Source organism: Leptodactylus fuscus, chromosome 9, assembly GCF_031893055.1.
Source record: "Leptodactylus fuscus isolate aLepFus1 chromosome 9, aLepFus1.hap2, whole genome shotgun sequence".
NCBI classification, from domain to species: domain Eukaryota; kingdom Metazoa; phylum Chordata; class Amphibia; order Anura; family Leptodactylidae; genus Leptodactylus; species Leptodactylus fuscus.
Genome location: NC_134273.1, coordinates 35,351,537 through 35,495,715, shown reverse-complemented (window position 1 = coordinate 35,495,715; position 144,179 = coordinate 35,351,537). Strand labels below are relative to the sequence as shown.

At 43.3% G+C, this 144,179-nt stretch overlaps 4 protein-coding genes across 11 annotated transcripts; 2 read left to right on the top strand and 2 right to left on the bottom strand.

Moving 5' to 3' along the window:
• The first annotated feature begins 13,602 nt into the window (after positions 1 to 13,602).
• Positions 13,603 to 26,352, top strand: TSEN2 (tRNA splicing endonuclease subunit 2). 2 transcript variants are annotated; one of them, XM_075286945.1, is made up of 12 exons: positions 13,603 to 13,692; positions 14,388 to 14,583; positions 17,096 to 17,177; positions 17,259 to 17,295; positions 18,203 to 18,686; positions 19,373 to 19,450; positions 19,538 to 19,588; positions 20,142 to 20,280; positions 21,429 to 21,465; positions 23,428 to 23,539; positions 24,345 to 24,434; positions 26,264 to 26,352. In XM_075286945.1, the coding sequence occupies exons 2-12, from the start codon at positions 14,398 to 14,400 to the stop codon at positions 26,321 to 26,323; spliced, it is 1,356 nt and encodes a 451-aa protein (XP_075143046.1). In that variant the 5' UTR covers positions 13,603 to 13,692; positions 14,388 to 14,397; the 3' UTR covers positions 26,324 to 26,352. The 2 variants fall into 2 exon arrangements, with proteins under 2 accessions (XP_075143046.1, XP_075143047.1); XM_075286946.1 differs by having other exon boundaries at positions 24,345 to 24,438; positions 26,268 to 26,352.
• A 111-nt stretch (positions 26,353 to 26,463) lies between these two features.
• On the bottom strand, positions 26,464 to 32,009 carry MKRN2OS (MKRN2 opposite strand). The gene is made up of 4 exons (XM_075286952.1): positions 31,759 to 32,009; positions 28,985 to 29,034; positions 27,431 to 27,593; positions 26,464 to 26,855 (listed from the first exon to the last, which is right to left on the bottom strand). Exons 1-4 carry the CDS (start codon positions 32,007 to 32,009, stop codon positions 26,651 to 26,653), a joined length of 669 nt encoding a protein of 222 aa, XP_075143053.1. The 3' UTR covers positions 26,464 to 26,650.
• A 2,798-nt stretch (positions 32,010 to 34,807) lies between these two features.
• MKRN2 (makorin ring finger protein 2) lies at positions 34,808 to 47,713 on the top strand. Its single transcript, XM_075287838.1, has 8 exons — positions 34,808 to 34,908; positions 38,902 to 39,030; positions 39,786 to 39,961; positions 41,373 to 41,683; positions 42,033 to 42,247; positions 42,695 to 42,805; positions 44,663 to 44,807; positions 45,722 to 47,713. Exons 1-8 carry the CDS (start codon positions 34,883 to 34,885, stop codon positions 45,866 to 45,868), a joined length of 1,260 nt encoding a protein of 419 aa, XP_075143939.1. The 5' UTR covers positions 34,808 to 34,882; the 3' UTR covers positions 45,869 to 47,713.
• A 7,637-nt stretch (positions 47,714 to 55,350) lies between these two features.
• On the bottom strand, positions 55,351 to 115,954 carry RAF1 (Raf-1 proto-oncogene, serine/threonine kinase). Of its 7 annotated transcripts, none has more exons than XM_075287193.1 (18): positions 115,815 to 115,954; positions 91,370 to 91,602; positions 84,192 to 84,304; positions 79,187 to 79,286; positions 76,801 to 76,958; positions 75,686 to 75,778; positions 74,751 to 74,904; positions 73,861 to 73,920; positions 72,693 to 72,720; positions 72,249 to 72,355; positions 71,897 to 72,014; positions 63,520 to 63,604; positions 62,341 to 62,517; positions 61,471 to 61,517; positions 59,788 to 59,906; positions 59,024 to 59,155; positions 57,116 to 57,250; positions 55,351 to 56,244 (listed from the first exon to the last, which is right to left on the bottom strand). In XM_075287193.1, exons 2-18 carry the CDS (start codon positions 91,574 to 91,576, stop codon positions 56,104 to 56,106), a joined length of 1,974 nt encoding a protein of 657 aa, XP_075143294.1. In that variant the 5' UTR covers positions 91,577 to 91,602; positions 115,815 to 115,954; the 3' UTR covers positions 55,351 to 56,103. The 7 variants fall into 7 exon arrangements, with proteins under 7 accessions (XP_075143294.1, XP_075143298.1, XP_075143296.1 ...); XM_075287197.1 differs by having other exon boundaries at positions 75,686 to 75,775; XM_075287195.1 differs by lacking the exon at positions 115,815 to 115,954 and adding an exon at positions 94,180 to 94,198.
• Positions 115,955 to 144,179: the final 28,225 nt, after the last annotated feature.

Sequence of the window (144,179 nt, the reverse complement as noted above, 5' to 3'; positions counted from 1 at the left end):
AGGTGGCCAACACCACCAAGGACTGCAGCGGAGCCGGGGATGGGTAAGTTACAGTGTTTTTTATGTTTTTATCCACCCTAGGACTCCGATTATTATACTCTGGGGTCTGAAAAGAATAATTGTTCATGGGTGTCCCCAGTGGGGCATAATACTGTTCAGGGGCCACTATTGGACATAATACTGTGTGCAGGGGCCACTATGGGACATAATACTGTGTACTGGGATCACTATGGGGCATAATACTGCGTGCAGATGCCACTATGGGGCATAATTCTCTGTGCAGGGGCCACTATGGGGCATAATACTGTGTGCAGGGTCCACTATGGGGCATAATACTGTGTACTGAGATCACTATGGGACATAATACTGTGTGCAGGGGCCACTATGGGGCATAATACTCCGTGCAGGGGCCACTATGGGTCATAATACTGTGTGGAGGGGCCACTATGGGGCATAATACTGTGTGCAGGGGCCACTATGGGGCATAATAGAGCACGCAGGAATGCGGGGGGAGGGGGTCGGTCGGTCGAGGTCGTCGGTCGGGGGGGAGCCCCATGTCAAAAGTTTTCCACGGGGCCCCGCAATTCCTAGTTACACCACTACAATACAAAAAGACACCATTAGTACAGATAACACAAGGCAAGAGGGGGTCTCAAATACTTTTTCTTTTCTACTTATGGTGCGTAACACTGGTGCTCTATCCTAGCACACCTAGCTACCTAGTTACCTCTTTGAGTGTGCTCCTATTCTTCAGAAAACAGGAAGTCTCAGCACATTATATGGCTTAGTGGTCATAGTCAGAACTTCAGGACTTTAATATAGATAATACAAAAAAATTCTTTAAAAACATGTTTGACATATAGATTGATGAAAATTCTAAGCCATTTTTTGACGACACATTGCTTTTAAGGGTCTTGCCCCCTCCCTTAACCCCCACTGCCCTGGCGTCCAGTTATAAGCTGGAATCTCCCAGCTGTGTGATCAGGTTATATTGTAATTTATTTCATTGTTTGATACTGAGTTGCCAAGAGGAAATGGCCCTAAAATATCCCTATAATGTTTACTGTTGCATATCATGCATATAAAACCTATTAATATGTAACCGTTTCATGTCTTTTCACTACAGGACGTCCAGGCCATAAGGATATTTTGTAAATACAATTTCCATTATGATGCCGATGGAATAGAACCGGCCTCTTGTCCTTTACTAAAGATTTATTACATGCTCTGCTTTACCAGTCTTGCTGAAGACACAATGGTCTCCGTCACTGTCCAGCCGCCAGTTACACTTTATGAGATTTTTTTTTATTGATTTTTTTTTTTTTTTTTTTACTATGTTTCGTGAGAAGGCTCATTCTATAAGGCTGTAGAAAAAGAGATCGACAGTATAATTTAATTCAGGAAACCGCTGGATTATTCATGGAGCCTGTAAAGGAAAAATCTGAGAAAGGACAGAAGATTATTGTAGAGTATGCAATGGTTATTTATACATCACATTCATATCAATAAATCGAATATCGTAATTATAAGTTAGGGAGGTGTTCAGACCTGCACATTCTACACATTGGAAGGCGCAGATTCATATACCGGCAATTCCAGTAATACTGAAAAACCATAAGACACGAGGATGAAGAAGTGCTAACAAGTCAAAGTGAGTTCTGTGTAGGGCAGGGGCAGACCTCTGAAAATTGGGATTTTTTTCTTATGCAAATTGACTTTGGCGCAAATCATCCCCTGCAAGGGTTTCATTCTTCACTCTAGATAACCACTTATTAAATGTGGACAAAGTGGGAGATGTTGCTCAAGTAATGGTGGGGAAGATATTGTCGGTGCTTAGGGGTGAATATCTAGAGCAGAGAGAAAAGCCCCAGCAGGAGAAGAAATGCCCCTAAGGCCGGGACGTGAACGCTGCGTTTCCCCACTGCGGGAAAAATCGCAGCGTTTTACAGTGCAAGCAAAGGGGATGGGATTCATGCGAATCCCATGCCCATTTTGCGGAAAAAAACGCAGTGAGGACACGCTGCGATTTGCAAATCCGTTGCAGCTTTGCAACCCGCAGCATGTCAATTATATCTACGGAAATGCCAACGGCTTTCCCATAGATATAATTGTAACAGAAAGTCTGTGGAGGAAAACTCCACAAACTTTCTGTTGAAAGCGCTGCGGAAAGAACTGCAGTGTGTTCACGCCGCGGTTCTTTCCGCAGCGCTTTAGCGCTGTATATACGGCCTATGGGGTCTTAGCCTAAAGCCCTTATTGGCATAGGAATGAAATCGTGATTTTCATGAAAATGGAGCTGCAATGCAAAATAATAAAGGCATCTTTGGAAAGTGTAAAAGCCGCCCTATGCTGTCATTAGTATGATATGATACAGATTTTCCTGCTTACAGACTCAATTTAGTATCTATCTATCTATCTATCTATCTATCTATCTATCTATCTATCTATCTATCTATCTATCAATCTATCATACTCATAAAAGAATAGAAGAATCTTGCTGTACATTAGTACTGCAGTCTATTGCATGGGCAATCAGAATCCCTAGAGTTTTACCGTAGTGGAATATAAAAATTAAAAAAAAAAAAAATTTAAGTTTTAAAAAGTAAAAAAATTCTAGAAATTAAAATGATCCCAGTTTTCTTACATTATATACAAAAATAAATAAACATAAATAAACACATTAGGTATCCAAAACTGCCTGAAATATAAAAATAATTATCTCAAACAGTGAAAAAAAATTGCTTGGCCTCTCCAAAAAAAATTGAGAACAAAAGATCAAAATATCATATAGCCACCAAAATGGCATCAATAAAAACTACAACTTGCTGTGCAAAAAATGAGAAGTGTTTTTACACAGTTCCGTATATGAAAATATAAAAAGAATAGGTCAGCGTAAAAAAAAGTTGCATATTGTTCGAAATTTTTAATTTGGTAAGTTTTTTTACATTCTCAGTAAATTGTATGGAATATTAAATTCTGCCATTATGAAGTACATTTTGTCCTACAAAAAATAAGCACTTGGCATTAAATTGGGCACACTAGCATCCAATGTCAGTTAGGTGACATATCCATTAGGAGAATCAGCTTTGTTATGGTAAAATGATGGACAACATGACCACCCCCGTTTAAATCTATGGGGTCCACTGGGTACGGTTGGTGGCCATCACTTAGACCCTTACTGAATAAATATGCTGACAAAAGTGACAACTAGAGATGAGTGAACAGTAAAATGTTCGAGATTCGATATTCGTTTCGAGTAGCCCCTCAATATTCGACTACTCGAATCGAATATCGAACCCTATCATATGGGGTCTATGGGGGGAAAATGCTCGTTTCAGGGGTAGGCAACATTCGATCAAATTATACTTACCAAGTCCACGAGTGAGGGTCGGGCTGGATCCTCCGAGAAGTCTTCTCCTTGCAGCGTCCCTGCGGCGTCTTCCGGCTCTTCATTCACTTTGCCAGGCATCGGGCCTGGGCAGAGCCGACTGCGCATGCCCGCACTACAAGCGAACATGCGCAGTCGGCTCTGCCCAGGCCCGATGCCTGGCAGAGTGAATGAAGAGCCGGAAGACGCCGTGGGGAAGCTGCACGGAGAAGACTTCTAAAGGTAGGAGAAGAACCAGCATTGATTGGCCGACTGTATAGCATTCGGCCAATCAATGCTGGTTCTGCATCGAACTTTTACATTCGAACAGCGAGTGGTACTCGATCAAGTACGAGTATTTCGAATACCGTAGTATTCGATCGAATACCTACTCGATCGAATACTACTTGCTCATCTCTAGTGGCTATAACTTAGACCCTTACTGACTAAATATGCTGACAAAAGTGACAACCCATAATGCTGTATACCTCGAGTTGTCACTGACTTAATTCGTCCGATTGAATAATAATTATCCTAAATTTATAAATTTATAATTATTAGGGTCATTTGGTAGGGGGCAAATACTTTTCCCCAGCACTATAAGCACTGTACTCCTTCAGTAGAATACGAGATTTTATTACATGGTATTTTAGATGGCACATATCAGTAAATCTGGCGAGGACAGTGTTAGAATTCAGACCTTTATACAAACATTATTAAAGAATAGATGTTTTGCCATGCCAAGGAATGTTCTCCAAATATGTGATTTTACAATTAAAAATTGTTGTGGTACGTGGCTTTTTAACCTGCAAACATATTATAGAATGAAACAATCCTCGGAGGACACATCAAACTTTTCCTGCTACCATAAAAAAAACACGGAAACATCGCAAATACAAGAAACTGGATCTGTTTTGCAAAGAGGATGTTTTCTTAGAATGAGGGCGATATGTATTTTGGCATATTAATCATTTATTTTTTTAATTTCAGCTATACAAATTGCAAAATCAAAAAACACCATCTGATCCTCACAAATTTCGTTTAAGTAAGGATCTTGCTTCATTTTAACTGGAATTTTTCCCTTGTTAGACAATTAACTATTCAGGGTAAATTTGTGTCTCTGAGACTATGGGTACGCTGTGTCGGCACACTTAAGACTAATGCATGTACATTGATGTTCACTGATGTGATGCATCTAAAAAAGGACGCACTGCCCTTGTTTGTTTTTTGCAAACCTACAGTCAAAAAAATCTCTGATTTTGAAATCATTGGGCAAGTATGGCGTCTGCAAAAATTCGGATGTCATACAATCGTGAAATGCGCAATTTTGAATAAAGTCTTACTGGGTTCTTGCTCAGTCTCAACAGATCAAGAAAGCCTTCTCAGTCATTTCCTGTGGGTTGAGATGAGACCAGGAAATAGAGACCAGTAGGGGCTTAGCATTGAAATGGGAGAAACCAAGGATCAGTAAGATCAGAACTGTTTCTTTTTTGTTTTTAACCCATTCTGATCCTGATTGAAAAACATGTTTAATACTAGACTACCACTTTAAAGGGGCTCTATCAGCAAAATCATGCTGATAGAGCCCCACATATGCGTGAATAGCCTTTAAAAAGGCTATTCAGGCACCGTAAATGATATATTAAACTACCCCCACCCCCCGTTTTACAATAAAACCCTAAAAAAGAATACTATCTACTCACACATAATGCACTCTGGGCGGGCATTCAGGGTGTATCTTCACCTTCATCCCCGCCTCTTCTTCCTCCAATGTCCTCCGGTCCCTTCCTCCTCCGGCACTCGCAAGCGGACACTAATATAAAAAAAATGGCCTGGGCGCCTGCGCAGTAGCCGTAGTAGCAGCCGCATGCTACTGCGCATGCGCCCAGGCCATTTTTTTTTTTATCAGTGTCAGTTTCCGAGCGCCAGAGGAGGACGGGACCGGAGGACATCGGAGGAAGAAGAGGCGGGGATGAAGAAGAAGACACACCCTGAATGCCCGCCCAGCGTGCACGATCCGTAAGTAGAGCACATTCTTTTTTAGGGTTTTATTTTAAAACGGGGGGGGGGGGAGTAGTTTAATATAACATTTACGGTGCCTGAATAGCCTTTTTAAAGCATCAGCAAAATCATGCTTATAGAGCCCCTTTAAAGGGGTTGTCCAGGCAAAAATGGACAACCCTTTCAACGTTTAAATCACACGGGGCATTGAATAAAATTTTTTAAAAAATCACATTCACTTGTCCCCGAGGCTCTGTGTCCTACCTCGTGGCCCGCTTCTTCTGCTCCAGCGGGTCTCCAGTCGCTGATTCGCCTCAGCAGTCACACATGTCAGCAGGCCTCAGGAAGAGGACCAGTGATGTCACAGGTGAGTATGCATTTTTAAAATTTTATTCTCTGCCCCCGGTTAATTTAAATGTTAAAACGGTTGTCCATTTTTGCCTGGACAACCCCTTTGAGCATGCCTCCCAAATTTCAAAGGATAGAAAGAGGGATAGAAATCAAATTTAGGGGGGCAACACAGTGGCTCAGTGGTTAGCACTGCAGCCTTGCAGCGCTGGACTCCTGTGTTTGAATCCTGCCAGGAACAACATCTGCAAGGAGTTTGTATGTTCTCCCTGTGTTTGCATGGATTTCCTCCCATTCTACAAAGACATACTTAAATGAGAAAAAAAAATACATTGTGATTCCTATATGGGGTTCACAATCTACATAAAATAAAATTTAAAAAATCTAATTTTCCTCCCATTCGCATCCATTTTTCTATGTGCTCCCACACAGTATAATTCTCCTACAGTCACCCAAAAATTATATGCCCCCAAAATTATAGTGTTCCCCTACAACTGCCCCACAATATGAAGTCCCCTCTACTGGTGCCCCAGTTTAAACTGGTGAAACAAGAGGAGGACATTAAACCATGATGGTAGTTGGATGGGGACATTAAACTGAGGGCTGCTGGAAGGAGACATTATACTGAGGGCAACTAGAGGGGGACATTAAAATGGGGCAGAAGGAGGGGGACATTAAACTGTGGGTGTAGCTGGAGGGGGACATTAATCTGGGGACAACTAGAGGCAGATATGCCCCCCTCCAACTACCCCCACGGTTTAATGTCTTGCTCTGATATAGATCACTGCATAAAATCCTCCAGAGCAGGTCCCGCACATGGGGCATGATGAAGTGGTGGCATCTCACCCTCTGCACAGGTCCTGCTCTGGAGGCCGCAGGCAGGGAGAGGATTCAGCCTCAGGACTCAGCAGAGGAGCGTGGTAAGGTAAATATTATTTTGAAAAATTAAAGGGCTTTATTACTGATAAGGGAGGCACATATTTATTAACAGGGATTAGTGAGTAAAATATTAGCTGTTACCTGCAGGAATAATCCAACTGGAAGCGCCCATTATAAAATGCAACTGATTAGGACTACAAGATCCCAAGTACCTTCACCTGCAGCACACCAAATGTGGTGTTTTTAATATTATGTACCAAGTGTCCCATTGGCAGCCTTTATGTAGGAGAGACAGGGCAGACACTCAGAATACGGATGAACTCACACCGCCACACGATTACAGAGCAGAGAATGGGCCTCCCTGTGCCAAAACACTTCTGCAATGAAAATCATAATATCATCAATGACATGAAGATTTTGGTTTCAAGGGGAAATTTCAAATCAAAGAGAGACAGTACAGTAGAATATGTGAGTATAAACTCATGACCACCTTTGACACATTCCAGAGGGGGTTAAATCTGTCACATGGTTTTATGTCATTTTACAAGAGCTAGGCATCACATCACCAATGAAAGGGACCATAAAACTCAGAGGGCCATCCGTTGAACTTTGTTTTTTCAACTTATTTATTTGTGTGTACTGCTTTCCATCACTTGTCACTTGTTTTCTGTGCCCTTTTTGTGTATATGTATGCTTGCCTTCAGAAATTGTGTCATGCCAGGCCTGATGAAGAGACCTAGTAGTCTTGAAAGCTTGCAATTTGTCATCATTTTCGTTAGCTATTAAAAAGGTATCAACCACTGAAGACTCAATAGGTAATGTACTCGTCACGCTGCTTTTTCACATTGGACTGGCATATAAGGTGCCCAAGTCACATAGAAAATGACTGCTAGCCTGGCATATGGGGCCATTCACACAACTGAAAATGAAGAGGAGTATGAGATGAACATCTACCTCAAATTCCTCCTCAATTCTGCAGTGGATTGCCTGAAGATGACAATACAGGGGAATTATATTGGTAGTCTGGACTTCTGCTATCAGTCCTTTGCTGGTGGTTTACTACTATTCCCTGTACACCAATACGCTAGCATAGACACGCTTTATGAGACAACCTACATACTCTGAGACATCTTAATGCCCAGTGAAAACTGGTGAGAATATATCTTTAGACAATGCCTGAATCAAGGTTTGTGTACAAGACCTCTCATATCTTGTGGCTAAAGTCATTGGGCCTAGTGCAAAGTCCAACCCAGACCCCTCCATTCACTGTAATGTATGGGAAATCCATGAAAACGGATTCCTCCCGGGTGTTATGCACCTCTTTGGTGTGAATCCGGCCTTACTGGTAAACTATGTAGCACAAACATATCAATAAATGCAATTTTTATTATAACCATGGCAGCCATGGCTTTGTATTACATTATATTTTATATGGGGTACTTTTTTTAATTTGGTTATTGACAATTTAATAACAAATCATTATTTTAGATAGATAGTTCATGACATCTAGTGGCCAAGTTTAGACATAGCATGTAGATAGGGCAACTTGGTGGTTGTGTAAACTACTGATGATGTTGTGTAGCCTGCAGCTAAAGCCATGTAATAAAGAATATAACAAGCTGTGATTTACTACATGAGGTATTAGCCTTTAAGAAATTTTATAGTTATTAGAGATTGTAAAAAATATAGGTTACGTTCAAGCCAATAAAGGAAATATATTACCTATACTTTTTTTTTTTTAAATTAAAACTAGAAAGTGAAAAATGTCGTTTATTGATTTTTATTCTATAGTCTGTTTTTATTCTATTTTCTATATACGATTAAAGGTTCTGCTGTTAAAGGGGCTCTAACATTGGGAAAAGTCATTTTTAGATAAGAGCATTCTTGCATAGCCTTTAGAAATGCTATTCCACACCTACCTATTATGTAAATCGCCTCAGTAGTCTTTGAATAAGTCCGTTTTTATTCATAGGCTAATTAGCCTTCTTCGTGCAGCGGAAGTGTCTGTGTCTGCTCATCAGCACAGCAGCCTCTACTGTACATACACATAGAGAATAGTAGAGAGGAGTGCACAGGGAGACTTCTGGTGCACAAAGAAAGGTAATTAGCATATGAATAAAAACTGACTTATTCAAAGACTACTGAGGCAATCTGCATACTAAAGGTAGGTGTGGAATAGCCTTTCTAAAGGCAATGCAAGGATGTGCTTATCTAAAAATGACTTTTCCCAATGATAGAGCCCCTTTGAGGGGTTGTCCAGGATAAAACAATCTTTTTTTTATCTAAGCTACTACACCCACCCACCCCCACCCCCCCACCCCACACACACACCCTTCCCATCAACCTTCTACATTACTTACCACCCCAGGCATATTTTCTGATTTTCCAGTAACGCTCCATTTCCCTGTTTCTGGAAACAGAATACGTCACCAATACTAACCCACCAACCCATTATACTTACCTGTCATCCTGCCCAGATCTTCTGAACACAGGATGTCAGTTCTATTGCAGGAGTGGACAGCCAGCAGACATCAAGGAGGTGACGACCACTTAGAACAAGTGAACTCGCATGTCGAAAAGATCCTGCCCCAAAGACAGGTAACAATGATGTGGAGTGGGAAGGGGTGCATGGTGGCGCAGGGTGGTGAGTTAGTTAGGAAGGGCTGTTAGTGGGTGGGCTATCTAGGGAGACAGAAGGTGATGTGAGAGAGGGAAGTAGTATAAGTCTGCTCTGAGTGAAGTGCAAGTCATCATGATAGTTGTAGGAAAATAGAATAGGAAGCTACCCATATAAACAAATGCAGTAGATGCCAGGAGCTCCCAGAGAAACCCAGAAATCACTCAAAACACTAATAAAGCTTTTTTGTTGAACTTATTAACTTATTAATATCACTAACCAATCTTTTTAAAAAAAAAAAAAATTCCCAGAAAACTCTTTTAAGAGCATGCAGAGATATACATTTCACCACAAGAACCTGTAATCCGGAGATGTTCACTGAATTTTATGAGGGTTCACTCCACATGTTCTGTGACCTGTGCAAAGGTCATTGTGTGGGGGAAAAGGGGGGGGTTTCAAGATAAGCATGGTCCACCTATTGTAAATGGTGAATCCTATGTTATCTATTTATAGATGATGTGTCTCATTGTAATCCTGCCTGTGATGGTAAAAAGTGATCTCTACAGAACAGGAGGTGTCAAACCATTAGGAGACTCAGTGTCCAGATTAAAAACCTCAAGATTTTCAGCACTTTTTAATATAGATTACATACTCAACATTTATATTGGGACATTTAAGTAAAGCCCCCTAAAATAGCCCATTTTTTGGAGGTGTTTTGTAGACCGTGTCCCCTTTTTGTGCTAGCACATGTCTGAATTTGCCAAGATTTTGTCTGAAAGTCAGGACTGCACTGGAAAATTTGAGCCATTTGTCAATTATAAAATAATGAAATGAAATTAAAAAAAATTACTAATACTGTGTGGAGGGGCCACTATGAGGCATAATACTGTGTGCAGGGGCCACTATGGGGCATACTAGAGCATGCAGGGGCCACTATGGAGCATAATACTGTGTGCAGGGGCCACTATGGGGCATAATACTGTGTGGAGGGGCCACTATGGGGCATAATACTGTGTGAAGGGGCCACTATGGGGCATCATACTGTGTGCAGGGGTCACAGTTGGGCATAATAGTTTGTGCAGAGGCCACTATGGGGCATAATACTGTGTGCAGGGTCCACTATGGGGCATAATAGAGCATGCAGGGGCCACTATGGGGCATAATACTGTGTGGAGGGGCCACTATGAGGCATAATACTGTGTGCAGGGGCCACTATGGGGCATACTAGAGCATGCAGGGGCCACTATGGAGCATAATACTGTGTGGAGGGGCCACTATGGGGCATAATACTGTGTGGAGGGGCCACTATGGGGCATAATACTGTGTGCAGGGGCCACTATGGGGCATAATACTGTGTACTGGGACCACTATGGGGCATAATACTGTGTGAAGGGGCCACTATGGGGCATCATACTGTGTGCAGGGGCCACTATGGGACATAATACTGTGTGCAGGGGCCACTATGGGACATAATACTGTGTACAGGGGCCACTATGGGGCATAATACTGTGTGCAGGGGCCACTATGGGGCATAATACTGTGTGAAGGGGCCACTATGGGGCATCATACTGTGTGCAGGGGTCACAGTTGGGCATAATAGTTTGTGCAGAGGCCACTATGGGGCATAATACTGTGTGCAGGGTCCACTATGGGGCATAATAGAGCATGCAGGGGCCACTATGGGGCATAATACTGTGTGGAGGGGCCACTATGAGGCATAATACTGTGTGCAGGGGCCACTATGGGGCATACTAGAGCATGCAGGGGCCACTATGGAGCATAATACTGTGTGCAGGGGCCACTATGGGGCATAATACTGTGTGGAGGGGCCACTATGGGGCATAATACTGTGTGAAGGGGCCACTATGGGGCATCATACTGTGTGCAGGGGTCACAGTTGGGCATAATAGTTTGTGCAGAGGCCACTATGGGGCATAATACTGTGTGCAGGGTCCACTATGGGGCATAATAGAGCATGCAGGGGCCACTATGGGGCATAATACTGTGTGGAGGGGCCACTATGAGGCATAATACTGTGTGCAGGGGCCACTATGGGGCATACTAGAGCATGCAGGGGCCACTATGGAGCATAATACTGTGTGGAGGGGCCACTATGGGGCATAATACTGTGTGGAGGGGCCACTATGGGGCATAATACTGTGTGCAGGGGCCACTATGGGGCATAATACTGTGTACTGGGACCACTATGGGGCATAATACTGTGTGAAGGGGCCACTATGGGGCATCATACTGTGTGCAGGGGTCACAATTGGGCATAATAGTTTGTGCAGAGGCCACTATGGGGCATAATACTGTGTGGAGGGGCCACTATGAGGCATAATACTGTGTGCAGGGGCCACTATGGGGCATACTAGAGCATGCAGGGGCCACTATGGAGCATAATACTGTGTGCAGGGGCCACTATGGGGCATAATACTGTGTGGAGGGGCCACTATGGGGCATAATACTGTGTGAAGGGGCCACTATGGGGCATAATACTGTGTGCAGGGGCCACTATGGGGCATAATACTGTGTACTGGGACCACTATGGGGCATAATACTGTGTGCAGGGGCCACTATGGGGCATAATACTGTGTGCAGGGGCCACTATGAGGCATAATACTGTGTGCAGGGGCCACTATGGGGCATAATAGAGCATGCAGGGGCCACTATGGGGCATAATACTGTGTGGAGGGGCCACTATGAGGCATAATACTGTGTGCAGGGGCCACTATGGGGCATAATAGAGCATGCAGGGGCCACTATGGAGCATAATACTGTGTGCAGGGGCCACTATGGGGCATAATACTGTGTGGAGGGGCCACTATGGGGCATAATACTGTGTGAAGGGGCCACTATGGGGCATAATACTGTGTGCAGGGGCCACTATGGGGCATAATACTGTGTGCAGGGGCCACTATGAGGCATAATACTGTGTGCAGGGGCCAATATGGGGCATAATAGAGCATGCAGGGGCCACTATGGAGCATAATACTGTGTGCAGGGGCCACTATGGGGCATAATACTGTGTGCAGGGGCCACTATGGGGCATAATACTGTGTGCAGGGGCCACTATGGGGCATAATAGAGCATGCAGGGGCCACTATGGAGCATAATACTGTGTGCAGGGGCCACTATGGGGACATAATACTGTGTGCAGGGGCCACTATGGGGCATAATACTGTGTGCAGGGGCCACTATGGGGCATAATAGAGCATGCAGGGGCCACTATGGAGCATAATACTGTGTGCATGGGCCACTATGGGGCATAATACTGTGTGCAGGGGCCACTATGGGGCATAATACTGTGTGCAGGGGCCACTATGGGGCATAATACTGTGTGCAGGGGCCACTATGAGGCATAATACTGTGTGCAGGGGCCACTATGGGGCATACTAGAGCATGCAGGGGCCACTATGGAGCATAATACTGTGTGCAGGGGCCACTATGGGGCATAATACTGTGTGCAGGGGCCACTATGGGGCATAATACTGTGTGCAGGGGCCACTATGGGGCATAATAGAGCATGCAGGGGCCACTATGGAGCATAATACTGTGTGCAGGGGCCACTATGGGGACATAATACTGTGTGCAGGGGCCACTATGGGGCATAATAGAGCATGCAGGGGCCACTATGGAGCATAATACTGTGTGCAGGGGCCACTATGGGGACATAATACTGTGTGCAGGGGCCACTATGGGGCATAATAGAGCGTGCAGGGGCCACTATGGGGCATAATACTGTGTGCAGGGGCCACTATGGGGCATAATATTGTGTGCAGGGGCCACTATGGGGCATACTAGAGCATGCAGGGGCCACTATGGAGCATAATACTGTGTGCAGGGGCTGCTATGAGGCCTAATAGTGTTGCAGGAATGTGGTTAGTGCAGCGGAGGGGGGCCACATGTCAAATGTTTGCCTTGGAGCCCACCAATCTTAGTTACGTCACTGCATGTCTCACTGGTTATTACTTGTGGACAGAGTTTACCACAAGTGACTGCCATAATGTTAAAATGTAGAATTACTGATTTGCCATAGTTTGCCATATGCCATAGTTTGCTGCTCAGTCCTCAGTGACCTCTCTGGATCACCCCTTTAATTACTGATTATCGTCCTGATTGTCTTTTAGACATTTAATATATAGATTATTATATATATCAGTATATCGTATTGAGAATTCTAGGAGATATAGATTAAACTTCTATGTCCTTGCCTCCACTGTTATCAGACACAGATAATACATCTGCACACAAACTTTCCCCTTTGAATATACAAAGACATGTAATATCCAGCTAAACTCGGGACGCGGCTATAATCCAGTGAATACGGCAGCAGCAGCGCCTCCTTCAGGGGACATATGATAAGGTCACATGACTTCTGTAGGCGTGGCTTCAACTTCTGCACATGGTTTTCAGCTTCCGTATTGGAGTAGGTTGGTGAGAGACGCGGTACCGGCTCACTGTCGGTTGTAGTCCCTATGTAAGTAGGGGGGGGTGAGTGAAGAAAAAGAAAATCAGAATGACCTGTCCCCGTGCTCCTTTGGCGCGTTCCGGCCCCTTGCTCCGGTGTTTTCTCACGGGTCTCTTCCACCATACATTAGCATGGACCGTGCAAGGAGGCGCTGGAGCACCGTGAGAACATGAGTATGAATTGTATTTACTTTTTTCACTGCCCCCGGCCTATTTAAAGCTCAAACAAGTTTTCCATTTTTGCCTGGACAACCCCTTTAAGCCCCCTTGCAGACAACCGTATGAATGCTCCGTGTGCTATCCGAGTTTTACCTGGATAGCACACTGACCCATTCATCTCTATAGACCCCTACACGTGATCGTGAATTGTCATGTGTGTGGGGCTGCAAAAAAATTTGGAACAGGTGGTATTCCTGTCTGATTTTGTAGCCTTGTTTCTGCTATTCATTGAATGAAAGAGGACCTTCCGCTGTATTCCAGACTGACATTTTTTTGATATGAGCTCGGACCCCAACAGACACTTATCACCTATACTGCAGATAGGTAATATAAGTTGAAATCTTGGTACGATCTCTTTAATGCAACTAGTGAGAATTCATATCAGCCCTACAATTGAGTTTTGACCTCTCTTGTGGTTTAGTGCCTGTATTCTTCATTGTATAATTATTTATTATTGAATTGAATAATCCCCTCTCATATCCACAGAGGGCACACCATGTCTCAGGCCACGTTCCATGCTCCTAGGAGGAAAAGGAAGATATATGAATCTTATGAATCTCCCTTTCCCATCCCACTATCTCATGATGGTTACATGAAGGATTTCAAGATCTGTCAGGGAGAGATTATTAACAATAATGTCATTGTGAGGAATATGGAGGACATAGAGCTTCTGTATGGAAAGGTAAGAGAGTTTTTGTGAAAGTGATATTACTGGAAAATTGAGTAAGACTGGCTTCTCCTTAGGAAGGTGTTTCTAACGCACCCTCACCCATCAACTGGTGTCAGCAGCTACCAGTGCTGGAACTATACACTGTACAGAGCTGGAAGAATATACAGAAGTATACACTGTGTAGTGGCCCTGCTGATATACTGCATGTCACCTCCCATTCACGTGAATAGGAGCTGAGCTGGATTAGCGTGGCACAGCCACTACACAGTGTACAGAGCCATCTGCTTTCACCTAAATACACCTTATAGTTCTGGCACTAGTGGCTGCTAAGAACAGTTGATCATTGGGTTGCCAAAGTTGTGGATCACCACCAATGTGATATCCTAAAGATAGGCCGTCAATATTCAATCTTCAGCAACCCCTTTAAATAGTAGTATCCTGATTTAACCTTGCTGAGAATAACAATGAACACCATACTTCAGACCGTTGTGACATAGCAGCCTACAATAAAGACTACAGTTTTGTAGTCAGAAAATTTTTGAAATTCCAGTGACAAATGACAAACTCAACAAAAAGAACCTATCTGCAGAATAGCTTATCTGTTTGGTATTTGTAAGATTCTGTAATAACACCTACCCAGAATTCTGTTAGACAACACAGGGTTTTGTGAATTTTGGGGGTCATTTACACAAAGGTTTTATGAAACTTTGCAATTTTGCCCTCCCTACTTCATTTTTCATGGTTAGTCTGGCCAGCTTTATAAAAGGGCATCTTTTTGAAAAGTCACAAAAATTGTCACAGTCTCACTGCAGGGAGGTGTAAAAACGGGAAGTTACATCTCAAGAAAGAAGTGTTAGACCCAGTTCACATATACGTTCGGGTTTCCATTCGCTTTTTTATGTGGATAGGTTTCCACTCGGAGGCGGGGGGGGGCTCCCCAAATGGAAACCTTTCTGTATAAAAAAGAGGTTACCTAAGAAAACCTGCGGACCCCATAGACTATAACCGGGTCCATGTGGTATCTGCTTGGTTTACACACGAAAAATGCGGAGAGAAAAGTACTGCCTGCTTGCTGTACTTTTCTCTCTGCATATTTCATGCGAATAGGGGAACGGAATGGCCCAAAATTAGATGTGAACTGGGCCTTAGACGTAAAGTTTGTTCGAGTTGATGAAACATTGTGCAACATTTACATATTTGGCACAAGTTGCAGCAACACAGACTTCAGCATGGGTGGCTTTAAAATTCCCCTTATGATAAATCTCTCCCTCTGGGTGCTCACATTTTACAAACTATATTTACCATTACCATATAACACCTAACTGGAATTATCAAAAACAGGATGGTTATAGGAAGCCCCTCGCTGCTGCCCACTGGTGGTGTGCCTTATTTCATCTTCCTGTTTGGAGGGGCTGGTAAGTGGCTGCAGTTGAATTTATTGAGAACACATCCGGATTTGGCAAAGCTGAGTGTGTATGTGTGTAAGGAGGTTAGGATGAATAGAGAGGATAGCTATTAATAAGATATCACCACCATTAAAACCCATCGAATGGAGTTTGTGGAAGTTATATTTAAATGTAATTATTCTATAGGGAAAAAACAGATTCTTGTATTGTTAGGATAGATGATGAATATCAGACCGATGGAGGGTAAAACAAAAGGGTGCTGTGGCCTCTTTACTGCTCACCAAGCACAGCTCTGTATGTTATATAGTGGCTGTTCTTGATATGGCAGCTTAGCTCCATTCATCTGAATGGGACTGAGCTTCAAATAAGCCATGTAACCAAAAGCAGCACTCAGCTGATCAGTAGAGCTGACTGGTGGTGGATGCCTACCGATCTATTATGATTGTTCTAGCCTAATTACTATCTACCGATAAGTACTGATCTAGTCTAACTACTATAGTCTGAGGCCATACTTTGTGGGAAAAGCTGCATGTTTTTGTTTCAGATTTTGCTGTATTTGAGCAAAGCTCCTCTGCTAAATCTACTACTGGCTTTGGCTCAAAAACACAGCAAAATCTCTAACAGAAAACACAGTCTTTCCACACCTTTTTAAGGGAGTCACACTAGAACCCAGCAATGCAGATTGATAGGTTAGGGTATGTTCACACGGACTCTGCCTCAAAAACCCTTAGGATGACGCGAATCAAACTGTATTTTCACTTTCTGAATTGCTGCCTCCGTGGCTGAGATATGGCTATTTTAGTCTGTATACAAGTTAGCTTTTTGGCGCTTACCTCTTGAAGCGATAGCAGCACCTTTGTTTTTCCAAAGAGTTCATTTGTATATTGACAAAAACAACGATATCTCAGCAACAGAGGCATCAGGGAAAGCTCCCTTAGGTTAGGTTCACCTGAATCAATCTACCTATATGATGGGCCGGGTTGATATGCTGGATTTTAGAGACCAAATCCCTTTAAGTGGCTAAGTGATCCTTGCATATAGCCAGAAAACTTAGGAACTCTTCAGAAAATAGTTTGAACCACTTAGTATAAACTGTGACTTGTTGTTTTTGTCTCAAGGGATATTTTGGAAAGGGGATTTTGTCACGTAGCAGACCAGAGTACAACATTGCACAGGAGGAGTTACGGGGGCGGTGGAAAGGTAAGGTGGAGATTTTTAGTAACTATAACCAGGAGAATATTATATACAGCAGCCAACACTAAACAGTTTTCTCTTTTACAGATTCTAGAGGGACATTTCCAGTTATTTCATCCATCAAGTATGTATTTCCCGGTGATTATTTTATTATACTTAGTATATTGCACCATTTTGTAACTGGTATGTTTTGCCATCACCGCATATACTACCATACTGTTGTTAAGTCAATATACTATGTAAGCTAGTCATAGAAAAATTGTTAATCCATGAAGCAGCCAGCACAACAATAACATACCAGACTTACTAGACCATTCATGTCTGCATGTGCCTTTTTTAAAATCAGGCCATAGACATGGGATATTTAAGGCTTAAGCCCCACGTAGTGGGCTGCGGGAGAAACAACAGTGGCAATGCATCGCGGTTTTTCCTGCATCACTTTTCTCAAAGTCCGAAAAAGTTTCCTCTGCAGACTTTCTGCTTCCATTATACCTGTAGGAAAACCAATATTTACGTAGGTATAATTGACATTCTGCGATTTCCATAACTGCAACGGTTTTGGAAATCGCATCGTTTTCACATTCGCATATTTTTCTGCAATGTGTGGATGGGATTTTCTAGAATCCCATGCACTTGCATTGACTGAAAAAAGGCAGCAGTTTTTACTGTGGCGTTTACTTCACATAGAGCCCCGGCATGAAGGGGTTTGCCAGAATTACTACTCTATTGATGACCCATCTTTAGGATAATTCATTAATATCAGATCAGCAGGGGTACGCTCCCAGCACCCTCACCAATCGCTTTACTGTTTATCAGATGAGGCGAGTTAAGCATAGAAACAGGAGTGTTGTAGGAGTCACGAGGCGAACAGTGATGTATTTACATGTAGTATGCACTGCCCCTTTAATGGCTGATATTCAGGTATCTCCTATAAATGGCCAGGAGTAGATTCACATAAAATTCTTGGCATGTTGTCCATTGCTTTGTATTCTGTTTTATCATGAATAATTTAGATATTGATTTATTTTTAGGTACCAGCATCATGTTGAATGGGCCAAAGAACTTTTAAGAGGACAGAGTATGGACTCCAAGTCTATCAACAAAATCCTTGAGAATTATACCAGTCCTATGAATCTGCCTGATGAAAGAGATGAGACTGTACATTTAACAGACTCCATAGATGAGCAACAACCCGAGTCTGCGGAGAAATTAATCGCTACCAATAAAGACGATTTAATGCGAGAAGGAAATCCAGATTATGATCCACTGTCAAAATATGGTTCAGAAGAGCCTAACAACAATCACACATCCCCTGACCTAGATAAAGACGTTCTAGAAAAAATGCACTGCCATAGACATGATGACCTTATCATACATTGTGGATGTAAACCTGAAAAACAGACTGTTCACACTGAACCTGAAAGAACGAGTGTTCTGGAAGGAATGGGACATGAGTATGTCATGGTAGAAGAGGAAGCTACATCTGAAGCTGAAGACCTCAAAGATGAAGAAGTTGTAAGGAGGCTTAGAAGTATTAATGGGGTTATTCGGTTTCTAGAATTGATGGCCCATCCTTAGGCTAGGCAATCAATATTAGATCTAAGGGCTCCCACAGATCAGCCGTATGGAGACAGCGCATCCCATGAGAACCACGCTGCTCACTCACCATACAAACTGTAGCAGCAGAGTAGTCCCATATATTTTAGCGGAGGGGCAAGTATTTGCCCAACCATTATCTAAAATGTATGGCCGGTATAAGATGTGTACCCTGTCGTTTATCGTGGACCTACCACTATTTACATTGAAATAGTTTCTATGTTAGGCTAGCGCTACAAAGAATCGTGAGACATGAAATCACAATGTTACGCTAATACATGACACCTAATGATGATAAATATGGTTGCAAAGTACCGCAACCTGACAGCAGAAATTGTACCGTTCTGGATTTCTATAGGATTACATTCATTATCATTAGTTGTCACTTGAATGAAAACATTTGCAGTCATAAAGGGGTTATCCATCTTTTGCAAAAAAAAGAAAAATAACAGCAGCAAATGTAAAATAACCAAAAAAAAGCCCTGCACACTCCAACCAATTGGCAGTCCCGCACATGTGCAGTGAATAACATTCTGCTTGCGCTACACTGTAGTCGTTTTACCGGTTGAGTGGTCATTCTTGTATCTTAATGTTTACCCATCTAGAAGGTGAAGAAATTGAAGTTAGTTTGTCGCCGGAATCCATTCAGAATTTTTGAGTACCTACAGCTCAGCCACGAAGAAGTAAGTTTTATCATCTCTACTGCTTTACCTAGAATATGAATACATATTTATAATGCCTAACCTTTCCGTAATAAATTGTGTCCTCAGGCCTTCTTCTTGGTATATGCCTTGGGGTGCCTTTCCATAACTTTCAAAAAGGTAAGATGAATTGACATGGTGTTAACATTCCTTAGACTTAAAGGAACTTTCCAGAATAAATGTTGTATGCTTTGTGTGGGGTTTGCGGGGAAGTGACAAAATTCAAAGACCACCAGAGACCCTTCACACCCTGGTCTAGTGCATTAGTTTATCCAGTAGTGTTTATATCCGGAGGAGTAAATGTTACATATTCGCCTATTTAACCCCATCTGTTATCCACAGTATTCCTTATTAGTGTTGAGTGTTCGAAGCGTTTAACCCCTTGGTGTTCGGCCGATTACACGCATTCCTATGCCGGCGAGGTATTCGACGAATACTATTCGCTCAACACTATATCTTATCCTGTTCGCAGAGGTGTCTGAGGTTCTGCTGACCTTATGATTAACTGTTAACATAGAGAAAACATATGTATAATAAATATATAGGGAAAGGTTGTCCAGACAATAGAGTAACCTATATGCTGTACAGTACACTATGTAACTATATTTTATTTAGAAATGATACATGTATGCTTGTTATTCCATTTAGTATTACTATTGTTTTTTTTCCCTAGGAACCTTTAACTATATTAAAATTGTGGGAGGTTTTCAGTTCGGCACAGAAAAATTTCCAGACACGTTATATGGCGTATCACCACTTCCGGAGCAAGGGCTGGGTGCCCAAAGTGGGTCTGAAGTATGGAACTGACCTGTGTAAGTCAGTATTACTCATATTAAAGTGACCTGTTTTTATCTTCATGTAATTGTTTATTGGTACAGTATTTGCAATGGACTGCTCTGATACATTACACTTTTTTATTATTAAAGAGGACCTTTCATCAGATTGAGCACAGGCAGTTCCATATACTGCTGGAAAGCCAGCTGAATTCAGCGCACTATCGGCTTTCCCGATCTGTGCCCCAGGTAAAGCGCTATCGGTCCATAGCGCTTTACAGTCAGAAGGGCGTTTCTGATAGTCAGTCAGGAACGTCCTTCTCCACAGCAGCGCCTATCACGCTGTACAGTGTGAGTGGTGAGGAACGCCCCCTCCCCCTGATAATACTCGTCTACAGACGAGCACTGTGAGCAGAGGGAGGGGGTGTTCCCCACTCACACTGTACAGCGCGATAGGCGCTGCTGGAAAGAAGGATGTACCTGACTGACTGTCAGGAACGCCCTTCTGACTGTAAAGAGCTACGGTACCGGGACCGATGGCGCTTTACCCAGTGCAAAGTATATGGAACTGCCTGTGCCCAATCTGATGAAAGGTCCTCTTTAATGTAGAATGCAATTACAAATACGATGTATTAAAAAATTATATATATATATATATATATATATGAATTGCAAATTTTCAGCATCGAATATGGTTCTGTGGCTAGTTGTCAGTTTTTCTGAAGTCACAAAGTCTTATAGTCCACAGGTGACTTTGAGCTATGACCCAGTCTGGTCATTCTGACCACCAAAAGATAAAATTTGCACTTCTCTGCTCCCTCTCCAGGGATCTCCATGTGATCAGAATAAGAAGGGAGCACCACCACAAGGTTCAGATAGAAACTTTTCTATTTCCTATAATTTTGCTGACTGATATGAGTGGTGCAGGATTTCTGAGAAAAGAGCCAAGTAAATCCTGACAGGACTCCTAGGAGAGACATTGAGAGTCCTGTTTACCCCGCCCACACACATACAGTGATTGACAGCTCTACCTGTATCAGTATGTGGACACCAAAGCCCGTCAATCATCCTGTGTAGGCGGAGTAATAGGGACGCTCACTGTCTTTTTTGCAATTTATTTTCAGTTTTTGCCAAAAAAAAAAGCCTGTATAAAGTAGAAGTAAATAATAATGTCATTTGTTTTTCAGTGCTATATCGTAAGGGCCCACCCTTCTACCATGCAAGGTGAGTAAATATTCTAGCTTTGGTATAATTGACATCTGTACATCTATATTATGTAACCTAAAGGAGTTTTTGTAGTATTTTTTGGAGCTAGATCTTCTTGTATAACCCTTTACCATGAATGGGCGTACCATTACATCCTAACTGTGGTGTTATTACTGCAGTAAGATAGCATAAAATGTCCACGTAATGACAGGGAAAGAGGGTTTTGGTGCCGATGGGTTGTCATGGCAGCTGGAGCCCCCCCAGATTGTCAATATGTAAAGCCTATTTGATCATTCCTCGCCAAACTAAGATCAGTAAACTTTAATGAATTAACATTTACCCCTCACACACAAAATATATGAACATTTTTAAAGAATATTTTCTGATCAACGGTAAGCAAACAAATAACTATATGGTAACAACTCATAGTGGTAAAAGGAACAAAACAATGGTGAAATTGTAATAAAGTAAATCAATAAGTTATAAGTACCCCAAAAAGGTGCAAATACAAACTACAACTCGACCCACAAAAACACGCAATTGCACAACTTTGTCTATGAGCAAGTAAAAAAGCACTAGCTCTTGGAATGTACACTTTAAAAGGGGCTTCTGGCCCTAAATGAAATTTTCATACTTTGTAGGCCTACAAAAGTGGAGCGTTGTAGATCCGGGTTGAGCTATAGATGACAGCCTCAGGGGCTGCATGTTTGAGACCCCAATGTAAAACTTGGTTTAAAGGGATCCTATCATTAGAATCCCTTTTTTTCTAACACGTAGGAATAGCCTTAAGAAAGGCTATTCTTCTCCTACCTTTAGATGTCTTCTCCGCGCCGCCGTTTGGTAGATATTCCGTTTTCCATCTTTATGCAAATGAGTTCTCTCGCAGCGGGCCTTGGACAGAGCCGTACCTGCGTGTGGTCATTTTTTTTGTGGCCGCTTACACAAGCTTTTGTAGTAAGCGGCCACAAAAAAATGACCACACGCAGGTGCAGTCGGCTCTGTCCGAGGCCCGCTGCGAGAGAACTCATTTGCATAAAGATGGAAAACGGAATATCTACCAAACGGCGGCGCGGAGAAGACATCTAAAGGTAGGAGAAGAATAGCCTTTCTTAAGGCTATTCTTGCGTGTTAATTAGAAAAAAAGAGATTCTAATGATAGGATCCCTTTAACTCCTTAAGGGCATATTGAAAGGTTCTGCAGTTTTCCAAATTATGTTTCCTTATAATACCTAATACGTCTTACAGCTGAGAGTCTGCTACAATAGTATCCTGTCCTGATAGATTACTCCAGTGCAGTAGGGCAGATCCAGTGCTTTTATCAGGAGCCTGGGCTGTTTAGTACATAAAGAATTGCCTAGACTGGATACATTAAAACGGACCATCAGCTGTGAGAAACATCAGTTCTTTGGGATCTTCAGCTTCTGAATGTGAAACACCAAGAATGTTCCCATCACTATCAGTAAGGGCTCATTCACATCTGCACCCAGTCTCCGTTCTTCAGGTTTCCGTTTCCTGCACAAAACTGGGCAGGAGACGGAAACCTGCCGACATGTTTCAAGCCCATTCACTTGAATGGGCTTGAAAAGTCTCCGGCCGTGTACGCCGGTGAGCGTTTTATGCTCTCCGCGGCGAAACCGTTTTTTTAAACCGGACACAGAGTTGGACATGCAGTACTCTGTGACCAGTTTTTTTTTTTTTTTTAAACGGTTTTGCCGCGGAGAGCATAAAACGCTCACCGGTACTCACGGCCGGACTCGGCATGACAGGTGTCCATCTTCTGCATGCAGAAGACGGAAACCTGAAAACTGAGTTCAGGCGCTGGTGTGAACCCAGCGTAAGCAGATATATTGGGAATGGTGCAGAAGTGAAACTAAGTATGTGACAATGTTGCCGATCATTTTATTATACAGTAAATAATATTTATTTATCTGAAATTGGAAAATAATGTTGAGGATTATTCTTGTTCTCATCTCCTTACAGCTACTCAGTCATTGTAGAACTTGTCGATGAAAACTTTGATGGTCCTCCTCTGCGGCCTCTAACCTGGAGGTCCTTATCTGGTCTCAACAGGACAACTATGAATGTTTCTAAGGTACAAGATAAGTGCTGGTAGATATTAATGTAATCGATTGCTGGCTCTCTCTATGGGACTGTGGGATATGGCTGAACACAGATCAGACTGCTATACGTATTCACACTCCAGATCAGACATCTAAAATTATATTAGACCACTGGACTGACCCTTTAAATTAATCAGTTCTCAGACCAGAAAGTAAAAAAAAGAAAATTATATATTTACTACTCCATGTTTTCCTCACTTCTAGGCATCGCCAGACACAAAATTCTCATCCTTACACTTGTCAGTGACAGGTCATAGATGCATTGGAGGTGACTATGGGAGGTGTTAGGTTAATAAAGTATATTACATAAATATTCACCAATCTAATAGGAAACCAGGCTCTAAAATTCTCCCTAACAAACCTTGAACTGATGTTTTAAAGGTTGCAAATCCAAGATTTGCAACTTTTTATGCCAGATATCTGGAGTAGCCTTTATATCAAATCTCCCCCATTGAGTTTGGGTGTACAGGACAGATTGTCAGTGTTAGAGCATGGTTAGGAAGAACTTTACAGCCTATAAAATACATGTTCACCAAACACCCCCCTACAGAAGAACAAGAAATTGAAACACTTTAACTCTGATTGTCAGGAAAAATACATGTTCAATCTACTATGAAGCTATTTAATGAAATTTATACAGAGTAAATACAGTATAAACATTCACTGATCCTGATGTGACCGAACCCCTGCAAATGTGGCTGAGAAAATCCGCTTGTTTGCTGTACCTATAGTGGTGTCTATCGCTCATAACTGACATGTATGTGAATGTCTCGACAGGAGCTGCTGATCTGTTATTTTATTAAACCTCCGGGCTTCACGGAAAAGGACATGGACAGCCCTGAGTGTATAAAGAAGTTCAAAGTTCAGGCAAGTTTGAAGAGATGACTTCAGATAAATGAAGATTTGACCCTTTTCAATGCAAAGAATGAAATCTGCAGTCAATGTGCATTTTTTTTTGCCACATCAGATGCGACTTATGCTGTCTTTCTTCTGCTGCAGATTTTAACCAGAAATGTTGTAGATTTTCTACAGTATTTAGTACAGATTTCACTTATACTAATGACAGAGATAAAATCTGCAGTAAAATACTTTATATGCGGCCCATGGAAATTAATTTATAGATTGTATAGTATCCACCTGAGATGGCTTTGAGCTAGGGCTGGGCGATTAATCGGAAAATAACCTGCAGTTTTGTTTGGACCAAATATGTCAGAATCAGAACTGCAATTATTATAATAGAGCCCAATGTATTCACTTATAGGACTTTTGATGGATTGTGTTTTTGTTTTTTTGTTTTAAATTATTGCCTACCCTAGCTCTTTACATGTTGATCATTGGGCTTCCAGACTGGTTCTGACATTGTCTTGTGATTAGAAACCATCACTGGCACTAGACGCCCTCCTCCTCTCCGCGTTCAATGGTATTGGTAATGGTATTATTGCAACGATAGTCAGCCCCCCATAGTACAGATAATACCATTGAGAGGAGCAGTGGTGTAACTAGGAATGGCGGGGCCCCGTGGTGAACTTTTGACATGGGCCCGACGCCGAAGACCTCAACTGATCCCCTCCTACGCATTCCTGCTTGCTCTATTATGCCCAATAGTGGCCCCTGCACACAGTATTATGTCCCTCAGTGGCCCCTCCACATAATATTACCCCCCCCATAGTGGCCCCTCCACACAGTATTATCCCCCATAGTGGCCCCTGCACACAGTATTGTAACCCATAGTGGCCCCTGCACACAGTATTATGTCCCTCAGTGGCCCCTGGACACAGTATTGTGCCCCATAGTGGCCCCTGCACACAGTATTGTGCCCCATAGTGGCTCCTGCACACAGTATTGTGCCCCATAGTGGCCCCTGCACACAGTATTGTGCCCCATAGTGGCTCCTGCACATAGTATTATACCCCATAGTGGCCCCTGCACACAGTATTATGTCCCACTGTGGACACCCATAAACAATTATTATACTCTGGGGTCTTTTCAGACCCCATAGTATAATAAACGGAGACCCATGGGGAGAAAAACATAAAAAAAAAACCTCTGTTACTCATGTATCTCCCAGCTCCTACGATGTCGGACTCCGAAGTAGTTCATCTTCAATGACCTGAGTTGCAGGCCAGGGTCATGAGACGTCAGATGACTAGGCCGAAGCCTGCCCGGATCGTGGAGAGGTAAGTAACAGTGTTTTTTTTAAAAAAAAAAAAATAAAAATATTTCTTACCTCTCCTGGGCCGCCGATCATTATACTCGGGGAGGGGGGTGTCTGAAAAGACCCCCGAGTATAATGATAGCAGCGGTAGCGGCTGTCGCTGGGCCCCTAATGTCCCGGGCCCTGTGGCAGCTGCCTCTGCTGCTACAGCGGTAGTTACGCCACTGTAGAGGAGGGAGCTCGGTGCTAGGAGTTGGTTCCAATCACATGACCTAGTGTCGGAAACCAGCCCAGAAACCTTAGAGAAGAACGCAACAAAGAACCTAAGTGGGCAAAAAGTAAAAGAGTTCCTGGACCTTTAACATACACATGGAAAGCTTTTGTTGCCATGCATGCTAAGCTTAGGTTACTAATGTCATATAAACAGGGGCAGCTGTAATACAGCTGTAAGATTCAGGCCCCCTAAAGTCCTATTGAATCTAACTTAATAGTCCATTGTTTCTTTAAACTGACTGTATGACTCTGGATTCCTCTTTTGTAGGAAGTCATTGTAAACCGCTGGATTTCCTCCCGTGAGAGAATGGAACATGAAGAGCTATAAGATTATTTTACAATAAAATATTTATCAGACCTGCCTGGTGCTTTACTTGATAACCAGTTGGCCATATTTCCTTACCACTCTAGAACCTATCCAATAAATCTACATGTCTTCTTGTGATACCCAGTGTTCAGCATCTCTCTACATGCCCAACGTCAGATCTGGCTGGAATCTCTAGGCAACCCATTCTGTAATTTGGTTTATTCTGTACATATAGTCCAGGTGCCATTCGTCTTCTGACCTTTTACTGCTCAGTGTTGAAATGAAGACTGGTGTGATTCCAGTTTTCTTTGAACCACAAGTTGTAGTCAAAATAAGAAACCCGCCATTTCATCTAGGGTGATCTATCATATAGTAATAATTGCGGGATACTTCATGACACAGAGTGATATACTTAGACGCCCGGCGGGTTCTTGGTAATACAAATCTTTCTGTAAATTCCTCTTTGGTAAATGTTTTCTTCTCCTGTAGATCCAGGAGGGTGTTGATGAACATCAGGGCATACGTGTAGCAGTTCTGTTCTCTTTCATCATATCTGTAAAAGAAGTCGTGACATTTAGGCTAAAGCCCCACGTTGCAGAAACACAGCTTTTTTTGTTGCGGTTTTTTGAGCTAAAGCCAGGAGTGGATTGAGCAGAAGGTAGAAGTATAAGAACTTCCTCTATATTTCTCATTCCTTTTGTAGCCATTTTTGGCTTTGACTTAAAAAAAAACCTCAACAAAAACTGCAACAAAAAAAAAAAAAAAAAGCTGTGTTTCTGCAACATGGGGCCTCAACCTTAGGCTGGTTTTACACTAACAGGGTCTGACCTGAGATTTTGGTCTATGTGTGATCTGGATTTACCATCCTGTACCCTATGCCAGGAGATGGACTCCTAATATAGTTATCTGTGATGCTAGAAATCCCTGTCTCACTGCCAAATACTGTCCTATAGTGATTACAAGACCGTATGTAGCGGAGTGTCAGGAACTCCTAGCGTAATAGATAACTAGAATGCTAGACGGTCATCTCCTGGCATTCTGTGCACACATGGGCAGAGTCTCAGGACCAGCCTGAAGATGAAGAAGCCTGGGAAAATATCTACTGTGGAATCTTGTAGCTCGATATACCTGTGAGGCAGCCATTTCTCATTACATGAGAACTCTTCTAGATAGGAATCCCACTGGTGAATGAGGGCATATTGGTCTTGCGGCACTAGTGGTATGCTCACACACTGTTCCCAGCCAGTAGTGTCTTTGTGGGTACCAGTTTCATTGTAATGATGCACAATTCCTAGGCGGAAAAAAAAAGAAGCAAATTCCGACATATTATAAGATAAGATAATCCTTTAATAGTCCCACATTGGGGAAATTTCAGCATGTTACAGCAGCATAGTAATACAGATACAGGATAATACAGAGTAATATATTACAGACGTAGACACAGATAAGCTGAGAAGAGAAGATATACTAGGAGTCCATGGCAGCTAAGGAAAAACAGAAGAGAAAGAGGAAGACCTCATGGTCATCGTCATAATCATTAGTTCTCTGTGCGGAGTGATCTTCGTTTGGTCTGATGTAGATTATACAGCCTGGTCGCGGTTGGAAGGAAGGACCTGCGATAGTGCTCCTTCTCACACTTGGGGTGAAGCAGACGGTCGCTTACAGTGCTGCCAAGTCCCATTAGGGTCCCATACATGGGGTGGGATTTGTTCTACCGCATGGAGGTCACCACAGACAGTATCCTTCTGTCACTCACCACCTGTACTGGGTCCAGGGGGCTCCCCAGGACAGACCTGGCCCTTCTGATCAGCCTGTCGAGTCTATTTCTGTCCCTGGTTGATATACTGCTTCCCCAGCAGGCCACACCGAAAAAGATGGCTGAGGCAACCACAGAGTTGAAGAAGGCCCTAAGAAGTGTCCTCTGGACTCCGAAGGCCCTCAGCCTCCTGAGCAGGTAGAGTCTGCTGTGGCCCTTTCTGTGCAGCGCCTCCAGGTGATCAGCCCAGTCTAGTTTATTGTTGAGGAGCATACCCAGGTACTTATAGGTCCTGACTATCTCAATACATGTTCCTTGGATCTCCACCGGGGTCGGAGCACCTCTCCGTTTACTAAAGTCCACCAGATGTGTATCTACTCAATGTTACTTATGCATTGGTAATGGAGTATTCTAGTGAAAGGATCCAAAATGACACTGGGCATGTATTCTAGAGATGAATCAGATCACATCATGTTAAGAGCTTTGTGTTTACACCAGGAGGCTCTTTTCCTGTATACCTTTGACAGAAAGCTACAGTGTAACCACTGTAATAGTGTATATATATTGCTAATGGGCTACTAGTATAAGAAAAAAGTGTATACCATGAGATATATTCTCTTGGCATACAAAGGGCCAGTATGAAGCAGTATCCATTTATTGTATAGGCGTCTGCTAAACTCTTCTATACAGAGAGATATTGTAAAAAATGTATACCGGACAGTATATGTTTAGGTTTGTAATGTGAGTCAATGAACCTGCATTGTATACTTTGGACCTGCAATATAAAAATCAGGAGGAATACCCCTCGATAGGATATGTAAATCAAGCCTAGATATTACGCATGCTTCAGTTCCCTTGAGCTTTGCAACAACGCATCCAAATGAGACATTTGTTACCTTCAGCGTGTCATACACAGCCATCTTTACCTTTAGAACTGGTGATGCCAACATGGAGATCTGAGCTGCCATCGTACTCCCTAGAAGAAACAGTAAGAATACATTGGTCACTTTATTAATGACATTGAGTAATGGAACTGATAACACAAAGCCTGGTGGTAAATGACTCCAGGGACAGCACAAAGCAGTAGGACTATAGTGTTATTCAGTATTGTGTCAGAATGATGTATTCTATGAGGGTCATTGCCATATTTTAGGCTATGTACACATATAACGCTCCACACATTGAGGAAAGCTGCATTTTTGCTAGATATTTTGCTTCAGTTTTCTGAACAAAAGCCAGGCGTGCCGAAGGAAGATGTATAAGAGCTTATTTTATATTTTCTATTCCTTTTCAAGCCACTCTTGGCATTGGCTCATAAAACTGCAGCAAAATTTGCAACAAAAGTGCAATGTGTGGCCTCAGCCTAAAAATGTTTACAGCAGATGTAAGTGAAGATTTCACCATTCTCATTAAAGTAGGTAAAATCTTCAAAAGTTGCATGTACCTGAGGCCACGTGTGGATAAACTGTGTATGTTGTTGCAGATTTTGCTGTAGTTTTTTGAGCCAAAGCCAAGAATGACTACAATTGGAATGGGAAATATATAGGAAGTTCTTATAACAAAAAAGCTGCATTTCTGCAACATGGGGCCTAAGGCTAGGTTCACATGGGAACACACAGGAGTTTTTTGTACCGGATTCTGAGGCGGAGGCTGCCTCAGAATCCAGTCCACAATTCAGGTAGCCACAACTGGATGCCGGTGCAGTGCATCGGCATCCAGTTGCGGCATTCAGCTTCGGATTAGGCTCAAATGAATGGGCCTAGTCAGGAGGGAGTGTCGCAAGGCGAACATCCACGGCTCAATCAGCCGCAGAATCCGCCTGAAGAAAGGGCAGGTCGCTTCTTTTTTCTGCAAGCATTTGACTGGCTCCCATTGAAGTGAATAAGGGGCGTTTTTCTTTAGCAGGATTTTGACGCAGATTCCATATCAAAATCCTGACCAAAAAACTCCCGTGTGAACTTAGCCTAAAGGGCTTTTCTGCTCAATAGTTCTGTTTTTAAAGAGTCTCAAAATGGCGTAACAAAAAAGCCATCCAATAACTTCACTGATCCACTGCTTTCCAACTTCCCACTGGTCTCTGACACAAGAAATGCCCAGTCAGCCATTGGCTGTATCTGTGTCCTGTCCCTGAGAGGCATGTCCTGTGTATCACTTTTTTATTTTGTCATGTCATTCTGAGACTTAAAGGTTAAGGCTCCGTGTAGCGGATCGGCAACACACTGCGATTTTTCCTGCAGCAATTTTCACAGACAGTCTGCCAAGGTTTCCTCTGCAGACTTTCTGCTTCCATTATACTTGCAGGGAAATCTCTGGTGCTTCCGTAGTTATAATTGACATGCTGCAATTTCCAAAACCGCTATAGTTTTTGAAATCACAGCGTGTCCGCTGCCTGTACTTTTACACAACATGTGAATGGGATTCTCTAGAATCCTATCCACTTTGCAGGGACTGTAAAATGCTGCAGCCAAACTTCCGCATTCATGCCACATGGTGTGCTAGCCAAATGAAATTTTAATGACTTTGAATTCACTACACCTTCAGTTTTGCTGGTATCTTCCCATTCCAGAGATATTGGAGCCAATAGGCTCCATTCACACGGAGTAACGCTGGCGTTTTTTGTGCTTATTTTGTGCTTATTGTGGCACATAGCGCCGCATTTGCGCCACGCTATTTTGCGGTCGCGTTGTACGGCGCAAATAGTTTGGCTATCTCTGCATTGTCAGAGGAGGTGGCCTTCCAGCTCAGCATCATCACTATGCAGTAGGAAACGTCCCCTTCACAGTATTAGACTCAAGACTATATTAGTGTACCATCTGGGGGCACTAAGCCACAGCCCAAACCCTCCCCCCACCTGATATTATAGTGATATCAGTAACTGAAAATAAATGTGGGATGGGGGTGCTGAAAAACGGGATAACAATCCACTTCAAAAGCGCTTACCCACAGAGCCCATAGACTTCAATAGTTTCTTCCAGGTTTCCGCCTGAAAAATGCAGAGAGAAAAGTCCTGCAAGTGGAATAGGGGACTGAATCCCCAAACGGAAATCGATCACTGACGTTAATTTAGCCTTAGGCCAGTTGCAGACGACCAAGCTGCAACTGGCCAGCCGTGAATTAAAAGTTCAGGCGGCATACGGGGATGTCTCCTGTGTGCCGCCTGCTCACAGGCCGTGCTTCTGTAGCTCTTTTCACTACATGACTAGGAGCCACGGAAGCAAGGACCACAAAATAAGACAGGAATAGGACCTGTTCTATATTTTGTGGCCCGTACTGTCAGCCTGCAAACGGGACCCGACCGTGAAATGAATACTAGGACACTTGAACTAGCACACTGAACATGGCCACGGTCATATGCAACCAGCCTGAATTGTTTACTAATGGATCTTCAGTCTCCAGTGTATCTTCCTGTAGAAATCAATGAATTACTAAACTGCTATTGAACAATTATTGCACTGTTATGGGCGGATGTCTCATGCAAGAATTGCAACTATCAAAGTCTGTCACATGACTGCAAATCATTGCGCAAAGTTGCTGTATAACCAAGACCTAAGAAACGTCTAGAAACATAAAGGATTCTCCTAGATAATTCTGTAACTAGAATACAATGTATTGTACAGTAGTTATAATCATATACGGTGACCAGAACAAGCTGTAGATTTACCCCCATCTATACATCAGTTCTCATAGATTATTAACTTACCCTAGAAAGCTGCCTTTTGTTGGCCTCAGTACAAAAGAGCATTTTTCCGTGTGTGCGTTCACAAAGGGGTTGGGAATACTGACAGGAGCCAGGGCCAGGTCCCAGGAGCTCACTGCATTTTGCCCACAGATAGGGCATTGCTGAGGGACAGAGCCACAGTAAATATCTCGATCACAGTGAGTGAACTTGACCAGGCTGGGTGCTAGAGGCTGAGTGCAATCTGCTTCTTCCTGATGTCTGAACATCGCCATAGCAGCTGTCTGCCTGTGACATAAAACAGGAAGAGGGACAACACCTGAGCTGACCTCAGCAGGATCGCATTGTATCCTGGAGATATACAGCACTGACAATAGCCATGCCTGATCAGCTCACTGCAACTAAAGTATGTGCAGGGAAAGCAGCTAATGCCAGAGATAGGACACGACAAGTCAATATTAAGCTAAATTCACACAACCATGAGTGAATATTGACCTGTTGCATTAAAATTCATTCATCTCAGTGGGGGCTATTCACATGACCAATATTTTACCCGTCCATTGTAATGCACCAACAAACAAATTATAGGTTATGTTCTGTTTTTATCCATTTTCATGTGTCCCTCCAGATCCTCAAATGTATAAGGCATTTGTGAAAATGGATGGTCATGAAAAGTGTACAAGGATGGAATTATTCATTGTATAGGGTTGCAACTGTTGGACATCTTTAGATGTTGTACTTCAAGCTAAGGGCTACAGGGTGGCGTGTTGCTGGACAAAAAGTTGCACAGAAGTTATGCAATTTGTGACTTACCGTCACAAAACTTTTTTAGAGTTGTGATGTGGCTTTAAAAACAGTTGTAGACATGTCCAGTGCAAGTTGCAGGCACATGAAACTTCCATTGAAGTCTATGATTAAAAAAAAAGGTTGTTACAGTCCTTTTACAGTCACATTATGTTGCAAGTTGGAATGCAACATACTGTACAGTCACTTCGTTGTTGTAGGATTTTAATGCGATTTAGGCTAAAGCTCCACGTAGTGAGCTGCAGCAAAAAATGTCTGCAGGAAAAACCACGGTGGAAATGCATCGCGGTTTTTCCCAAAGCACTTTTCACAGAAATATCTCAGTTTTCCTCTGCAGACTTTCTGCTTGTATTATACCAATACGGAAAACGCCAGAGATCCGTAGGAATATTTGACATACAGAGATTCATACCTCCCAACTTTCGAAGAGCCGAAAGAGGGACAAACTTAGCTCCGCCCACTTTTATGTTGACTCCGCCTGTTTTCATTCATTTCTCATGTGGCCCCACACAGTATAATCCTGCTACAGTCACCTGTAAATTATATTCCCCCCCCTCCATCTCTCCCCCAGTTTCATATAACCCTTTCATCTGCCCCCAGTTTTGTTTCCCCCATCTCTGCCCCCAGTTTCATGTCCCCCCAACTCTGCCCCCAGTTTAATGTCCCCCATCTCTGCCCCCACTTTCATGCAGTTCTTTCCCCCCTTCATCTGCCCAAATGCCACGCTGTTCTCCCCCCTTCATCTGTCCCCAGTTTCATAGGCCCCTAGATTATGTTTCCCTCAATGTTTAACACAAATACTTATACTCACCTTCCAACGCTGTCCCGCTGCTCTCTCCGTTCTATCATTCCACTCAGATAGTTGTAGACCCGATGTGACTTCATCACATTGCGCCTACACATGCAGGAGCCGGAGCACAGCGTTAAAGCAGGAGCTGAGCTGTGACAGCTCCTGCTTTAATTGCCTATGAAACCGGGACATACCTCCCGCCGACCGGGACTGCAGGACAGAAGACCGAATACACAACTTATAATGTAAACGGCCATTTTCTTGTGGTCCGGGCATGTGCAGTCGGCTCTGTCCCAGGCCTAGAAAATTGAAAACCCAGGACGGAAGAAGGCATGCAGAGAGGCGGGTTCCTGAAGAAGATGGAGGCGTCGCTGGAGATTTTTCTCGCAGCATTGGGAACGCCCCCAGTGCTGTTTGAGCGCTGGGGCTCGCCCCCAGTGCTGCGAGAGATCTCATTTGCATACCAAAGAAAACCCAGTTTTCTACCAAATGGCGGCGCGGAGAAGACTTCTAAAGGTAGGAGAAGAATAGCCTTTCTTAAGGCTATTCCGAAGTGTTATCGAGATAAAAAGGGAATCCAATGATAGGATCCCTTTAAAGGGTTGTTTAAGATCCACCAAAGGGGACATTTGTGGCTTAAATGCCAAGACCTTTAATAACCAATTGGTAGGAATGGGATCAGGTTAGACTAGGTTCACACCTGCGATTGGCCTCCCCTGGGGGGATTCTGTTCCCCATTCCGTTTAAAAAATGCAGAGAGAAAAGTGTTGTAAGTATGCTAAGAGTGCGTGCATACAGCCCGATGGTTTTATCAGAGCCAGATGCAGTCTGTAATACTTCTGAGGCAGAATACCTCTACGTATAGCGCCTAATGTCACAATTTGTTTGCATGTAGCGTGACAGAAATCTGAGGTGTATGGAGGTGCAGCAGTGCTGACATTGATCTCTATGGCTGTCCTGTTGTGGTCCTGTACAAAAGGGAGGTGTAATACAGTTGGGTGCTTGAAGAAAATTTTTAAGAAGTTTTTTAAAATTATTAGGACAAGTCTGAAGTCAAAGCCTTTGTTCACATTTCCACCAAACAATCCGGACAATATTGTGCGGCATGCCTTGCTATTTTATTTGGTAACATGACAGTGCTTTTCACATGTGACGGTGCCATAAAGTGCCATTACTTTTGGTTTTCTATCCCTAAAACAGAGCAATAAAACAAAATCCTGCACCAATGTGAACATGGCCCCATTACATTGTCTTTAGGGAAATGCTCAGCACAAGCAAGAAATATTTTTCATATTTAGGAAAATTTGCACCTTAAACTTATTGCTCAACCCCTCGTATACAAAAAAAATGAATACCAAAGTCCAAACAAAATCTGAGTGGTCCGGAACTGAGGCGCGGCTGCTATATTTCGGCCGGAAGAAGTCCAGTGCTGCACTTCTATTGACGTCATACCGCGGCGGCAGCTGGGGCGGGGACAAGCGGAAGAAGGGGAGGAGTCTGCGGAAGAGCTGTGTGCGACAATAACACGCGTGAGGCGAGTGTGTGGTTAGAACCATGAGCACCAAACACGTCACATGCCGGTAAGTGAGGGCAGCGCGCCCCGTCCTGGGGGCAGGGGGCAGGCTTGTCCTGTGTAGTGACCGGGGGGACGGGTACTGTTGTGTTGGTGGGCGGGTCTCTGCTGAGTGTAAGTGGGTGGGTGCTGAGTACATGTGGGCACCTTGTATATGGCGGTGTACTTACTACTGTCCTCAGTGAGTGTGCGCAGTGTAGACAGTGGTGTAGTACTCTGCAGTCTCCTCAGTGAGTGTGCACTATGTGCTTATGCCAGTGTACTCTGTACTCTCCTCAGTGAGTGTGCACTCTGTGTATATGCTGGGTACTCTGTACTCTCCTCCAGTGAGTGTGCACTCTGTGTATATGCTGGGTACTCTGTACTCTCCTCCAGTGAGTGTGCACTCTGTGTATATGCTGGGTACTCTGTACTCTCCTCCAGTGAGTGTGCACTCTGTGTATATGCTGGGTACTCTGTACTCTCCTCCAGTGAGTGTGCACTCTGTGTATATGCCGGGTACTCTGTACTCTCCTCCAGTGAGTGTGCACTCTGTGTATATGCCAGTGTACTCTGTACTCTCCTCCAGTGAGTGTGCACTCTGTGTATATGCCAGTGTACTCTGTACTCTCCTCCAGTGAGTGTGCACTCTGTGTATATGCCAGTGTACTCTGTACTCTCCTCCAGTCAGTGTGCACTCTGTGTATATGCCGGGGTACTCTGTGTATATGCTGGGTACTCTGTACTCTCCTCCAGTCAGTGTGCACTCTGTGTATATGCCGGGGTACTCTGTGTATATGCCGGGGTACTCTGTACTCTCCTCCAGTCAGTGTGCACTCTGTGTATATGCCGGGGTACTCTGTGTATATGCTGGGTACTCTGTACTCTCCTCCAGTGAGTGTGTATATGCCGGGGTACTCTGTGTATATGCTGGGTACTCTGTACTCTCCTCCAGTCAGTGTGCACTCTGTGTATATGCCGGGGTACTCTGTGTATATGCTGGGTACTCTGTACTCTCCTCCAGTGAGTGTGTATATGCCGGGGTACTCTGTGTATATGCTGGGTACTCTGTACTCTCCTCCAGTCAGTGTGCACTCTGTGTATATGCCGGGGTACTCTGTGTATATGCTGGGTACTCTGTACTCTCCTCCAGTGAGTGTGCACTCTGTGTATATGCCGGGTACTCTGTACTCTCCTCCAGTGAGTGTGCACTCTGTGTATATGCCAGTGTACTCTGTACTCTCCTCCAGTGAGTGTGCACTCTGTGTATATGCCAGTGTACTCTGTACTCTCCTCCAGTGAGTGTGCACTCTGTGTATATGCCAGTGTACTCTGTACTCTCCTCCAGTCAGTGTGCACTCTGTGTATATGCCGGGGTACTCTGTGTATATGCTGGGTACTCTGTACTCTCCTCCAGTCAGTGTGCACTCTGTGTATATGCCGGGGTACTCTGTGTATATGCCGGGGTACTCTGTACTCTCCTCCAGTCAGTGTGCACTCTGTGTATATGCCGGGGTACTCTGTGTATATGCTGGGTACTCTGTACTCTCCTCCAGTGAGTGTGTATATGCCGGGGTACTCTGTGTATATGCTGGGTACTCTGTACTCTCCTCCAGTCAGTGTGCACTCTGTGTATATGCCGGGGTACTCTGTGTATATGCTGGGTACTCTGTACTCTCCTCCAGTGAGTGTGTATATGCCGGGGTACTCTGTGTATATGCTGGGTACTCTGTACTCTCCTCCAGTCAGTGTGCACTCTGTGTATATGCCGGGGTACTCTGTGTATATGCTGGGTACTCTGTACTCTCCTCCAGTGAGTGTGCACTCTGTGTATATGCCGGGTACTCTGTACTCTCCTCCAGTGAGTGTGCACTCTGTGTATATGCCAGTGTACTCTGTACTCTCCTCCAGTGAGTGTGCACTCTGTGTATATGCCAGTGTACTCTGTACTCTCCTCCAGTGAGTGTGCACTCTGTGTATATGCCAGTGTACTCTGTACTCTCCTCCAGTCAGTGTGCACTCTGTGTATATGCCGGGGTACTCTGTGTATATGCTGGGTACTCTGTACTCTCCTCCAGTCAGTGTGCACTCTGTGTATATGCCGGGGTACTCTGTGTATATGCCGGGGTACTCTGTACTCTCCTCCAGTCAGTGTGCACTCTGTGTATATGCCGGGGTACTCTGTGTATATGCTGGGTACTCTGTACTCTCCTCCAGTCAGTGTGCACTCTGTGTATATGCCAGTGTACTCTGTACTCTCCTCCAGTCAGTGTGCACTCTGTGTATATGCCGGGGTACTCTGTGTATATGCTGGGTACTCTGTACTCTCCTCCAGTCAGTGTGCACTCTGTGTATATGCCGGGGTACTCTGTGTATATGCCGGGGTACTCTGTGTATATGCCGGGGTACTCTGTGTATATGCCGGGGTACTCTGTACTCTCCTCCAGTCAGTGTGCACTCTGTGTATATGCCAGTGTACTCTGTACTCTCCTCCAGTCAGTGTGCACTCTGTGTATATGCCGGGGTACTCTGTGTATATGCTGGGTACTCTGTACTCTCCTCCAGTCAGTGTGCACTCTGTGTATATGCCGGGGTACTCTGTGTATATGCTGGGTACTCTGTACTCTCCTCCAGTGAGTGTGTATATGCCGGGGTACTCTCCTCCAGTCAGGGTTACCTGTTCACTGATGAGACCTGTACTTCTTAGTAGTACAGCAATGTGCCCACCTGTACATGGAGTGACCTCACCTGTATGTGCACATGACCCCTGTATGCACCATATGTAAAGGTCACAACCTAGGGGGCACTGTGCAGATCCATCCAGTGTTTATGGGACTGATGGAGCAGTTTAGGGCTGTATGTGCATAGACTTGAATGTAGAGGCTGTACATGTGCTTGGCTGTAGCTCCATTCAGACCCTGCAGGGTGGGGCAATCTAAAGGGAACTGTTCAGGGTGATTTGGGACAATAAACCACTTATAGGTCCTTATGCATTGGTTGTTTAATGTCCCAAATAGCCCTGTAATAAAGCTGTCCGCACCCATATTGGGGGAAAACAAAAAACAAACCTTCATATTTACTTGATATGAGGCCAGTGAATCTTATTGGTCTCTTTGGCGTCCATGCAGTTCTTCAGTGACAGGGATGTCCACCTTGTTGTCACTGTGTGTGCTGCGACGCCGAGATCTACATTCCCTGGTTTCACCAAACTACTGCGCAGGTGCCGAGTGTACACATGTTAGGAAAGCATAAAGGATTTTTTTAATTTTTTTTATTCAATATGCTTTTGGACTGTGTTACAACAGAGCCCTTTGGGACATTAAACCCCTGTGTCCTAAATCACCCTGACAAGTTCTCTTTAAGCCTTGCCCCTGACACATAACCGTATGGTAGAGCCTAGAATATGGGGGCTCCTCAGAGGTTTAGGGTACACTCACACAGAGGCATTGGAGGCAGTTTTCACATCCTATTCCATGGAGGAGTTGTTCTGTCACATTGGCACCTGAGGGCTTCAGCCCAAACCATCTGATCAGAAACTTTCTGTCCCCATTGCACGTGTGTGGCCATTGTTAATACACTTTCCTCTAGTGCTACAGGCCTGCAGCCGTCTCAGCAGCACATGGTTGAATTCTGACTGTATTTTAGCTCGTTTTCCAGACAGAATCCTGTAAGGAGATCTGGACTTCCAGAACCATAGTGACATATGATGCTATGGCTAATGTATGGCCTCTGTTTTCTGGATGGAATTCACCTGTGGGCAGCTTCCTTAAAATTTCTGGAGACACACAAGACGTCTGCATTGCCAGGTCTTGTGGGTAACTGCTCTGGAAATGCACTGAAGTGTCTGCAGATCCAGTTACTAGTAAACTCCTTTTTGGTCGCCCTGTGCACACATATCATTAGAGTGAGGTTTTGTAGGACCATAAAGGTCTGCTCCGGTTATAGCAGAGTTTCTTTTCTACACATGTTGTTGTCCCAATGCAAAATGACCTGATTCATCCTTTTTTTTTTTTTTCCCCAGATATTTCATACATGGCGTGTGCCGGGAAGGAAACCGCTGCTTGTTCTCACATGACTTGGCGAATAGTAAACCTTCTTCTATTTGCCGTTTCTACCAAAAAGGGCAATGCGCTTATGGAACCCGCTGTAGGTATGGTGGTTTTCTATTAGCTGTGTTTTTGAAGCCTATTTTTTGTTTAATGGGATTAAGTTGAAGTGAAGTAATGCAACAACTTTGTGTTTGTGGCTGGAGTTCAGAAAATATTAGGGAAGAACAGTAATGGTGACTGCTGGGAATTTTATCCCCCCTTCCCCTTGAGTTGGTATTCTATGTATCTTTAATAAAGTGAGACACTTAGAGAAAAAGATGAGAAGAAATCTGTCCTCCTGTTAGCCAAAATGGAACAAAACTAAGGCTGAATTCACACCTGCATTGTTGTCTCAGCACCTAATGACTTTTTGTGATCCATCGCAAAATCATAAAAACTGATCTGAAGAAAAAAGAAAATCTAAACCCTTGCTTTCAACCATCCGCCGGTGTGTATTTGGAGCATTTCTGCTGTGTATCTGCTTTTGTGGATGGAGAAACAAGCTGCAGCACTGTTGCTCCATCCAAATAATAAGAATACCCGAATGACATCAAGGGATCTGTTTCTCTTAACGTTGTGGGCTATGGCAGGTGGACGTGGATGGTAATCAGTCTGTCTGTTTTGCAATCTCTTTCCCCTCTTCATTCTTCTCTGCCCGTGCCCAGAATGAAGATGAAGGGGGAATTAAATTGATCCGCCAAAAACTGACACAAACACTGTATAGCCGTGTGATCTGTAGCTTACGCAATGGCATCTTCTTTGTAGTTTGGGACTTTGCCTACTATGCCTGTTACTGATATATAATTGTGTTTTACAGATATGATCATGTTAAGCCTTCCGGCTCCCCTTCGGTTTATTATCCTCAAGATGTTCCTCAAGCAGCCACTGCAGAGCCCCTTCCCACATCATCATCTGCCGTGGAAACCCCTCCAGTTGTCACCAAGAGCGCCCCACAAAGGCGTGAGAAGAAATCTATTGTTCTAAGAGATCGTGGTAGGTTCAGTAGTTTATTTTATAGTACGGCTGCTTTAAGGGTATGTTCACACTGATTTTTTTTTTTTTTTTGGCGTGGAATCCGCCTGCCAAAACGGCTCCCATTGACGTCAGTGGTAGCCGCTCGTTTCTTTTTTTTTCGGCTAGCTAGTAGCGGAAGAATGAAGTGAGATGACCCTTCATTCTGGCTGACTCGGCCAGAGCGACTGTGGCACAAGACTACCTCCCGATTAGGCCCATTCATTCGGGAATGCCGCGACAGGATGCTGGTGCATTGCATTGGAATTCCGTCGCGGCTAGCCGCACAGTATGTTCACACATGGAATGCAAATTATGCCGTGTGAACATACCCTTATACTGCATTGTGTGGTTCTTTGGCGTAAAGGTTGTGAGAATTTCCCTAACTCTAGCTCTTATTGATGCCACTGTGTGTAGTGGCATCCATCAGTATAGGCTCCCAGGTTTGAAAAATGTATAAAGAAAAGTGTAAAAAAAAAAAAAAAAAAAAAAGTTTTGGATTGTGACCCCACTCCCGCCTTTTCTGCCACCCTCAAAACCATATTATCAGAGGGAGTCAGTCTAGGTATCATCCCAGAAAACCAGATTAATAATCTTATAGTGGATAATCCTGTTACTCCCATGTTCCACGGATTGCTGAAGGTACATAAAGATACCCAAATATAATATGGTGCAGTATTTGTGACTTGTACTACGTGGGGTGTACCGTACTCCCACTAAAAGTTTGTGTTTTTGAGCACATAGCGGACTTCATTAATGCCAGTCAGAGCAGAGTCTCAGGCTTTTCCAAACCTTTTTGATCATGCCATCATCTCTGCTTGTTTGTTTTGGGGTTTTTTTTTGCCATTGAACAGGTCACCAGACCTGTACGGGGTTGTGACTGGAGGGGAGAATTGCTAAGAAGGGAAGCCTTCTGGGTATTTGAGCTTTGCACCCGACAAAACTGACCTGGCTTTTTACTAAGACCAAGCGATATGCCTTTAAATTTTCTTTTGTTTTTCTTTCCACAATTATTTATTTTTGACTCTTGTGTTTAGTTATATATGTTTTCTATTTATTAAAAGTTAAGTTTTACATATTTTTGGAGTTGTTGTCGAATACTCCTTTTTTTTTTTTTTTTTTTTTTTTTTTTTTTTTTTTAATATCTGAACAATACCTTTTCCTTATGCCATACCTGTAGTGCAGCAGACTACATACACTAGATAAAAGCTATACTAATAACCTCTGTCGGGTGGGTGAGGGGCTACAGATACATTTCATATGTTCTTGAATCTTCCCTGCTCGTATGGCAAACACACAATGCAAAAGATAGTGTGAAAGTAGTCTGAAGTCACAAGGCAATGCTTCATTAGAGGGCTCTAATCTTATGTTATCCTTGTTGTCCTCTCATCAGATCTATGTGGACTGACAGAAGAAAAAAGCAAAGTCAATCTGGGTCACAACTCGCATCCTTGCAGTGACGCACAGGGCAGCGATCAGGTAGTAAAGCCACATTCCTACCTAGAAGCCATCTGTACTGGATTAGAAGAAGTGGAAGCTGCCACCCCATATGCTGAAGACCCACACCAGCTTTGTCCCTATGCAGCCGCTGGGACATGTCACTATGGAGACAGCTGTGTCTACATCCATGGAGATGTTTGTGAGATTTGCAGTCTGCAAGTGCTTCATCCGTATGACCAGGAACAGAGAAAATCTCATGAAAAGGTGCGGGAAGATCATTGGCATCACCTTGAGAAAAATAAATAATATATATAGTTCTTTTGTTAAAGGGGTTGTGCCAAGAGATAGGTGTGGGATCCGGCCTGTAGGTTGCGCTGTTCTAGGCTTCTCCTTAGCAGTCCCATATAGATGAATATAGTGTCTGTGTGACTGCTGTTACCCCCATTGAGATGTGGCTATAAGGGACCCCATTTCTCATGATATGTTTGGGTCCCAGCAGTTGCATGTGTTATCAGCTTAGCACAACCCCTTTAAGGCCCCATTATATATTCTATTGTTGCATGTGACCATTTTGTATTACTTCTGTAATCTGTATATTTTCTTCTTCCTCCAGTTGTGTATGGCGAACTTTGAACATGAGATGGAAAAAGCTTTTGCTTTCCAGGCCAGTCAGGATAAAGTGTGCAGTATCTGCATGGAGGTCGTGTATGACAAAAACTCCCCCTCTGAACGTAGGTTTGGGATCCTGTCAAACTGCTGTCATACATATTGCCTTTCCTGCATCAGACAGTGGCGATGTGCCAAACAGTTTGAGAATCCGGTTATAAAGTGAGTGTCACCCTGGGACTTTGCTAAATATTATCAGACAACACAAAAATGCATGGAGGTGATAGTGATCATTGAAAAAGCTTGTCAAATATTAGATAAACTGTGGTCTGTACTGCCCTCACTGGTCGCTCAGTGTACTGCACTGATTATTTCTCAGGAGGTTTCCTTGACAAGGATTGTTACTTTTACACTGAGCAGACTGAGATCAGTCGCTTAGACTCAAAGCATGGGGGTGGACAAAAAGGGCAGTAACAACCCCCCCGGATGCCTAATATGCCCCCAGGCCCTCTGTGATATTGGTTAAAATATGGGTTCCCCATGGTGTAAACACTTCTCAGGTCTTCACACCCAAATTATAAAGGTGTAGCAGCTCTAAATGGGAATTGATAGGTGTTTGATTTTCTTCCTCCCTCTTAACATACACCATGTTCTCTGTTTCCTCTTCAGGTCGTGCCCAGAATGTCGTGTTATATCAGAGTTTGTGATTCCCAGTGTGTACTGGGTAGAAGATCAGTGTAAGAAGGATGAACTTATTGAAGCTTTTAAACAAGGAATGGGGTGAGTGTGATAAGTGGTTAAAGAGGACCTGTCACCACCTGGGGCACATGCGGTTTTATATACCACTAGAAAGCCAATAGTGCGCTGAATTCGGCACACTGTTGGCTTTCACATTCTGTGCCCCCCGATGAAGAGCTATCGGTGCCGTTACTGTAGCTCTTCACCGTCAGAAGGGTGTTCCTGACAGTCAGTCAGTCAGGGACTCCCTTCTTCACAGCAGCGCCTATAGCACAGTACTGTGAGAGCGGGGAGGAACGCCCCCTCCCCTCCTGATAGTACTTGTCCATAAGTCTGTGAGGGTCTGACACCTGTGACTACTGGATATCGGCTGTCTGGGGACAGTGTGGCTCCCGGTATTGTTTACCTGCCAGGAGCCATGCTATTCGTTCTCTGTACAATTTATAATGGTGGTATTAGGAATTTCAGCGTTGCCTCCATAGACTTCAATGAGGTATTGCTGTAGTACCAAAAGCTGTCTCAGATCATAAGGTGAGTGAGAATTGCAGCTCCCTGAATCTAAACTATTGCTTTTTTGTTTAGTTTAGCCCTTTCACTGCTAAGGGTCTCTGGAAATGTTGCACCTCCGGTAAAAAAAAAAAATTCACTGAACACATTTTTGTACCTATAAATCATGTTCAACCTCACATTCACATACAATATAAGCAAGACTAGAACAGAAAAAAGGTTCCTATAGATGAATCCCTATGTGGGGAAAAAATAAAACTTAATATTTATTATAAATGGCTATTAAAAAACTCCCCAGAACTATGTGAGAGAAGTGGGGCTCGTGTGAAAAACCAATAAAAATACTCAGTGGACTATATATCAGACAAGACCCACATAAATGCTGTGGGGTAAAAACAACCTCCAGGAAGCCTCATAGATATAACATTTGTTAGAGGCTCCTCACAATGGTGGAATCGGGACAAAAAAAATGAACTGCATGTGAGATATCCACCAACAAAGGGGTTGGGTTGCTGATGTAAAAGAGAGGAACTAAACAAGTAAACTTAGATAATTCAGCAGTACCCAATAGAGGGTCTGCCCCTGATAGAAGGTGAACACTCAAAAATAAGGGAGTCACCAAAACCGAATTCAAAATATAAAAGGCGGAGACTCTAAAGGGAAATTACTAATGGCGCCCTGTCTAATAAAAGTGGGGAAAAAAAAGTCCCAACGCGTTTTCCCCGCCTAAAGGTTCATCAGGGGACAGTGAGGCAGAGGATATCGCTCTAATAGAGGTTCACTGGATAACTGCACCAGCAAACTGTGGGCTTAAAAGGGCTAATACCACATAAATGCTGTGGGGGTAGGAAGGCCTGTGATGTTAAAGGGATCCTATCATTCAGAAGTAAAAAATTTTTTATTTTTTTTTGTCCCTAACATGTTGGAATAGCCTTAAGAAAGGCTATTCGTCTCCTACCTTTAGATGTCTTCTCCACGCTGCCGTTCCTGAGAAATACCGTTTTTTGCTGGTATGCAAATGAGTTCTCTCGCAGCACTGGGGGCGTCCCCAATGCTGCCAGAGAACTCTCCAGCGACCCCCCCCCCCCCCCTCCATCTTCTTCAGGAACGTGGTTTTCTGGTGCAGGCTTCGAAACTTGTAGGCCTTGGGCAGAGCCTAGTGCACATGCCCATGGCTACAAGAAAAATGGCCGCTTACACAGTAAGTAAGATCATGATCCTTCTTTGGGACCTTTCACAGATTTAAGACGGAAAAATACTAGCATGCCCCCCTGTCGGGGTGATCTCTCACATATTCAGCTCTTTGAGGAGCTTGTTAGACATGATATTGATGAATGTCGGGACTACACTACAATGATATACATCCATTCTTCTTGTATTTTTCTGTTTTAGTAAAAAAGCCTGCAAGTATTTTGATCAGGGACGCGGCACCTGCCCTTTTGGGGGTAAGTGCCTGTACTTGCATGCTTTCCCTGATGGAACCAGAGCAGATCCAGAGAAGCCACGAAAACAGCTTGGATCAGAAGGCACAGTGAGGGTAAGGGTTATAGTCTCTCATTTATCATTGTTATTGGTTTCACTAATGGATTGTTGGATATGTGATTATATAGAATATTTTTATATGACCACATGTCTCCTGAATATTAAAACCACCCGATTCCATGTCCGGAGGTGACCTCTTAATATGCTTAAAGGGACACTCCTAAAATGCCAACCTATCTGCAGGCAGCCTGTTCTAGAGCTGGAGAAGCTGAGAAGACTGATATATAGGCTTATTAGAAAAGATTCAGCTATCCCTGTACGAACACTAATATAGTGAAGGCTATCGGAGTAGGGCCGCCATGTTTTTTGCCTGTACAACTCCTTTAAAGGATGTTATATATATAATTTTGTTTTATGGGGCTTTCATATTGACGACCTATACTTAACATGTGGTCGGTGAGTGTCAAGTGCCCAGGACTCCCACGGATGTTGTTTGAAAAGGCCATAGCACTCTTGAGCACTGTGGCTGCTTCTTCTTCATGTCGATGATATCACATTCATCAGTTATGTGGCACAAGAGTGGTTTTGTCCCACTCAATTGAATGGGATTGAGCTGCAATTCCAAGCAAAGCTTGTATGCAGTGTACAGTGCTGTGCTTGGGATTTGGTGAAGAGAAATCTCCTCTGTTCAAACGGATGATCTGCAGGGATCCTGGGTGTCACCCCCTCCCCCCCCCCCCCCCCCCCATGATCATATATTGATGATCAAGTTCTAGTAACCCTGCTTTAAAAGAGCACTGAACTTGGGTCAGCCATAGTATGGTTTATGATTGAACTATGATAGAGAATGGAAGTCGCTTATACATGTCTGTGGTATTCATGGAGGATTCGGTAACAAGTGTCCCTAGACCAGACGATTTCTCTTTCCTGGTGTGTCCTCTATAACTTCATGCATTTGTTTCATTGCAGTTCTTTAATGCAGTCAGGCTATGGGACTTTATTGAAGATCGAGAACATCGCAGCGCCCCCAGTACGGACGATGAAGTAGCTGAACTCGGCGACCTCTTCATGCATCTGTCAGGAGCTGACCAGCCAGACGCAGCATCTTCTAACTAAAACCTATTTATTAGAAAGTAGAGCCGTAGAGACTGTGTGAGGTTAGTGTGATGATGGCAGAACCAAGTGTCCTTTCCACTGAGACAATAAAACTGAGCCGCTCTGTGATGTCGTCCGAACCGTGGGGTCCTTGTGGTCTGCTCTCATCTTGTCACTTCTTCTTACATCCCCTGTCAATGTTTTGTAATTAGCACATAGAATTCATGGAAAATAGCTAAGGTGCTCCGAAAATGTTATCCTATAGGATGATAGTGCGGTTTTCCACAGATTCTTCCACTTTAGTGTCTGGGAAGGTGGCAGTAGCATTAAAGAGGACCTCTCACCACCTCCTAGTCCAGTCTCCCCTCTACTGATTCTGGAACAGTTGGATTATTTTCTCTAGTCCTCACCATTCCTGAGTAAGCGAAGGTGTCCGATATACTGTTTAGGTCCTGTGCTGTCAGGAGGGCGGTGTCAGGCAGCAGCAGACAAGGGGTGTGATTCTGAGCTCTGACACTGGCTGCCTGTGATTGGTGCTCTGAATCACACCCCCTGCCTGCTGAACACTGCCCACCTGACATTACTGAGCTTAGATAGCGCATCAGGTACCACAACCTACTGCACTTGTTGCTTGGGAATGGTGGGGGATAGAGAGAAAATTCCAACTGTGCTGGAATCAGAGCGACAACTATTATCTGATGCTAAGAACTAGAATTGGTGGAGGTGGTGAAAGGTCGTCTTTAAGTCTCTGGCAGCAGCTTGTTTCCTTATGATGAACTAAACTGAACATGCTGAGACTCAAGTACCTGATGTTTATCTCATGTCAGACTGTCCAGGTGTATTGCTGGAATACAGATCTATGTGCCAAACAATTGGGTATTAGATATGACATAAAGGGATATTTTAATCTTAGATATTTATGGCCTATGAGCAGGTTATGCTACAAGTGTGTGATAGATGCAGACCCCATCTGTCTTCATAAAGAGCGCCCCCCTCCTGCTGTTCTGTCTGGTGCTGCAGCCACTACAAATGGAGCAGTGACTATTCACGTGCAGCCCTCTCCATTCTCCTCAGGAGTCACTTGCTGAGATGGTTTATGAAACTTGTACTAATGGTCACCTCTCCATTCACAGCAGATGCAGTGTCAGGTGGTTCAGGGGTCTCGGTATTGGGGACAGATGCAGGTTCCACCTTCTAGACCTTAATGGCAAATCCTGATGAATTCTCTTAAGTTACTTTAGACCAGGGGTAGGGAACGTATGGCTCTCCAGCTGTTGCAAAACTACAACTCCCAGCATGCATACTTGCTCTGCTGTTCTTGGAAGTGAATGGAGCATGCTGGGAGTTGTAGTTTCACAGCAGCTGGAGAGCCGAAGGTTCCCTACCATGGCTTTAGACGGTATTACTATCTGTATCCACAGGCTATGTCATTGATGTCTGAAAGATTCAGGTACCACCATATTAAATTACTTAAGAAAATCCATCAGCTGCATTGTAGTCAATATTCATTCACTGATTTGGTGGGGGAGAGTCTTGTGTGTTGGTCACTACTCTCGGCCTCCATCACTGGACACAGTAAAAGTAGCACAAGCAGAAACTAACTTGTAAGGAAATATTCACGCTTGTCAGAAAATCTCTAAAACTGTACATTTCTTAAAAATGACCTGGTTTCACCCTGTGGTTTCTGCAGATGTGAGATTTTTTTTTTTTTACTGTGGGTTTTTAATACGCCATTATGCTACTATGACAATCCCCCGCGGAATCACAAAGAAAAACTGCACATTAATACCGTTTTGGTTTTCTCTGTCCATGACTGTTGTATAAAACTGCAAATGGCCAAGTAATAAATGCATTGCTTATAAACCACATGTGCACCTACAAGTGCAGCGTTTAGTCTACTCCTTCTAAATTCAGCCAACTAGGTGTTTTTGTTTTGTTTTTTGTGATCGAAAGCATAAAACTGTATTATGAGGATGTCCAAACTTTAGGCCGTGTTTAGTGTAACATGGAGGTAGGTAGAGGAGGTTTCACAAAGAGTGTTTGACTCCTGACACCCTCCTCATCCTCCTACACTAAGGCTGGGTTCACACTTATGTCAGTGTGTCCATTGGACTAAGTGGGTAGTGATTTATGAAGCTGCGGACATAGACTTTGGCTGCTACATGTGGTTGGAGCTCCACCATCTTGTAATCACCAATGACTGTGATTTTTGAGGTTCATACTTTAAAGGGGTATTCTCATGTACATAATCATATCTATATTTGTAGATAATTAAAAGTTTAAACATTTTTGCATATATAAGTAATTTAAAATTCTGCAGAGTTTTAAAGATTTTCTCTAACTTTCTTAGTGGTGACAGTCTTTTATCTTGATCGGTTGCCGATGGATACGACCACTAATGCAGAAACGTTCTATGGTCTGGGACTTGTCAGTAACCAGCCATGATTTTCTTATTATAGCTGGGTTACCAGGCAGGGACACTACATGTATCAGAAGATATCCCGGCCACAATAAGGACATCATGGCTGATTTTATGACCTTAGAAAGTTTCTGCATTGGTGAAAGTTAGAGAAAATCTTTAAAACTCAACAGAATTTTTAATTACATACATTTGCAAAAATGTTTAACTTTTAATCATCTACAAATTAAAAAGTAATTATGTAGATGGGAATACCCCTTTAAATGTACTATTGAAATTATGGGTAGGCAGTCCTGTGACTGCAGGCAACAACCAGAGCATGTGCCCGCATCCTTGGTGGTGCTGATCTTTGGGAACCCTAGCAGTCCTCCCAAATCTGTACATGATGTGAATAGAGCCTAAATACTAGGGGGCTAGAGTTAGTGACACATTGCACATCGCTTAGAGATCGCCTCTAAGGGTGCATTCACACTGAGTAAACGCTAGCTTATTTTGTAGAGTAAAATTACACTTGTAAATTTTGCTATCCCATTGACTTCAATGACATTTTACAGGCGTATTTTTTACAGGCGTATTTTTTACAGGCGTATTTTTTACAGGCGTATTTTTTACAGGCGTATTTTTTACAGGCGTATTTTTTACAGGCGTATTTTTTACAGGCGTATTTTTTACAGGCGTATTTTTTACAGGCGTATTTTTTTACAGGCGTATTTTTTTACAGGCGTATTTTTTACAGGCGTATTTTTTACAGGCGTATTTTTACACTTGTAAAAAAATATCATTGAAGTCAATGGGATAGCAAAATTTACAAGTGTAATTTTACTCTACAAAATAAGCTAGCGTTTACTCAGTGTGAATGCACCCTAAGGGGGCATTCACATCTGTGCCCCTGTCCGTCTTAACCCCCCAGCAAACCACTAGTGTCCATATGCAACCTCTCCGCCTGGAAACTTTTTTTTTTTTTTTTTTTTTTTTTTTTTTTTTTTGGTACAGACAAAGTTGGACATGGAGGACTCTGTGTTCATCAAAAAACTGTTTCCCCGCGTAGAGGTTGCATACAGACACCAGTGGATTGCTTTAAAAACCCATTCAAACAAATGTGTTTTAAAATTGATCGCCAGCAAGCCGTCCAGTTTCTCTGGGGATTAGGATGGAAAACCCTGGGCAGACAGAGGTGCTAGTGTGAATACTGCGTAAGGCTGTCTTGTATTGTATATACAACCAAGGTTTTCTCTTAGACCATTTTGGTATATAATGGGCTGCAATGGTATCTGGTTCATCAGGGCAAAATTATAAGTAACTATAGTGTGGAACAGACCTGGGCAAAGTCCGGCCCCCAGGCCGTATCCGGCCCTCTGACTGTTTCAGTCCGGCCCGCACAGCTTGACTAGGGGTGTGTGTCTTAGTGCTGGCAGGAAGATGAAGATATGTGGAGAGTGTCATGAGGAGGAAGGAGGATTGAGGATTTTTTCTACTGGGGCAGAGATGGCAGATTGAGGGGGGGGGGGACATGAAATGGGGCAAATAAAGGAGGATATGAAACTGAGGGAGAAATGGAGGGGGGGGGGACATGAAACTGGGGGGACATTAAACCGTGGATGTAGCTGTAGGGGGACCTGTCCCCCTCTAGTTGCCCCCCTCTTGTTGCCCCCCTCTAGTTGCCCCCCGTTTCATGTCCTGCTCCAGCTGTCAATTTATTGCCCCCCTCCAACTACCCCCACTGTTTAATGTCCCCCTCCAGTTTTGTGTCCCCTCTAGTGGGACACCAGGAGAGGGACTTAATACTGTGGGGCAGTTGGAAGGGAACATTATAGTGTGGGTACATATAATGTACGGGTAACTATAGGAGGATAACACTTTGTGGGGGAACTTGGAAAGATAATTGGGAATGGGTGGAGTCAATGTAGAAGTGGGTGGAGCTAAATTTGCCATGGCGCGGCCCTCTAGCATTGTTTCAATCTCTTATGCGGCCCCATGGGAAGATTAATTGCCCACCCCTGGTGTGGCAGGTTCTAGGATTGTCTTACTTTTCCTTTCATTACTGCTGGTTTTTATTTGCTTATAATGTAGAATACTTGTATATAATCTGTAGTGCTTCTATTTACACTTAATTCTAGAACTATCCATATCCTCTTCTTTTGGGAGATGTATAACAAGATGCACCACAGAGTAATAATCCCAGGGCTGGTTACACATAGCTTGTGCCAAATTCAGTTCTATAGGGGAGGGAGACTATCGGGACTAGAAAAACTAGTTCAGACCTCACAAGTCCACTGTGTGTGTGTTAGTTATATAGTCACACTTGACCCCTCTGGAATTGTCAGCTCAAACATCAGTTACATGCAGAGTTCAATAGATCCCATTGCCTATAATGAGTTTCATTGTTTTTAAACTGCAATCGGCAGACAAGTCCTCCATGCAGAACTGTTACAGCAGACGCTACTATGGAGTCTAACAGATTTTGGTGCAGACGTGAACGTAGCCTTAGGGAGCCTTCTCACGTAGTAAACGCGCATGTATTTTTGCAAAACACGTGTAAAAAAATAAGACTCCCATTGATTTCAATTATATATATATATATATATATATATATATATATTTTTTTTTTTTACACGTGTAAAAATACGCCTGTAAAATGTCAATGGGAGTTTTTTTTTGTTTTTTTTTACACGTATTTTGCAAAAATACATGCGCGTTTACTTTGTGTTACAGCTCCCTTACACTGCGTGCTGACTTGTACTATTCTGATCTGGTAACAGACTTGCTCTACATTTATTTATAGTGGGGGGGGTCAGCACAAATAGAGGGGTGGGTGTGTGTGGCGCCCCAGTCACTGCACCTGAGTTCTGAGCCTGAAAGATTAACTGCATCACATTTTTCTCTCGTCTAAATTGGACTCAAGATGGACGAAGAGTAAGAAAGGAAAAGAAAAACAAAAAACTTTGCAATGTACACCAACTAAAGCTTCTCATTCATGATATTTAGTAGGGTATCTGTATAGCAATATAATCTATGGCCCAGGTTGCATTTATAGTATGTATGTGCAAGAGACAAACACAACTGGATTGAATCCCATAAGCAAAAGCAGATACTCTTCTTCCAGAGATTGATCATAAACCTGTGTGAATGAAGCCTAAGCTTTTGGGATATGGACAATCCCAAGATTAGATCCAGGTTATCATTCATTTTGAAAGTTATGGGCATTAAAGAGGACCTTTCACCACTTTTGTGCACAGGCAGTTCTATATACTGCTGGAAAGCTGACAGTGCGCTGAATTCAGCGCACTGTCGGCTTTCCCGATCTGTGCCCGGTGTAAAGAGCTTACGGTGCCGGTACCGCAGTGCTCTATGGTCAGAAGGGCGTTTCTGACCATTAGCCAGGAACGTCCTTCTGCCTCGCGGCGCCAATCGCGCTGTACTGTGGAGCCGGGAGGAACGCCCCCTCCCTCTGCTCACAGCGCTCGTCTATAGACAAGTATTATCAGGAGGGGAGGGAGAGTTCCTCCCCGCTCCACAGCACAGCGCGATTGGCGCCGCGAGGCAGAAGGACGTTCCTGGCTAATGGTCAGAAACGCCCTTCTGACCATAGAGCACTGCGGTACCGGCACCGTAAGCTCTTTACACCGGGCACAGATCGGGAAAGCCGACAGTGCGCTGAATTCAGCGCACTGTCAGCTTTCCAGCAGTATATAGAACTGCCTGTGCCCAAAAGTGGTGAAAGGTCCTCTTTAACCTAATGTGGGGCCGTAGAGCTGACTTGTTCATATACAGTAGTACAGTTAAAAAGCGTTGCCTTGATACCGTATATACTCGTATAAGCAGAGACCCCTAATTTTACCACAAAAAACTGGGAAAACTTATTGACTGGGGTATAAGTCGAGGGGGGGGGGAATGCAGCAGCTACTGGAAAATTTTAAAAATTAAAATGGCCAGAGTTTTTGGGTGCAGTAGATGCTGAGGAAGGGGAGGGGGTGTTTTGGTTGTCTGTCTGCCCCTTCCCTGAGCTTGAGGACTGGGTTTTTTTTTCCCCCCACTTGGAATTCAGCCTGGCTGAATATTGGGTATCTGCAGTGCTCCTATTAACCCCTTCCTGACGGAATATGAGCAGTGCAGATACCCTATACTTAGCCTGGATGTAGTCAGACAATTCCAAGTGTGTGTGTGTGTGTGTGTGGGGGGGGGGCTCCGTCTCGGGGAAGGGGCAGTTAGACAACCTTTTTTTTTTTTCCTGCTACGGCATTTACCGTACAGGAAAAATATATTTATAGATTTGTAGAGCGGGCGTTTTTGGACACGGGGATAACTAATGTGTTTCACAGTATTAATTATTAGTTTATTACTATTAATTAGTTTTATATATGTTCTAGGGAAAGGGGGAGGATTTGAATTCGTAATACTTTTTATTTACTAATACTTTAACTTTTTGTTTTGCATTTATTGGACCCCCTAGGGGTGTAACACTTACAGCGGAGATGTCCTAGCTCCCCATGCCTGCAATCTCTGAATGCAGGCATGATTGAAGGGAGCTCCGACATTACCGCTAAAAGTTACAGCGGAGGTGCCGGTTGGTATGGTGACCGCTCTGAAGCAGAGCGGCGCCATTATAGTTACAGACCCGGCATCCGGACCTGGCATACAGACACCGGGGCCGGGCCACAGCATCGTCATGCTCATAGCAGGAGCGTATTGATGCTGTCAATTTCAAACTGCAGAAGTACTTACTTCTACTAGCAGGCCCGGAACACAGATACACGACGGCTGCGGGCCTGAGCTTACGTGGCCACGTCACTCAGCGGGTGATGGAGTGGGGGGCGGCGGGGGTCTGTATTCTGGGCCTGCTAGCAGAAGTACCGTCAGTACTTCTGCAGTTTGAAATGAGCAGCATCGCTACGCTCCTGCTATGAGTGTGGCAATCCCGGGGTCTGTAACTATGATATTGCTGAATTACTGTAATGACCTGAGTATAAGCCAAGGTGGACTTTCAGCACAAAAACTGTGCTGAAAAACTCTGCTTATACTCTAGTACATACGGTAATCATTGTATTAATGTAATTTCTACACAAAGTACCCCTCCTCCCATCCCAAGTTGGGAATATTGAAGCTAGTGTTTTTAATGGATACAGTCTGTAGTATCTGAGTAGAATAGCTCAATGACAATTCAAGTAGGCTAAAGCTACGCAGCGACTTCAGCCATGCAAATATCACAGTTACTTACACGAGGTTGTACAGAAATTCAGAGGTTCCATTTCTTTTAGCCATCGGATCATTGTTGCACCAACGTGATGTCTATTCTTTTAGGTGTGATTTAGTCCTAGCCTTAAATTGGTATGAGGCTATTAGAGCTAATTCATACATACCGTATATACTCGAGTATAAGCCGACCCGAATATAAGCCGAGGCCCCTAATTTTACCACAAAAAACTGGGAAAACTTATTGACTTGAGAATAAGCCGGGGGGAGGAATGCAGCAGCTACTGGAAAATTTCAAGAATTAAAATGGTTAGAGTTTTTGGGTGCAGTAGGTGCTGGGAAAGGGGAGGGGGTGTTTTGGTTGTCTGTCTGCCCCTTCTCTGAGCTTGAGGACTGTTTTTTTTTTTTTTTTTTTTTGGGGGGGGGGGGGTCCCCACTTGGAATTCAGTCTGGTTGAATATAGGGTATCTGCAGTGCTCCTATTAACCCCTTCCCGACAGAACAGGAGCACTGCAGATCCCCTATGTTCAGTAGCCCGGGCACTTTCAGACACAAGGATACCTGATGTGTTTGTTTCACAGTCATTTTCTACTTTTATATGTATTCTAGGGAAAGGAGGAATTTAGAATTTTTTTTATTTAAAATTATTTTTTTTTGCACTATTTTATGGGAGATTCTATACATTGATATTGTGCCCCGCCCCCCCTCCTAGAAAAAAAAATATATATTTTTTTGCTGACTCGAGTATAAGCCGAGGAGAGCTTTTTCAGCACAAAAACTGGGCTGAAAAATTCGGCTTATACTTGAGTATATACGGTAGATCCACTGCAGGAACCCCAGAATTAATACACCCCATATAGTGCTCAAACACAATTCCTTACTTATAGACTCTGCAGCCCTGAACCCACCAACCCTTTTTTGTATCAATATCAATTTTCTGTGATGAAGTTAAAAGAGTTCAGACTATGGGGATGAAATTGTACTGCATGTGCCTGTGGTCTGTAACTATTAGGTAACACAGCCGTATGACATTGGGGGAATGTATCATCACTGCTCCACCAAAAAACAGTGGTGCATTGCCCCATATGCTTTGGGGGTGGTTCACACTTGCGCTCGGTCTCCGGTTTGTGCATTCAGTTGGGTTTCCGTCCTCAGCCTGACGAAACTGGATAGGGGGCAGAAACCTGGAAGTCAGTTTTAAAACCCATTCACTTATAAAGGTGACCTCCTGTGGCCTCTCTGCAGGGAAACTGTCTGGCTTAAAAAAAGAACAAAAAACCCAAGTAGGATATGCAGGACTGTGTCCAGCTAAAAAACAAACCAAAACTCCTGTTTCCCTGTGGACACCTTTACAAACCCATTTAAGTGAATGAGTTTACAACTGAGCGCTGGGTTTCCGTTCCTTGTCAAGTTTTGCCAGGGCTGAAGACAGAAACCCGATGGAATGCACATACCAGACACTGGGCATAAGTGTGAATGGCCCCTTAGAGGTGTCAAATCAGTGGGTTTTTGTCTCTCTCCACTTTTGAAGTCAATGGGGAAACTGACAGGGAATCCAGCACTATGGTTAGGTAGAAAACATATTAGAAGCTTCAGCAACTGTGTCTCCTCCTTCCAGAAGTCTTCTCCCCTCTCCATAGACTTTTGTGGACAGCATGCAACCTGCTCCAAGATGGTGTAGACTCCATTGCAGGTGCATGGCTTGAATAGAGGTGCCCCCTTTGCTGGTGCAGGGAGTGTGCAGACAGGTGCTGACTTTTGCATCTTGCACATGTAACGGAGGTGGCTGGCTATTGAGGGTGCCCCAAGAAATAGGCCACTAGTACAGTAGAAGTGAGAACTGCTGCAGTGTCTTGTGCTACAACCATTCACTTTATGGAAAAGCCAAACTGTCTAAAATGTGAAACACATTTAATTTATTAAAACTGGGTAGTCAGGACAGCTGTAGAGGAAAATAAATGCAATAAGAGACAAATTAAAACCCAAATCAAAAAAAAAAGTCTGTGTACACACTGATTCCCATGTCTAGTGCAGATTCCACTGTGTGCAGAGAAACACACATATTGTATATGCGCACGCGGGCGATGCTCTGCGGACAGACCCTTAATGTAATATGTAGTCCTGGTGCAGAGCAATCACTACATTACAATACAGAGTACCAGAGTGAAGCAGATTGTGCTGTGTCAGGTATTAGCAGTCCATTCTCGGGATAGTTCCATCACTTTTCTCCCTCCTATGTCCAGAACTGTGCAAAATAGTCCATTAAGGAGTCGTCTCCTTCCATTAAAAAGTCACATGATATGGATAGAACTTCTCATATAATGTTCCAGCCTTTACAAACAACATTCCAGGCACATCAATGACCCGTTACCACCTATGTAACATAATGTCCTGTAACAAATCCATCAGAGGCCAGCGACGCCAGTCCATGGCTCCAGAGGCACACGGTGTACACATGGGAAGAAGTTCTTTACTGTCCGCTGGCCATCACAACCGCAATGACTGCTCCAGAAATGCAATAATAGCAGCATTTTCTTCTTAATATCAAAATGACCGGGTGGAGATAAAGCACTTTCAGCTTATTTCATAAAAATCCTATCGTCTTAAGAAGACCCAGAGCGAGGAAGCTGTGCAGGCGGCAGTCTCTTCAAAAAACTGGCAACCGCGTGGCCGTCAACGTACATGAATTAATGTCTTCTGTGTGGGTCGCGCGGTGCAAGGAGGGCTCTGAAGCACTTCGGTTGATTTTGGGGAGAGAGTGTTGTAACAGTTCAATGGAGGAGAGGATCTAGAAGGAAGCAAAACAGGTGTTAGGGTAGATCATAGACAGGTCCCCTAAGGTCCCATGTAGAGAAACACAGCTAAAAAAAAAAGCAGTGGAAATGCTGAATTTTTGCTGCATTTTCTACGTTTTTTTCCTTCCTCATTAAGAGAACAGCTTGTCTACTACGTGCAGATGAGATTATTCAGAATTTCATTCACTTTGCTGGTACTGTAAAAAGCAGTGTTTTCTTCTGTTGCATTTCCGCAATGTGCGGCCTTAGGCTAAAGGAGTTTATCAGTTGTAATAAAAAAAATAAAAAAACCTGCCTATATTTAGGCTAACAGGGCAACAATATCAGATCTGTGCGGTTTGACTCTGAACCTCCACTGCTAAACTATTGCATATATTACCCCACACACCACCATGCCGTACATTAAATAGTGGCGTCCAGATATTACAGCTGTGCCCTATTCAAGTGAAAGAAACAAAGCTGTAACAACGTGGCAATACCAAGGCGCCACATTGTGGAGACCGAATACTGAAGACTATTGATCATACAACATTTAATAGGAAGTTATTCTGGGTGAAAAATCTGCAGTCTCAAAATACTCTGCACTTAAGTGTTGACAGGACATTCGGTCTGCAGGGGGCACTCTGATCATTTAGCTGAATATCCACATACAAGGTTTTAGAACTATATCCACGTTCTGCCTGGTTCTTCCATGGCTTTATACTATATGAACTATAAGTATAATGGCTGCCATTGTCACTGATGGTTTTAGAGGTAACATTTATGTGTGGTCCCACAGACCAGTGCACGGAAATGGTGGCCCTTACTGAACACAATCTTAGCCTTTCTGTAGAATGGGGTATGAATAATCCCAAATCCACTTACTTGAGGAAACAGAGGTCGTTCTTCCTTGACTTTCTGCACGCAGTCTGCCACCAGCCTCTTCATTGCTTTGGGACAATTCTTGTACAACTTGCTAAGATCTGGCACCAGACATCCCCGGCCAACTAAAAATATGATCTTAAGAAAAGAGAACAACATATTCCAGTAAGTTTAGTTGTGCCCAGCACGAACTTATTAACTTTCTAAGTCATGGCCTTTTACATACATTGTCTGTCTCTAGTATAGGCCATCAATATCAGGTGCAGGTCTGACTAATGGCTCACATGAGCTCTGCGCCCCATTCAAACAGATGACTGGTGAAGACCCCCAGGAGTAGGACCCCCCCTCTGATCTAATATTGATGTCCTATCCTAGATAAGCATTCATTTGACTTCCTTACTAGGACAGACTCCTGTATTTTACAGTGGTTTTTGCTGTGGCGTTTCCGGGGAACATTGCAGAGTTTTCTTAACAGGTCAGCAGTACGTCTATCCCATGTGGTCCGAGTCATACGGGTGAGATCTGCCACTTGTCTGGAGAGAGCGTGGCATTGTGGTAGCCCAGATAATAAGTATCACTGTATAAACCCCTCCAGGACAGTTAAAGGACTTGTCCAGTTCATGTGCTTTAGTCATTGCCCCTGTAGCAGCAGTATTAGAGAATAAACAAGTACTCACCTCTCTGCGGGCCCCACTTCCAGCGGTGGCAGCTCTGGTGGTCTGTATACAGCCCTATTAAATTGTAAAATCATGAACTGGACAATCCCTTTAAGCGTAATTAGTTTATCTATGTATTACATCTACTATGTATCTATATATGTATCCATAGACACATATATAGTGCTAGGTACTACATACTATACACTAAAATATGCTGCTAGATGCTACATAGATACTCTTACACTACACTATACAGTGACATTAACATGTCAGACTAAGTAAGACATAGACCAAGTTGTGATCTCACTCCAGCCTTAGTTCCCTTTAACACGGCTGTATTCAGGAATGGTGATAAATGCTGATATTTCCCGACTCCTGTGAGCTGAACTCACATCTTACTGATTCATGATGCTGCACTAAGTAGTAAATAGTATTTTCCCCCCTCACAGAGAAAAGTATTTTTTTTTTACTTTTTATGCACCCCAACATTGTGTGGTTGGAAAATACTATTCATCCTGCAAAAAACCCTCAAATCCCTGAAATAACTACATGAATGGAGGATTAAAGGGATTCTACCATTAAAACCTTTTTTTTGTGGATAAGACCTCGGAATAGCCTTTAGAAAGACTATTTGTCTCTTACCTTTAGACATGGTCTCCGCTGCGCCGTTCCTTAGAAATACCGGTTTTTACCGGTATGCAAATGAGCGATGAGGGCGTCCCCACCGTTGCCAGAGAAGTGTCTCCAGCGCCGCCGCCTCCTTCGTCTACAGCGTCATCTTCAATGTCTTCTTCCGGTGCAGGCTCATAACTTCTAGCAGAGCAGACTGCGCAGGCGCACAGGTCACGGGAAAATGGCCGCTTGCACAGTGTTGTTGTGCTCTGCTAGAAGTTACGAGCCTGCGCCGGAAGAAGACATTGAAGATGACGCGGCGGAAGGAGGCGGCGGCGCTGGAGACACTTCTCTGGCAGCGCTGGGGCCCGCCCCCATCACTGCGAGAGAACTCATTTGCATACCGGTAAAAAAAACATTTTTTCTAAGGAACAGCGCAGCAGAGACCACGTCTAAAAGTAAGAGACGAATTCCGACGTCTTATCCACAAAAAAAAAAAAAGTTTTTAATGGTAGAATCCCTTTAAAGAAAAAGTTATGAGTTTTGAGATGCCATGAAAAAGAAAAGCAAAGAGGAAAAAAATGTTTCTAATGAAGTTAAGTCTTTCCTTGGACTGGTATTACAGAGACTTTACCCATACCTGGTCTCTGTCCCTGATGTGTGAATATGGCAGCTCCCCGGTCATCAGTTCATACAGGACAATGCCATAGGAATAAACATCCGACTGGAAACTGAAAGGATTATTGTCTTGCATTCGAATCACCTCCGGAGCCTATGAAGGGAAAATACACAGCTCAGTCATCGGCCTTCTGAGAGTATAGATAAGCCAGATATTTTCTATATGTATAGAATACACACGCACAGGGGCTGCTCTATATGGAACAGTCCGTGCCGTGACTTTGTGGACCTGCGGAATTCAGTGCGGACCCCGTACACGGCACGACACCACGGATAAAATATCCGGTGGTGTAAGAGGCCGAACTGAATACAATGTGTCCGCAATTGAGAACCCACAATTGCGGACTAAGCTTAATGTCATGTAAGACCAGCCTTAGGGTCAAATTTTCAGTCTGCTTCTTATGTTGTCTTCTGTGTTAAGTTATCTTGCTGCAGTAGTTTAATAGACATAGTACGGGTTAATTCTGCTACATGTGTATATGGTGCCAGTTCACACCTGCACAGAAATAAATCTCACAATCTGATTGAGAAGAATGTGATTCATCAGAGGAGCGGGAATACGGCATGTAGGAGTTATTTTCATCCCCGGCACAATGTGTAACAGGTTACACAGCAATTCTTACAGGTGACTGAGAATCTACTTGAGACGTCCTCTGGCAGCAGAATAAGGAACCATTCTAGAAATCAGTCTACAGAAAGGTTATGGCAATGTTGAGCACTTCCTACCATCCACAGAATTGATCCAGTCGGCTGCTCCACCTGTTGAGAGCCACTCCATCGAGACTTGACCGTGGCCAGTCCAAAATCACCGATTTTCACTGTTAACCCTTCATGCAGAAAGATGTCTGTATTACAGTAAAGGATCAGCACACAACCTGAGCATTGTTATTCTGTCCGGTGTTAAAACATCCATCATTAAACAGATGGAATCCTGCCCTAATATATAGTAAGTGTAAAGGATGGCACTAGATAGTGTGATCGTGGCAGGGCAGCCACACAAGTGCCAGGAGTAAACCCACTGCTACAATAGCAATACTGTGGATGAGATCTAAACCGACACCATCCACGTGCTGTAATTAAAACCTGTGCAACAGTTCAATAACTGCTGGGGGGGGGGGAGGGATTACCTGCAGATTTCTACTTTGAAATAAAAAAAATTAAAGCTGCAGAGAAAGCTCCAAGTGAACCTCAGCGAAATCTATTCTCGTAGAACAGCATGTCCCACCTTTACTGTAAAAATCGGCAGACCCAGGAACCCTAAGCTGGCCGATATGTTCGGAGATGTTCCTTAACCTGTAGCAATCCAGTTACAAAATGACCACCCCCCCAGCATGCCTTCACAGTCCCCATCAGTCAGGCCATGCCAAGGGTTGTAGTTCTACCACTAAATTATAACAGCCATAGGCATACCTCCAAACAGTCCTGGATTCAGCAGGACAGTACTGGAGTTCTGTCCCGCTGTCCTGGTTGGTGCGGAGTACGTCCCGGCTTTAACTCATCTGCCTCCAAGGAGTTGAATACAATGGTGAAGCAGGAGCCCTCCACTCACTACTTGACCATGTGCGCCTACAGCAGCAGAAGCGCACAGAGGCTGATGTGATGACGTCCCTGCAGCTCCCTGATGCCTCCAGGAGCAGAAACCTCAGACAGAACAGCAGGGGAGCAACGAGAGGTGAGTATTAGTTAGTGTGTGTATAGTGTGTGTGGGGGGGGTATGTTAAAAAGGGAATTTGTCATGAACTTAATTTAGCTTCACTGATAAAACCCTTTCAGTGGTCCAGCCCATAAAGGACAAATATACCTCCCCATCCTGTATAGTCGGTACAGCAGGGTGCTTGTGATTTATGGCGGGAGTCAACTAACAGAAATCTATGTGACGTGATGGGGTATAGGTCCCTTCCCCAAAGACCAGGGCACATGTATACAAAGCCTTACCTGTGTGTAGTGTTGCTATCCTATCTTATCTAGACTTTCAGCAGTACAATACAGCTGTCAATGGTAGTCATAATACACATTAGACCTGGCCTGCAGAGTCAGAATCATGGCCAATTTTGGAGTTGGGGGGGGGGGGGGGGAATACCAACTTCAAAACAAAATATATTCTAGAATTATTAATGTTGTCTAGTTAGATATATAGTTTGTTACATATTTAATGAATTGTAGGGTTTCCACTGCTTCTGACGGACCACGGCTAGCCTGTCCATGGCACTGACTCCATAGCCCTACATTAGATAAAAGGTCTGCATGAGCCTCTACGGCACTTCTACTGAAGGTGTGTGACCACTGTGAGGAGTCCTATATAGTATCCTATAGCATAAGGAGTGAAGCAGCGCACACATCCTAGCACCGCCTGCAGCACTGTTCTCCAGGGAACACAAGTAGGTGGTATATCACTCCTGTAAAGGATACTGTTTGACTTCATGTCTCTGTGGATAATGTTCTTTGCATGTAAATAGCTGCAAGAGAACAAAGGGTTGTTAAACATCAAAAAGAAAGAATACATACAAAGGAATGACTTGGCTTGCCCTCCGCAAACTGGCTAAAGGTTGTTCACGTTATTGCAGAGACTGGATCTACCTCACGCTCTTGATCATTGTGCAGCAGGGACACAAGCTCCGACAAGTCCCCAGCCTGCTGGCACACACACAGCAAAGCTGACATTTAGCTCATAATCAGTAAATATCCTGCTTGGCAGAACACGACGAGCCGTCAAGCAAGAATATCAAGAAATGTGTTCACCAAGATCCGCCATCTCCGAGCGTTCAAGTGGGTGGTCCATAGGATGTGTGGGAATAGTAAACTAAGGAGATAGCAGCAGCAGCCACCAAAGAATGACATTCTATTATATAGGACATGGAAGATAAGCTGAATATATCTACAAAAAATGCAGAATAGCCAGCATACCTGAAGATTGCACTGTATGTGCTGACACACGGGGCTGCTCTGACACATAAGGGTCCTCCTCACTCAGCTTCTTACATGTCCTTAGAATAGGGAGAGTCAATTTGCTCCGTCCGATCTGAGATTTTCCCAAAGGACTTTATGGTCTTTTCAGAGAAATCAGTAACAAAGCCATTCCTTGCACTGATGACTATGGCAGCGATATCATACCATGTCCATAGTGGAAAGGTTTGTGCCATGCTTTGAACATCCAGGGCATTTATCTCCTACCTGCAGATCTCCATCAGGGCATTCTGGGAGTTGTAGTTTTTAGATAAGCAGGAATCTGCTAATCCAAGCCCATGAAATAACCAGGGGTACATAAGAATGAATACTTACTCCATGCCTTGTGCTGTCTGTCTGGCAATGTCTATCAGCTGGAACATCTGGAATTTGGTCTCCTGTACATGCAGATGTTTGTAGAGGCTGCTGCCCTCACACCACTGGGTCACAATGGCCAGCTTCTCTTTTGTCATGTAGCCCATGAAAAGCAAAATATTCACATGCCGCGTTTTTCTGTTAAAACAGTAAACGATTTTTAGGTGCTAGATACGACGCCGCATACATTATGTAAACTCTGCAACAGACAGACAGATTCACTGTGGATCAAGTGTGAGAAGGATATCTAAGAGATGTTATACTGAATTACCTCAAGAAAAATACATGTATCAGCATGGTTATATGAAGGACATCTAGGACCCCCACAGATCAGCCATTTGAAGAGACCACAATGTACAAGCGAGTACGGCACTACCAAGCACATTACCATACATTGCATAGGGACTGTTCTTGACATTGCAGCTCAGCCCAAATCACTTGAGTGAGACCGTTCTGCAAACAGGCCATGCAATGGATGAACAGGACGTCACTGACCTGTGAAGAGGAGGTGGTGATCTGTTTAGCTTTAGTGTACTGGACCACCACTGATTTAGGGATAGGTCACCAGTGGGACTGTATGCTGAACAACCATTTGTAATTTAACTGTATTTCTGATTCCAATTGTAAAAGCCTCGAGGAATAATGAATTCAGTATAAACCAAATGGAAAAATGTGATCAGGACACTCCTTTACATGTTGTATTATGGACGCGTGCATCACATTGCACAATGGACTCAATACAGCTTCATACAGATGGATCTGCTGTAAGAGGTTTTCCGGGATTAGGATAGTAATGGCCTATTGTTAGGATTGGCTACCCATTACCGATTATAGGTCAGCACAACTCGGGAATCGGCTGTTTGGTCTTTTCATTGTATACCTTGGTCCATCTACCTGCACATATACGGTAGTAGAGGCTATATAGGGGCTCGCAGTAAAAATGCACCAGCCTGAAGTGCTGCAACTGCTATAAGCAGGTTGTCCAAGGGAAACACATCATCTAAGCACTGGGACCCCTATAACAGCTGACCAGACATCCACTGATCTGATATTGATGGTCAGTCCTAATGATTAGACATCAATATTATGATCCCAAATAGATTATAAAACTAAATTTGCAGATGTAAGCCTTCTACTCACCTGAGAACAGCAACTTCATTTCTGAAGGCCTGCAGCTGTTCTGGGGTTGGGTCTGTAACTTTGAGGATTTTTACGGCCACATCACCTGAAAGACCAGAGATTATATGATGTCAGAATAATCCAGATGGCTAACATAGATTGCAACTCTGCTTCATAACACGTCACAATTTAGTACAATTTTCACACAACTTCTACATTAGGTCAGTAAAGGAATAGTTAGAGATTTTCCAGGTTTAGTCCCAGACACTTTGTTTTTATAAGGCTGAGGCTCCATATTACAGAAAACCTGTGTTGATGGCATCTACCAGCAGGCCAATGCGACGTGTCCTAAAGCTCGCAGTGTACGTGCGTGATTCGAGGAGCACCAGGATGAGTTTATTGTACTCCCCTAGCCAGCAAATTCGCCAGATTTGAACCCAATCGAGAATCTGTTAGACCACCTCAATCAGGTTATTCGCGCCATGGATGCTCAACCATGTAACCTATTGCAGCTGGACACGGCACTGGAGTCGGCATGGCTCAACATCCCAGTGAATATCATCCCAACATCCCCTCTCTTCCTGCACGTCTCGCAGCGGTCCGCTCTGCCAAAGGTGGTTATTCTGGATTTTGACAGGTGGTCACATTAAGGTGACTGGACTGTGTATTCCAGTCTGAATGGAGCAGGTGCCCAGCACATGTATTCACACTCCCGTTATCTTTATGTGACTGTGATATATAGCAGAGCTTTGTACTCCACCATCTTTAGATGTCTCATAGACCATTAATGGAACGGGGGGATTCATGAAGACCATCAATACCAGTCTTCACAACCCTATCAATGACAGAGGGAGCAACTCAGCCCACCCGCCCCTGCATACCCTCATCACACCTGACGAAGGCAGCGGAAAGAAGAAAAGAAAAAATCCCAAATTTTTGTACAAAAATCAAATGCCCCCAAAATTTTCAGTTTTTATGCCTTGTACGCCAGAAACATAATAAATCTGCCCCATTGACTTTATAGAGGAGTCCTGTGTTTGTTGCCTCCTTCTCCCCAGAGAAGAAACAGTTAACAGATGGCCAGGCCTCTCCCCAGCCTGTTATTATCCGGCAACTGTTTACTGTCACATCTCGGTATTTTTGGCAAATTACATAGAAACCAGGCCAGAGGATCATTGCCTTCAGGTTTATATATAAAACACAAATCTTGCTGATGTCACAAGCCTCATACCCTGAACACGTCCTTTCTTATAAACTGCATATCTTGGCCGGACTCTGCTAACCGCATCATGAATTAGAGAATTTGCCAATTTGTTGGTTACTACTTTCGCCACCGTGCAGTGAAGCACGACAAGAGGAGTCTTCATAAGAGACCTTCTGCATAGCACCCTCCCAAACGCCAAGTGTCTGCGATACATCTGGAGTATTAACACGAAAACTTAATTAAGTAAAATATCTGACATACGATCGGTTTCATACAGAGCGGTATTTAAAGGGGTTTTTCCAAGATTGTACATTCTAACCTTAAGTGTCTGATCGGTAGGAGTCCGACCCCACTGATCGCAAGCTCAGGGCTTCTCTGTATCCTGTACCGCTCCCGTCTATGGGTCTACTGGAAATAGTCAAGCTGTACATCCCATTTTTGGCAGTCCCATGAAGCAGCACTGTACATGCTCAACTTCTAATCAAACAGGAGACACGGGAACCCTATTCTAGTAATCTGGCTGTCAATGGCTAGACATATAACAGGTACTGCGATACCAAATGTCCTTCTGCTAAGTGCCCGGCAAGGAAACTACCACCCACCAGCAGACCCCAAGGAATAAGACACTTATTACCACCTAGCAGTTGACCAGTGAATCTCCCAAAGTAAGGTTATTAATTTCCTAGCCTATGGAAAACCAGACACACAAGTATTGAGGTCGGTAAAGATACAGGATTGGACACAGGCAACACTTTCTCAGTTCATGTATTAGAAGTCTAGAGGAGAACGTGGATTGACTGCTGCATCCTGCTAGTAGCCCCTGTGGCCTGTACCGGCCATATTTCTGAATTACGGTACTTACTTTCTGGATAGGTATCTCACATACTGATCCACTGTCTCACTTCTATAACTGATCTATAAGGACTTATATTCTACTTCTTGGCCTACAGATGTAGAAGTAGAACCAGGGCTGCATGTACGTCTATGGAGCAGCACAAAGAAACATGAAATGGGTGATGGCCTGGAGACATCCAACCGCAAATTAAAGAGGCAATACTGATACAAGTAGTGGGGTAGTGAGGGGATAGAATAAGGTAGAGTCAGAACAGTGAAGACTACATGATCACAGCTTGTACCTAGACATGCCACCTAGTAACAAAGATCTGTTACTATAAGACAATTCACACTCCCTTATTAGGTAGATATAGATGTATATTAGTTGTGAAAGTCTGTTTTCTCTCTACAATTGAGTCCTTCTGGTGTGAATTTAAAAAGTTGTTCACTCTAACCAATTTGGTGTCTCCCTCCAGATGCTCCCTCTCCCCTCTCACAGCACAAGTCTCAGACATATTGTAGGTTGATGCTGACTGCAAATTTGTCCCCTTAGTCACTGCTTTCTGTTAAAGTGTTAACTGAAAACCTGTGGAAGTTTCTCCATTTCTGCCATCTGAACAATACTGTAATAGATCAGAAAGATTTTGAAGCAAACCTCTGCCTCAAATTTCCCTTCCACCTCCATCCCTCTAGCTGCCCACGGTGGAAAGCTGAATTAAAGCTTATTAAAATAAAGCACTTACAAATTAACATTTGTATGCCAACATGCCCCACAACCCTCAATCACGCCGCACAAGAAGTTCTGTACTTCCTTCTTGTGCTGTGATGTAATAACACCGCACCATGTGACTGCCCGCAAGGACCTAAACAAGGTAACATTGCTGGCCCCTGGCAGTCACGTGATTTCTAAAGCCCAAAGACAAATGGTCCTAAAAAGAAGAAAGTGTTAGGGCAACAACAATAAATGGAAAGGACTCAGGAAGATTCTGGGACTTGTAGTCTTTCAATGCACACTAAAAGACCTTGTCCCACCTCAAAGATGGAAGTACAGTAGCACAGGTAGCTGAATGGTGAGCAGTAAAGACAGGACGTATGAACTTTGCTTGGTTGCCCATCATCATGGAGCATTTTCTATGTGCGTACATACAACCTCATATTAATATCCATCACGATCTGTGATATTAGATGCACCAAGCAATGCATTTGTCTGCAAAAGGCTACATGATCCATCCCCCTGTTAAACACATTTCACATTAGAACATAAAATATCCCAAGACGTTTTTGGAGGCAGCATAAAAACAGTGCGCTGGAATGGCCGGCAGGTTCTCCATTTCCTTGTCAAGGCTGAATATGTATGATGTAATTCCCACTTCAAGGGCAACACCCAAAGTTACAGTCATCAGCCAAAACTTCTTACTTCTCTCTCTACATGTGAAGAAGCAAAACTGCCTAACTGGACGGGGAACAGGCTGATGATCACGGGAACAAGACAAACTATCCTGTATTATGTACAATGGTTAAGTAACAGAGCTCTGAGCAGAAGTTTTCAGCTACAGGAACAGAATATAACTATATAGACTAGAAGAAGAGTCCTATAGCCTTCATCATAACCCAAAAGTGACATCATCCAGTCTACTCTACACCTCGAAAGTGTGACTGAGTTCCAAATAGCTGCACCTCCTCAGAAACCATGAGACACGTGGAAGTTTACTTAGGCACTGCCATTGCAACAACTTTTGCATAAATGAGTAGTACAGGCAATAAGAAACTTTGTAATACACACACAATGACAAGAACAAAAAGCAGCAAGAAAGTAGTTGAAATGGAATAAATCTTAGCTGTGAATGTAATGATGATATATGTACGTGAAAGGAGACTACAGTACCCGGTTGAGCCGCTTTTAGCCTGGACAAAGAAGAGATACGGTTATGCATGGAGGTCTACAGATCCTATATGGTATCCTGGGGCATGGTTGACTGCAGATGTTGCTGTTGGGCCTGTAGATCCTGCACATTTTTAGGTTTCTGAAGCTGGCATCCCAGTTGCTCCCATAAATTTGTTGACTTAGAAGCCCAAGGAAGTGTTACAATTTGGCAGAGACATACCTGGTAAACCCTTGTTGCATTTGCTGAAAAAAATTCCAGTTGAAAGCCATGACATGAGAAGCGACATGTGGCCACAGGATGTCCTGCACATATCACTGAACTATTGGTGTCCTTACTAGTGATCACTATTAGTGGAGACTGCCATCAATTCCTACAAAGAATTGGAATTTGTTGCCAAAGAAAATATGGTTCCAGCCCATAGTAGTCCATGTTTCCCATTCATGAAACCACTGCAAACAACAGCGACACTGGCTAGATGTTAATGGCAGGACATAATGGGATCTGAGACATCAAATGTTCTTCTGCCAAGTGCTCGGAATTGGTCTAGTCCAAAACACAGTTGGCCCATGTGAGTGGATGGTAGACTAGGAAACTGTGGGAGCTGCTCGTACTCATCTGTGGATGAAACAATATTCTCTACTGGTCTGGTCTGTCGGGAGCAGTGGATATGTCATGGCCCAGACACCTTTTAGTAGGTCAGCACTGCATAAAATGCTGGCAATGGCTCAAAAATACCACCCCGCTTCTCTCAGTCCAATAAGGCATGCCCTCGTTCTCAGTGTCTATCAGTAGGTGCACTACCCAAAAGACACATCTGAGACCTTTTTATAGGGCAGTGGAAGAAGCACTTTAATGCACCATTGTGGCAAGACCCAGTGTCTAATCTGAACATACCTGTAATAATTTACATATCTTCCTGAAACATAACTGCAAGCGGAGTTTTGCAGCAATCCAACATTTGCATCTGGGTGTCTTCTTGTCGGATGTAAATATCTCTTTCTGCACTTATTAGGCTGTTTCCCTGCTCCCTCTTTCTGTGTTAAAGTGACTTTCACAGTGAAAATCCCGACTAAATCCAACAAGACGGACTGCAGGTCACATGACTCAGATTACACATGTCTATGGAGGGGAGAGAAGCAAGGAGTGAGCAGGAAATACAGGAGATGAGAGGAAAGACCGGATTAGTCTGAAGCTGGAGCTAAACAGCTGCTTTCTGTCACAGCCAATGCACTTTACTCATATCAAGAGATGTCAGTATTTCTCTGTATATTTCCTGCATGATCCTGGGGCTGTTTCTGAGTGAAACAGACATTGGTAGAGAGAATATTTGCCTGTGCTTACTGTTATTATCCAACCACCAGTACAAATACAGCCCCAGAGGGGGAACATCTAAAACAGCACAATATAAATGATATTTGTGAACATGATATGTGCTTATACATTAGTGTTACTCCCTTTGTACACACACACACACACAATCCTGTAAAGCCTTATAGTCACCCTGCTGCGGTATTCCCTAAGCTAGAGGAGAGATGCTGGGGTGCACATCCCCATTGCATCCTAGAACTTCACAGGGAGCAAGGATGACTCTAAAACCCTGGTCCATAAGAACCTGTGGGTGGTTTAGTGCCCAAAATCGACCTGACAAGTTCTCTTTAAGATGGCCATAACAGCAGCAGAAGATTAAAACCTCCTTTAAGTGGGTAAACCAAGAATGGAACAAAAGCACAAATACTCGACCATGGTTCCACAGAGAGAGGACACCTGACATCGGTGTTGCTCCCAACAGCCAGACCTCCATCAGTCTAGTATTTATTACTTATGTCCTTTCGATGTTCAATCTAGAAATCTAGGATGATATGCTGGGTCCATAGTAAGCATTTCACCATCTTTTCGGCAGTTTTCTCCTGTTCTCCATTTCCCTCACCGTATCATAATGTTCCAGCACATTTAGTCTTGTCTGTACTAACCTAATCCCATAAGTGGACAGGTCGCTGCCTCCCACAAGACCAGCACACTCCTCCTCTGCTGCTGCTGCTGATGATACATCACTCAAATAAATCAGAGTCTGCTGTGTCTCATGCCATGTTGTGCTCGTCCTGAACTAGTCTGAAGCTTTAGATACATCCGCGTCAACAGCTGTTACAGTGGAAGCTTTTGGCAAACTATTTACATGTAACATCTGTTAGTCGTCTGCTTGTAGAAAGCACAGTGCAGCCTGTGTGCGCCTGGCGATGACGTCCATTACAATGAGCAGTTTATCCTGGATGACGGGTATGGACATGCATGGATTCACCACCTGTAATTTAATGCAGCTCTTACAATACACAGGCCGCCATGATTAAAAGTGAATGTAAACTGTGGTCACGCTTCAGCTCATGTACATTAAACAAATTAAATTGCCTTTAAAGACCGGTTTGCAGTCAGATTGTTCTTCCGCCTGTAACATATTCCATCATAAGATTGGGATTTAATAAATGAAAGGAATGTGATAGGCACAAACAGAATCTGTGTAAATACGAAAGGCTTTATGCAGATCCGTACTAGCAGGTAAGGGCTCGTTCACATCTGCGCCCGGTCTCCGTTCTGCAGGTTTCCGTTTCCTGCACAAAACAGAGGCAGGAGACGGAAACCTGCCGGCATTTTTCAATCCCATTCAGTTGTATGGGTTTGAAAAGTCTCCGGCCGTGTGCGCCGGTGAGCGTTTTATGCTCTCTGCGCCGAAACAGTTTTTTTTTTTAAACCGGACACAGAGTCAGACATGCAATACTCTGTGTCCGGTTTTCGCCGCGGAGTGCATAAAACGCTCACCGGCACTCACAGCCGGACTCGGCATGACAGGTTTCCGTCTTTTGCATGCAGAAGACGGAAACCTGAAAACGGAGATCGAACGCTGTTGTGAGCCCAGCATAAGGAGGCATTCAGCACTTCAATAAAATGCCACCAAGTCTCTCTCATATGTCGTGTGCTTTTTAAAAGGGATTAGCTACGACTGTTTGTCCTATAAATTATAGAGGGATGGACAGGAGTTGTCCAGGATTAGAAAAAAAAAATGGCTTCCATATTCAAAAAAAACAGCACCTCCCCAGTCCACAGGTTGTTTGTGGTATTGCAGCTCAATCCAATTTACTTCAATGGAGGAGAGTTTCAATACCCATCACAACACTATTTGGAAGACGCCAATTCTATACCAACCCCTTTAAATTAAGTACAACGTGAAAAAAAATGGTAGATTAAAAATAAATATATTATAAACATATAAAACTCTTTTGCGTCATTCCAAAAGATGACATTTATGTACCACAAGTATCAATCATCACATCAATATTTCACAGTAACATATCTGTTTTATTAAAGACAGGTTGGACTTGTTGAACTGATGAGACTAACAACAAATTGTCACAAAATAAAATGTCACAAGACTGGCACACCCTGGACTTATTTAGAAAATGTCTGGAATTTTTTTCATCAGTTTTCTGCTCTGCGAGCTCCAGCTCCATAATTGTCAGTTGTCCCTGAGCTATTAGGTGGAGACTATCTGCCATCATGTCTCATATATACTGCACACAGAATGTAGAGGAAATCTAGTCATTGAATATGGTCATCCAGAGGCAATAGGACATATCAAAGACATAGGGAATATGTAGAAAAGTACTGATGTGGAAAGCACTTGGGATGACATAGAAACTTACTATTTAGATCCAGCTGTCTTCTCCCTCCCCTGCTGCTTACTGTCTCTCCTCCATAGTAATATTATTATTATTATATATTATGGGCTGTAATCTGACACATCTATGAGTTTAGGTTTCTGTATATATTTCAGAATAAATAATAGTTAAGGAAGAAGGGGAGGGGTAAAGAGTAAGATAAGCAGAGAAAGCAGCAATTTTCTCTGAGAGATTATATATTACACATTACAAATTTCTCAGTGAACTGAAAGTCAGTCTTGTTTCTCAAGACACACTTAGCAGGGAATTCGAGTGAGCAATTTAGGAATTTGGGGGGAGCCTGACGAGAGGAAAGGGGTATTTTTCTCAGATAGGGCAGATTACAAAGATTCTTATACAAGCTTACTAGAGGTCAATGGATTCCTCAGGTCTCTTCAGTAAACCATACACCTAGCAGACACTTGAGCACTCATTAGCATACGGCAAAGGAGTTTTCATTTTAGCTAGTTTTATAAAGAAAGCGGAGCTACAAATTGCTATTAGATCCTGGCATGTCAGAAAAGTAGTGGGGAATGGTGCCTTTAAAAGGGTTATCCGGTTTTCTAATATTGATGGTGGATTTTTAGGATAGGTCAGAGATCAATCAGAGACCAGTTCACCCCTTTAAAGGGAATTCTAGGACTTGGGTCATCAATAGGTGACCAGTGGAAGTCCAAAACCTATCATCAACAATCATCCCTCCTTCCTACAACGTCCTTCGAATATGAACATAAGGTGCAGGTTTTCACACATGGTTCAATACCTACCATGCCATTTGCCTTTGTATACTGTCCCAAAAGATCCCGATCCTATTCTGGACGACAGCATTACCTCACTTGCCTCTATTTCCCAGTAGTAGCTGGAATCTCTTTGTCCACGTGAGCGCTGTAAAGACAAACATATCTGTGACTTTAACAACTCTGTATCTGATCACTTCCCAAACTGGTAGACTATTCCTCCATAATCTTGCTCCCTTCATCATGAGTGTCACCTCTAGCAGGATGGGAAAGTGCCACCATCTTTCCCCTCCAGGCCTTACTGGCAATCCCATGTGCACTTGATCTATTCTGCTACAGAAACATTTCCAGAGACTTCCAAAATACCGAGAGGTGCACTCACAATTTTATTTTTCTCCTGACTGCTGGACATTGTAGATTTCTCTCTGTGCGTTGGAGCTGGGGTTTTGGACTGTGTCCATCCTGTAGGACTCAAGTTATTCGGACTCCCTGACAATAAATAGTAAGAAGATTACACAGTGCCACATAATAATAATAATGATGACGATGATATACATAAATCTATTACCCATCCCCTGCCACTCCAGTTCTGATACTTGCTGATCCTCCACCAGTTTGCACTTTCTGCTCCAGCCAAAAACGCCTCAGCATACACATGTAATTGCAGATACCGCAGTCACATGTCCATAAGTTACCATTGGAGCAGGAATTCTAGAGTACTGGTATCAGCATGTGTCAGACCAGCGGGGGATCGGTCACAGGAATATGACTTTTTAGTTAAAAAAATGTTACTTAGCTGGACAATCCACGGTGCGGATTCTCTTACCTGATTCACTATGTGTTCTTACAGCATCCTGCAACACAAACCACAGAGATTTTATTAAGCAAGCAAATATAACACCACAGAAATAGAGCAAAGGGAATGGGGTGAAACACAGGCTGGCAAAAGGAACGGCATGCAACGTGGCACAGGCAATTTTATAAATGAAGAAATCTAATGGCTAAAAATCATTTAGTATCCTTAGAGCAACCACAAAGACTAGACGTTCCATACACAGAAGGAGAACGCTCAGAGCGAATCATCGTCATCATCCTTCACAATAAACAGTCCCAGTGCTTTGGTGACATTTCTTTCTCCTTAGTGGTTTATGTCATGTCCTTATAGGAGATTAGCAGTTTATAGTTTACAAAAACAATTTTCCAATTACGTAAATTCTTGGAAAACCACTGATGGCCGCCACATGTTATTTAGAAAGATGCCAAAGACCAGAAAATGGTACAAATAAAAAAAAAAAAAAAAAAAAGAAACCAAGTACTTACCTGGTAATTCTCCTGCTCACATGTGCCGCTGCCGCTCTGGTAGTCCCTGCTGATCATGTAGCAATATCGTCACATATATCATATGAGTGACTGCTACGGCCTATTACTGGCCAGCACTGTACAGTATGATGTATGACAGGCTGGCAGGGATCACCAGAGCAGTGGCTGGGGATATAATGGGCGAGTAATGGTTATTTTTTTTTATTTGACTCCTTACCTACTCTTAGGCAGGATCCCAATCCTGGACAACCCCTTTAAGCTCCATTATGTTAAACATCTCCCTATTCCGGTATGTTAAATGCTGCACACGGACACACTTTGCATGCGGTAGTAACAGGGTCTCCATGCATGGGCCTCTTCTTATACCGCGCTTCCACATTACAAGGATATCAGATATGCAAAACCAGACCACACTGACATGTGAAGAAACGGGGGTAGTCAGTCTACACATGGGATGACACCAAGTTGGAAAGGAGTCCAATGAGGTCTCAGACTGACAAGACTCCAACCTAGTAGTAGTATATACTGTATTCTCAGTGTCAAGAAATTTCCATGCTGCAAAAATAAGTTATTCAGCTAGACAAGATATGGAGGGACCGACAGTATGGTAGTAGAGATGCAAACAAACTATTAACCAAGCCCAAACATACAAAAGTCAGGCCAGAAATACCTACTCTGCCCCACAAACAAAAACGTCTGGATCGGGACCTTGGAGAAGTATTGATCCAGTTATTCTAGTCAGAGGAAATGAAAGAGATGAAGAAAATATAGAGGATGCCAAAGAGATCAGGAAAACACAGGAAAGTCTTGGAATAAGCTAAGGAATAGGTGGATAGACTTTAAACAATGGAGGTGTAAAATGGACATGTTGTCAGACTACACTGCCCTGTGTTATGGCAGCGCAGTGTGAGGGACAGGTCCGCTATTGTGCTGTCTGGCTAATACATGTACTTCAGTGATAGCGGGACTGCAGTGGATACTGAACCACAAGAACCAGCTGTCAGTCACTGCTAAGAGGGGAGGGAGGAGGCTCCTCATATTATTTGGCCCTTGCATAGGGCAGCATAGAATAAAAACAGATCAGCTTTAAAGGATTTGTAGGAGTAGAAAACCCAACTGGCTTTCTTTCACAAAAAGGACACATCCCCTCACTCCCATAGGGCTGAGCTGTAATACCAGACCACTGCAATGAGTGGCGCTAGGCCAAAAACAAAGCAGCAGCCATGTCATCCCTTATGAACAGAGTATGGTACTTGAAGGTACCCAATATGGCTGAAGAGGGACACAGATTTCCGATTTAGGGTATGACCTTTTTCTCCTGCTGAGGAAGACAGATTCATTAATGTCTGAGGACTGGACACAAGGTAATATATACTAGAACCTAGGTGCCAGACTGCCGTCTGCAATGCTCAGTCTGTAGATCTGGGTACAAAGTTTAGGACTGGTCTGTAGTATTTGTGGGATAAAATATTACAGAAATACCAAAATTAGCACCTCTTGATAACTGTCTACCGCAAACTGAATGTATGCTGAGGTGTAGTGAGAAAGCAGGCAATGGTATTACCTCTATCATTCTGCTATCCACAGGCATTGTTGTGCTGACCATGTGGACATTGGGTGTAGACGTGGACCTCTGTCGCTGAGAAAGGGAACACTCTGACGACGGACTAGGTGTTGTGAAGGTGAAGGCATGAGGTGTAGAATATCTGTGCTGGGAGCTGGCCAAAGAAAGAACAGAACATTTAAAGACAATGCTGGACAACTATGATATCTCATATAATAGAATACAATATGTTATATTACACGCACACACTCACTCACGCACACACTCACGCACACACTCACGCACACACGCACGCACGCACGCACACACGCACACACGCACACACGCACACACGCACACACGCACACACGCACACACGCACACACGCACACACGCACACACGCACACACGCACGCACGCACACACGCACGCACGCACACACGCACGCACGCACACACTCACGCACGCACACACTCACGCACGCACACACTCACGCACGCACACAGTATTTTGTAGTCACATCATCTTACACTTACTTTGATTTACTGTTATCACTGAACCGCAACAAACATACAGTAAGGAAAATGAATACTCCCTATACTAATGGCTGTAGCTCGAGATACTGGCGGCAGAGTCCCTATGGGTAAGTGGTAACGCCATCTATGCTCCAAAGAGCTCACTTGCTAATTGACAAAAATTTAAATATCACGGCAATGGAGGCTCCGATTCACAAAGGGAAACCCCATTAGGTGTGTGTCACCTGAATCATTCTGCAGGGTTGGGTCGCTATGCCGGTAAAAGACTCAGTGTAAGTTGGCCAAAGGTCTAGGTTCTGTAGTCATATCCTGCACAGCAACACTTAAAGATGATGGAGATTTCTTGCTCATTTAGATTCAACTGTATTCCAGTCATCTCACAGCCACTGCCAAGTAGAACAGAATATGAAATGACTTTACCTTGCAGGGCCTCGGACTGATTCTCGCATCCGTCGCATCGATGGAAATGAAGGCGTACTGCCATCTCCGTTATTTGGATTTGGAAACAATCTGCTAAGAGATGAAACATGCTATGGTGTAAGTGAGAATAATATTCCTAAGTGTTGGTCTAATTAGAAGTCATCTAATGTTAAAGGGGTTTTTCCTGGACTAGGACACTGGTGAGCTATTGTTAGTCCGACACCCAGGACCCCTGCTGTTTGGCAGCCTGTGCTGCTTAGGGGCGAGTGCCACGTCCTCTTCCCAGGCTTTATGACATCATGGCGATTGGTCTCATGGCAATGCCAAGCACAGCCACTAAATAATGTATGGTGCTAAGCCTGGTAAGCAGTGACTAGACCTCAGCAGTCAAAATCACAGTCCTGGAAACCCCCTTTAAGACCATAACAACTAAAGCTCTACCACAATGTTCCTTGTGACTTATAACTTATAACCTTATAACTATACAGCTTACGACCCTATACGCTATTCTCATCTACCTTGCCCCATTTGCACATCCTCAAACACACTCATATATGGGCAGATCTTACAGGACAATCATCCCAGGGCCAGGACTACTCTGAAGACTGACACCGTGGAAAAACAGCAAGGAGCCACTTATATTTACAGTTTATTTTTTTGAGGGAAATGGCTTTTAAGTTGAGAGTCGCTGAATCCGGGGTCTGGGTGGTCTTTAGTTAAGCAGATAGGGTTAACTAATAAGGTAAACAGTGACTGATGACAGAATTGCTGGAACCCTTTGAGACTAATGGAGTAGTGAACATGTGATAGAAATTAATGAGATAATTATTTACATTCTAGATACATGCGGCGCTGGCTCGGATATACGGGAAGCGCTCCCTCTGCTGACTTTCTATTCCAGCAGGATGAAAGCGGCCGATAATTTGTGGGATGACGGCCATGTTTATGTCCTTTGCTCATCCCACTGTCATTTCATTTACAATAATAACTGTTTTAAAATAGAATAAACTGGTTCATCCAGCTGTTTCCCAAGTGCCGGGATCTCTACGCATCCTATTAGGACAGACATCTCCACATTGACATTAAAGAGGCATGTGACGTGTCCGCTCACTCACAGCAACTGCCGGATATTGCTCCAGTCCACACACATGGTCGGGACTTTAGTACTGCAGTGCTCGTGAAACTTGTACCCGCACGTCTGACACCGGAAACCGTTCAGGAGAAATTTCTGGCAGATGTCACAGAAGGCCAATTTCAAGAAAGTCTTTCGTACCTGGGAAAATAAGAATTAAAAAAAAATAATTAGATGTGGCTTTAACCATATTATCCCAACCCCAATTGTTTAGATGGCTGGGGGTCCTAATTACTTCCAAAAATTAGAGTCATACCTATAAGAATGGCTCTCACTCTGGTGGAGTCAGGTTACTCATTTGAATGGCCACCATACAAGGTTAGTTTTTTTATTTCAGCCAGGAGTTACATATGATGGTGTCCTTTTAAAAGGGACCATCTAGGTTATTGTAGAGTCATTATAAGGCCCCCATGACATATTAATTGGCAGCACTTAAAGGGAGTGTATTACCACAACCCAGCATAGGGTCACCCCTTGTGAATCAGTGCTTACATTGCAAAGAGATGATTTTGTCAATATGCAAATGACCTCTTTTAGATACAAGGGCATTGCCGCTGATTTCTTTGGAGCAATAGTAACAACCTTGTTGTTCCAAAGAGCTCATTTGCATGTTGACAAACACTAATATCTCAGCAACAGAGGCACCGATTCACTATCCGTGTGGCTGGGTTGATACGCCAGGTTCTGGTGCCACTTCCTTCAACTCTCATTCCCACATGACTCCTATTCCAGATCCCAGCTAAAGACTGGAGCGGGCAAGGCAAGTGCTGCAGAAGGACATCACCTGCTGAGCCTGTCAGCTCCATGTACATAGAAATCATCAGCACAATCTTTGTAGGCAACAGTGTACTTTAATATTGTCACTGGAAACAAATTGGTAGCATGAAAGCCACAGTGACATACACTGCCATGGCTACTGCCAAAACACTGTCTGGAGCTACAGGAAAAAAGGTCAACAGAGAGCATATTGGGCAGTCTCATGTACGATAGACTGTATAAAGAGGCTGGTATCACCTTCTCCAGAAAAGTGTATGACTTCCCATAAAAGTCCTTTTAAGATAATTTAAAAATTGGTAATTATATAACTTAAAGGGGTATTCCCATCTCAAGGATCTTCTCGCTTATGTAAATGCAAGTTTTCCTAAATATTTTGTTTTAGCAATGTGGCTTTGTTTACCTGCTATTTAAGCTTATTCTTCCCATTGCTTACACAGTGTTTCCCAGCTTATATCTGATAACACAGGTCAGAGGATGACTCCCTACTCTCAGAGGGGGCTGCGTGTTCCCGCTTATGTACAGCTCTGCAGTCAGGACAATTGGATAAGCTAATTGTAGTTTGCTGATAAAGGCTTAGACCGAATTTTATCTCTCTCTGTAAGCACAAAGATAACACTAGGCCGATTCTCTGTAGATTTATGGTATGTGTTCTATTTCTCAGTAGATTTATGGTATGTGTTCTATACAACCCTGTGTAATGTAATATACATTTACTGTGCATGTTATTTGATCTATATTATGATAGATTTCTATTAATCATAAATCTCTCATAGTAGAGGGAATGTCTATATTTAGTGAAGTACTTCTGTGTCCTGTCCATCAAACAGTCAAAGTCACCCTCTCCCCAGCTTGTGGAAGACTACAAGAAGTGAGAAGGGACAGCAGGCAAACTGGTGAGAGCAGGAGATGGGGAAAACCTCTTCAAAGGGATATTATGACCTGATAAAGTAATAGCATATGGCAAGGACTTTATGATTGATGGAAGTTGCAAAGGTGGAACTTGCATTGACCTGGAGAATGAAAGGGACCCCTGTGCTAGATTAGCTTGACCCCCTGACCTGCTTTTCTTTGCCAAGCTGTACCCCAGCCACCAAGTGTATGGGGAACTTCAGTATGGTTACATTTATAGTGTAACCATAGTTTCCCTAACTATTTAGGGAAACCCTCGAGCAGAATGCCACAGTTCGCCCCTTCATTCTCAGGATGGGGTGCACTCCCAGAGGTTGGACCCTCAAACATCATAAAGTAACGGAATCTCCTATTTCCAATATGCCATCACCTTATGAACTACGAATATCACTTTAAAGGTGTAATGCTCTTTTACTATCAATACTTTCAGTTTTTGACAACTGTTATTCATACATCAGCTTTTATTAAATGTTTATATTCTGATATATATATATATATATATATATATATATATATATACATATACATATACATACATACATATACATACACACACACACACACACACGAGGACCAAGAATTACATGACAACAACCAAACAGGAATGAAGTGATGGCTGATGTAAAAAATAAACCGGGGTTACAGATTAAAAAGCTCAAAAACAAGGACAAAATGAAACTTACAAAATTATGGGTTGTGAGTGGGACATGATCCAAGAAATCCACTTGCAGCTCTGCCCCTATTAATGACATGGCGTCTGTGCTCCAGTCCAGCCGCTGTTTTCTGATGGAATGGACAAGACATTAAAACAGGACAAAGAACATGGAAAAATGATAAAAACAAGAGCACAATAGAATAGTGAGACCTCCACTGAGCAAACAGGACAAGAAAAGCTGTAAAGGTTTATCTCCATGTTATTTCACTTCATCTACAGCCTTTACAGAGGTAAAGAGATATTCTCAGGCTGCCAGAGACTAATTCTATTGACAGCTCGGCTCCATTCTTTCTATTCACCCAGTCTATATTTAGCCGTGTATCAATACAGTTAGGTTTTTTTTTTTCCATTAAAGTGGTTACAGCGACATTTCCTGCAGGATTCGTGTTATCCCATGCCTTCCCCAGTTCTCCAGAGGGACCGGTCACTCAACCCAACCAAGTCCCAATTTCCCTGGGCATAAGGTGACAGTTCAAGCCTCAACTCCTCCAAAAGCCAGGCCAAGTCAAGCCCCCAACAGACAGTGCACCGACTCTCTTGAGTCCATAGCAACTCTCTCTCCCCACATACCCTTTAAAAGCATTTACTGGGACTAAAATATTTCTGAGAAAGAGCATCAATATTAGATTGGTGAGGGGTCTGACAACCAGGACCCCCACAGATCAACCGAGGGAAGTGGCAGCAGAGCTCCAACTGTTTCACAGGCCATCCGACATCATGACCATATCAGCCTGTTTACAACTCACGTGAATGGGGCTGAGCTGCAGCACTTAGCAGAGATGCTCAGCAGGGTACAGCGCGGTGCTTGGTGAGTACTGAAGTGGCTGCAACACAACACTGTGCTCTCTTCAAACAGCTGATCAAAGGGTTCTGAGAGTTGATCCCCTGTTGATCTGATACCAATGATCTACTGTATCCCAAGGATAGATCATCAATATCTTAATTTTGGAAAGCTCCGCCTCCTCCTTCCTCGCTCGTTTTCATAGACAGTTACTTGTAATATCGAGGTTTGTGTTGCTATAGTCTGCCAGCCCCCATAGCAAAGACTGTCTCCTCCCCCCACTGCTGTTTTCGGGGCCTGGTTACGATATGTGCATTAAAAAAACAAAAAAAAAAAAACCCAGCTCTTTTAGTTGCAGATTTTGCCATATTTTTTTTAAAGCCAAAGTCAGGAGTGTATTTGACAGAAGGGAAACATCTAAGAGCTTCCTTAATATTTTCCATTTCTTTTCAAGCCACTCATGAGTTTGGCCCAAAAAAAAAAAAAAAAAAAAAAAAAAAATATAAAAGCAGCAATGTCTGCAACAAAAAAAAAACGCATTTCTGCAACGTGGTGTTTAAGCCTAAGGCTGAAGCCCCACATTGCCGAAACACAGGTTTTTTTTCTGTTGCATGTTTTACCGTGTTTTTTTTTTTTTTTTTTTTTTTGGGGGGGGGGGGGGGGTGTTAGGCAAAGTTAGGAGTGGCTTGAGCAGAAGAGAGAAGTCTAAGAACTTCCTCTATATTTCCCATTCCTTTTGTAGCCATTCTTGGCTTTGGCTCAAAAAGATGCAACAAAAAAAAGTTGCTTTTCCACAATGTGGGTCCTCATCCTTAAAGGGGTTTTGCAAGTTGAAGGTAGTGATAACCTATTTTTAGGATAAATGATCAATACCAGATCAGAGGGGTCCTGATTCTTGGCATCCCTGTCAACCAGTTGTCTGAAGGGTCTGTGGTGCTGTCCAGGCGCTGCAGCCTCTATATCATCACCTTTATTGCTCCATACACCTCCATGCTGTCAGCTTGGTAGCTAATGTGCAGGGTACCAGCTTTATCCTATTCTTAATGTCTGGGCTGAGGAGCCATCTTTTTCCATAGTTTACCACAACTCATTGGCGGTCATACTTAGAAGAAAGTACAAAGGGAAATAAATATAGATAAATTAAAAAAAAAAAAAGCGTCTGCCATACTGATGTAGTGTGAAGCCATAAATAGATTCAAAGTGCAGCCTCAGGCAATGTACTAGATGTAGCTGGTCGGCGCACACATAACCGATTATGTCCTGGCCCCGTACACACCTCAAGTTCTATTTGTGAATTTCAATGGAATATTTGGAAAGGCACAGCTAGAAAGTCATTGTATCTGTTGGCTGACAAACACAGCAGTCTCACAAATCCCACAGGAATAAGTTTCGTGACTTGTCCCCACCTACAGAAACCTGGTATCTGATTACCTCAACCATAACAAAACTAGCACTGGGAAACGTCCCAGCAACTGCAGCCAGGCCCTCGCCAAGGTACGCGGGGAGGAGGGGGCGCAACTTCAAGCAGATACTCGGCTCCGCTCAGAAGCGTTTCACGTGGTTGCACAATTTACAGTAAGACGTGTGACACACCAATACTAGGAGGTAAACTAAGGGGAGAAAGGAATATATGTTGTCATAACTATAGCCAAACAATTACTGCAAAGGAGGAGATTGTAAAATATTACATGGAATTGGGGAGGGGGAATCTCACCAATGATTATATACGGCCAGAAAGAGGGGGGGGGATTAAAATCACTTAAAATTTTTAGATTTTATTTATTGTGTAAATTTTTAATTCGCTATTGGATAACAAACTAATAACTACAGATCTGTGGACACCTCTGACCCAATGCTGTGACCTCCTTCTGGCCACACTTCACATTGTCCAATCCATACATATGAGGGTTACTGATGCCAAAATGGTCGCCAATCAGATATCTACCCTCCTGCTGATCCCCTTGATATCTAGGCAATACCATTCTTCTTGTCAAGAGGTGTGCCCCTTCCCAAGTGTGACACAGGCGGCACAAGATGGAGCAGGATAGGACCTGCACCATGTCATTGGAAAGCATCTGAAACCTCTATAGATGGTAAATACACTCTGAAGTCTCTCCAAGTGCATTCTTCTGTAAATGCGGCCCCACATCAGAGACACACTTAGTCATGTGCCTGGGGTCCAAGCACAAGGAATAACAAAAACCAGCAGAATCCATTGGGCAAATCAATTATTCCTATATATAATATTCCTTATTATTCGTAATTATTATTACGCCATGTACTAACTTATCCACAGGATAGGGCATCAGTAATCTGTGGAAGTCCAAAATCCGAAACCCACAGAGATCAGCTGTTGCAGCGGCCTTCAGGCATCAGAAGCTGCAGAAGTGTGCGTGTGCTTAAGTAATACCAGTGACTGCTGCAGCTCCATCCGCTGTATAGTGGTAGTTCCAGGGAACTGCAGCCCCACTCTCATTACTTGGATAGGAGCAGCCGTTGTGCATTCCTGTCCCCTATAGAAGCTATCGGCGCCTGGAGGCTGTCAGAACAGCTGATCTGTGTAGGATTTTGGTGTCAGATCCCCCACAGTTAAGGCATTGATGACTCCATTTGGGCACGGAAAACCCCTTTAAAACTTAGACGACTTCTCGTCAAAGGGGGATCTTCTATGTTGACAAGGGGAATGGTTGTTAATTTTTTGATCCATGTCTAGGAGGAATAAAAGAGTAACAGCACAAAGCAGATTCCAAGAACAGATGTTGCTGAATTGTAAAATACAAGTGGAAAACAAGAATCTACTAACCCCGCTGTATCATGAGAGGTGACAGCTCCTCAAAGTTGTGCCGTGGTCATAGCCGGCAGTACTATACCCATTCTCACCTACACCCAACTTTACAATACTAATACGACATTCCCTTCTTGCTCTTTGTCTGCATGGATTAAGGGTCCTGCTGTCCCTAAACCAGATACTACACAACAGTAATATGAAGCAGCAGGAAAGCCTCCCAAAAAAAAAAAAAAAAAAAAAAAAGCGCATCACACACCACCGCATTTCAGGTGCTCAGCCGAATTGCTAGCGTGAATTAACACAGCGGATCTGCTCAGGTAAAAAAAAAAAACACACAGTGGATGACGGTACCAACAAAATGAATGCAATTCTACAAATGTCACCCACATGCTGCAGAGATTTCCTGTCCAGAAAACAGCCAGTCCAAAAGCTGTGAAAATCTGCTGCACGGTCCACATGTAACAAATATGGATTTTGCTGTAGGTCTGGATGTGAATTTGTTCCAGTAACAACCAGCAGAATTCAGATTACAGCTCTGGGCAATGATAGATGTTCTAATTGGTGACTAGATAGATATTGCATTGTATTTGCAAAGTTACTCAACTGTAAATGTTCAATAAAAGGAACACACTAAATAGTATTTAAGGTGAAAAAAAAAACTCATTACTTTCAGATACCAAACCCATTAGGACCTGCTCAGACATCGGAAAATAAAGAGGAATATGGAGGCGCACATTGAGGCAGACTCCACGGCAAGATAGAGCAGGACACTTATTTTTTTTCTGCGTCCTGCTGCAACCTCTGACAACCACTGAAAACAATTGGAGGCAGGATCAGGGCAATGCAAAGTTAAAGGGGTTTTGTAGGACTTCAATCATCAATATGTGATCGGCGGTAGTCTGACACCCAGGACCCCCACAGATCAATAGGATGAAGAGGTCACAGCCCTCCAGCCTCTTCACTGAATACCAAGCACAGCACTTTATAATGTCGCATATTATATGAGCTGTGCTTGGCATTGCGGCTCAACCCCATTGACTTAAATGGGGCTGAGCTGTAGCTATCCCATAGGAAAGATGATAGTGAAGTCATTGACTCGGGGAAGAAGATTCAGCCTCTTCAAGCAGCCATCCAGCGTGGGACCCCCACTGATCATATATCTATGACCTATATTTTTAATCAAACCCCTTTAATCCTACGTATATTTAATCCACGTGTATTAAAGAGTTGGCTCTTAGGTTACTGCGGCAATCCTCCACTCCATGGCAGCCTGACCTTTATCAATCTTTATCCCAAAAATAGGTCATCAATATTAAAGTCCCCTAAAATACCTTTAACCTTCTACTGAACAGTAACATCAAAGGTAAGAAGCCCTACATAGAGAATAAATCATCAGCCACTTACCCTTTCGTATCTTGCAGAAGACGGAAAACAGCGCAGCATTCTGGCTGGAGACCTCGCACCTTCAAAGCTTTCATGAGACAATCGTGTAAACTCATGCCGCTCCGTACATTAACCTGCAAACATCCAGCGTAAAAAGAGTGTTATTCTGTATACAGAGCTTACATTACTTCTATAACATCATTCAGAAGAACCAACATTTAGTACCAGAAAAATATATGGGCGCAGCTACGGTTCTCTTTACTTTTATCCAACACCCAGACCCTGCACAGATCAGCTGTTCCAGGGGCCTCCAGGTGCTAATGGACAGGTAGTGTATGCAGCACCCATCTTATACAAGCATTAGGAGCGGTGCAACAGCCCCATCCATTACAATTTATTTATACATAGGCATCATCTCCAATACTGTAAGCCTTCAGATAAAGTCACTACTCTCAAGAGAAACCAACATTCACATAGGGGTGGCCTAAACCTTGTGACAGGTACTGAAGATGACCAAGCAAATGCAGAAATCCCATTAAAATCATCAAAACGAGCCAAGTTTTACATTTTGAGTGAGAGCTTTTAATGCAGCAAACCCTTCTTTCCACGGCCTTGACTGTCCAAGTCACTGAATGAGGCTTTTCATTTCCCTCCATGAATTAGACAATAAATAATACTTCAATTTTATGAAGAGTTTGTCGGGGCGTTCAGTGAAAGAAAAAAAAAATCCATACATTATTGCGGCAGCCGCGTCCCCATAGAAGATCCCTGAAATGTTTGTTATTCTTAATGCTGTTAGATGGGAGTTATGTAGACGTGGATTTTTCTTATTTGGATCCAAGTTATGCTTTCACTAATATTTATCTTGGACGACGTATCTGGAAAGTCAGCGAGCTGCTTGCATAGAGCACACTGCAAGCCATTGACAGCAATTTCTCCGTCTTTCTGTCATCGCTCATTTTTGGGAAGGATCCAAAAAGGATTGGTGGGAGGACAGCATAACACATACATACATACCTCAGATGATAAAGATTTCATATAATACTGAGGACAAGCTAGTGAAGAATGTGCCGGGTCTATAGGGAATGCTCAGACCCACATGCAGGTCAGAAGTAAATGATCCGATCAATATCTACCATCCACAGCGTGAAGCCGAACACTAAACTATGACCAGGACTAGCATATACACATCATAGTAAAGGTGTCCGGCACATAAAATAACAAAAGTGCATGGGGAGCCCGAACAACCCGCCGCCAGCTGCAACTATTCTTGGATTACAGGTCAAACAATTAGCGTTAATCCACGTGCAGTTACAAGGCTCGGACGCAACGTAAAAGGGTCCTAAACTTCGTATACATAAAGCAAATTAATAATTCAAGCTAAAGAATGTAGAAATGGAAGATTTCATCCCACATGCCGGGGACACAGGGTCACAATTTTTACAAGGGAACCCTTGTTGGTGTTGCTAGTCTTAAAGGGGTTGTCCAGTTTCAGACCAATATTGAGAGACACTTGTTATTGTTTGTGTAAAGAAAAGTTGTAGAATTTTCCAATAGACTTTCTGAATTAAATCCTCACAGTTTTGTAGATTTTTTTTTTTTGAACTGCAATTTTTATTGAAAAATTTTACAAAGAGCAAAGTACAATAATAAAGAAAGGCATAAAACATTAACAAATAACAGAGCATATGGAGTCCAAGAATCCAGTGATGCATACAGAACATAAAATGTGAGTGTGGGGAAAAAGGGAGAGATAGGGGGGGGCAGAGACCATTTAAGACACAATAGGCGTCCCATGATGACCATACGGCTTGAAACACCAGTTTTCTAGATCTCTGCTTGTTGTCATTCTGTTTATTTTCAGTGAATAAAAATCAGTCCATGGTCATGTGATGGACAGTCCATGGTGTGTACAGTAATTTGACATCTGACTGGTAACGAACTGTGCACCTGTGTGTCCATCACATGACCATGGGCTGTATATCAATCACATGACCATGGGCTGATTTTTATCCACTGGAAATATTATCATTATAAAGGGGTATTCCTGCCTTAAAAAGTGATGTCTAGGATTAAGATTAGAGATGGCCTAACCTCTGGGAACCCAGCAATCTCTTGAGAAGGAAGGGGCAGCAATGCCACCGTTTCCAGATCTTCACTTCATAGCATAAAGGTGATCCCGGCCAACCACCTCTGCAGGAAAATGGAAACAGAGTCGCTGGAATGAGGCAATGATACAGTTCTATCCACAGCATAAGGTATAAGGGGCGCTCCTGTGCAGGCAAAAAACCTAGAAGGAGCGGTGACCCTACAGCCTACACCATTGTTGTAGATCACTTCTTTCCAGGACTGCTGAGGGTCTCAGAGGTCAATTATAAAGTGATGTCATACTCCAGGAATAAGCCACGACTTTTAAAGATGACCGTACCCCTTTTAAGATTTGCCTTACGCATTACATGTGAATGTCAAACACTACTGAACACAGTAATGTCCTAAAAACCAAAGACCTAGATCTGTAGACTAGGGATTTACAGAGAAGAAACTCCCGACACTTAATCTCAGCCAAGAAGCAGGTGCAATATCCCAGGAAGCATCATAAAGTAGTGAAAGAGAGTAATAAAACACGTCTTCTGCTGTCGTCAGATTACACACCGCCCTGATTGGGTAATAGATACAAGCAGTTTTGGGATACCAGCCGGAAATAATATATTTTAGCATGAGAGGTCCACAACGTAGACATGGAGACTGAATTACAGCAATGTAAACACTTTCCGTAGGCTGCAGTTCTCTGGTCTATAGCCACAAGTCTGATGGAAATTACCATAGCTCAAGGGGTAGAAGGGGGCCCGCCACAAGCTTATTACACTGCATGTGTATAAGAAGTAATCATGGTTTTTTGGACAAGTATACTGCTGGTGAATGAGCATTCCACTTGTGTCATTTATTCCACCACAGCTTGGTTGTATCTATTCATTGTGGACAGCAGCGTTATGTGTTCACCAGTCTGACCACCGACTCGGTACATGCTCTGCTATGTAGGCAGGTGTCAGCCACTCCTGTGTGCAGGGCTCACAAGCTACAAGATTACAGCACCTGATGCACTCACACAGCCTGTGTCTATGAAATACTGTGTGCAAAGTTTCATTGTACAGTATCCTGTAGGATGCAGCTTTAAATTGTTTTCCTCGGGCCTCCTGCTTGTAAGAGTTGACAGGGAGAAGCCTATCACAAGGAAATCAGCAGGATTACACTCAATACACAAGAGCCCATTACAGGTGGCACCTTGTCGTCAATGAACTCACAGCATTATAGTAATTTAATACTAACTACTGAACTACTGCAGGTCTACAGTTCAGTACTCAAAGCATCACTATAATGCTGTAAAATTGGGCCTTTCTGGGAAATGTGGATGCCATATGGACCCATGATTCTCAGACCAAACATGGTCACCTGAATGGTCCCTCTTGGTGTTTAGAAGCTCCATCAACTACTGCCTTTGGATTGTACTTCCTCTGCCCTGTCCTACGTAACAATACTCGGCCCTTTCAGTCTCTGCAAATTCAGAGGGATCATGGGTATATAGAAAGAGAAAATTAAGATGGCAGAAAGCCTATAAAAGGAACATCAAATAAAACAACCTGTGCATAATTCTTTAATAATGGCCTATGCTGCTCCATGTACACAAAATGGAATAAAACTATTGCCAGATGCTGGCAAATGTTCTTCTCTCATGGATCAAGGGATCGAGCATGTTGAAATTCAACATGACCGACCATTCTTTCCCGACATCTGCATTAAAAAAAAAAAAGTATCCAGACAACCCTATATACGGTATATGGGTGGCCTGCCCCAGGTAGGTACTCAACAGCATACACAATAGAACTGTAGCTAGCAGGCACTGTATTTACTATCAATATGCGTGTCAGTGCATGGGATCTTATTGTGGTTATCAGACACGAGTGACTGCACAGACTCTGATGTATACAGAAAATATCTTCCGCCTATTACTATAAGTGACAGTAGAAAACTGCACAGCTCCAAGATGTTGTATTGTGTAAAACTGCTCTAACAATACAAAATGCCTTAGAAACTTCAGATCTATTACTACTAAGAACCTGCTCCCATACGAACATACATGAAGGCTGTCATAAAACCTAGAAAGCAAAGACTGTTAGAACCCAAACCAATAATACTGTTTTGTGGCGGTCCTTAATAAAGGAAGAAACACATCTTTGTGGTCACAAACCGATGACGCAAAGCAGAAAATTATAATTTTAATTGGATTGTCCGGGCCTAACTTTTCTTTCTTTTATAGCATATGAGTAGGGGGCAGATATCTGGCCCGATCAGCTGTACAGAGCCGCTTTTGGGACCTGTCCGATACATAATGCAGGAAGGGAGCAGAAAGCTCCGTCTGCCGTTTCGTGGCCAAGCACCTTCGCTGCAGCTCAATTCCCAATGATTTCAATGAAAGCTGAGCTGCAGTGCCCGACCGTGATACAATGGATGGAGATTTCGGCTGCCAGCCCTCTAGTGTCTACTTGGATGGGCGACGGAGGGGGCTTCATACAGCTGATCAGAGCAGGGACCAGGTGTCCGTTTTCGATAAGGCGTTTATGGCTTCATTGGTTTGTGGCCACAAAGGTCGGTTTCTGCTCCTATTAAACCGAACACAGGATTGTTATTGGTTTGGGAGGTATTTTTATCTTTTTACATAAAATATTTGAGAAGGGAAGAAGAAAGAAGAAAAGAAAAACAAAATACACACACACACACACACACACACACACACACACACAAACGATTAGTACACGAGACGGGTGTGACCGCATCTACATTCCTGCAGCTACTTTATCATATAAACCAGAAAGTTAATGAAGGGAAAAATTCCTATCCTCAGCATCATACATCCCCACTATAAAACAATATATCATCATGTACTGATGTATGAACAGAATTCGAGCAGCAATGCAGTGCAACCTGTGTGTCTAGTGGATGAGCCAGCACCATCTCCATTATTTCACGCCCAATATAAGGATTATACATGCATACATGCACGCGTGCAAACGCCACAAAGCAAAGCGCCCCGGGGTAATTGGACATTACTGAGATGGAAGATATAAGGATGGTTAGTAATGTCATTTCATCTACCAATTTAATATTATTTGTCAGCAACAACCTTTCCGGAGAAACAGAAGTGCTGAAGATATTATCCATATAAGAGGTTTCACATCATCGGAAGCAGCACCCGATGCCAGAGTCGCTCTGCCTCCCCTCCTGTGTCCTCTGCTTGTTACCTGTACTATAGGGGCTGGCTGAACACAATATAATAATAGTAAAGCCAGCTCCATAGTACAGGTAACTAGCAGTGAACACGGGAGAGGAGGTGGAGGAGCTCGGGGGCCGGGGTGCTGGTTACAATCACATGACCCAGGGTCGGAATCACTCCGAATACCCTTCCTGAAGAAGAACCTTAGCCAATAATGTGGAGTCATGGTAGCCAAACCACTGACTCCAATTCCAATTCTTCGACACCCGAATTGGACACCGATATATATATATATATATATATATATATATATATATATATATATATATATATATATATCGCAGAGAGTCATTCTCAGACAGAAGCAGTAAGGAGCCTCTAAAATTATAAAATAATCCAGTGATTGAATTCCTATGAATGTAATTATTCAACAAACTCAACAATTGTATCATTAAATAATTATAGATTTTAAATATATAATTTGAAAAAAATCTGTTTCTTTTGAGGCCAGGTTTGTCCAGGATCTGAAGAGAATGGATACCAGACAGGTCCAACCATATACCAAGTATGCAGCTGGAAGCAGCTGGTCTGCTATTCAAGTGAATGAAAGAGCTGATGGAACCCCGACCAATTTGGCATTGTTGACCCATACTGTGGATAGGTCATCAGTATCCATTACACTCAGGTCTTGAACAGTTCCTTTAACTATATAGAAGTGAATAGGGCCTAAGAAATAGAAGGAAAGCCTTTTGTAATGATGCTGAGAAGTTACAAACTAGGTTTAATATGTAGTAAATCACATTAAAAAAGAAGAAGAAGATCAACACTGAAACTACTAGAAAATGGAGAAGAAAAGCGCAGACTTTACCCACCCAGTGAATGAAGAAAGGTTATGTGGTAATATTTACTGGCCCTTGTATATATCTGATAAGTCAGTAGGAGGTGTCTACCACATAGGATAATGGAGATCTGCTATTGTCACTAGATTATTGTATATACAGCTGCCAAGTAACAAACCGGGAATATTCCAGCAGACGTATTCTGGGTTCAGACCTCATCATTTCATGTAAGAAGTTACAAAGGAAACTCTGCTTGTCAAACTGGAGCTTCCCTTTAAGAGGGAGGACCATGTAAATGTACAAATACGCAGCACTATGGTGAAGTGACCTTGTGGCTATAACACCATGCCACCTGTTATTCTGCCTACAAGTCAGGACAAGTATGACAAGCAAATAAGAGTCTGGAAATGTGCAGGTTGTGTTCTTACATGTCTTGAGGCCTCATTCACACATGCCATTAGTGTGCTGCACCATGAAAACAGTTAGGACTCTCTTTGCACGCCTCGGGTATTAAAGGGATTCTCTGCAGAAATGTATGTGGCACACAACCCAACACCTAATGTGTATCCATAGCCACTACTGGAACAAGTCATCATCCTTAGTTATATTACACAATTATTGAGATTTTTAGAATTAGATTTATAGTTTGTTACATATTTACTTTGATAGGAATTTAATCACAACCAGGGTTGTTTCTGTGCACTGCCCATGCCTCAGAACATTTCTCCTTGTTTGTGGTGTCTTGTGTACAGCCACAGGATTCCTATTTGTTAGATATTACTCTTCGATCGCACTACCCTCTGTATACTCACAGCAGCAGGAAAAACTCCATAAGGTTGACAATCACTGAACTAATGGTCCGGCCACACTCACAGTCACTCCGATCATTCCATTTTCCCATTCTGATGTGGAATCACACTACAACTAATCCACAGAAAACTAGCCATCGTCAGAAAGTATTTTTCGTACTGATGACCTAAGTACAACCCCTTTAAGAAGGCCACGCTCCCAGAACAGCCCTTAAATTTTGGGTGGGTTTCTAAAAGAGGTTTTGCTATAGGTGCAAAAACAAAGATTGACTTGGTACTTACAACAGTCCTCTGCTTATTAGGTAGGAAGACTCGGATAGTACTGCTTGCCTTCGAGGGGTCACCAAGCTTTCCATCATCAGATGCTCTCCGCTGGTACTGAAACTGCTGCATAATGGTGGGAGACATACAGCTAGATCCATCAAAGACAGAGTCCTTAAAACCAAATCCATTGCTGATCTTCATCCATGCTCCCTGAATATGCTCCATTGGAGGTTAATGGTGCGTGAAGAAATCTACACAAAAACAAAATAAAATCAATCAGAAAATCAAGTGATGCAAAAAGCCGACACGTGACAAGGTCTGACAACTGTTCTGGAATTATTTCCTCCCATAGAATTCCTGCAGAAACTCTCAATCCAGTTACCATTCCATCACTACGGACTTTGTATAGCTCCAGCGTAGGTTGTCACCCAACTTTCTCCTCATCCCGAAGAGAAAACTAGCAATCATATTACTGGATTTAAAGGGGTCTCTCTTAGGATAGATCATCCATTGAAGACAAGACAGGTGTAACTTGAAGCTCCTGAGCCCCAATGCAAAAATCACTGTAATGGTGCCCAAACCTGCCATGTTCCATATAGAATAGTGATACATTTTATGTGGTAGAGGGACCTTTGGGGCCACTCCAGGGACCAGGCCTGACAGCAACTGCTACCTATGCACCAGCTGCAGCTACACCTCTGAGGTCCAACACCCAGGACCCCCACTAACCAGCTGTTCACAGGCCATGTAACATGCTCATCGGCCACATGGCCTAATCGCAGAACAATCCCATCCAAGTAAATGGGACGAGCTGCAATACAAAGTACAGCCACCGTACACATGTACGGCGCTGTGTTTGGTAAGTAAAGATGTCGCAGCCTCTACAAACAGCTGATCGGCCGGGGGCCAGGTGTTATAAAACCTCTTTAGTGGTGTACTACTAAATACTCAGGCAGATTTGCCACCCTTAAGTATGAGACACCTTCATAAATCAAGATTAAAATAGTCACCCCCACACACACCTTTTCTGGTCAAATTTAAAGCTACCACAGCCCATGAGCCTTAAAGGGGTCACCTGGCAAAGGTAACATTTTTAAACAAACTTAAAAAATAAAAATTAAAAAAAGGCTAAAAAAAATAAAAGCAGTCGCACTCACTTCACCGATCCCTTTTACTCCCTTGCCCATCTCAACACACAGGAAATGATGTCTCAGCCAATCACCAGTCACAGCACTGACCCCGCCTCAACCAGGGATTGGCTAGGTAACACTTCCTGTATGTGGGGGCCCAGGAAACCTTGAAGGATGGCTGAGATAAGTATTGTTTCTCTTATTCTTTTAACCCATTACAAACCTGCTAAATGTTTTTCTCCTACAAACAATCCCTTTAAGTTAACTCCACCAGTTGCAGAGACAGAAACCTTGCACACAGGTTATCACCCCCCCCCCCCCCCATTAGAATTCTGGATACAGCCATCCTGATTTGGTGTGGCTCTATACAATGTATGCTCTTGGATTAGGGGTCTCCATAAAGAAATAAAGGATTGATGTCCTTTCGATTGAAACTTCATGGACCTAAGTAAGGAATCAGGTATCCGCTCACAAAGGATCCCAGCTTGCACAGAGGATTTCAGAATAAAGGTGATGTCATTTTGCACACGTCGCTATGTACAGTATTCGGAGCCAAGTCAGCCTGTCTACAAGTTCCTTAAAAAAAAAAATCCGTCTGAAGGAGCTCAGTCAATTCGGTGGTACGTTCACATTCTTCACTTCTTCCTTCCTGATTTACAATCTATATTATACACTACAGTCTCCACGCAATGCACTGGGAAAGAAGGGGATCCCATATCTAAGTCTGCAGTCCATTGGATATTACTGTTAATGGTGAAACACAGTTTCTCCTATCTGTGATGGTGGCCAATAAGCAAACCCTAAAGTATATTAGTCTATAATTCCTATACACGACCATTCATTCTCATCCACAGCACCTTGGCATAATGTGGGCAATTATGGGGCAGCTAGGAACATGCATGTACATTCTTCTCTACAGAGAACCATTCATCTCTGTGTATTCATGCTAATCCATAAACCACAAAGATTCTTGGAGACAAGCGCAGCTTTATCTCAACTTCTACCAACCTAAAAGTGTTATTACAGTAGCAGAGTACTGAGCGGGTAAAGGCGCAGCGTAAATGCCAAAACGGTCTTATTTGATCAAACAAAGGCAAAAATTACAAGAATATTAGGCCATATTGTTAGTTATAGCAAACCTACGGGGTATGGCATAAATGTTAGATCAGCGAAGGTCTGGCAGCTGTGACCCTAAGGCTGCTTTCCTACTGCGGATTCATCTATTAAAGGGTTTTTCCATGACTTCTATGTTGAAGATATATCCTTAGGGTTTGACACGCCAGTACAGGCTGCAGCCTCTCCAATAAATGACAAGACCAGCTTTTATCATATGGACTGTGCTTGGTGTTCACTTGAACTGGATTGGGCTGCTCCTATGCCTTGAGACCCCTGATCATGACATCATCAGGGAAGAGGTCACAGCACTGCATAGCAGTGGTTGACATGTGTCAAGATTTCACCCTGCATTTTATGTGTAAAGCAGAAAGATGGGGTCCACAAGCTGGGATCCCCACCAATCATTACAATATCACGGCACCATTGAAAGGTCTGGCAGTGGAATCCAAAGGAACGCAAGGAGCATATGCATTCAACTAACCGTCATGTGTGTCAGAAGACGTCTAGAAGAAAACTTCAATTAAAGCGACATAAGACAGGCCTGGTGACATCATCAGTCCCAGCCGGCAGACCAACGCCCACCTTCTCTACGATGATAGAAAGTTGAAAATCGCATTTGGCTGGATAAAAGCCTCTCCCATGGATCTGTTCAGGCCACAACGTTCCCCTCACTCCTCAGAAAGAGTCTGAAGGAACACAGAGCTGCTCATACAGCTTCCCTCATAGCTCCCCCTGCCTTGTGACATTTGAAAGGTTAGTCAGCCAAAATCAGAACTAGTTGCAGCGTATAATCCCATGAATTCTATATGACCCATGAACCCCAAATACGACCAGATACCCTTCATGTGCTTGCCACATCACAAAAGGCGAAGCCATAGAATGCATCAATATTTATTTTGGCAGGAATACCGCCCGCTCACCGTGGGTCTCCAGGGACAGGTCAAAAGGACAGTATTATAAATAGGCCCAGCCAGTGGTCTGTCATGTCCAAAATAAACAGGTTTGAGAGAAAAGTCAGACATAAGCAGGTTTTCTGCTGCTCGCTGAAGAAGCCCGAGATACCCAAACAGAGAAATATGTGCAAGAACCGGGAGGTTATGTCCAGTCCGCGTGTTTGCATTCAGGCTGGATCTTCACGTTTCACAACCAGGTCAAATATTGCTTTTCTCAGCAACAGATAAAAGACAAAGATATTGTGTCTGTAATGACTTCATCCTTTATGTGAAGCTCACGACTATACTAATCCTATTATAATCCGCCTGCTATTTAGGGCCGATCTTGTCTCAGCTAATAGGAGATTAGATTAGCAATTAATTGGAATAAAAATGAATTTCATTAACAACAAAGCAACTGGAATACTGTAATGTTAATCTAATCCATGTGGCTTCCAGGACTATGATCTCCGATACAAATGCAAGGGAGTTATTGGTAGAATTTGCATCAGGAATACATTTTGGAATATATTTTATTAGCAAATTCTGGCTCCTGCATTTATTTAGGCTTTCCCTTTCTTCTCACTATGTATGGGCATATGTGCAATGCAAGAAAAATAAGCACTTCAAGCAGTTATATCACAGGCATTATAAGACACAGAAACATGCATGGTGTCATTCATAAGACACTGCAGTTCTATCTGCGTTATAGGACACCAGGAGAAATTTCTAGGTTTCATAATGCCAAAGATCTTACTGCAAACCCCCCACTCTTATTGTCTCTTCATTTCACACAAGCTCGTACACAGTAAGAAGCAGGGGACGGTTCTCAATAGAAAAGGGAAAGAATAAAAAGATGTAGAGTTACACAGAAAGGAGCCAAAATGTGTTAATAAATGTATACAGCAAGATTAGTGACACAAATACTGCCAGAATTAGTTAGGTTTTTGATTTTTTTACGTAGTTACACTTTAAGGCTAGGGCTCGACGTAAACGCCGTGATTTGCCCACAGTGGAGACGCTGCGGGAAAATTTGCGGCGTTTTACAGTGCAGGCAAAGTGGATGGGATTCATGCCAATCCTATTCCCACTTTGCGGAAGAAATCGTAACGCGGACACGCTGCAATATGCAAAGCCATTGCAGCTTTGCAAATCGCAGCATGTCAATTATATCTACGGAAACACCGGCGGCTTTCCCGTAGATATAATGTTAAGAGAAAGTCCGCAGAGGAAAACTCTGTACTTTCTCTTAAAAGCACTGTGGAAAGAAACGCGATGCGTTCACACAGCGGTTCTTTCCGCAGCGCTTTAGCGCTGCGATTACGGCCCATGGGGCCTTAGCCTAAAAGGGGTTTCTCAGACAGCTTCTCTTAGAGTGATCAGCTGACTACCCAAATGGATATCTTCTGAGAGTTTTAGGGGGCTCAGGCACAAGGTCATAATACATATCATACAGTTATTTACGGCCCTCAATGATTTTCTATGAAAGATTTTTCTGGGCATCTTTTTCAATGACTTTTGCTGTCTTCTGTGATAAGAAATCACATCCTGTCAGGCTCACGCTGGGTTCACACCAGCGTTCGGTTTTCCGTTCTCAGGTTTCCGTCTTCTGCCGGCAGAAGACGGAAACCTATCATGCCGAGTTCGGCCATGAGCAGCGGTGAGCGTTTTATGCCCTCCGTGGCGAAACTGTTTTTTTTAAACCGGACACAGAGTACTGCATGTCCGACTGTGTCTGGTTTAAAAAAAAAAAAAAACTGTTTCGCCGTCGAGAGCATAAAACGCTCACCAGCGCTCACGGTCGGACATCTTTCTCACCCATTCAAATGAATGAGTATGAAAGATGCCGGCAGGTTTCCTTCTCCTGCCTCTGTTTTGTGCAGGAAACGGAAACCTGCAGAAAAGACTCCCAGGCGCAGATGTGAATGGGCCCTAACACTGCTCCATCTGTACGGCCTCTAAGGAAGGTTCTATGGCAGTGTGGCTCAGAACTAAAAAAGCTTTGTGCCCAAGATTACTACTATATCACCCCCACCCCAATTGGTCACATACATAAGTGTGGATGGTAGATTGTCCTAGGTGACATCACATGAACAATTCTGGCATTATTACACTCTGCAGTCATGGTTTGCAAAAAATTTGGGGAGTTAATTTTTTTTTTTTTTTTTCAAAATCTTCAAAAAGTGAGAAGAAAGCAGCAATGCGTGCCTTGCCCTAACCAACACCACTATGGACAGCTGTGCAGCGGTTTTAACCGTTTAATATCCAGTCGGAATACTTCTCAGAAGAAGCTACAGAACAATGCACAGGCAGCGAGCCTACGCTGACCGCAGGTAAACTGCTATGTATTGACTTCAGCCCGTCCTTAGGGATCATGTAGAGATAAAGTGTTTATATAGCGCTGCCTGTACAAACTCACATGCAGCTCCTACACCAATGCCAACAAACTTGTTTATAGACGCAGTTCCTTTATGGCGCTCACAGGAACATGTGACATCACAGTGACTAATGTCTCCTGGGGAATAAATCACTAGTGACAAGTGCACAAAACCAGGCTATGCTTAAAGGGGTGGTCTAACCAAGACAAGTCATATCAGGGCTTATGGCTGATCGGGAGCCAGTAAATAAGAGGAGGTTATGTTCTGGGAGACTCTGATGGGCCATGTATTACATAGTCGCACATTAGTTTGTATGGAGGCAAGGTCTAACACATTTTACTAGCAATAAAAATAGTAATGTAATATTTCTACAGTATAGCTATTTATCTCTTCCTCCATAGTCTTGGAAGAGGAAGACAAATAAAATAAGGCATCAAAATAGGAAAAAATCCTTAGGATAGGTTTCCAATATCAGACTGATGGGAGTAGAACACCCGACACCCCACTGAGAAGACCAAAGTTTTCAGGTGAGCGTTTACACTTCCCACCAAGCACAGTGTCATGCATCGTATAGTGGCTGTGCTTGGTATTGCAGCTCAGTTATGGGACCGACTTGCAATACAAACCATGTGACCAAGGAGCCACACTTCAAGCAGCTGATCTGCAGGAGTTCCAAGTATCAGACCCCCACCCATTGGCACGCTAACCATAGGGCAAATGGTGCATCCGCTCCTCTGCCAGTCCTGCAATTTAGGTGCTGACCCACTGTCCCTAAGACAGAGTTAAATACAATAATGGAATACGAAGCCATTGTCTCCCTGCTCCATTATTCAGCCTTCAGCTGATGATCTCTGAAGCAGAGAGGTACAATAAGATTCACCACCCAAAAATAACCAATACTGGATATATAACCAGACTTCAGGTCTCAAAGTTGCTCTGTTGATTTATAGTCAGGTCTGAAAAGAAGAAGGAATTGGTCAGTTTCTATAAGAGCTACATCAGTGAAAGTGATGGCAAGCGAGGCTGAAACATTGACTTGTTAGAGCATGCACTGGTGCCCTGAGGGGTCCTGTCCACGTGTGCACCAGCTGGGCGAGCAGGACTGACACCGCAGTCTTTTAAGGCCGTGTCCAGCTGTCATGGCCATTAGTCATTTGCTGTCATGTAACAAAGAGGTTACAATATACTAAAGTCCATCAGGTTTACTAACACTGACTGCAAAACCTGAACTGAAGACAGGAAAGATTTACCTTTAGCCCAGTCAATAATAGACCAAGGGGGCTTATGAGGCCCCACGCATCCAAATTCTGGTGTCAAAATGTATTTATTTTTTACATTTTGACACCGCTCACTCCACTTTTGAAAACTGGACGGAAAAGCAAGACATGGTTGGCTCAGTGAGGTGATATACACTGCAAAATTAGAAAAAAATTGTCACAACCTGACTTTAGTAGGAGGTTGGAATAGATAGTGGATATCTCATGACAGAAGCAATAGGACTTATTCACACAGTCGAGTCTGGGCCGTGAGTGTGTTGGATTTCTCAGCTTGAACAGTATGTTGGAAGAACCCTCACCTGTCCTGGGTGTTCCGGATGTCCCGGAGCTTGTTCTAGTACAAATCCCTGTCGCATGTGACCATCAGCAGCCTAAGGAAGAGAGCCGGGACGTCTCAGGTGACGTACGCAGGTCATGTCCTGCTCCTTTAGGCTGCTAATGATCAGCGATCGCGTGCAGGAGGGACTGCCACCGGAAAAAACACATGCTGGGACAGTGGCCTGTGACAACAGTGCACCAGGGACACAAGAAGATGGGGGTTTTTTTCCCCACCTTTCCCGGTCTTCAGAGAAAAAACTATTTTAGGCTAAGCCCCCACGAGGCGTTCCATGGCAAAAAAGCACAGTGGGAAAAAAACGTGACAGTAACGAATCAAGATTCTTCCCACAGAGCTTTAGACTGAAAGTTCACAGAGGTTTCCTCTGTAGACTTTCTGTTCCAATTATACCTATGGAAACGCCGGCAGTTTCCCTATAAGTATAATTGACATGCTGCGATTTCCAAAACCGCACCATTTCTGGAAAACATCGTATCCGCACCGTGGTTTTTACTGCACAGCAGGCATGCGATTTGCTAAAATACCATCCGTTTTGCCCTGACTGTAAAATGTCAAAACTTTTCCCACTGCGGGCAAATTGCATCCCATGGGGCCCCGGCCTTGAGGCCAGAAGAAGCAGGGATTTACATCAGTAAAATACAAGTTATACCAAAGCTATAAATAAAACGGCTCAGCTTCTCCTGCTCTATAAAATGCATAGGCATATCAGACTGCATGTATAATATAATAAGGGTAACCGTGACATAATAGCAGTACCCAACAGGCGACCATGTACTGTTGTGTATACTTTCTTGCGGTACATTTTAAAACTGCAATGAATTGCCCCACGTGAACCTGACCATACAGGTATAAATCCCAGGGAACAAGTTGGCTGTAATCTACCCTAATAAACCCTTGATGAGATAGCTTATGAAGAACATATGCTATATAGCGCCATGACTATGGATCGGCAAACTATAGGTCCCCAATGAACTCATGAAAATATATCAGATCATAGATATGCAGACAGTCACATTTCAAGAACTAACATTAGCTCTGCTCCTGGAATAGTATATGAAACTTGTATTCGAGGAGGAGGGGGCTGGGGGGTTGTGGTCATATCTAGCATTACCCAACACAAGTTGTAGTATTTGGAGTCTATTTTAGGCCACTGCGCTCATTGCTTCAGGAGAGAGGCACCAAGATTTTAATACAGAGGTGAACACTTTACATGGGGTGAAATGTGGATGTTCTCCGCATGCAGAAGCTAGAAAAACCCAGCTAGCACACTGACCTAGTAAAACGTTAGTGTTAGTTTCTACTGTGTTTCTGCAATGTGTGACCACAGCCTAAGAGCTGTCACCATTTTATTAAAACCAGATCAGGAAATCTCATTTTTTCTAATCCGTTATTTTCTGATTGATTTTTTATTCTATTTTCAGTTAACAACAGTAAGGCTCCATGCACATGACTGTAGTAGTTTTTCTGTCTGCAAATAGTGATCAGCAATCTGAAATATTGTATGACGTCCGCAATGGCGGATCCACAAAATCACTTGTATAGATTCGCTACACTTGTCTGTGCCACAAATGCAGACACAAATAGGACATGCATTATAATTTCGGCCTGGACAAAAATTGTAGACGTGTATGGGCTTATAGAGACATATGGGTCACACTTTTATCCACAATTGCGGTTAAAATTACAATCTTGTTCATAGGATATCAGTGATGCTTAACACTAGTTCCGCGGTCTGATATTCGGGTACACAGGAGGACTCGAACAACAAAGAGTCAAACAGCTAAAAAAAAAAAAAAAAAAAAAAAAAAAAAAAAAAAAAAAGCGTGTCTTACATGTCCGACTGTGTCCGGTTAAAAAAAAAAAAAAACATTTCGCCACGGACAGACAAAACGCACACGGGCCGTCACTTTGCAAACCCATTCAAGTGAATGGTTTTCAAAACTGACTGCCGGGTTTCCGTCCCCTGTCCAGTTTCTCTAGGCAGAAGATGGAAACCTGCAGGATTGCCTAAAGCGGACACGGGCGCAGGTGTGAACCCGCCCTTATCTGCAGAGGTGTTATCTTCCATTGTAATACTGTCTGTAATGTAAGTAAAGTCAGTGCTAAAGAAACCCCAAGAGAACTGACAAGGGTCAGTTTAACAACATAAATAAATAGTGACAGGGAAAACAAGAAAATGAAATATTAAAAAGAAAAAAAAAATGTAATAACTTAGTTAAAAAAAAAAAAAATATTACTGACTTTATGGTAACATTCCCTTTCATTTCAGTATTATTCAATATTATTTAGGATTACACGATCAAGACACATACACCTACAGCTTCAATGCCAATATCAGGATCAATCCTCGAGGTCACTCCTGAAAACTCCACAGCCCCTGTGTACGGAGTATGACCTTTGACACATACGCTGGTGCTTTACATAAAAGAGAAAGGTCATGAACACAAGCGAAAGGCAGAAACGGATTTATACGAACTAGTATATCAGTAGCCACAGCGGCCTACTGTATCTCACACTCTGCGCTATTTTCTTAAAATGTATTTTAAAACTTGACACTTAGTTGGTCATTTCATGCAATTACTATAACTTTTTATATAATATTTTAGATGATGGGAAGCAGGAAAAAAAAACACAACATGTCAGTAAAAAAAAGTTATTTGTCAGCATTGAAAAAAAAAAAAAATTTGAGATTCTAAGAAAAAAGAAATAGCGCTACAAATGTACTTGGCAGTGAGCAGTTTAACCTTTAAAGCAGTCAAGTTTGCAGTGCCGGATCTCCTGAGACAGGGCGGGATAGCTAAAAACAGCAGCTAGAGGCCTAGCAAGAACACAAACAATCCAAACGGGCGGTTTACGTGCCTGCAGCAGTTCAGGGTTTCATCACTCTCCACTAGGCCTCTTGTACCGGTAAGACACAACTTCTAATCTCACTGTCTCATCTCAAGAACTTAGCAGAGCAGATTCTCAAGTAAAGTAAATAGTGGGCTGTGGGGAGCAGATGTCCCAGCGCTCTGTATACTGCGTCCCCTTCCCCTCGCAGCTCCCCCCAGCTGTACAACAAGCTTTCAGTCCCCATCTTAAAGCAGCGCTATTTGCATTTAGCCTGTGAAACCACCCATGAAATTGTCAAGAGTTTAACTATCTACAGGAAACATTCCCATTGCTGTCACAGTGTCAGCGGTCATGTACTCAAGAGTGTCAGCGGGCCCCACTGCGCACTTCACTGTACAAATAACTGCGCTCACAGGCGTCTTAGAGGTTTCAGTTTTCTTCAAACTAAAATAAAAGTTCCCTCGCCATCACGTCAGGGCAGCCCTTCCACCACTGACACTCTCTTAAGATCCATTCACACGGAGGAAAGAAGAAAAAAAGAACGCATTGAAGTCAATGGGAGGCTTTTTTTTCAGCACTGAAATTCCACACCATATTCCTCCGTGTGAATGGACCCTTAGAACCAAGGAAAACAGCCACATGGTAAATCTTAATAGGGCCGATCAGTTGCCCATACTACATTGAATTCAATTATTTTTAAACCCCCTAGGGGTGTTTGATCACGGATACAATATACTATAATAATTCTGTACTGCAATATATTGTATATATACACCTCACTTAAATTATACCCGGACTTGGAGCCCTTCATAGGCCCCTGGCTGTCATGATAACAGATAAAGGTCCTAGGGTTGGCAATCGCTCCAATATGTCGGCGCTTAGATGCTATGCTCAACTTGACTCTGGAGTCTAATTGGTTGACAGCCCAAGTCAGTGGCCATTGTGGTTAGCCGCGGATCTATTGTATAACACATCCAGTCCCCACTCTTATGGAGAGGGCTTAGTTCCTGAGTCCTCTCCATATCACCTACTCAACACCAGGACATAGTATTAGGCCCCGCTCACACAGGGAAAGAGGGGGCAGATTTTGGCGCAGAATCCAAGTCATAATCCGCCCCCTCACAATAGAGGTCTATGTAGACCACTAGCACTCTTTTTTCCGTGAGTGGCAACAAACTCCATTTTAGGTCTGTGTTACATACAGAGGTAACATACTCCCTGTCTCAGCTCTTACCAGCAAAATTCAATTAGCCGACCTGATATCTGGAAGAGGGAGATAAACAGCTCAGAAATACAAGCTGCTCCGAGCACTCTGCTCCCCCTCTCCTCCTGCGAGCAGGGAGCTACATCACTTGTACTGGGCAGAGAGATAAGACCATCCCCAAGTCCTGGTTATGGAAACAGTGTAAACAATGAAGTGAATCTCAGATAACAGCCAAACAAAGCAGTTTTGATAAAGCAATGTATTTAGGAAAAGTCTTAAATCCACATAAGCTAACAGTATAGATAGGATTTTTGAGATGGGACAACCCCTTTAACGATAGTGGCCATACTGAATGCCAACCAGCTTCCCAGAAAATGATAAAACCACCTAGGTGACTTATTAGCACCAGAACAGAAGTAAAAAAATTAGCTATAAAATACAGGTTAGATTGTGAAAATCCAGACCGGAAGTGCACAGAAGACGTAAAAGAGGAACACTGGATTATTACTAAATAAAATTGCTCAAACATTAGCATAAACCTTCACAGGTAACAGGAAGTGCTCATATTAAGGACGCACTTCGTTATATGACATCATCAGGTGTACTTTGCCCTTAGGCGTTAATCTTCTATTTAAGAACACTAAAACCTTTCCAAGGTTGATCAACCCGATGTCATGCTGACCTGACCATGCATGGGACATATGGACGCTCAGATCAAATTTCCTACACAACAGTCCATCATCACACCCAGAGTACACCAAAAACTAACCTCAGCCCTAGACAAAGGGGGCGCATAGGAGCTGCAAGTTTTCCAAGTAAATGCACCTGTTGCACAACAGTTTTTAAAGGGAGTGTCACCAGAACCCAGCCTGCAGATAGGTTAGGGTCACCTGAATTTAATGCCCACAATGCTAATATATCTGGAGCAAAGAGAGTCTTGCTGCTTACCTCTTTGGAGCAATAGCAACACCCTCTGTGCTCCAAAAGCAGCAATATCTCAACAATGGGGGCAGGGATTCACAAGAGAGAAACACTATTGGTTTGGGAGGCATTCTGGGCTGTCCCTTGGGCTACAGAATGTGTGTAGAGATAGTAAAACCCTATTCACTTGCCTTGTATTGTACTCGTGTGCAGAGGTCACACAGAATGAAAATAAGAATATTCACTACCACATGTAAACAGTGTCCATGATATATACACACATTATTAATCAGCTTTATCTACAGATTATTTAGAATATGTTGCTCGATTATGAAAGAATATACACAGAAAGCCACAGCATTGCGCGTCTCCATATTACATGACAGTCTTGTTATCACCCAGAGGTTTACAGAAGTAAAGCAAATATAACTAAATAAACACTCTGCACAGACTTGAGACATTTCTAAAGAACTATGATTAGAATTACACTTAAAAGGGTTTCTTTCCAGGACAGGACATCAGTAACTGATTCGTGAGGGTCCGAGACCCATTTGTCCTGTAGCTTGTGTACAGCTCAGTCCCATGCAAGTGGTGGTGCAATACCAAATGTACGGCAATGTGCTTGCACCTGAACATGGAGAGTCTTCAAACAGCTGATCAGTATGGGTTCGCAAAAAAAAAAAAAAAAAGGGCAAGGAGAAAATAAGAAGGTGCTAGATGCCAAAGAGGCACTAAAAGTCCAGAAAAATACATTGCAATGATTTATTGAACCATAAAATATGCTTGCAAAACAGCTATATAATATATTTATATATTATATATAGTGCTAGCAACGCGTTTCGGAGATGAATCACCGCCATTCTCAAGGCAGGTCGCCTACGTTTGACTCTCGGTAACCCCCCTTTAAATCATCCAAGTATTTGACGCCAGAGTACTGTAGTCATCATATAGGGACCTTACTCATTTAATACAATGAAAGGAACAGAACACACTAAGGCTCTATTCACATCTGCGTTTAGGAGTCTAAGCAGCAGATTTTGTTAAATAAATGGAAGACATTAAGCTTGTGCTCTCACATGTAGGGAACGTAGGACAGAGAAGAATGAAGATGCTACCTTGCTGCACAGTAATAAAACCCTTCAACAAACATTTATAGAAAACGTCAAGCGCTCGCTGCGAGTCCTATAACATCTCTTGTGCGCAAAAAGGCCGAACTCACACTGTTTACTTGGGACAACATCCAAAGCACGTGTTCTGTGGAAAGAACAAACGCTCGGATCAGCTGTTGCTGCTCCAGAGGAATGGAAACATCTGGCGAGTAGTGTCCTGCCATGAAGGCTACACACCGCAGCATCTTCTGCTCACTGCAACAGCTCCAAGACTTCGCTTTATACATCAGAGAATTCTCTATACCATCTAGATCTTCACACGTAGAACCAAAACCTTCCAAGACACAGACTGGAAGAAATGCAATACTCAATAACATCCCTTCAATTCATCTTCTATGTCCTCTGTTCACACAGTCAGGATTTGATAAACATATATTCTGATATCATCATCATCATCTCTGCTATTCCATCTTTAGGCTTTATTCACATTTGTGAGATCCACGGCAATCACAGGTGCGTACTGACCTCTGATATTTTGGACCATTTTACGAACCCCCTTTAAAGTCTATGGGTCTATGAAATTTTACAGACAGCCCATGTGAAAAGTATAGGAAAATATATTTTGAAAAGCGCTGAAGCAAAGACCGCCGCGGAAACGCATCACTGTTTTTTTTTTTACACAGCACTTTTCATAGATAGTCTGCAGAGTTTTTCCCTGTAGACTTTAAGCCCCTATTATACCCATCCACCTTGAAGGTAATGTACAACGTGGCGTATTCACAACATGGGGCCCGGGCCTAAAACTGGCTTTGGTTCCAGAACGTGCATCACAAATTGCACTAAAAACTGCATGTACTAGTCTGTGCAAGAAAGAAGAAAAATAAAATGACACACACACTGTACACTACCTGTAAGTTTTTGATAATGATAATATATCACACCCTGCACCAGAACTGATGAAGGTTCCAGTCGAAAATCCTGAGCCTCGCCGCTGAAAACACCGACAAGGACAAGAAGATAGGATTACATGCACGCAGCGAGACAAGCAGCGGGGTATTGTGCCATCTCAGGGTGCAGGTGTCACAACGTCACCGCTCCTCGCTCTCCTCTTCATAGCTCTCCATTACATTTTTATGTGAAATCACACAAAAATATTTGACTCATTTTACTTATAAATCGGACTGGTCAGGCAACATTTAGTTACTTGGTCAGCAATGCTATATAATAAAATGGAGAAAACCTATGAACCGGAATACAGCAGGGATTAGATATATAGTAAAGCTGGTGTCATACAGACAAGTGTAGGCCATGCATTGGTTGGATTGACCGGCCTCAACACAGCTAAACCGGGCTGAGGGTTGTAAATGTGGCCCAAACTCTGAAAGCCTTAGGACTGTTTCATAGGGTACAATGCGTTGCTGGCCATGTCAAAGGTTCCTCTCCGTTCCAGCACTGCCCCTCTGGTGGCCCCGACAGTCGTGTTCTGTGCAGCAGCAATGACAAGCCCATGTACACCTATGACACTAAGGCCAGTCATTCACTAAAGAATGCCCGTGCTATACATGGCTAAGACTAGTAATGGTCAAGTATGTAAACAAGCACGTCATTGCTGCTGACAAGTAAACCAAAGCTAGCCCGGAGCACCAGAGCAGCTGCGCCGGGATAGAGGACGACTCAACTGCAAAGGTTTGGAGGTTTTTTACCATTTTATACCACTTCCCACTTGAGCCAGGTTTGTTCTTTCTGATCTTAACAAATCCCTTCACATACTATGCTGTAACCCCCAATGATACAGGTCCTACCAACTCATTCTGTTATGCAGCCACAAAGAATGGAGCGGAGGGCGCACACATGGATCTATCCATTCATGTGTACAGGAGCTCTAAATAAAGCCAGAGAGTATATGCCATATTACCAGTCAGAAATGCCTGACATATACCTCCAACAAGTCAATAGGCCCCCACATACCACTGACAGAAAGCATCTGCATGCGTATACAGGGAGTCTATGCCTATACAGTGCCATACACTGCAGCCTTCCAACACAGGTGTATATCTAGGAAAACTCCTGATATTACCATTAGTATAGGCCAAAAATGACATGTAAACAAAGTCTTAGAGGACATGCTAGTTACACACTCCAGGAGAGCCAAGCAGTCTACACAATGGCCTGTAATATTAAGTACAGTATATGAGGACAACTCATACCTCTAATGGTTCACCTAAACCAGGTAGAGAGGAAGGGATTACACAGAGGTTTTTACAGTTACATTGACTCTATTCAATCCCCGAATCATCTCACATTCCTGTCTGCTGTATAACCACATGAGATACATCGCAGGCTCGCTACATGTTGGGGCATGGATCGCTGTCTGAGGTATACATATGAAGAAAGAAAAGAAAAAACTACATATACAAGCCAGACAAAACAGCGGCTGTCTGCAAATTTACATAGTAATGTATAGTATACTGGGAGGCCACAGCACAACATGACGCTTCTATAGGTCCATATTACAGACTGGTGGGCAAACCAGAGTGCTATTGTATAGTGCAGCCATTAAGGATACCGTACCTCAAATACGCCATGTGATGGAGCATGCCGCAATAAAGTGTGAGGTTATATGTAAAGGTACAGAATAGATCCATAGCAGTCTATGTGTATAATGTATAGACCAGCAGACAGCTTATGACTAGTGCCATCTATATGACATTTGCTGTGAAACTGTTGTACGCCTTTTAGGATAACCACTAAAAACGCAGACTATATAACAGATGGGTTCTAGTATCAAGGTAAGTTAATACACATGGCAGATTTGTTGCAGAAGTTTATACTACTGTCCTATTCATCTGAACAAGGCTTGAAGAAATGCATGTACATGCTGCAGAAACAACAACTAACACTTGAGGGAGAGATATAAGAAGAATGGCGTTCCTGACTGTGCCCCATCCCCTGCCTTCCCTTACCATGCCCGCTTTTCAGAAAAGTGTCCTGTCTGGAAGCCCCAAAGCAGGGAATGGAGGACAGGTGGTTGAACCCATGAAGGCACATCCCTGTTCTTGAAGTCGCTGGAGTCCCAGCAGTTGGACCCCAGAAATCTGACACTTATCCCTCTATCTTATCAATAGGACATAAGAATTTTCAGCGGACAAACCCCTTTTATAGAGACTAGTTTATACTATATGAAGCAGATTACCCCGAGATAGCCAGAATAAGTTTCCAATGTCCTTACATTTAAGGGCACAAAGAGGACAAGGAAGTCAAAGTACAAAAGAAACCGGACGTAATGTTTAAGGACTTGGAAGGAAATGTATACTTTAATAGATGCCTCACATATAGGAAAAGAACATTGTGTGACACACATAAATCTAGGCAGTTTCCTAATATCTCAATGCTGGAACATAAAGTCCTGTAATAGGCAGGTTTAGATTGATATTTTCTGTACATAATTATGGGATCAGCCATCTTGCCTGAACTTCACCTCTGCTCTGTTTACAGCATTCAGTGATGTGCTTTACAGCATAGTCATGGCCATAGGCAAGCAACAGACTGGAGCCGACTCGCTGTGGTCTATGGAAGAGATTTCTAGACATGCTCTGTGCCCATAATCTGTGACATCATGAATTTTCAGTAGGGGATGTAATGATGGGTTACTATAGGTGCCATCTATAGTGGCGTTATCTGCTATTGTCAGGATACTCAACTGTAAAAGCACTGTACTTTGGTACCAAGCCTAATAATAGAATGAAATTTGTCAATTCTGTAGGAGCTCTTTCTGCAACAGTCATCTCAATTACATCAGACATGATTACAATAGAAGTTAGCACCTCTGTAGATAACATCACTGACACAGCATAACCTCCATTACTGACACAACAAATGATGTTAGAAAACGACCCCATAGACCATAGCAGAGGAGAATTTCAGACAAGATCGCCGCCCCCAGATCATGTGAAGGAAAAAATAAATAAATAAATAAATTTACAAATCAGAAAATAAAAATAGAGCAATATATTTCACTATTTACTTCTATAGGCAGCCTGCGACCAGAATCCAGGCCTGCCGATAGGTTAGGGTCACCTGAATCAAACAGTCTCCATTTGGGAATCGGAGCATCCATTGCCAAGACAACACTGTTTTAGTCAATATGCTAATGAGCTCTTTGGAGCAATGAGGGCTTTGACACTAACCTCTTTGGAGCAATGGTGATACCCTTATACCTCCACAGGGCTTATCTGCATATTAACAAAATCAGCAATATCTTGGCAACAGAGGCGAGATACACAAGGGGGAAACACCATCATTGAGGTGACCCTAACCTATCCATCTGCAGGACTGGATTCTGGAAATAAGCCATCAACATTAGATCTGTCTATGGCAGACCTGGGCCCTCTGATTGGTTCTGTCTGGCCCGCATAGCTTGTGGGATAAAAGTAGATGCTGAATGGGAAGTCCGTTAAAGGACCTGTGATGACGTCATCACGGGTCCTTTAGCTCACTAGGACAGGCTGAGACTCGTTAGTGGGCAGAGCCACACAGGACAGTGTGGTTGCTGTTACACAGAAAGAGCAAGCTGTCGGGAATGGAGACTGAAGGACGAGAAAGAGAAAAGAGACAGTATGTGTCAGTAAGAGGAGCGAACTGAGGGCAGATGTAGGGGGGAGTTAAACTGAAGATAGATGGAGGGGGGGGGGGGGGACATTAAACTGGGGGCCAGATGGAGTGGGACATTAATCTGGGGCAGCTGGAGGAGCATATTAATCCGTGGGGGGGAGTAGCTGGAAGGGAACATGTCTGCCTCTATTTGCCCCCCAGTTTAATGTCCCACTCCAACTACCCCCACTGTTTAATGTCCCCCTCCAGCTGCCCCAGTTTAATATCCCCCCTAGTTTCTGCTAGTTTAAACTGGGGCACCAGGATAGGGACTTAATACTGTGGGACATTTGAAGGGAAACTTTATAATGTGGGGGTTTATAATGTTAGGGTGACTGTAGGAGCATTATACTGTGTGGGGGCACATGAAAAATGAAAGAATGGGCGGAGTCAACAGAAGTGGGTGGAGCTAAATTTGAAACAGCATGCATAACCCTCTAGAACAGTTTAAATTTCTCATGCGATCCCATGGGAAAATTAATTTCCCACCCCGGTCTATGGGAAAGTGCTGGAGTACTAGCCTCTAGCTTGTACAGTGAGTGAGCAGCGCTGCCTCGGTACCAGTGATCGAGCCCCTGCAAGCATAGGCCAACAGTTGTAGAAAGTGTATAAACCCTTTAATAAAAAAAAAAGTGATACATTTCCTGTAAATCTGCAACATGTCAGGTTATTCTGTATTTCTTACCCTCTGTAATACATAATTTCTGTTACAAAGAAGAAAAACAAAAACAATTTGGGGGGGGGTTTTCATTGCTGTGAATTTTGGGTAGAACAGACGGAAAATCTACACTGCATATGTTCCATGTGGACATACCCTTAATATGAACTCAGAGGATAGAAATATTGTTTGGGGGGGGGGGAGCAGCGTACCACCTAATGCAATGATATAAAGTGCCCTGCTGACTATTCCACAATGACAAGGACATTCCCTGCACCGCTGTCTCTAAGCAGTGGAGTCATAGGGGTAGGGCATGTGTCAAATATCATGGGGAACTTATGTGCAGGCTTATTACAAAACACCCAACTACTAAAATTAGATCTGCAACTTATTCTTCATGAAGCACAAGACATCTCAGAAGAAGTCTCACGCCTGTAGTCTTTGGCTGTCACTTCTTGCAACACTGCACAGCTCTTACTACATGACTCAATAGTATCTGAAGGGAAATTAATGCAAACAATGGTAACCAAGATACATTGTATGCAAAGCAAATCTGTACATAGAGATGCCCCGAGCAGAATTCTGGGCGCCTCAGCTCTACGTAAACCTTCACCGATGCCACGGACACAAGTGTGAAATACTTGCATGAAGTTAGTAAAGATGTGACACTCTGGCAAACAGATGTGCACACGACCTTACACAATCTGCTGCGGGTTTCTCTAAAGCTAGATAGAGAAGTTGATCTACAGTTTATGACACCCACAGAAATTATATCGGTGCCCGCCGACCACTGACTATTATATGAACTGGCATTCTGCTTGACCAAATCATCTACTGTCTATGCCAAGGGGAGACAAGCAGCTCCAATATAATGGGAAAAGGGTCTTAGGTGTCGGAGAATTAGGCAACAATCTTATAAAGCAAATTACTAATATCCTGGCATTTTTTTAACAATTTCTATCCATGCATTCAAAAACTAGAAGCTCTTGGACCCCCAATGCAACACCAGTAACAGGGTGTCCTCCCCCCTCCCAATATTCCTCTTGGACCCCAAAAGCAACACTGGTAACAGAGTCCCCCTACAGTTCCCCTAAAGCTCTTGGATCCCAAGTGCAAAATCAGTAACGGGGTCTCTCCCCCTCCCCCCCACCACCAATAATCATCCATCGATCATGGTATGTCCACGTGGGCTATCTGCTGCAAATTGGAATTACAGATAGAAAATCCTCTGCATTTGCAGTAGTGGCATAAAATTTGCAACTTAAATTGCCCTGGAGTGTGAATATTAAATAAGGGTAAATTGACATAGCAGCATAGTAGATAGGGTTGGCTAAAAACAAGTCCATCAAGTCCAAGCTATAAACCCACCACACTGCAGAGGATTTTCAGTACATAGGGGGAAACCTGCATTGAATACAATGGGAAGCAGATTCAGGCACTGATAATTCTGCTGTGTGAACATAACTTTATAGTACTGGTCAATACATGTGGAAGAAGTACCAATACACCCATATCAGCCCTAGGGCCCAGGTGTGCCCAGAAACCTGATATACTGACTTGGCGCTATCAAGTATTACTTGGTTGACCAGTCTTGTAAATAATCCATTGCCAGGTTACAACCTCCTTCTGGCTGTTGATCTTAGCTGCAGGATTTACAAAGTAAGGCTATGTTCATATTTGCGCCGGAGTCTCCAGTGTCCGCCTGAAAATCAGAGGAGGAAAGAGTACTGCACAGAGAACTTTTTCCACAACCGGTATCAGTTTTAAAATGATGGACCTTATTATAGTCAAAGGGTTCAGTTTTTCGCCGTGTGTTAATGATATTTTAGCGATCTGTCTCTCAGTTGTTCTGGTCCTCCAACAGACTTTGACTTTGGACAGAGCAGCACCACATATTACATCTGGAACCCCCATAGATCAGATGGATGACATCCCCACAGCTTTCACAGAAACACTGTGACCTCTTCACTAAAAATCAAGCACAGCAGCTTACATTGTATAGAGGCTGTGCTTGGTATAGCAGTTCAGCCCCATTCATTCAAATGGGTCTGAGCTGCCGTTGACCAATAAACGTGACATCATCAACACAAGACAGCACTTGTGAGGATGGATCAGCAACATAGTCCCTTCTATTCATTGTGGTTAGTCAGTAAGCAGGAATGAGGACCCTGCTAGTAAAAATGATCAGCAAATAACCCCCTCTGAGAAAAAAAATCATAAGTCAGAGCTGTAAAGCTGGGCTATCAATCAATCACAAATACAAGAGGGTCCTGCCCCTGTAAGGCTTTAGACATATGTGATTTGTTCCACTAAAATAAAAATTCTGATAACTTCTCAGGAAACAAAAATGTATACACAAAAGAAGAGAAGGGGAATTTAGTTTAGAATATGTCAAAGATGTGGACTGAAGGTAAATCCTGAAGAAGTCCCGAGGCAGGACTGTTGCACTTGGGAAGAGGAGGGAAAGAAGTATGTAAATTCTTTCCAGGAAGTGCCCAGACCGGCCAGAAAAGCAGGCAGCTTGGCAAAGACAAATGAATATTTCACTGAGACTAAAGCAACCTCGACTGAAGGCAGGGGTTAGCGAGCAGGACAGTGATCAATAAAGGTGGCACCACATGCCCTGCACAGGCGGCCGGCCATCTGACTACATTACAGTCTGCTATTGCACGAGATCCAGAACCAGAAATTATTTCAAGCGACTCTTCTTCCACCCAGAAGATTTAGACATGTTTATACACAGGGTTAGATCTTGGCACAAAACCGCTGAGCTTGAAAAATAACATTTGGAGGCTGCAGATTCTTAGGAGTTGTGTAACTTTCACTGAATAAAAATACTGCATAAACAGAGGAGGGGGAGAGGGGGTCTCTAATCTAACCGACAGCACAACCGAACCAAAAACATTTGCACATTTTATAAAAGAGTAAATCTAAATCTCTGACTTATTTAAAACAGCCATGATCGCATACACAGATATCATTACACAGCTTTCCTACACCCCTGATTGGTCAATCTAAGTAATTATGCAATAATGTGATCGCTTCTAAGTGTGAGGTCACTCGGCAGCCTATGGGGGCTTAAATCCTCAGTAGCCTCACTCTTAGAGCTAGGCAGCCATACAAGTGTGGATCCATCTTGCAGCAATTTTGACATATTGTGGACCGTCAAAACGTATGAAGGGTCCACGAAAACGGCAGCCCCCAGGAAGCAAAAGATGCTGTGAAGTTGGCCGTTTTTTATGGCCATTTTTGCACATCCATGTCCCTGTAATCCTGCAAAAATCCAAACAAAAAAAAGTGACTTGGCCACAGTGTGAATAGGCCCTATAGCTATGTTCTCACCACGACTGCGGTACCTGCACGCCTCACACATACGTCAGATGAGTCCATGGCCTGTAATGGACTTGACATATGCCAAGTAGGTCTACTTGATTCTCACAGTATTAAAAGTTGTCAGCATTCTAATACAAGGAAATCCACTATGAAAAAATAATAATCTTCGCTACACATTTTTATACTATTGAAGGTAATGAGCGATGTAAAGCAATGGTAGTGAACGGCGGTGTTATAAATTCAGTGTATATATCTTATGGCATGTATGACTATAGTCTGAGAAAAAGCAGTTCAGACAACCTGACAAAGGACAAGTGAAGTATATTTACAGCGCACGGCCATGACAAGCCGCCTTTCTTCTTGCATGGGCACTTAGCAGTATTTATGATGATGATACATAGCAGGGGCAGGAATGCAGAACAAATCTGCACGTTACACTACTGACAGTAACAACAAACAAGAACAGGGTGACAGCAAGACACCCCATACTCCTGCCTGCATGATGAATCTGCTTATCAGCAATTTGTCCACAGTACCTGTGAGTTACAGATGACCTAAAGATAAACATCACATAGTGCATTATGTTACATCGCAACACACTGTACCCCAACAGATTAATATGTGCCCCCAAAACACATACTTCCACCATCCATTCCCCAGCAGCACCAAAACCATTGAGCTCTCTATTACAGCTGCTTCCTCATCCGGCACCCAATGTTATACATTGCACCCTACAAGCCATCTTACTCTCCTATGTACCACAGCACCAATAAAGACCCATAATTGCTGTGGACAATACCTTGCTGCCACCCTCTAATGCTCTAACACAACAGCACTCCATCTACACACTGGGCTGATTGTACCTAAAGAACTTGGCGGCACCATACTGCCTCCCTCAGTGCAGTCCCATATACCACGCTGCCCCCCCCCCAGTACATCCCTATATACCATGCACTCCCCCCCCTCAGTACATCCCTATATACAACGCTGGGCCCCCTCAGTGCACCCCCATATACCACACTGGTCCCCCTCAGTGCACCCCCATATACCACACTGGTCCCCCTCAGTGCACCCCCATATACCACACTGGTCCCCCTCAGTGCACCCCCATATACCACACTGGCCCCTCAGTGCATCCCTATATATCCCACTGCCCCCCTCAGTGAGCCCCTATATAACACACTGCCCCCTCAGAGCACCCCCATATACCACTGTTCCCCTCAGTGCACCCCCATATACCACACTGTTCCCCTCAGTGCACCCCCGTATACCACACTGCTCCCCTCAGTGCACCCCTGTATACCACAATGCCCCCTCAGTGCACCCCTGTATACCACAATGCCCCCTCAGTGCACCCCTATATACCACACTGCCCCCTCAGTGCACCCCTATATACCACACTGCCCCCTCAGTGCACCCCCTATACCACACTGCCCCCTCAGTGCACCCCATATACCACACTACCCCCCTCAGTGCACCCCTATATACCACACTGCCCCCTCAGTGCACCCCTATATACCACACTGCCCCCTCAGTGCACCCCTATATACCACACTGCCCCCTCAGTGCACCCCTATATACCACACTGCCCCCTTAGTGCACCCATATACCACACTACCCCCCTCAGTGCACCCCTATATACCACACTGCCTCCTCAGTGCACCCCTATATACCACACTGCCCCCTCAGTGCACCCCTATATACCACACTGCTCCCTCAGTGCACCCCCTATACCACACTGCCCCCCTCAGTGCACCCCTATATACCACACTGCCTCCTCAGTGCACCCCTATATACCACACTGTCCCCACAGTGCACCCCTATATACCACACTGCCCCCTCAGTGCACCCCCTATACCACACTGCCCCCTTAGTGCACCCCATATACCACACTACCCCCCTCAGTGCACCCCTATATACCACACTGCCTCCTCAGTGCACCCCTATATACCACACTGTCCCCACAGTGCACCCCTATATACCACACTGCCCCCCTCAGTGCACCCCTATATACCACACTGCCCCCTCAGTGCACCCCCTATACCACACTGCCCCCTTAGTGCACCCCATATACCACACTACCCCCCTCAGTGCACCCCTATATACCACACTGCCCCCTCAGTGCACCCCCTATACCACACTGCCCCCCTCAGTGCACCCCTATATACCACACTGCCTCCACAGTGCACCCCTATATACCACACTGTCCCCACAGTGCACCCCTATATACCACACTGCCCCCTCAGTGCACCCCCTATACCACACTGCCCCCTTAGTGCACCCCATATACCACACTACCCCCTCAGTGCACCCCTATATACCACACTGCCTCCTCAGTGCACCCCTATATACCACACTGTCCCCACAGTGCACCCCTATATACCACACTGCCCCCTCAGTGCACCCCCATACACCACACTGCCCCTATCCCCGACAACAACAAGTCTGAACTAGATCCCAACAACTGAGCCTGCACTTCACAACTTGTGTAAGTGAGAGCGCGGCTCCCGCACACAGCGCTACCAGCACGGACTCCCGGCGGCTCCTCACACTCTCTACTTCCCTCCCGCTGTCACTGACAGGTACCTCACAAGTGGCGGCCGGGGCACTCAGTACATATCCTGGGCTGGACACAGCAGAAGAACGGGCGGCAGAGCAGACGATTCCCGGAGCTCAGCACTCCCGAGCCTCACAGTCCCTGGAACTCAGAGCCGTGCACAGCGCTCAGGACTGGAGGGAGGGGGGGCCTGGACTCGTCCATTAGTAAACATCACTAGAGAACGGGGAGGTTCAGAATGTAACAACTCAGGAGTAAATCCACCACCCAACCCCCTTCTCAGGACGTCCCCCGTGCTGCTGCCTAATGGCTCTACCCGCCCTCGTCATTAGGTCCTAACCCTCTGCCAACAAGGAGTTAGTCCTTGTAAGCCACGCCCCCGCTCTCTGATTGGCTGAGGCGGAATGCTTGACAAGGCTTATTTCTGAAGTGTTGTGCTGCATTTATAGCAAGCCGATATGCACGCTAGGGTCCCGTACACACTGCGCTAAAAACCGCACATAAACATCAATATAACAACCTGAACTATTAGAACTGATCAGCACAGGATGAATCTCTCCATAGACTTGGCTGGATAAACACTGACCATACTATTACTCACCTGTCCCGAGCGCTCTGGTGTCCGCTGCCGCTGTCCGGTCCAGCACGCCTCAGGTCCTCATCGTATGTAACCGCTGAGGCCAATCAAAAGACTTACCCAGTGGCGTAACTAGGAATGGCGGGCCCCCTGGCGAACTCCTGACAAGGCCCCCCCGACCAACACCGAAGATCCCGACCGACCCCCCCCCCTTACCCCCGCATTACTGCATGCTCTATTATGCCCCATAGTGGCCCCTGCACACAGTATTATGTCCCACAGTGGCCCCTGCACACAGTATTATGTCCCACAGTGGCCCCTGCACACAGTATTATGCCCCACAGTGGCCCCTGCACACAGTATTATGCCCCACAGTGGCCCCTGCACACAGTATTATGCCCCACAGTGGCCCCTGCACACAGTAATATGTTCCACAGTGGCCCCTGCACACAGTATTATGCCCCATAGTGGCCCCTGCACACAGTATTATGCCCCATAGTGGCCCCTGCACACAGTATTATACCCCATAGTGGCCCCTGCACACAGTATTATGTCCCACAGTGGCCCCTGCACACAGTATTATGTCCCACAGTGGCCCCTGAACACAGTATTATGCCCCATAGTGGCCCTGCACACAGTATTATGTCCCACAGTGACCCCTGCACACAGTATTATGTCCCACAGTGGCCCCTGCACACAGTATTATGCCCCATAGTGGCCCTGCACACAGTATTATGTCCCACAGTGACCCCTGCACACAGTATTATGTCCCACAGTGGCCCCTGCACACAGTATTATGCCCCATTGTGGACACCCATGAACAATTATTATACTCTGTGGTCTTATTAGACCCCAGAGTATAATAATCGGAGACCGAGGGGGGATACCAACATAAAAAACACTGTTACTTACCTATCCCTGGCTCCTCTGCACTACTTGGTGGTGTCGGCTATCTTCAATGACGTCCAGAACGTCACATGACCCATGACGCAGGCCTCAGTCATGTGGCTTCAGGGAAGTCACACAAGTAGGCCCGAAGCCTGTCTGGAGCCCGGAGAGGTAAGTAATAATAGTGGGGGGGGGTTTGTGTTCCCTTACCTCTTCTGGGACTCCGAACATTATACTCGGGGGCCTGAAAAGAGCCTGATTCCATTCTCCCTGACAAAGACTCTAGCTCTTAAAGGGGTTGTCCAGGAATCTCAGTACTTGGGAAAAAAATATAAAAAAATAAAAACAACAGCTCTTTACTAGGGGCACAGATCGGGAAAGCCGACAGTGCGTTGAATTCAGTGCACTGTCAGCTTTCCAGCAGTATATAGAACTGCCTGTGCCCAAACCCATGAAAGGTCCTCTTTAAGGACGGGCTAAAGCGCTGCGGAAAGAAAATGCGCTGCGGAATGCATTGCGGTTCTTTCCGCAGCATTTTGAAGAGAAAATTCACAGAGTTTTCCTCTGCAAACTTTCTCTTAACATTATATCTACGGGAAAGCCGCCGGCGTTTCCGTAGATATAATTGACATGCTACGATTTGCAAAGCCACAACGGCTTTGCAAATCGCAGCGTGTCCGCGCTGCGATTTCTTCTGCAACATGGGCATAGGATTCGCATGAATCCCATCCCCTTTGCTTGCACTGTAAAACGCCACGATTTTTCCCGCGTTTATGTCCTGTGGGGCCCCGGCCTAAAGGAGTTTTCTGACCTTTCCACCACCTAGATGACAGAAGTGAGCAGCAGCAATCGACTTGAAAAACATGACAAACTTTTCCTTTAATATTAGTTAGGAATCAAGAAACAAAACTTCATGTGATTCAGTATATATGTCTAAAATAATTCTTATAGCGTATCCCGGGTGATATCTGAATAGGAAGTATATGCTATTCTTTTAAAGAGGAATGAGGTTTTTTCCATAAAGCTTATTTACTGTACACTTCTAGTTGCTTGTGTAATACAGCAGATGTGAAAGTGCAAACTCCACCTCTGAAAACAGTCATAAAGTTTGGTCTGTTTGAAGTAAAAATATTTCTTCAGCACAATCGAGTATATGTATGTAGAGGGACCATTTAGTGTGTGGTCCTTGACCCTAGCATGGGATCCAGCTCAAGTATGGCATTGAGAAGAAGTAGATACATGGCAGTGAACTCAAAATACACTTTAATTCAATGGACATGCAATGCTTGATGGATAGTATACATGGTGTTAACTCGATGGTTATGCAGCATTCACACTTGCGCCCCTGTCCGCCCTTTGGGTTTCCTCTTAAATCCCCAGAAAAACTGCATAGGGGACGGCTTGCCGGTAGTCAGTTTTAAAACGAATTCATTTCAATGGGTTTTTAAAGCAAACTGCCGGTATCCATAGGCATCTTCTCCGCTGGGAAACTGTCCAGAGCTGCTCAATACAGAAAGTTAGAAGAGATGCATTCTGACTTTACAGCATTCTATTCAATAAGCTCTCACACTACACTGACTCAAGGTTTCAGCGCTACACTGCTTAGCTTCCATGTGGTGGCCAGAGCACCTGTATATATGGACTGAGCTATGCTCAACAGCTCCATGAGCTGCCAACTCCAATCATGTGCCCCATCTCAGCAGATATTTCCACATTAACAAGGAATAAGTGCAATACTGTACAGCACACTCTACTGAGTTGTGGACCTGCAAATCCAGACATGTGATTACAGGTTCTATGCACAACAGCATCAGTACAAAGCACAGTGCTGGTGGCCATCATCATTAATATCATCATTGGCAGGGTTTTCAGGCAAATTAAATTGATATGCTTATCCTTAGGATAGGTCATCAATATAAGATTGACAGTCTGACACCTGGGATCCCATCCAATGTGCTACTATCAGCTGCTCACTTTCTGTACAAGTGAATGAGAATTGAGCTGTAGAGAACAGAGCATTCTGCTTCTGGGTCTAATCTCTGTATAGTGCCTGTTGAGAACAGATAATCTTTGGGAGACCTTTGCCGGTCAATATAACACCCCTTGAGGCTAAAGCCACACGTAGCGAATCGCTGCAAGAAAGACAGCAGCATAAACCCATCATGTTTTTTTCCGTAGCGTTTTTCACAGAAAGTCTGCAGAGTTTTCCTCTGTGGACTTTCTGCCTCTATTACACCTATACGAAAAACAGCAGCGTTTCCGTAGGTATTATTATATTATTGAAATCAAAGCATTTCCATGTACAGATGAGATTAACCCTGAATCCCGTGCACTTTGTAGGTGATGTAAAACACAGCATATTTTTGCCGCAGCGCTTACACTGTGGTCAGAATGCTGCATTTTCGGAACATGGGGCCCTGCCCGTAGGCTAGAATCCCACATTGTGGAAATGCAGCATTTTACAGTATCAGCAAAGTAAATTAGATTTTGGCTAATCCCATCCACATATAGCAGAAAAAAATGCTGTGGAAAAGAAAAAAGCTGAAAAAATGCTGCATTAAAAATCCAATGCGTTTCTGCTGCATTATTTTTCTTCAGTGTCTTTTAGCTGCATTCCACAACATTAGGCTAAGGCTAAACCCTTGCATTGCTGAAAAGCTGCTTTTTTGCTGCAGATTTTGCTGCCAAAGTCAATAGCGGCTTGAAAAGGTATTGGAAATATATAGGAAGCAATTATAGTATTACACAAAATCTGCAACAAGCAACTTTTCCGCAACGTGGGACCTTATTACATGTGAACAAAGAAGCATGTTAGCATTGAATTAAATATAACTGGCACAATGACAGTCCAGAACATTAATTTTTTTCTAATTCAAATTTTTATTGCAGTTTTCTAATAATACAACAAGATCAGAAACAGACCAATAGTACAAAAAATACAAACATACAATAAATACAAAGCAGGCCGGAGCCACCAGTGAAGACCCCAGAATGACCCAGCCAACAAGGCTACAGAGATATTAAGAAGAAGAAAAAAGGATGAAAGAGTGAAAGTGGAAGGAAAGGAGTACTAGAGAAAGGGAAGAAAGGCAGAGGAAAGAGAGCGCCAGGGGAGAAGAGAAAAAAGAGGGGGGGGGGATAGCTAAAGGGTGTGAGTAGGGGCGAGCAGAAAACAAACCGTATAAGGGCCCCAATGAGGGCCAGGGGAACCAACCATATCAGGTCCCCATCAGAAGGACCAATAACATAAGGACAAAGATTAGTATAACTGTGGCAATATCACCATGGCCGATGGCGGAAACCCTGCACAGGGTATAACACTCAGGCCTAGGCGGGAGACCCAGAGCCCACAAGTATCTGATATTCACTGGCGTGTTGGAATTCAGTCCAGATCATTTATAAAGTCACGGTATGAAGGTGTAGTTCAAGGCTTAGCTCAACCAGCCCCTTACATGTGCATATATGAAACTTTATATTATCTTGGTTACTTTCTCACTTGACAGTACTTACCACTTCTAGGCACTCTGTAAATTTCCAGAAACCTCCTCAGTCCAAAAAAAAAAAAATAGTTGCAGTTTCAGCTTCTCGTTTCCTTTGTTTCTGTCAAATTACAGAAAGGAGGAACAGAATTGGGTAGACTGAGCGATTGGCTCAGAGTGATAGGCTATCAATATTAGATCTGCTGGGATCCAACACCTGGATCAGCGATCCCGAGGCAGCACAGAAGAGCCATACTGCTCACTCGCTGTACAATTGGCGATTAGTCCATCAATCATAGAAACCAAATAACCCCTTTATCTCTAGTTTTGGCAGGGATTTGTTCACCTTTTTTGGGACAGAAACATTTATGTCCTATTCTTAGAGGAGTCCATTAATATTTGGTCACTGGGTCATCAATGTGTAAAGACCCACCTTTTAAAGAGGTTTTATCCCACTATCCAAAAGTTAGGGATTAACTAGCAGACTGGTGGGGATCCAATGGCTCAGACCTCCATTGATTGAAGAGAATTAGGGAGTTTTGTCTCCTTTTCTGAATGGAATAGTGTACCGCTTCCGTTATTTCGAAGGGAGTGCCGGAGATGACCAATGTACAGCCCTTGTCTATCTCTGGTTCTCCTATTAAAATGAGTAGATTGGTCCGCACTGCCAAATCATGGCTCCAGTCTGAACAGAGGACAAACCTCCCTTATTCTTCTGATCGGTGGGATCTGTACATTCAGACTCCCATTTATCTGCAAGTTATTTCCTGTCCCATCTCTTTGAACAAAGACTATTGTCTGCAGCAGATGGTATATACCTGGCCCTCTCCCCTTGTACCTCAACACTCTAGCAAGTGATATCTTCTTTTAATTATTCAAATCCTTATCCAAGGTTCATGGTTACTTCTGACCACTTCTTATTAGAATAGGAACTGAGTAAGTTCTTGGTCACGTGAATGGTCAAGGTACAGAAGGGAAGTCATACATTATTGTGTTTCCCTTATTTCGATTCTGATACATAAAATGACTCTATATACCACACAGACTTGATATTTCTTACTGTATATAATGAATGGAAAGCGTCCTTACATACGTGCAGCGTATATTCCACTAATTGAAAACATTTGACAAATTATATAGAGAATCAATGAAAGAAACTCAAAGAAGAGGCAGAAAACCCAAACCCCTCCAACCACCTGATAGACGGCATGAAAAAGCTCCAATTAGTGGTCGGAGTACAGCCCGCAATCTGGGTGCCAGAAGAGAAGATGGTGGAAACAGCTGGTGGTCTTGGCGCGATGATTGACTGCCAGTATAAAAAAAAGTGTTGTACATTCTCCCAAGCAAGGGGAAATTTTAACTACCATCATATATTTGGGCTTTTGATCTGTAAACTCAAACATTATTAAAATGATCTCTCTGTGCAAGGTTAAATCCTGGGACGGATTCCACTGAATGTGCCAACTAGGGAGTTAGAATTATGGCCTGTTATTATATTCACAAATGATTGGTATTTTCCTCCACAGCAAACGCTCCATCATCCAGGACAGGTGACTTCATTCTGATATAATTCCAAGAAGAACTCATTTTAACCAGTTCACAAGTAAGCAAAGAGCCAAATGATGATTGGGGGTATAGAGTTCATCCTGGAATATGTGATTATTATTAAAGGGGTATTTGCTTTAGTACTTCTAAGGTATCTCCTATCCACAGGATAGGGTGTGACTGTCTTATCGTTGGGAATCCAACCAGTGGTACCCCTACCAATCATTACAGCAGGGTCTCTCTGTGTAAGGTGATACAGATGCACACCTTGAATGGTTGGACTGTTGTACAGGGAGGGGTTAAACCCTTGTCCCAAATGCATCTGTTAGCATAGGGAAAGCACAGTGCTAGCCAAGCTAGTGCGTCATAAATTGGCTTAGCAGAGTTTGCTAGTTGTGTTATATTATGTGTTTGATGTACTTGCACTATGTTGGATGATGTACTTTATTCATTCTCATGTTGCTTTAATTGGGGCAGTTCATTGCACGGTCAGTGTTTTGGGACTTTCGGGAATTGGATCACACAATGATTCCTTATGGGTGGAACTAAATTGTGTCCATGAGTTGGACTGTGGGAAACGTGTGTTGCTCTCTGAACTGTTTGAGGCATTGCCCTGACTGCCCTCTGCAGTGTTGTAACTACTGCCATAGCAGCTGTAGCGGCTACTACAGGGCCCACGTCCTTAGGAGACCTGGTGAGCCCCTTTCTGCTTTTTTATAGGCCGTTACCTACTGGATTGTACCAATTTCCGCTACTGCAAATAGCCCCCCCCCCCCTTCCCTTCAACCATTCAGGGCACCCTGTGCTTCCCACATCACATCCCTGATGCTGAACAGCGTCAGGACATCGCTGACACTACTAAATGGGCCACAAGGGACCTCCTGGAGGCTGAAGAGAAATTGGAGGTGGCTATGACCAGGAGCAGGGATCGGTAAGTAGGACCGTGGCACTGAGAGCATTTGTTGGCACATAAAAAATACAGTGCTACTCACCTCTCCTGGGATCCAGCACTGGTCTCAGGCCTGTTCAATGACCACCGAGGCCCGTAATACTCTGAACCCAGATTATAATAATAGTTCATGGGTGGTTGAACATCATATTCACACCTCGTCCCAGAGACCCCACGGATTACATGAACCCAGTATAGTGAAGTGGCATGCATTCCAGTAATTGCCATAGGACTGCCAAACAAAAGCCAAACTCTTTCTGTAAATCACAAATATGCTGCTCTATTCATAAGGGGCGCACTGGATTGATAACTTGTAATTATGTGGATATCCTTTTGCTGTCACTACTCATCCAAGCAAATGTCATTTGATCACATGGCAATCAATCAAGGTCACAAGACTCTCATGTCCCCAACAGGTGTCAACCCATAGAGATGGGAAATTGACAAATATTTGCCATTGGGGGTCACAATTATGTGGCTGGCATTGACATCAGATCTAGTTAACAAATATATTGCAGTTATAAGAGATGAAAGGACTAGAATCAAACAGGTCAGTGATGTAACAGAGCCTCTAGTATCAGAGAAAACAACAACATGCATGCCTATGAACATACAGATAATGAACAGACTACTGAACTCATTGCTCAGCCAAAGTCGGGCTAAAGAAGTAAACGTAAATACATACAGACAGGGATCAGCAGGAGGAAGTTAGCAGGTGAAAACACTAATTTGTAAAAAGATAGGCGCACACACAGAGAGTCCAGTATCTAAGTTTGCTGAGGTATACTGGTAAACGCAGAGTGCCGGCGTTACAAGTTGGTATACAAGTTATTCATCACTTTGTGTGCCTGTATATGGACTAGTACAAAGGAAAGGCATTCCCTTCACTTGATGGTAAGGCATCCATTAATTTCCAATGGATGGAAAACAAATGTTGAAATAAGTGTTGCAGACTATCAACAATCCAACAATATTAAAGGGTTGGCCAGTGTATCTTAACCTTTACAAATGGGCGGAGAACAGACCTATGACTATTTACTAACATTTTTAGCAAGGTCATATTCTCTCACTACCCCAGGGAGTAATATACAAGGCTCTACTGATTTCCCCGCAGTCCAGTACTAAAAGCTTCATACATGAGGGTACAAAATAACATTCCCCCCTCCGGATAACTTATTTGAGGACAGTCTGCAGGTATCAAATAGAGAAGAGTTGAGCAGACAATATATAACTCTGCGGAACAGATTCAGTAGAACTTGTCAACATAACATAGAACTTTAGTCACATAAATCTTTGCTTGTTCTGGATTTAGAAGTCCAGTGGGTCGCTCTACTGGATAGATAACTCAGAATACATATATTCCCTTTAAGAAGTTTGGCTGAACTAACAGCTGGTTATAACACAATGGGTGTGGGCCCACTACCTTTAATTTGACCAAACGGGACAAACTGAGGTCAGGACAGGCAGAGTTTGTTTGCCACTGTCAACAGGGAAAAGGTTATGGTAGGCAGCAAAATGGAAATCAGTGTGGGGCAAGGCAAGCAGAACAGGTTCAGAGTTGGTCTCCAGACAAAGATCAAAACGCATGTGGTCAGATTACATAATAGTAGGAAAACACCTTTGCAGGAACTAGGCAAGCTCGGAATCATTCCTGTGAATTGACTGGGAAAAGATTACGGGATTTAAAGGGGTATTCCCATCTCCAGAATCATATTTATGGCTGTGAAAAATGGGCGTTTTTCATGGCAATTTTGCACCTCGGTCGTCTGAATTTAGCCTTACACAATACATCCCTTGGGACAAATAATTTTCTAATTTTTTTTGTACATTATGTGAGCAAAAAAACCCATAAATTTGGTTGGAATGAAATAGTTGCAAACATAGAAAGAGCTGTCAAAAGTTCCCCTGATTGTAGGGAAAAGTCAGAGTAGACATTTGGCCTTTGCTTTAAACTATTCACTGCTACAGAATTGTGAAACACATTGATCCAGTCTCTAACCTTACACAAACACAAATTACATTAAGCTGGCATCCAGCGCCTTGCCACAATTTTTCATCCAGCTTGTGGTATTTTGTGAATGCGTAAGCAAGCAGCACACAGATGTCGTTCTAAGTAACCTCATAGTTATATGGGGATTCCATAAATAGTCACTTTTCTGATATGCTGAAATGAGATGTTTATATACTTTTCTGCTTTACTAATAAAGATAAGTATTATTAGTAATAGGTATCTCTCTGCTGTCTGAACTTTCTGTACAAAGCAGACAAATGGCAAATTTAGCAGATGTTTCATGTGGATTTAATAGAAATAGTCAGTTGCCTTTAAACAGATGACTATGTTCTTGGGAGGAAATTTAGTCTGATAGGTCATACTGTATATACTGCATATTAGTGAAAAGATCACATTGGTGAAGTCTTTAAGCTTACAGATTTTCAGAACAAAAGTAGTCTGAAGGTTCTTGGCACTGCTCTTAAATTTCTGTTACTGATCTGACATAATGCCCCCTTTTTCTATGCCACTATTACAAGGTACTAGAGATGAGAGAACAGTGTTCTATCGAACACATGTTCGATCGGATATCAGGCTGTTCGATGTGTTCGATTCGTATCGAACATCACGTGGCAAACTCCAAAAAAATTTGATTCCCCTCCCACCTTCCCTGGCGCTTTTTTTGCACCAATAACAGCGCAGGGGAGGTGGGACAGGAACTACGACACCGGAGGCATCGAAAAAAATCGGAAAAAGTCATTGGCTGCCGAAATCAGGTGACCTCCATTTTAGACGAATAGTGGATTTCAAATCCGGGTCATATGAGAATGTGACTAAGAGACAGGGATAGCTGTACAGGCAGGGATAGCTAGGGATAACCTTTATTTAGGTAGGAATGTTATTAAAAATAACTTTTTGGGGCTCTATCGGGTGTGTAATTGTGATTTTTGTGACAAACTTTTTCCAATAGGAATGCATTGGACAGCGCTGATTGGCCAGAGTACGGAACTCGACCAATCAGCGCTGGCTCTGCTGGAGGAGGCGGAGTCTAAGATCGCTCCACACCAGTCTCCATTCAGGTCCGACCTTAGACTCCGCCTCCTCCGGCAGAGCCAGCGCTGATTGGCCGAAGGCTGGCCAATGCATTCCTATGCGAATGCAGAGACTTAGCAGTGCTGAGCCAGTTCTGCTCAACTACACATCTGATGCACACTCGGCTCTGCTACATCTGATGCACACTCGGCTCTGCTACATCAGATGATGTACATCTGATGTAGCAGAGCCGAGGGTGCACTAGAACCCCTGTGCAAACTCAGCTCACGCTAATAGAATGCATTGGCCAGCGCTGATTGGGCAATGCATTCTATTAGCCCGATGAAGTAGAGCTGAATGTGTGTGCTAAGCACACACATTCAGCTCTACTTCATCGGGCTAATAGAATGCATTGGCCAGCGCTGATTGGCCAGAGTACAGAATTCAACCAATCAGCGCTGGCTCTGCTGGAGGAGGCGAAGTCTAAGATTTCTCCACACCAGTCTCCATTCAGGTCCGACCTTAGACTCCGCCTCCTCCGGCAGAGCCAGCGCTGATTGGCCGAAGGCTGGCCAATGTGCCATCGGTTTCCGAATCTGAGAAAGATGGGTGCGAGTGCTCGGAGAGCAAAGATACAGACATACACTCAGATGCTGTATACAAAGTGTTCTGAGGTTTATTACAAATTATCATTGGATTATAAAGAGAAATAATGGCTTTATGCCAGTTTAAGCGTCACAAAATACATCACATAGAAATATGAATTATAATTGGTCAGAATATATAATGGGCGTATACAGATGATAAATATGTGCATACATAATCCATGAGTTAGCACATGATATGCAAATATTAGCACATAACTAGGGTTGAGCTGATCTTGAAATTTCAGGATCGTTTTTAAAATCCGATTTCCGATCATTTTCCATTCGAACCTGATCCCGATCCCAATTCCGATCCCAATGCAAGTCAATGGGATTTTTTTAAATAATCGGAGATCGGATTTTAAAAATGATCCTATTCACTACACAGCATGTAGTCCAATAATTGTTTCAATTTTTGGACCCCACGCTGTGTAGTAATTAACCCCCCCCCCCTTCCCACCGGTGTCCGCTTACCTTCACAGCTGCAGCTCCCAGTTCTTCTTGATCCAGTCCGGTCCTCTGTCCTTCACATGTCTTCAGAGCACCCTGCGCCCCCCTGCCTCCCTAGACTAGTATTGTAGAGATGCAGGGAGTAGGCGGGGCTTGGTGCGGCTGGAGAGTATGGGCGGAGAGATGTGAGTGCATCACTTACGTCTCCCCTCCCAGTACCCTCCCACACTCTACTAAGCCCCGCCTTCTCTATAATACTAGTCTAGGGAGGCGGGGTGCTCTGAAGCCACATGAAGGACAGAGGACCGGACCAGCAGAGGCAGCGGCAGCAGCAGCACTTCTGAGCAGGTAAGTTGAGCGAAGTTCACGAGTAGATAGATATTACTGTACATTGACTTGTCTAGTAGATAGACAAGTCAATGTACAAGTCAATTTCTATTAATGTATGGTGATGTCATCTTGATGACATAGTAGGGGTGGATCCTACAAAATGCCCAGTTTTGTGTGCACACAAATAACTTTGTTTTGGTTTATAACATTGTTTGGCAAATTTATGGTATAAATTGGCTAAAAGACACTTTGCCTTATTGTTAAAATATACTGTGTGGAGGGGCCACTATGGAAATATTAACTGTGTGGACACATTATAATTAGAGATGAGTGAGTACTATTCGAAACAGTACTTTCGAATAGCACGCTCCCATAGGAATGGGAGTGGGCGGCGCGCCGGGGGTTAAGCGGCAGGACACCGTCCCTGGCTGCATGCCGGTTGCGTCCATTCATTCCTATGGGTGCGTGCTATTCAAAACTGCCGATTCATAGTAGTCGCTCATCTCTAATTATAATGTGTGGTGGCCACCATGGCACATTATACTGTGTGGAGGGGCCACTGTGGTACATTATATTTTATGCAACTCACTATGGGACATGTATAGATTATACTGTTTGGGGGCTAGAAAAGAGTGTTTTACCATGTGGAGGCCAGGAAAGGGAGCGTTCTGGTCTTTGCTCAATGGGCTTCAGTAATGATGTGTCAACATGAGATCTGACTGCCGCATTGACCTCGGTGCTATCTTCTGAAGCTAGGGAGATACATGAAGTGGTTCACCAGCAGTTTGATATTTGTAAGGCATCAAATTTTTACTTTTGGGTAGTAGGGCTCACGCCATGTTTAGCCTTCCACTAGGGCTTTCTGTCAAGGCACATCTTGAGGACTAAATTTTGGACACAATTTCAACCGTTGTCCATTTGCTTCTATTTTTTTACCAGACAGCATAGCATTGTCCTCTAGGCTATTCAATCCAGCAAAAAAGACATATAAGGGCTTGTTCACACGGAGTAAATGCGGCACGCAATGTGCCGCGTGTACGGGACGTTTGTGCCGCGATTTTGACGGTGCATGTTTGCGGTTGTGGTCGCGGTCGCGTTAACGCTGTGTGAACAAGCCCTTATAGTGAATTGATATATTTAGGTATATGTTTCAATGCTGTTTTCAGCCATAAAAAACAAATGCCCCTGTGGACAGCCCTAGCAGAGAGCTAAATGTGACATTAAAGGCGTTATCATTAGAGATGAGCGAGTAGTACTCGATCGAGTAGGTATTCGAGGTATGGTATAGGTGTAGGTATACTACGGTATTCGAAATACTCATACTCGTACCACTCGCTGTTCGAATGTAAAAGTTCGATGCAGAACCAGCATTGATTTAGTCGGCCAATCAACGCTGGTTCTTCTCCTACCTTTAGAAGTCTTCTCCGTGCAGCTTCCCCGCGGCGTCTTCTGGCTCTTTATTCACTCTGCCAGGCATCGGGCCTGGGCAGAGCCGACTGTGCATGCCCGCTTGTAGTGTGGCCCGATGCCTGGCAGAGTGAATGAAGAGCCGGAAGATGCCGCGGGGACGCTGCACGGAGAAGACTTCTCGGAGGATCCAGCCCGACCCTCACTCATGGACTTGGTAAGTATAATTTGATCGAACGTTGCCTACCCCTGAAATGAGCATTTTGCCCCCATAGACTATAATAGAGTTCGATATTCGATTCGAGTAGTCGAATATTGAGGGGCTACTCGAAACGAATATCGAACCTCGGACATTTTACTGTTCGCTCATCTCTAGTTATCATCAATCAACATTAATATAAGATCTTGGACACCCCCTTCTTAACTAAACCTTACTTTAGAAAAACATTGCACAGTTTTTGTGAAGTTTCAGGAACCTGAATCTATCCAAATTTTGGGATTTTTTTTTATAAAAAGATAATGGTCAAACTCTACATTTTACATTGAGTAGTCGATTGGTTATTTTTCATATTTCTGTGCATTTCGTTGCAAAATGTATCTCCTATACAAGTCTGACTAATATATAACAGGTCACGGGCAGGTGAAGATGTAAAATGAGACCGAATCTCCTATACTATTACTACACCTTACAAGTCTAATTTTAAATCTCATGTATAAGATATTATTATGACACACCCACTGAAGATCTAAGTCAGTCGAGGTCAATTTTATTGTGGGAGTGACCGTAACTAAAAATAAATAGCCTGCATTTATAATGTCATGTTACACCTCTATATAATTACATGCTAAATATAAGATAAAATTGTCCCACGGCATTCCAGTGTGCTAAACACTAAGATGGAGATCACATCTTTCAGCTGCTGCTGGCTGGTTCAGCCCAGTACAGCAAGAAAGATATATCAGACAGTGAGTTTCTTTGTTCTTCCCAGACTAAGATCTAAATTGGAATGGCTATTTTGTGCGCCAAAAGAAGATTGACCAGTGTAGATCATTACCTTAAAGATAACCTATTAACCAGGGGCGTAACGATCACAGCCGCAGGTGGTGTGACTGCAACCGGCCCGGAAGGGAGATGTAAAGGAGATGGCCGGGGCCCTGGAATACATGATAGTGGAAGGGGAAAGCCTATAAATATTGTTATTGAGAAAGGCAACTGGGCCCCTTTCCATTTTAGCCTGCCCAGGGGAGGTGAATACAAATATCAAATACTCACCTCTCCTGGGCTTCAAACGGTCTCCAGCATCCTCTTCAGGGTTTTTAAAGCAATCTGCAGGTGTCCATTTGCAGTCTCTCCGCCATGAATCTGCATTTGAGTTGGACATGCAGGACTTTGTGTCTGTCCAAAAAAAGCAGATTCACTGCGGAGAGGCGGCAAACAGACTCCTGCAGATTGCTTTAAAAACCCATTGAAGTTTTTAAACAGACTGTTTGCAAACTGTTCCCGATATGTTTTTCTGATATTAAGGCGGATTCACGATGGACAGACATCAGGCGCAAGTGTGAACGCCCTCTAAAATGGTTTCAGAATATTTTTAAAACTGCTAAAATTTTAACTATTTATATTTAAAAATTGTTTAACTTTTAATTTTCTCCAACTCTAAAGTAATCAATTTTCTAAAAGCGAATATCCCCTTTAATCATATCATACTGTATGAAAAAACAGAAGCACTTAGATTTAGCACTATGATGTGGACCCCATGGATAACTGGGCATGTCTAATTTAACATTATTCGTTTTGACCTAGACTACATAATGTAAGGTCTATTGGCACTTCCCCTATTACATTACAGGGTAACTCCATATATATGTTAAGACATTCAATCAGCCTTTATTACATCTAATTTAACATGTTAACATTCCAAATGCTAAACAGATTCCTATATATTCATATATGTTAATTAGGCGTATCATGTCAAGCTGCTCATACGGGTGAGTTGCTGTGTCTGTATAAACAGCATAGGGGATGGTGCATTCACATTCATAGTGCAGATTAATGGGGGGATCAGGGGAAATCATCCAAAGATCAAACACTGATTTTGACTAAGGTGCTGAATATATTCAAGGAAAATAAAACATTGGACCTGAACCGCACCAAGCCAGGTTTGACCCGAATACTCCAAATTGTTAGTTTTTTTTACAAAACCAATCAAATGGAGATTTGTCTCAGGTGAACTAAAATGGTCACTGCATTATACTCTGGGGTCTCTTCACACCCCAGAGTATAATAAGTGGGGGAGGTAACAAAAAAATCTCAAAACCATTTATACTCAACCTTCTGTTACCTCTTTTGGGCCAGGAAAGCCAACAGTGCCCTTAATTCGGCGCACTGTCAGCTTTCTAGCTGTGTATAATACCACACATTGATGAGGACACGAGAGGTCCTCTTTAAAATCCACATAGATATTTCACCTTTGGATCCACTGACAAAAACCTATTGTCTAAAGCCAATTTAAAGTGATGCTTGAGTTCACTATATGTACCATAAACTGTATACAGTGTACAGATCTTTGTACACTGTAATGGTGGTGCTGGGTACTGGGGGCTTCTTTGGCAGTATACCATATGTAAGATTTTAAGCTGATCGGTTTAGGGTTCAGGTTTTTGACCTTAACTGATCTCATACTGATGATCTATCCTGTGGATAGCTTATCAAGCACCAATTACTGTATCTTCAGATCCTGAACCACCCCTTTAAGGTTGGAACTGTATTCCACTGCTTTATTCTTCTTTAACTATTCTTTCTTAAAATGTCTTGTGTCCTTAGGGCAATTGTTTTGCTGCGCGACCCACATTCTCTTGAGATTCAGCTCATGGACATATTTATTTGATTTACTACTCTTTATCTACTTTTAAAAATTTTCTGATGTGGTTTTGGATGAAATCTAAGCAGAGATATAGAAAATCCTGGACAGTTTGCAAACTTTCAAGCACCACTGTATGTATTTTCAGACGAGATGGGATATTTGCCAAAAGAACTCGCTAGATTTTGCCAAAAGTTAAAATAATAAAACTAGATTATCACAATTAGCTGTATATAGCTAAAAGGTCAATAAAATGGATACCTTAGGTTCATTTGCATCTTCGTGGTTTTAGCAGTAAATCTATTTTGTGTATGTCACTGCTATGCCTTATAATAGTTCTTAGTCAATCATTTTACTATTTCAAAGACACACAATTAAAATAATCATTAACTTAAGCGAGGGCACAGAAGACAGAGAAGTGACAGTACCAGGCACAACGCATTGCTTTTTGCTCTTACCAAGGGAATTCTATGGTTACTGTTTACTCTCCCAGAATCCTCTGCTGCCTTAACCTCAGACCACAGTAAAGGCTGATGTGTGAATACAATATATGTGTGAAATCGGAAGGCTAGGATTTCCCACATAAATTGATGTTCTAACATTGTAACAAAAAAATGTGAAAATATCTTAAAAAATAACCTATTTATACCGCATCTAAGAGCTAGGAATTATCGATTCTACGTCCAGTATGCTAAATATACACAAGAATGAACTTTATAGCCAACTTAAGACTTTATTGTATTGAATAATAATATTAATAATTATTTTTTTTACTTGTTTTTATAATACAACTATACATACGTACCTATATAATGCAATTATGTCTATTATATATGTCAATCTTATAATAAACTATAATAGTCTTAGAACACTAACTCCACAATTTGTGGTATGGTTGAGCCATGTATCACGTACGCTTCCTAGTGTTCACTCATCAAAGTACCGTATTTTTCGGACTATAAGACGCACTTTTTTTCCCAAAAAATTTTTGGGGAAAAGAAGGGTGCGTCTTATAGTCTGAAGGTGGCGCCTGGCATCCGCTGTAATAGAGAGGCGGAAGCCGGCAAGTGATAGACGCCATTACAGGTGTCGGGGCCTGAGACATCGCTGCTCTCCTCTGCCCTGCTGGCTTCATGCAGGGCAGAGGATCGTAGCGATGTCTCAGGCCCCGGCGTCTATCCCGTGCCGGCATCCGCCTCTCTAGTACAGCGGATGCCGGGTCAGTATCGGTGGCCTCTTCTCCCCCGGGGCCGGTCCCCACCGGCCCCGTACCTGTAAAGTTGCAGGCCGGCTCCTGCGCGGCGATATCGCAGGAGCCGACCTGTTCGGGTGACAGCCGGGAGCCTAATGAGGCTCCCAGGCCTGTCACTGCTATATATTAGTACTGCGGCTGGGTCTATGACCAGCCGTAATACTAATAGACAGAATGTCCCATAGACAGCAATACAGTTGTATTGCCGTCTATGGGACTTGCGATCAAGCGACCGCAGGCTCAAGCCCCCGGGGGGGGAATAAAATAGTAAAAAAAAAAAAAGCTTTAAAAATACAAAATAAATAAAAGTTCTAAATCACCTCCTGTTTTTTTTCAATACAAGGTGATCTAAGCAATAGATATCCCCCAAAATGGTATAACTAAAAAGTACAGCTGGCCCCGCAAAAAAAACGCCCTATACATCCCCGTACAGCTCCAGGGTCACCTGTCAATGTGGCCTTGCAGCTGTTGCAAAACTACAACTCCCATATATTAAATATTTTACCAGTTTTTGCTTCAAAATTTTTTTTCCCTATTTTCCTCCTCTAAAACCTAGGTGCGTCTTATAGTCCGAAAAATACTGAAACACTCATCCAAAATGAACAATAGTTACTATATTATCCCCTTAGCGACCCTTGACGTAACTGTACGTCATGGGTCGCATGGGGATGTATGGAGCGAGCTCACACGCTGAGCTTGCTCCATACACGGCAGATGCCGGCTGTATAATACAGCCAGGACCTACCACTAACAGCAGCGGTCGGTGCCCGAGCCGATCGCTGCTGTTAACCCTTTACACACTGCGGTCAAACGTGACCGCAGTGTGTAAACGGCGCCGGCGGCATGGGCGCCGCCATGTTTTGCCGATCGCCGCCCTCCTGGACGTCACAAGAGGGCAGTGATCGGTTGCTATGACAGCCGGAAGCCTATTGAAGGCTTCCAGGCTTGTCTCTGCACTATTAGACGATGCCAGAGGCATCGTCTAATAGAAGTGCTGCGATTTTCCTATTCACTGCAATACTGTAGTATTGCAGTGAATAGTATGAGCGATCAGACTCCCTAGGTTTCAAGGTACCTAAGGGGTCTGATCATAAATGTAACAGAAGAAAAAAAAAAGTTTTTAAAAGTATTAAAAAAATAAAAAAAATATAAAAGTTCAAATCACCCCCCTTTCCCTAGATCAGCTATAAAAGTAATTAAAGAACATTAAACATAAACATATTAGGTATCCCTGCGCTCCAAAATGCCTGAACTATTAGAATATTAAAACATTTATCCCGTACTGCGAACGGCGTAGCGGCAAAAAAAATAAAAATAGCCAAAAAGCGTTTTTTTCAACACTTTGCCTCCTATAAAAAATTGAATAAAAAGTGATCAAACCATCGGATCTTTCCCCAAATGGTATCAATAGAAACGTCATCTTGTCCCGCATAAAAAGACACCACAACCAGCTCCATACATGGAAATATGAAAAAGTTACAGGTGTTAGAACATGATGACACAATTTTTTTTTTCTATTTTGCAAAGTTTATCATTTTTTTTAAAAGTATCAAAGAATTTCAAATACTATATAAATTTGGTATCACCGCGTTTGTACTGACACGTAGAACACAGGTAACATGTCATTTGTACCAAACAGTGAATGCTGTAAAAATTAAACCCATAAGAAAATGGCGCAAATGCATTTTTTCTCCAATTGCGCCTCATTCTGAATTTTTTTCCAGCTTCCCAGTACATTGCACAGCATATTGAATGGTGCCATTACAAAGTACAATTTGTCCCGCAAACAATAAGCTATCATGTGACTCTGTGAACTGAAAAATGAAAAAGTTATGGCTCTTGAAATGTGAGGAGGGAAAAACGAAAATGCGAAACCAAAAAATGGCCTGGTCCTTAAGGGGTAAAATAATTTATGACAGGGAATGTCTTTGTAAAACCAGCCTATATAATATAATACAAGTAACACTGGACAGGTCTCATATATACTGCCATATGAATCCACACTGTGCTAATAGTCTTCCGTAGTTCCATACTGAACCTTTACGTGTGTCCAATTTTATGGGGAGATTGCACACCATAGTACAGATTTTTTTTTACAATGTAGTGGGTTTGGACCATTTGTGCCACTAAGCTGATTTGGCTTATGGGTTTTCTAGGTGTTTAAGAGAGGGTTTGGTCATTATTCAGGGAACCTCAAGGTTGCTCTTCCTTTAGGAGTAGTCTTAGTTTTGTGCCAACTGACCCAGGAAGGTCAAAAGAGGCAGGGGTATGGCACCCAAGAGGACAGGCAGACACATGGAAAGTGGGAAAGCAAAAGTCTGGGTAGGCAAAGTTTGCCACAGTCAAGGGGCCAAGGTCAAGGCAGGCAACACATAGTCAAAATGCAAGTCAAGGCAGTCACAACAGGTTAAGAGTCAGGTAAAGGTCAAAACACAGTTGGGAATACAATAGCAGAAAAACAATTTCATAGGTTAGATAAACTAGGAACCTTTTTGCTCATGAAATTTCCAGTTGGAAAGCTGTGTTAAAGAGGACCTTTCATCAGATCGGGCACATGCAGTTCTATATACTGCTGGAAAGCTGACAGTGCGCTGAATTCAGCGCACTATCGGCTTTCCCGATCTGTGCCCGGTGTAAAGCGCTATCGGTACCGTAGCGCTTTACAGTCAGAAGGGCGTTTCTGACACTTAGTCAGGGACGCCCTTCTGCCCAGCAGTGCCTATGGCGCTGTACTGTGGAGCGGAGAGGAACGCCCCCTCCCTCTGCTCACAGTGCTCGTCCATAGACGAGTATTATCAGGAGAGGGAGCGGGGAGTTCCTCCCCGCTCCACAGTACAGCGCGATAGGCACTGCTGGGCAAAAGGGCATCCCTGTATCGGTACCGGGACCGATAGCGCTTTACACCGGGCACAGATCGGGAAAGCCGATAGTGCGCTGAATTCAGTGCACTGTCAGCTTTCCAGCAGTATATAGATCGGGCATGTGCCCGATCTGATGAAAGGTCCTCTTTAAATAGCCTACAGGTGTATGGTGCAGGGTACTGACTGGGAACAGATAACAGGAGTTCATGCCTTCTTAAAGTGCCTGGGAGGGCAGTGCAGCAGGCAAAAAGAAGACACTGGCAGCCGCAGCCATTTGGTCCATTGACGGCGATGATCACCTTAAGTCGGGAATATGTGAAAAAAAAAGCATCCAAAGTCAAAGTGAGCATCCACGGATCAACCTCAAATATGACCAAAATTATAAACTAGCTTTGGAGGTACAAATTAGCATTCCAAGTAACCACTGGACATTGGTATTGCCCAACTGTACACCATGTCCTAAGCTCTCGTGATAAATTATGTAGAGTGCAGTAGAAATATATTATGTAAATGATGAATTATAAATTGCTCTCATGAAGGCTATATGATATGAGTGATATGTAGCTGCACTCTTTATACCAAAAGAATGTTTATAGCATTAAAACAAAATCTAGCCGAAAAACCCTATCCACCCAATTATAAAAAAAAAGATCAAGAAATACAATCTCCATGTGAACGTACTAACGCACTAATGTCAGCTTAAAAACCAAAGTGATTCCTGGTTATCCGTCTGTGTTATCTGCAGCCGTGTTATGCCATCTCCTCGCCTAATATAATTATTAATTTATTGCATATAGAACCAAATCTTTTTTCACAGCACGATTTCAGGGGATGATGTCTGTAGCAGAGACTATCTGGTATTACATGAAACATGAATAATTCATCTCTAAAAGACCTCAAACTGGTGACAAAGTCCTTGGAGAGAGCTATGTGTAATGGGTATTACAGTTTTGTCTCAACCTCCATTGGGCGACCTTGGGAGGTTATTCTCGCTCGCTCATGCCTTGCACGTTCATTGTTGCTATCCAGGACTCTATCTATGCTATGTATGGGTCAGAGGAAAGTAAAGACTAAAGGTTACATTTCACAGAGAGGAATCTACCTGCCTACCTACATTATAAAAGGGAACTACATTTTCTTTTTGTATTTAGGACAAAAAAAATCATATATGAAAGACCTACCTATGGCCACTTTACGGATACTATCTAATTGTCATGGCTGTGACATTTATAAAATCTAAGCCACTATATGGAAATGATGATCTAAGTCATCAGGAAATCACATTTCCTTGAGAATAAATCCAAGAATGCCTTGCAGTGGATAAAGAATAACACTTTCTACAAGAAGAAAATATGCAGTTCATCTGTGGCAGAGCCTTCTACCCACCATGTGGTATTTATGCCACTGGTGTCCTCTTATGTGGTTTCCCCCTTTGGACCCTTCAAACATCAGCTGCACTATACCTACCATGTAGCTGGCAAAAACAGGCCTTGAATTCTATGGGGACGTTCAAATATCATTGTGTGCCTTAAAATTATACCATATGCAAGCAAAGTTTACCTTCTCTTCTTCTTGTCAATTATGAAGCACTTATTCTTTGGTTAAAGGGGTATTCCCATGAACCTAATCATATTGATATTTGTAGATAATAAAAAATTTAACATTTTTGCAAATATAAGTAACTAGCTGGTACCCGCGACTTCGTCTGCGGTGATTGTAAAAGTGGGTATATACAGGCGCGGGTAAGGTTTTCGTACTGTGTATAAGGTATGGGATATGAAATGTAACTTTGTATCTTGTTTTTGCTGTAATTCAGAGAATACGTGAGACTTTTGTGTTGAATGTAATTTGTATTTGAGCTGCTATGCGGTGTTGGTATAAACTGTACATAGTGACTTTGGGACAGAGGTATTTGAAGTTAATATACCTCGATATACGACATTGTATGATTTGTTATTTTCTGCCAGTAGTGTGTTGACCTTTTTTTTGTTTTTAAAAGTTGCCATATTCTGATAGCAGTCACTTTTTTATTTGTCTGTGTCGGCGGATGTCTTTTTTTGGCGGGGCTGGGTGTAGTTTTTAGTTGTTGCATTTTCGGGAAATGCTATTGGTTTGATCACTTTTGATTGATATTTCTATGATAATGAAAATAGTGAAAAAACAGCGGTTTTGGACTTTTCAGTATGTTTGCCGCTAAGCGTCCAGGCAAAATATTTGTATAGCTTTGTAGAGCGGGCGATTTCGGACGTGGGGATACCTAACATGTATGTGTTTCACAGTATTTAACTACTTTTATATGTGTTCTAGGGAAATGGGGGGGATTTGAATTTGTAATACTTTTTTTTTTTTTTCTCCTTTTTTTTTTTGTTTTGGTTTTTGCATTTATTCGACCGCCTAGGGGTATTGACATGGGTGGGCGGTGTCGTGGATTGTCAGAGTGGTGGGGGTTGGCAAACATGGCTGCTCCAGAGCGTTAAAGAGAGCCTCCTGGAGTATCGTTAAGGTGAGGGGCAAAGTGGTAAAGTATATGTATATGAGATTGTGTGGGGTCAGGGGCGAGGCTGTAGAGGGCAATATGAATTTTGGGGCTTGCTATGGTCCAAAGTGTGTGAGATTGTAGAGATGGTGGTGTGAGTTTGGGTTTTGTGGGGGTCCTGGCACAAACGTATGTGTGCTATTGTGACGAAAAGTAGCCTATTGCGCAATGGTGTGTATTAACTATGTTTGTGGAAACTTTCAGCCAAATCGGTCGAGCGGGTTTTGCGTGATTGAGGAACAAACATCCAAACACACAAACCCACAATTAATAGGATTAAAATTTCTACAGAGTTTTAAAGATTTTCTCTAAATATCTTAGTGGTGACAGTCTGTTGTCTTGTTCTGTTGCCATTGGATACCCCCACGAATGCAGAAACTTTATATGCTCTGGGACTTGTCAGGAACTCATTCATGATTTTCTTTTTGTCGCTGGGTTATCAGGCGGGGACATTACATGTATCAGAAGACTTTCCAGCCACAATAAGGGTAAGATCAGATGTGGTTTTTGGGTCCAGAACCGGCGGCGGAGGCCGGCTCAGGTTCCGGACCGAAAGCCAGGTAGCCATGACTGAAAGCTGGTGTACTGCACCAGCATTCAGCTGCGTACTCCGCTCTGGATTAGGCCCAATGAATAGGCCTAGTCCGGAGGAGGGTGTGTCTTCAGGTGACTCGGTCTGAAGAATGAGCATGTTGCTCCTTTCTACTCCGGCTCCCAGAAAAAAAACTCCTGAGTGGCTCCCATTGATTTCAATGGGAGCCATCTTTTTGGTCAGGATTTTGAGGCGGATACGGCCTCAAAATCCTGACCAAAAAACTCAGTGTGAATTTTATCCTCAGGATGTCAGAGCTGTTTCTCTGACCTTAGAAAGGTCCTGCATTCATGGTTGTATCCACTGGCAAAAAATCTTGATAACAACTTGTGGCTACAAGATATTTACAGAAAAATTTTAAATCTCTACAAAATGTTTAATTATTTATATTTGTAAAAATGTATAACTTTTATTTATCTACAATTTTAAAAAGGTTTACGTTCATCGGAATACCCCTTTAACAAAAAGTTTCTCTTCCATGTTAGGGTGGGTTCACACTTATGTTGTTTAATGCCCATTGCTCTCATCAGTCACAGGATGAGAGCAACGGACAATAAACGACAGATGCTGATGGAATCCCCTCCATCTGGGGTCTGTCTGCATTGATCTCCTTATAAAAAACATGACACAAGCTTTCTTCCATCAAATTTTTTTACTTTTTTTTGTTACAAAAGTAAACAAACATGACAGAAGAAAGTGTCTGTCAAGTTTTTACATTATAGATAATGTGAATAGACACAGACAGAGGGGGCATCCAATCTTAGCCCTTACCCAGAGGCCTGGGGTCTCACACTCTGTCCCAGCCAGAGCCGCCATCTCTAGGGTTGTCTTCTAATTTTCCAACAACAATATCTATTCTTCAGGCTTGTCACCCCAAAACCAGCAACACATCTGTGTGCTGCCACTAGTGTCAGGATGGAACTTGACAGCTATGCCTATAATGCAGTGTATTACAAGTATTTAAATATGGAGCTCAGGAGCTGAGCGGCCACCATAGCTGACGGGTTTCCGTAGTACAATAAGAACTGGAAGCAATTACTGCAATCATTGCCCGCACTGATCATGTGAATTAACCCCCCGACACCTTGGTCAAAACTGACCAAAGTAGGGGGCCACACGGTGGCTCAGTGGTTAGCACTGCAGCCTTGCAGCGCTGGGTCCTGGTGTTCAAATCCCCCCAAGGGCATAAAAACCATCTGCAAGGAGTTTGTATGTTCTCCCCGTGTTTGCATGGATTTCCATCCCATATTCCAAAAAAAAAAGACATACTGATAGGGAAAAATGTACATTGTGAACCCTATGTGGGGCTCACAATCTACATTTAAAAAAAAAAACAAAACTGACCAAAGTACTATTTTCCTGGTAGCGTATGGTCATCACGTTTTCCTGTGAATCATCAGCCCTGGATCTCACCCCAAGGGCTGGTGATGCACGTTGCATTACTATGACAGCTGGGATCCTATTAAAGGCTCCCAAGCTGGTCACTGTATGCATTTTATTACAGGCTTCTCTAGGCAAGTAATGTTTTTTTGCATTTGTGAGAAGATGAAAGGCAGAGTGCTGGAGTCCACATATATCAGCCCCAGGTTTCTGACCTATGTGTGGTCCAGGGCAGATCTAAAGTAGGTCTCAGCCCAGGTGTAGATCCTTGGCTCATTACTGACCCATAAAAGGCTACAGAACCTGCAGTTCATGGCAGCTCCATGAGGTGAAAGGAGGTGTATGGTTCTGTCCTGTAACCCTGAGTCCAGTGAGACTATATTGCCCCTGTTTTGTTCATGTGGCTGGAAGGAAGCCACATGTATAGTTAGGGTATCCGTTCTGTTTACCTAGTGGCTCAGACGAGCAGGTATTTATTTTGTTTTTGCCTGAAGTTAAGGCTATTTTGTTTTGTTTATTTTGTGCCTGAAGTCAAGTCTTATTTATTTTTTCTATTTTTTTCCTAAATAAATCAGTTTGCTGCATATTTTGTGTCCCTGTCTTGACTGTTTGGGTCCGTACCACTGCTTCTACTGAGCTAACTTCTACACACAATCCATTGCATTACTGTTCAGACCCTTTGAGGTTTAAGATCCCTAGAGGTCTGATAATTACAGTTAAAAAAAAAAAAAAGTAAAAATAAAAAATGCAAAAATGTTAATCACCCTCTCCTTCCCTAGAATACATATACAGTAAATGTTCAAAAACGTAAAACACATACACATTATGTATCCCTGTCTCCGAAAACGCCCAGTCTTCAAACATAAAAATATTTGTCCCGTACAGTGTTCTGTACAATATCCCGTAAGGGGAAAAAAATTGAAATCCCCAAACTTTAGATTTTCGATATTTTGCCTCTATTAAAAACACTAAAAAGTACATTTGACCCCACAAAAAATAATGCCCTATGCATCCTCATACAGGGAAACAGAGAAGACGATGAGAATAAAATGAGAATCGAAAAATGCCTGTGGCAGGAAGGGGTTAAATACTTAATAGGGTATTAGGAAAAAGAAAGGGGGCATATTCCACTCTATAACATGAACAACATATTTGTGGTCTACAGTCATTAAGGGGGCAATGGTGATATCTTAGGTGGTCTAGGGAAGGGGTCTCCAACCGCCGGTCCGCGGGGCATGTTGCACCGGTCCGCGAACCGGCGGCGAGGAGTCAGAAACTGCAACAAAACTCTGACGCTTGGTTGTTGCTCATCGGGATAAGTTGAGCAAAGTGCGGGGTTGAGCCGGGACCCGCTGTATGTCCAGGATTCTAGTACTATGCAGGTCATGCAGTGGGTCTTGGCTCCACCCCGCACTCGCCTACCAAACTTTGGGCAGCTACATTACATGTCACTTGTCCCTGTGACGTGTAACGTAGCTGTAGTGAGGCTGTAGTGAATTAAATAGCAGCATTAGGAGTGATATCCGTCATCAGTAGCCATCTTCATAACCTGCAGTGTCCGTCAGTTTGCACTTTCTCTTGTGTTTTCATATGTACATGATTCTAATCTACACCCCCATGCTTAACCTCGCCCCCAACCACACCCCTTCCCCCACCCCATCCACACCCCTTCCCGCCCCCACCGGGCCATAGAAAAATTGTCTTGCTGAAACTGGTCCCTGGTGGAAAAAAGGTTGGGGGCCACTGGTCTAGGGTATTGAAGAGTTTAACTGTCCTATCCCTTGTGTATCCTCAGAGTGATGGGGCAGATTGCTTAATGAAAACTCTGCCTGATCATTAAGCTCCATATGACTGAAGATTTTAGCTGAGATAGTAAAGGGAAGCATAACCTGCCATTTTTCCAGGCTTTCTGTATTTCTCACTGCTCTTTTCACCTGGCCATGTGATTTTCAGGTTAATATATAAAATCAATAGTGGATGGGTGAGGGACCTCAAAATTTCCTCTATTTCTGCAAATAACTTCTGCAGAAAGTCTGATCGTTTTTTTTCTAATTGTAGTAGATGATAAACCTGTATTATTTACATGTTTGTTATTATTGAGATATAAAGGTTCATAGTTATATAGCATTGGACCCCCCTAATGCCCACAATAAAATATTGTTGGTATCTCCAGTTCCTGAAGCCGTATTCAGAAATCTTAACCTATTGCAAAACTAAAGTTCAACTAGAGAGTTAGTTAATAAGCACATAATGCTGGCAGGAACATCACGTTCATGGAATGGGTATGGGGGCTGCTGTGTGAGTATCCAAAAATGTGTTTATAGTTTCTGCAATGATCTAGTGATATAGTGTGTAAGCACCACTTGTTTTAGGACTTGGGGTCTGTGTCTATTTTATCCAGTGTAAATCAATTTTTTGTGAGTAGTATGAAATAATAAATGGAAATCTTACTAATGCAAGCATACTGAAATTTCTGGCGAAATTCATGTGATATAATTCTGTTATGATCGTCTATTATGACACGCCACCAAAACTACAGTTTCCCATGCACTCCTTTATTGTATTCCATGTGTCAGTCTTGTACCAGTTCCCTTTCTTGATGCTCCTATCTTTATATATCACGCTATATTGCCTAGGAACAGTGTGAGACAGGTTTGGTGGTTTCTACTTGAGCCTATGGAGAGTTATGTGTCACCAGTGTGTCACCCATAACAGACTTGGACAGTCCCTGTATGGTGAAATTTCATGGACTCTACCATACAAATTTTCCACAGGGGACACAGAGACTACTATGACAGTCAAAGGTGATAATTGGACGGCTAATGGTTTCTTCAAGTTATCAAAGCATCTCAGTTTGCCTTGGACAATTTTTGTGGTTTTTCCACTGGGAATTAAGAACCTCAATATACCTCGTACCAGGTAGTTTTTTTTTTTTTACTACCTACAGTACTTTAGGCTTGGTATCAAGTATATAAACCATATAACCATTGTGGTACTGTAAGGTTACATGCCCAAACACTGCTCAGTTCATTGGTTGTCACTTAAATGACAAACAGCTTCCTCATTTCAGTAATTTCTGCAATGGAAAATAAACTACATGGTACCCAAAGCAGTACAGGTGTTGGGTGAGAGATGGATACTGTCCATGGTGAGCTCCATGCTGCAGAAAAACTCCCGTCCCATGTATGAGACCGTGATAGCATTGGGCAGTACTGTCAGTGACCGACTGCTTCACCCAAGTGTGAGAAGGAACGTTATCCGAGGTCCTTCCTCCCAGCCACGGTCAGGCTGTATAATCAACATCAGGCTATGTGAAGATCACTCCGCACAGAGAACTAAATGATCCTCAATTCTGTCTTTTCTTTTTAGTTGCTATGACTCCTACTATCTTTTTGATCTGCTATTCTGAACTTGTATGTATTCTTTTCTTCTAATATATTACTATATTGTCCATGCTGCTTTAACACACTGAATTTCCCCATGGTGGGACTATTAAAGAATTATCTAAAAAAGTCAGTATGGAATTATACAGTGTTTTTAGATTATTTTGTAGAATATAGGTGAGAGGATACTCACAGTGTATTCCCTGCAGGCAGAGATGGTACTGGCTCTAGCTGTCCA

Coding starts and splice junctions, on each gene's coding strand:
- TSEN2 (XM_075286945.1), top strand. CDS start 14,398: ATGTCTCAGGCCACGTTCCATGCTCCTAGGAGGAAAAGGAAGATATAT. Junction 17,296..18,202: donor CCAGTTATTTCATCCATCAA/GTATGTATTTCC, acceptor ATTTATTTTTAG/GTACCAGCATCATGTTGAAT. Junction 19,589..20,141: donor TTTCCATAACTTTCAAAAAG/GTAAGATGAATT, acceptor TTTTTTCCCTAG/GAACCTTTAACTATATTAAA.
- MKRN2OS (XM_075286952.1), bottom strand. CDS start 32,009: ATGGCGATGTTCAGACATCAGGAAGAAGCAGATTGCACTCAGCCTCTA. Junction 29,035..31,758: donor ACAAAAGGCAGCTTTCTAGG/GTAAGTTAATAA, acceptor TGTTTCTTCTAG/GGAGTACGATGGCAGCTCAG. Junction 26,856..27,430: donor GAGAAATGGCTGCCTCACAG/GTATATCGAGCT, acceptor CTTCTTTTACAG/ATATGATGAAAGAGAACAGA.
- MKRN2 (XM_075287838.1), top strand. CDS start 34,883: ATGAGCACCAAACACGTCACATGCCG. Junction 42,248..42,694: donor TTTGAGAATCCGGTTATAAA/GTGAGTGTCACC, acceptor TTTCCTCTTCAG/GTCGTGCCCAGAATGTCGTG. Junction 44,808..45,721: donor GATCAGAAGGCACAGTGAGG/GTAAGGGTTATA, acceptor GTTTCATTGCAG/TTCTTTAATGCAGTCAGGCT.
- RAF1 (XM_075287193.1), bottom strand. CDS start 91,576: ATGGAGCATATTCAGGGAGCATGGATGAAGATCAGCAATGGATTTGGT. Junction 72,356..72,692: donor AAGAACACATAGTGAATCAG/GTAAGAGAATCC, acceptor ATTTATTGTCAG/GGAGTCCGAATAACTTGAGT. Junction 62,518..63,519: donor AATGAAGTTGCTGTTCTCAG/GTGAGTAGAAGG, acceptor CTGTTTTAACAG/AAAAACGCGGCATGTGAATA.